We start from the raw sequence: 104,880 nt of genomic DNA, 5'->3' as shown, positions 1-104,880 counted from the left end.
ACACACAAGGAGTGTTACCCAACCTAATGCAAGAGCTTGTACATGGACTCACTGTGCACACTGCCCAAGACACAGTTGCTGCCGAGCTCCAAAGCCCTTTCCAAGGCCCTTGGTCAGTCATCACCAGGGATGACTCGCAAGTCTCTGGGAGCACTCTGTTTCCCTTGCACAGTGTCACAGAAGACCTGCAGACACATCAAGCAGCACTGAAGTGCAGATATTGAAGCAGTAACACCAGCTTCAGCACCCAGACTGGTCCAGTGACCAGTGGGAAAATTGTGATGGGAAGAGCAGCCATGGGAGCTTTTCTTTCCATCTGCACTGAGTGTATAAATGTATGTGCCGCTCCAGGATAAGAAAGAAAATCTATACTTCCACAAGGAATAAGAACATAATTAATAAATACTAATGAAAGGACAATAAAAAATAACAAACAAAAATCCACAGCATAGAGAAAAATGGTTTGTTAATAGTGGAATACACCTAGAATTGCCTCTGCCTAAAATAACCTCTGCAGACTAATGTCTCAATTTCCTAAGAAACCATGCCTTTGATACAGTTACATAATTCTTATTATAAACATATCCTTAGGATATGAAACTTTCTTATAGGAGAGTTTTTATATTGTACAATATTTCACCTTCTTTGATTCACTTCAGAAATTTTATACATATATTGAACATATTCAGGGAAATTATTATTTATTATTGTTCACCTATGCCGATAATCAAATTACTCAGAGAACAGTTTGGTTGGTGCTCCTTATCTCTGCACTATAAAATGGGGTCTGATACACACCCTTTGCTGTACTCATGTTTGTTGTTTAATGATGTTTGATAGCACCTTGTCATGTCACAGGGACACTGGCCAGAACCTCTGTATCTGCCTGAGGTAATTTGCAAAGTTTCCTGCGTGGTTCTATGCAAATACAGTGTTCACATTAGAATAAACTATAATTTGTTATCAAGGGCCAAACAAACTTTCTTTTTCACAGTAAGGACTGTGTGAAGCATGTTGTTTGATCACTATGAAAAGATCACTATAGTTTTGCATTTTCAAGAAATAGTAGAAGTTGCAGAGTGAAGATGAAGAAATCTTGCTTTTAAAAGATATTCTGATTAACATATACTTAATGATCAATTTTACAATTTATTCATGTTATTCTAGATTTTTAATGTGATGAAAAATGCTCAAATTAATGCCAACCTTTTTGGAGAAATATGCGGGTATCTCCATTTTTTTTTCATTTGCAAGGGCTGACCAGAGAATTAGAGTTTCTGTGGTATGCTAAAATTAGTTATCTGTTAATGTGTTTCTGGGAGGAAATCTTGGAAAAGTGATTAATTTACACAAAGAAGGCCAAGATGAATGGCTCCAGGTCACTCTTTGATTTGTCTGGAGATGCTAGAGGAAAGGGATACAGATATTAGTTATTGTTTTTAGCAGAAATATATTGTCTATAACAAAAAAATGTTACATTAAGGGCTTCACTGAAGGAAAAAGAACAAGCTACTAAAAAAACCCCTAAATCTATAAAGGAAATGTTAAAATTAGCTGTGAGGATGTAGTTTAGACATTACTAATAATTCATTTGTGAAATAAAACTGGAAAAGTTCAAAAATACACTAATGGCATCTTAGGTATCATATAGGGAATGAGCAGAGAACAAACCAGCACTTTGCTACACTATGGTGCAAACCACACATTTTGAACGTTTTTTGCAACTTTGGTTCAATCATGTCAAAGTGCTATACAGGAACTCTCCAGTCTTGGTCTTGATGCACAGCACCACTTTCTACTCTGGATGTACCAGCATGCATTTACCTGTTTCTTGCTATTTTGACTGAACTGTGTTCTACCCAGCACAGAATGTATACACATATTTCTACCAGTTCTTTATTCAGGTAAGTAAAGCTTAAACCTGCCATGGGGAAATCATATAAATGGGATGCAGTGAAGCCAGTGAAGAAGAGTTCCATTCACCTGTGATATCTAAAGTGAAGTCCTACAGTGGAGCCTGCTAACACAACCTGTGTAATTTCAGGGTCTCTGGAGCAGCTGATGTGCTACTCCAATTGCCAAAATAGATAACGTTGATACAGCTCCAATAACCACATGGACTCTTAAAAATAGTGTTTATCTTTAAAATATTTATCAGATAGGATTTAAAAGTACCCAATGAAAAGACAGAAGCCTTTTTTTCTTTAGAATGTGCCTTTGTTTACATTTTTGACCATTTCTATTTTGAAAATTTTATAATTGTTTTGATTCTTTTTAATTAAAGTCTATAAATTATTCCTTTTTATTTGCCTGACATCAAAAGTTACTCTAGAATTTGGTAGACAATTTTTAGCAAACCTGACTTCCTTAACAATTTCCACTGAATGCCACTGAATTTTTGACTAATTATGTGGGAAATGTTTAAGTCTTACTGCATTCTTTGTGACGGATTTGTTTTCCCTTTTTTTTACCTTCTTAGATTGTTTGCAATTTAGGTGTGTGAAACTAATAAAAAGTCATATTGAATATAAAATAAACCCTTTAGTAATAAGTCTTTTAGTAAGTACTGAACTGGACCTATTCTCTCCTGGTTATTTGCTACATTATTTAGGATTAACAAACCTTGAGTAAAAGATGGAACATCAGAGAGGTGGTGGACAAAAAGTGGTAATGTGATCATGTGTTATCTAGTAAAAAAGTGTTCACAGTATCACAGAATCAGTTTGATTGAAAAAGACTTCTGAGATCATCAAGCCTATTTCAATATCTAAACATCCTTTCTGTGAATAACTATCTCCTGATGTCCAGTTTTAACCTCTCCTGGTGCAGGTTGAACTTAAGTCCTCTCATCCTGTCACTGCTTGAATGGCAGAAGAGATTGACCCCCATCCAACCACAGCGTCCTAGCAGGGAGTGATAAGGTCTCCCGTCATCCTCCTCTTCTCCAGGACAAACACCCCAGCTCCCTGAGCTGCTCCTCACAGGACTTGTGCTCCAGACCCTTCCCCAGCTCCATTGCCCTTCTCTGGGCTCTCTCCAGCTCCTCAGTGTCTTTCCTGCAGTGAGGGCCAGAGCTGGACACAGCACTCGAGGTGTGGCCTCACCAGTGCCCAGCACAGGGGGACAATCCCTGTCCTGGTCCTGCTGCCACACCATTGCTGATCCAGGCCAGGATGGCATTGGCCTTCTTGGCCACCTGGGCACACCCTGGCTCATGTTCAGCTGCTGTCACCAGCACCCCCAGGTCCTTTCCAGCCACTCTGCCCCAGCCTGTGGCACTGCCTGGGGCTGCTGTGACCCAAGGGCAGGACCTGGCACTTGGCCTTGTTGAACCTCACACCACTGGCCTCAGCCCATCGATGCAGCCTGTCCAGATCCTCTGCAGAGCCTTCCTGCCCTCCAGAAGATCAACACTTCTTCCCAGCTTCATGTGGACTGTGGATTTAGTAAGGGTATACTCAATCTCCTCATCAAAATCTTTAAGATATTGATCAAGATAATAAACATATTGGACAGAACTGTGCCCAACAGTGAGCTTTGTGGAAGCCCAAGAGTGACTGACCCAGCTGGATGCAGCACCACTCACCACCACTCTCTGAGCCTGGCCATTCAGCCACTTCTTAACCCAGCAAAGAGTGCTCCTGTCCAAGCCCTGGCCTGCCAGCTTTTCCACAAGTGTGCTGTGGGAGACAGTGTCAAAGGCTCGTCTGAATTCCAGGTAGACAACATCAACAGCCTTTCCCTCATCTGTCAGGTGTTTCACCAGGTCATCAAAGGAGATCAGGCAGGGTCTGCCTTTCCTAAACCTGTGGTGGCTGGGTATTATCCCTCTGATCCCTACAGGTTGTTCTGCAAGTGCTGTGTGATTGCACTCAAGATGGTCTATTCCATAACCTTCCCTGGGACCAAGGTCAGGCTGACAAACCTGTAGTTTCCTGTATCTTCCTTCCAGCCCTTCCTGTGCATGCGAATTACAATGACCAGTCATTGTGGACCTCCCTCAGTTCGCCAAGACTAACAATAAATGATGAAGAGTGCCTTGGCAAACTCTTCTGCCAGTTCCCTCAGTACCCTTGGGTGAATCCCATCTGGTGCCATTGGCTTGTGGGTGTCTGAGTGGCACAGCAGGTCACTGACTATTTCCTCCTGCATTACAGGGGTCTGTTGTGCTCCCATCCCATGTCAAGTTCAGATGATCACTGGTCTTACAGCTGAAGACTGAGGCAAAGAAGGTATTAAGGACATCAGTCTATTCCTCGTCTTTTCCTCGTATTTCCCCCACTGAGTCCAGTAACGAATGCAGTTTTCCATTCATCTTCCTTTTGTTATTAACGTTTTTATAATATTTCCTTACCAGCTTGCAAAAATCTTACCCACTTTTTAAGAAAATTTTTCCTGGGGGGAACACCAGGACAGCCCTCAAAAACTAGAATAAAATCAGAAAGTTCTTTGCATGAGGGGCTGGTGGGATGGTCATGGAAGAAGGGGCATGTGATAAGAGAGGACATGCCCCCTCTGAGAGTTGGTGACATATGACTGAAGATGTGCCATTAGGCCATGTGCAAAGGTGTGCATTTAGCATCTTCTGTAGATTTTATTTGGTCACTAGTTCTATTTCCCCAGGTCTCAGTTCTGGGTACAGTTCTGCTTGGTATCGCCATCAACGACCTTGACAAGTGGTTGGGTGCACTCAGTCTGGTTGCGGATGTCACCAGTTTGGGTGGGAGTGTTGATCTGCTGGAGGGCAGGAAGGCTCTGCAGAGGATCTGGACAGGCTGCATCGATGGGCTGAGGCCAGTGCTGTGAGGTTCAACAAGGCCAAGTGCCAGGTCCTGCCCTTGGGTCACAACAGCCCCAGGCAGTGCCACAGGCTGGGACAGAGTGGCTGGAAAGGACCTGGGGGTGCTGGTGACAGCAGCTGGACATGAGCCAGGGTGTGCCCAGGAGGCCAAGAAGGCCAAGGGCATCCTGGCCTGGATCAGCAATGGTGTGGCAGCAGGACCAGGGCAGGGATTGTCCCCCTGTGCTGGGCACTGGTGAGGCCACACCTCGAGTGCTGTGTCCAGCTCTGGCCCTCACTGCAGCAAAGACACTGAGGAGCTGGAGAGAGCCCAGAGAAGGGCAATGGAGCTGGGGAAGGGTCTGGAGCACAAGTCCTGTGAAGAACAGCTCAGGGAGCTGGGGTGTTTGTCCTGGAGAAAAGGAGGACGAGGGGAGACCTTATCACTCTCTAGAACTGCCTGAAATGAGCCTGTGGCCAGGTGGGGGTTGGCTTCTTTTCCCAGGAAGCCAGTGACAGGATGAGAGGACATAAGTTTGAGTTTCTCCATGAGAGCTTTAGATTGGAGATCAGGATGAATTTTTTCACAGAATGGATGGTTAAGCATTGGAACGGGCTACGCAGAGAGATGGTAGAATAATTATCCCTGGACTTGTTCAAGAAATGAGTGGACAGGGCACTTTGTGCTGTGGTTTGCTTTGGTGTTGTCAAAGGGTGAACTTCATGTTTATAAACGTCTTTTCCAAACTTAATGATTCTATGATTCTATGCTGTAGCACACATTATGACGTATATATTACTCTCTAATAATTGTTGGCTGGGTGTTATAGGTAATTTTACAAATACTGGGAATTCATGACACACAGAAGCCAGTTTATTTTGGTAGTTTCTTCAAATAAACAGCAAAAAGCAATTAGGTAATTTGTGAGATTCTGAGAATTTCAAAACCTTAATCGCCAGAACTCTTTTTTTTTTTTTTTCTTTTTCCTGTCTAACAGGGTCATTGGAAATTTTAGCTGAACCCTAAAAGTTTTGAGATGCAACAGCATCTATTCTGGCACAGTGAAAATGGCTAAGACCAGAGTAATAGGCTTTTTGTCACTGAGATTTTATGACCTGGCATCCAAGAAAGTGAGTTATTAATGGCTATTAGTTTGGACCATGAGAAAAGCAAACTGAGCAAGATTTCTCCGTGTGTTCTCCAAAATGATAGAAAATAATTTACTTTTCCCAGACTATGTCTACTGTCACAGAATTGTTAAACTTCAAATGCTCTTCAGGGAAAACTGAGGATATCCTCTGTTTTTCATCTTAACCATTTTGATGGAGTAAAAATAATATAATATGAAGAAACGTTCACTAGAGAAAGAGATTCTATTTCTTTACCCCAGGAAGAATACCCTGAACATGAATAAATCTTAAGGACCATAAGTAATACTGAACCAGATATGTGAAGCTTTGCAATAAATATTAACTTTTGATATCAAATCAAGCTGATCAAGAAATGTGATTTCACCACCACTGAAAGTGAGTGGGTGAAGGGCATGGATAGATAAAATGTGCCAAGACAACTGGCTCACTAGATCTGTAAGTACAATCTACTTTGAATACTTCTGCTCCCTATCCCATTTATTTGAAAATCCCCAGGAGATGCAACATTCAGGGAGCCCTTGAGGAATGTTTGTCCTTTTTGAGAACACTAAGGAACTGAGAAAAGAAGGGCAGAAGGGTAAGAGCATGAGCAGGGAGAAGCAGTAAAGTAGCTCTATCCCTCACTGTACTAGAGTCAGAATCAAAATCTGCCCTTCTGAGGTCTTTCACTCACTTTTTTTTAAATTGAATGAACAAAATCCAGTATCTCTGAGGTATCAGCCTTCAGTCTTTTTAACTAAAAAATTATTTCACTGATAATAGATCATTTTATCAGCCACTTTACAAAACAGAATCCAGTTGTGCTGCCTAAGTTCTGGTATCAGCCAGTTGTTACAAAAACTTCATCAGCATGTTAATCTTTATGAATCTTTATTGTTACAGGGTTCAAACCCCACCCACTCCCTGAAATGGTATTATCTCTGAACTCTGAAGTATTACGGCCTACTTCTGAGGAACACAATTAATTATAATCCAGTTCTGTAAAAATCACACATCATATCACAGTTCTTGCTGTGAGAAAGTGACTCTGGTCATTCATTAATTCCACTGAAAAGCAATTTAAACCAACCAAACAAAACTAGAGATGGATTTTTTCCCCTGATTTTCATTGAAATGCTCCTATGATAAATGTCCGTGGGCAATGTCCTACAAACTCTTAATGATCAGATCCATACAGACTAGTTAATTTGGTAAACACTCCCCCATGACTAGACAGGATGTTGCTGTTAGAGAATGTGATTCAGCATCGAAGTAGTCTCTGATGAGAGAACAATTACATATTTTGTAGTGTTTCCTAAAAGTTAATGGTGATATAAAAGATATAATCTTTATCTTCTAAGAAGTTTTGATACAAACATTTACTAGGTATAAGGACGTTAATGAGAGTAATTTATAATTATGGAAGACCATAAACTATTTGGGTTACAGGAATAAGTTGTAAAGAGGAATTGCTGGACAGGAAGAATGGTTAGATGAACAAATGAATGTGTCTTTCAACTTTTATTTAGTGTCATGGAAAGAACTCTGTGCCAGGAAGTCATATGATCTTCTAAAAAGCTTTCAAACATGGATATAAGCACAAAGTCCATGAATCTAATGGCAACATATTTCTGACAGCTTGACCACATCAAGCTTTCCTGGATGTGATGCTATGCAAAATGCCTGTTTCTACAATGCCTTTATATTGACAGGTAGATGAATCTGTTTTTAGGTACTGCGATGACTTAATATTATTCCTGTATCAATAACAAGCAAATAAACTACACAGGAGACTTGTTAGACTCTTAATTTCTTTTTTAATCAATAAAGCACATGGAATACTTTTACAGGAAAAAGAAAATGCTATGCAGAATGTTGTGGTTTTCTTAAAAAGTATGTAAATCCCCGTTTATTCCTGTTAAGTGGTATAGTTAAGAACAGTACAGTCTGATTATCTTATCTGCTTTTATTTTTGAATGGGTCATCATCTACACAATAGGCAATTAAAGAAATTACCAATTGGGTTATGTAGAATTCATTAGATGAACATGACCCTAACTCCAGCCTCTTGGTGCCAGGTGAGATGAAAACCCTTGGCTTCAGTTTTGGGTGGATTCCCCTGACTCAAGCTCTGAAGAAGAGGAACACTATGCTCAAAATGATTCAGCACAGGATATGTACTAAAGGGCTCAGGTAAGGGGTCAGGGTACGTGGGTTGTGTCTGTAGTAATAATGACTTACAGTGAAACCAGACAAGCAAAGGAACTGCCCACAGAACACAAGAAGCTGCTCAAGATTTCTCTAATAGAGATGCTGTTTCCTAAGATTTCTAAAATCATGTATGGGATCAGCAATCTCTAAAACAACCTGATATTGAGGCAGGAGTGTGCAGATAATCCCTGCCCTATAGAAAAGGAGCTTGTCCATTCACACTAAGTTACCTACTTCAGTGCTGAAGTTCAGAACTGAGCTGGAGGGGCCAGAAACCTCTGGTTGCCTAATCTCTGGTTGCACATCCAATTTATTATTAATTTTTACATAAATTTGCTTTATTTGCTTTGCCAAATAAAAATATTTATCTTCATAGTTGTTAGAATCACATTTTAACCCAAATGTGTCTATTTTTAGGAATAAAACTGGTTTCATGTTGTAAAATTAGGTTCTGGTACCTTTTAGTGCCTGCCAGATTTAAGTGAGATGTTCCTGATGCTTGCAATATTGCTTTCAGTAGGTTTTTCTGTTGTATATCAAGAAAAGCAGTAACATACTGCTCTTCCAGTGCTGCGTGGAAAGGCTAGTATGGATAAAAATAACAAGTTTACTAATTGCTAAGAAATGTGTACGAATAATGTGCTACAGTGCTATCCCCTTGACATACTTATATGTATGTATGTATACTTATCTTTTAAATAGACATTATAATTGAAAACATGATAATAGGAGAAATGTGAAAAGAAAGAAAGCATCATGAAAGAGGAAAGTAGTGTGGTTATACACAGCTTATTACCGTTTTTACAGTGCAAAGGAAGTCTAAAATGAAACACTGATCTTAAACATACTCTACATTGATAAATACTGTTGATTTATATTTGCATAGTCTTCATCTAGGGAGACAGACTGTTCTTTTGATTTATATATTTTTCAGTTAGGCTGATGCTTTAAAATAAGATATGAAATGTCACAGGGAAAAATGAAAAGCTCTGGTTAACAGCTTATCATAACTAAATAGTGAAAAACTTAAAAGTATACTGCATAAGAATTACGTGTGTCTTACGCAATTTGTGAGTAATTTTATGAAGCTGGGAAAATGATCTAATTGTTAACAAACTGAATGAATAATAATAACTACAAATATTTTTTCTTCTACCATAGACTTCCTACATGTGCATAGGTGAGTCACAATTCAAAATTCTGTTCCTTTACAAAGTCATAAGAGGCTAACAATACTGCTGTCTTTTCAGAGATACTGTGAGAAAAAGAATTACAATTCTGATGTGTTCAAATGCTGTAGTGACAAGCACTATTTAATTCTTTCAAACAAATGGGCAAAATAATACATTTTCCTAAAGTAAAATCTATGTCTTACTTGGAACTGAAATCACTGCTGTATTAATTTATCTTTACAATTCAACAAATAGATTTTTGGTTTCTTTCATAATGAACGAAGCAGGGTTTCTATCCACAATTCCTCTATGTCACTTTTTTCCTTCCATTCATGTGTTCTATGCTCAGACCCCCTTCAGGCAGGGGACCCTTCCAGCTGTCCAGATGAGCACAGCAACCACATCCCACTGCCTCAGCAGATCTCCCAGGCTCTGCAAAGCACAGCCACCCACAGTGTTCCCACAGAGGGCTCTGCCCTCTCCTCTGAGTCATACTACTACCTTCAGCAGACTCCTGCTATGAAATAACCACCTTTCCCACAGACATGAGAGAAATTGCCAACACTTTAAAACTCAATTCTATTTGTTTCATTCACAAGTCAGCCTTTCCCAATAGCTACTTTCTCTAACTTAGGAACTAAATTTTCAAGCAATGAAACACCTTCTGGCACACTTTGAGAGTTTTACTTGCCAGCATGTTCAACCCAATCTATATTGTCTTCTTGAAAAATAAGTGTTCATAAAATTTATTACTCTTTTTTGAGCTATTACTATAAATACAGTGATAAGCAAAAACATTTTGGAAAACTGCCTTTTTTTTTTTTTTTTTTTTTTTTTTTTTTTTTCTCCAGTGATATTTGTCCCAAGAGGAGGAACAAATTTTCCTGGCTTCCTTAGCAAGGCAAAGCTTTTCTGCCAACAAGTATGTCTTACAGAACTTAGAACACCTCCTCAGCATTTTCTGATCTACTGACAATCAATACTGAGTCATGCTGAGGCAGCATTACACTTTGCCAGAATGCATCCTTTTTCTTCTGTAATTTCATGTGGCTCCAAGAAACACAGGAAGCTCTCAAGGTCATGGCACAGCCATGAGCCTCAGGGAGAGATCCTCATGGGAGGAAGACAAGTGCATGACAGAAAGGAAGAAACTGAATGATCTAAATAGAAAGAAAAAATTTCTTAAAGAAACCTTTTGCTATCTACATTTCAGTGTATTCTCATATAAATTTTAAATCTTTGACACAAAATAAACATCATTTTTAAGTGCTAGTTTAGTATGCAAATTCTTCATAACTTCTTAAATTCCCAAGTAATAAAGATGAGCTGTGACTTATTATACTAGAAGAAGCTTGCCAGTGCTGAATTTCCTATCTATGCTCTTTTGATAATTTCCATTTTGTACACTTTAAATTCATTGGATTAAATAGCTACACAAGAAATTTACAGTGACAGTTTACAAAGCACCCTGCTGGCTACTCCAAGATATACAGCAAGAGTCAAACTTTCAGGGTGCCTCCAAACATTTTCTGCATAAATATGGACATTTCAATTTGCAGACAAAATTATGCCCCTGCTTATTTGAATATGGTGTGCAATCAGATGGACTTGAATGATTTGCACATTTTTAGGCCTGCCAAAAATATATTTCAAGTTCAGTCATGTGATTTCATGGATCAACACTTTATGGCCCTTGACCATAAAAATCTCTTTTTTGCAGTATCCTTAATTCAGCTGGACATGCTAAAATAAGCAGAAAGAGAAATCCATGGTATTTCAGTAATTTTCACCCAATATTCTGGAGGTGCTTATGTCTTCTGAGTTGCCATTGCATCAGCTATCACACAATATTTGGTGAATTCTCAAAGTTTACTTCTTCTGCCTTATGAATTGAGAATCTGCTTCCACAGAACTGACGTTAGGAGGGAATTTTGAAAATTGTGCACTTTCCTCTTGAAAATCATAAGGTGATAGAAATGACTGGGATTGCTACATCAAAGCTGATCTGTTGTGTAATTTGGAATGAAAAATGATTCCACATACATAGGTATATAAAAATATGATTACAAACTTTCTGTATTCAAAAATGTTAGAATCTTTGAACTCAGTTACTCTCGAAAAATGAGCAATGCTTAAAGGCATATTCTTGAAGATCACAAAATGCTGCAAGGTTGTTAATTCTTTTTTTGCCTAATTTCTTTGCATGTGTGCTTTATTTTCTTCTTGTTTTGTTGTTTCTTGTTTGTTTGTTTTTGGTTTTTTCCCATGCACCAGCATTTGGAAAGCATTGTAACCACTGCATGTAAGTTCATAATTTTACAGTAACACTTTGGAGGCAGACCTGAGCAAAAATTTCTGGTTTTTTTTTTTTTTTTTCATTTCTCCATTTTCTTCTTTAATGGCCTTTTGAAAAATCCGGCCTGCAGAAAAGAAAAAACATTACTAAGAACTGCTCAAAGTGCACAAATCATACTCATTACATTCGTGTGCTGGTTCTAACTATTTCAATACTTCTACTTCTGTACAAAGTTAATGAATATTTTATCATTACAATGTTTTTCCTGGAATGGAGAAACTAAGTACAGTTAATATATAGTAGAGTGATTGCCGAATCATTGTTTTGCTCACATATTGTCAAGGGTTAAAGTGCTTAATAGTAATATTTGTTACTCAGTTGAATAAATTATATTTTATTTTATAATTAAAAATTTTCAAGAGATTATGCATGTTGAAATTTCTAAGCTGTAACCCTCTAACTTAATTATGAACAGAATATTTAGCCTGGAGAAGAGTGCCCACTTGTGGCAAGACTTACACTACAGGGCTTAGCATCTCTTGGACAACAAAAAAAACCTAGTTGAAAAAGATCATAGCCAGAGCTGATAAAAAAAATCATTAATAAACCCTTATTTGTACTAAAATATCTTCTTATTTTTCTTTCCTAACACAATGGCAATATAGGTTTCAATCAGGTGGCACTGCTTGCTCCACATCAGAAAAATGCAGTATAATTATTTATTTTGTCATTTCTTTAAGATTTCACACCACTTATTAGCTAAAATTATTGTCTGTGAGGTTCAAGTTATGAGAAAGAAATGATGGAGAATTTGAACATATTTGTTTAGGCTCCTGAAGACAAGGATGTGCAGCTTACCTTCCACAGAGCAAATATAAGCAGTGCAAGAATCAAGAGTCCGGCAAAGATACTCAGGAGGATAACCCACAAGGGGACTGTACCCGGTGGGTGTTCTTTGGAAATCTTGATCATGGTCTGCAAAGCATTCAGAACATAAGCAATAAATAATGTGTCCTTCCAAAACATCAAAACAACAGCAGTGATTAATCAGTATGCAGAGATTTCCCAGGGTACCACTTCAATTTACCTATATGAGTTAGTAGGAGGGAATTAAGAAAATCTCCAGCATGAAAAAGTGGAGATTATTTACACAATACTTTACACTTTTGTAAGTGCATTCATTTATGAGAATGGCTCTGCTACAAGTCAATAAACATTGTTTATTAAAGGACACAGGACCAAAATCATGAGCAGTGGAAGGAATAAACAAGGACTTTCTTCAGTACACTCTTCACTCAGTGCCAGCCTTCCTGAAAGATGGAGATAAGCATCAAGTGTAAAAGCCTGTGTAGACACCAACTTGATTTTAAACATGGTATATCTGGTGTAAACCCAACAGAAACAAGTAGTATTCACCTTTTAATAAATGTGACCATTTAGGAGTTTGAATTAACTAAAGAATTTATTAGAGACCAACTTTGTAGTTAAAAAAAGCATTGAAGAACTGAACAATAAGCATGAAATTATGTCCCTAAAAAAGGTAAATCTGAAATTCCTCGTCCCTCATTATCTTCAAGCTTCTCAGCTGTGTTTATTCCTGGATTGAATTTTAATCTATCACTTAAAAGAAATTTCTAGATACAAAACCAGCTAACAATGGACTGAGTTTTACATTTTCAAAAATATTTTGTGCAAGATGTAGTTCACACTGAATATTATTTTTCTAAATTTTGGAGCATTAACAATAGGAACTCCTAATAAGACTTCTGCTTAAAAAATGGATATTGTAGTAAATAAGTTACTCCATGTACAAGTCTATCACACAAGACTAATGTTTAAACACTAGAAATGCTTGGAGTTTAGTACTAAAAAGATGAATAATACCTCTAACAAAATTTAAAACATTTGTCTTTATATTTGATGCCACTACTATCATGTTATATACTTCCTTATCTAAGAAAATACTAATGAACTTCTGAAAAATAAAATATCCTGTTTCAAATATATATCCTGGGTAACAAAGTAGAAGGAAAGAAAAATAAGGAAATAGCAAAGAAAATACAAAGTATGAACTATTTGAATAGATACAGAACAATTTTCAAATACTACTGATTCATTAAACGAATTTAAATTATATTTTTAATTTACATAGCTGCAGGAAGTATTTATATTACAGCAAGCAGAAAAAATTCAGCAGTACTTATCCTTACCAAACTACATTGGTGGGTACTGGGCTTTTGGTGTTATTTTCTGACTAATTCTGACATTTCTACTGTAATATAAAATCACTTCTGTTTAGAGTAGGATAATGCATTACTAAACGTAACAATCAGTTCATTAGTAATGGATGAAAAAGAATTATTCCACAGCATAACAAATTCTATGAAGAACAAATACATCAATTATCACATTTTTACCTCCAGTTTTTGATGGTCGTTTCTCAAAATGAGTGATGAGTTCTCACTCCTAAGTAATGCTTTCACAACAAGGGTTAAGCTGTGAATACTGGCCTGAAAGAAGAGAGTAGTTACTAGGGTTTACACTTAGGTATTTTTGGTAGAAAGCTTTGTAACAATGAGAAGGATGAAGGAAAAACATAATGCTTTGGGGGATGCTGAAAAACATGGAAGTCAGTGAAACTGCTCATGTATATCACCTTCAGCACACACATTATTGCCTGCAAGACAGCAATACTTCTTTGAAAGGGTAGATGGCAGAGATTTCAAAATAATATTAATTAATCCTGGAATCCTAATGTCTCTCTTCTGTTTGGTTTTTTTAAATAAAAAAAAATTCTTTCTAGAATTGAGAAATCTTCACACATTAAGACTTACTTAAAAATATGTGCTCCTTCTTATACCTGCTGGATTAGACTTTGTGGATGCATAAGCAGCTACTAAAAAAGGACCATCAATACAGAATAAGTAAGGGGTGTCTTACTATGGCTTTAAACTCCTGCTGAATTAGAAGTACTTACTTTAAGGACAAGAAAGAGCATCTGACATAGCTTTAAGGAAGTTTTAAAATAGCAGAAGAAACTACTTTAAATACTGGAGAAAATACTTCAAATACACTTAAGAAAATGAAAGACACTATTTTAATAGACAGTAGAAACACCGGCTTAGGTTTCTCAAACCCAAAAGTATTCTGAATACAAGCAGGATTTACTTACTTTTATGATGGTAGGTTTCCATACTCTCAATGAAACATTCACTTGGTATATGTCAGATGGGACCAGGGCACAATTAATAGAGGCACAGCTGTATGTATCACAATCCTGTTTAAAAGGGACCAGCATGAGGTAATAGGAAGAGACTTTTCACATCATCAAAACAAAAACATGTAAACTACTATATATACAACTACAGTATTAATTACTGTAGCTTTTTATGTAAAAATGACACTGCAGTATATAAAACAGGTTGAGATATTTGTGCTGTGCTAGAATAGGCTCAGTTTCTGCAAGCTGGCAAGCCCTGAGGAGTCTCTGTTGCTGTAACTATGGAGCAGAAGTCATCACAGAGCCCCTAAGGGAGGCACAGTTTGTAAAAGCAAGTGGTTTTCTACCAACACAGCTATGGCTCTTCTGAAGTGTTTTTCAAATCTTGGAACATCTGAATCTCTCAAGCAGGGAAATATGTGTATGTGAAAATTCAAGCAGCTTTACTTCCTAGTATCACTTGCTAGCTGTGAGTACAGCAGGATTACGCTGTAAAAAGTTGGGAACAGTCATTTAGCCTAGACCTTTTTCACCTCTGTGAAGTACAACAATAAGCATGACAAGATACTTTCCCATGACATGGTTTCATTTGCACTCAGAAACTCCACTAGCACCTCTGTGCTGAGGACACCTTCCCTCTGACATGCTAACATAACTACAGCATCAAAATCCCTTTGTAACTCTTTTATCTAAATGTAAATGGCTAGTCCTTTCCAAATGGGATCATCAATTACAGTTGCATAGAAAACCTGCCACATCTACTGGATTTCTAAAGAAGCTGAAAGGGACATAAGAAGCATTTAAGATATTACTATTTTTTAATTACAATGGAAAAATAGACTAATGATTTTTCAGCTGCTAAATGGGCTACTGTTATTTACATATTTTTTAAATTAAACCCCAAACTATCTAAATTCAGTTTCACATCATGTTTTGCAGCCAAAAAACAAGCTCTAGCTGACATAGAAAAGGTTTTCTAAGTTATTAATACAAAGTGAGTTTTCAAATTCAGAGTAGCTTTTACATATCTTTTTCAGAAGTATTTGGCTCCAAGATCTGGATTAATGTCTGGGGTAAATATATATACTATGAATAGGCTTACCATAATTGTATCCCTTGTAGGTTCTTTTATTTTTGACAGCACAAATGGTTTCCCAGTGCCAATCTTTAAGGGATCTACAGGGTAACTACTTTGGCAGATGGCATTCTGTAAGCAGAAATACAAAGAATATCTTATTGTCTCGATATGCAATCTATTACGAAAAATGATCTGGAAATAAGTCAACATTGATAATACTTAATATTTAATAACTATCATAATGTTTATTAGCCACTAAATAAAATAGCATATTGCAAGAGTGCAGAATAGGAAATTCAGATGTCTATGTATTGAAGTATTATTATTTAAAGAGCACATGTAATATTTATAAATAACTCTATGCAGCTACTTAAACATCTGTACAAGCAAACAAGAACTTCCTGCAAGATGACCATTATGTGAACCACTAAGAATTGTCTATTAAATAAGCTAAACAGCTTTTGCATGGGAAATCACAAGCTTCTGCCCTAGCAAGCAGACAAGCAAGTTAAGTGCAGGATGCAGAATCCTCACTGGCAACATCCAGGGAGGGGGAGTGGATGCTGGAGCACTGATGGATCTCTGTGACTGCTCCACAGGTAGCTAGAAAATTCTTTGGTGTCTTCAGTGTGGGGGAATTGATTTCTTTCAGTCAGGTCATTGACTTTCACACTGTAGCATGAAAAGGATTACAAATCCTCTGTAATGCACTTTGTCACACTACTATCACTAGGTGTAGCTAGCAGGACATGAAATTTGTCTTAGAAGAAACAAGATTTACTGAGTTTATGTGCAAACATGTCAAATGGGTGATTGACTAGGAGTGGCAATAATGGGGAAAGGAAATCAAGAGCAGACAACTTTTTTGTTTTCTAAATATGTTTTTTTTTCCTCAGTTGATATTTGTTTTGTTTTAAAGTAAGCCTTGTTCATATATTTTGGTTTATTTTTCAATTGGGCAATGCTACAAAACTAAGTCGTTTTAAGAAATTATTAGCAGGGAGGTGCATGCAATTATGTCTCTGAGTGAAAGAAAAAAGAAAGGAGGTTTAGGCCACTACTTAGTGAAAGCTGGGTTTTTCAGCTATGTAGTTATTGATATAACTGTAATATCTGCGCTCTAGGATAATGGAATTTGTTGGAATTGTGATCTCTGCCAGTTGCACTGGAGGTGTGAAATGGAAAAACACAAATGACGGCTGCAGTGAAGAGCATTAGAAACATACAAACTACCCCTCCATGATGTCTCAGTGCCTCAGAGAAGGAAGAAGCCAGAGGACTGCTAGTACTGGAGAGCAGACATGCATGAAAGCTAATTTCAGTATCCGAAAGAAAGGTGACAGGAAGCTGGGCTCTAGATGCAGGATTCCAGCACTTGCAATAATTCAGACAATGAAGAGAATATGAGGCTCATATCCGAGTCTGGACATCTCAGCACTTGCAATGTAACAAACTAGGCTTGTTACAGTGCAGTTATTGTTCAACACCATTTTAAATCTACTTGTTTCCTTTTATGAAAAATTGTCCCTCTGTCTTATGTACCTCTGTACATACTTTTAAAACAATAGTATCTTGTTATTTAGAATAAAAGCAATGCATAATCCCAAATGTTTGCAATTTGCAGTTCCTTAAGCATAAATTTCAAATTTAAATTGATCATAAAAATAGAAATTCCTGTCTTACCTGGGAATGTGACAATGCAGTAAGGTAGAGAAGAGTGTTTTTGGCAGCTGTTACATTGGGAAATAAGATCTGCAGTGTGAGGTTTGGCATTGGAAAGTGTTCACCTTTTTCAATCTATAAAAAAATAGAGAAATGTTTTGACTAGTACTTTCCTCATTTTTTTTGAATTTGATTGGGAGTTTTTTCCTTTCTTGTGTTTTTGATTTCTTCTGTTCATTTAGACATTTCCACAGTTAGTTACGCAAAAAGTGCTTTATAGTGGACAGTAGCCACTGTATCAGTGATGGCTCCTGCTGGTTCATCCTCAGGTGTGCTTAGGTAATTGCTCTTGTGCTCACCTGTTCCTCTCTCCTGTTTTCTCTGAGAAGACAACAGGACATATCTGTAAGCAGCAGCTCTTTCTGGAAAGACCTACTGTAGAGGATTGGGTAACCACCAGGTGGAATTGCTGGCAGGGGAATTGGTGATATCATCTCTGAAGTGGACAAACTTAATAAATGCTCAAGAACCTTTTAAATTTTTTCCTCCTGGGAAAAAATTGTGATTAGCTGCTTGCAAAGATGAGTTTTACTTTACAAGGTCATAAATGGTATGGTCTACAATCCAGCAGGTTTTAACTCAGAAAACATGGATTGGCAAATTAGATGAATAATGCCTTAGACATCCATAATAGACAAAAAGAAAGGTAGCTGAAAAAACACTGTAGTGGCCTAAAAGAAAAGACCACTTGTCATTGATATTCAGAGAGAGCAGGAATTTTATCATATCCCATTTTTTACAGATGAAAGCTGATTTAGAGACTTTTATGCTTTTATATGGGACCCTTGATCAGTTTTGGATTTGACACTGGGAAATAGGATGCTCTCAAGATAACAAATTTCAGTTTTGCTGCAACTTTAGGTTGGGCTTTTTGTCACAGAATCTTTTTCTGGTTTAGGTTGGAAGAGACCTTAAAGATCATCTAAAATTCCAAACCCCTGCCATGGTAGGGACACCTTCCTTACACCTGAAGATGTTGCTCAAATCTGGCCTTGAATACTTCTAGGGATGGAGCATCCACAACTTCTCCAGTGCCTCACCACCTAATATCCAATCTAAACCTACCTTACTTTCAGTTAAAAGCCATTCACCCTTGTCCTACAATTACATGCCCTTGTCAAAACTCCTTCCCCTGCTTCTCCTGCTCCCTTGAAGCCTCCCGTTAGTTACTGGAAGGCCCCAATAAGGTCTCCACAGAGACTTCTCTTCTACAAGTTCAATAGCCCTGACTGTTCCAGACTGTCCTCACAGGAGTGATGTTCCAGCCCTGTGATCATCTTTAAGGCCCTGCTCTGGACCCACTTCAGAAAGTCCATGTCCTTATTTTGGGAGTTCTAGAGCTGGATGTAGTAGTGCAGCAGAGACCTCACAAGAGCAAAGTCCATTAAATATCTTTCCCTTGTGATTTTACTTTGCAGTATCCATTCAACCAGGATGACCACATTCTTGAAGAATGGCATTTACCCATTATAAACCTGACAGGATTTTGGAAATGGCTGTTCTAACCAGAAGCATGGGTAGTCCAAGTTCTCATTTACCCAGGCATGCTCTCTTTTCCCAGTTGAGGATAGAAGGTCTAAAACCCACCAGAACTACTCTGCAGGAGACAGACCATCTGAGACCTTCTAACTCACTGTATTCCAGAAGAAGGAAGGAAAAAAAAATGGTTTTAAGCACAAAATAAGCATGTAGAGGGCTTATGTGTTGTATACCTGCTATTTAAGTAATTCAAACCAAACAGAAAAAAAATTAAGACAGTATCTATAAAAAAACACATTATTAGTTATTCCTTACCCTATAATGTAGAGTAACTTCATCCCCAATCTGCTCTGTTGTGTTGATTGCAGTAGGGACAGTTTCATTTGCTGCAATTATAACATGATGTTCTTTGAAAACACTGTGGGTTAAAAAAACACAGAAAAAAGTAAGCACACAGACTTCATAAAAACTCCTAGGCATTAATAATATAGGTATTTTTATTATTTAATGAGTTTCAGGACTGGTCTTGCAATTAAAAGTGTATTGCTGCGTCCACTGAAGTTCAACTGCTTTGGTCCCTGAATAGGCCCCACTTTTTACCACCTACATTTAGAATGTGTTGGAATCTTGGATACTGAGAATTTTGAACTTTGCTTTATGGTCTGTTCAAATATAACTACTAAAAAAGAAAATAAATACTATTCCCAAAATTAATACATTAGGGTCTGATTTTGCTGTCCTTATTCTAGGTGTGCCCTTATCCTGGGCATTGACATGTGAAACAGGCAGGATCCTGTAAAAGACATAATCAAGCAAAACCAGAACAAAGCCAGCATATTCTAAATTCAGCCTTATTCCCTATAGGACAAACAAGTCTGGATGTGAACCACAAAATACATGCAAAATAAATTTGGGTTAATTATTTTCACCTGCACACCACAAAATGTTTTTTTTTTTACCAGTTTTCAGGGATGAAATTTAACTGAATTTTGGCTGTTTCTGAAAATAAAATGTACTACAAGACCTGCATTAAAGTGTAAGTCTGAACTTAAAAAACCAAACACCCAGAACCTAAAATTAAGTCTAATTTTTGAAGATGGAAATCAAACACCACACCATGCAGTATTATAGCAATACAAATCCATGGCCATCAGGAAGCTGGAAGTATTTTTTCTCTTCTGTTATACTTTCTTATGCTTCCTTCATTGCTGAAATGCCTTTGAACAAATATAGCAAAGTACAGGAGCCAAGCAAAAGCTGCTGCTGTACTTGCAAACTGTAGACCAAGTTTACATAGAGCAAATAGAGTTTCATCAACTTAGGGACAGTAACTGCTCCATTATTTCATGACTTACCTTTTCACTGAAGCCTGTGCTTCTGCTTTATGAGCTTTGAAGCTGTTGCCTATAGATACCGAGCACATTTCAAAACCAAAACAACACTATATTCTTTGAATACCTGCAATTTACTGTGCAAGCAAGTAAAGTACAGGGAAGTGTCAATACCTTACAAATATTAATCCTACTTCATATTTTACTGGAATTGTAACATGTCCTCTGTTGTCACTGAGGGTCTCAGGTGGTTCTTCACTGTCACTGAAACAAAACAACATACATCACTCAGATCAGACTGCTGCACACACAACACAACCACTGGCTCTGGATATGAAAGTATGCTACTCATTTCCACTCAACTACTATCTTCTAAAAATAAATTAAAAATTAAAAATACCTTTTCCAAGAATTAATGATCTAAGTCCTGCACCAGCCCCAGCTCATAGATGCATCTTTGTTAAAATTACAGATGGCAGTTGACTGAATTAAAACAGATCAATTAAAAGCCACACCATCCCTGGATTTTGCAGGGACAGCAAACACTGAGGGCAAGTGCATTCCTTTACCCTATCAGGGACAACTTCTGCAATGCTCTTACTCTTTGAAGGCCAAGCTTTTTGTTAACTGTGATTCATGCTAAAGTACGCAGTAATTCTCTAGGACAATAACCCTTTGCTGAAGGTGAAATAAACGGAAATTATGACTCACTTGTAACTCTAAGGCTGTAGAGAGTATCAACATTTATTTAGTCTACTTAATAAACAGCTGGACTGAATACATCTGTAAGAGTGCCAGCTCTACAGAAAATTTAACTGTTTGTGAGTTCAGAAGCCACTTGTGTTTTACCACGAAATAAAAAACTGTGGAGCTTTACAAAACAAAAAAACAAAAACAAACCCAGAAGGCAGAGAGTGCAACTAACCTTGTTGCATATACGTGAATAGTAGCATTTTCCAGGAGATAGGATGCGTTGAATTGGAATGATATTTTGAAGGAAATCTGTGTAAAAAAATACATTGCACATTTTGAAAGGAAAAAAAAGCCCACCCTAGCAGGGATTGATATAATGAAAAATGTCCAAACTTTTGCTTTTATCTAGGGAATTCTTATTTATGTTTTACCAGTTTTCTGTGAATTTGAATGAATCCACTATTTGGAATTTGCCTCAACCAAGAAGGAAATCCAATAGTTATCACTTATTAAACAGAAGCCTCAAATTTTCACAAACCTCAAGAAAAAAAATCTATGTAGCGTATTACAAACAGATGGCTAAATACAGCTTAATCAAAAGCAATTGGTCTTACAAGCAATTTATCAAAACATCTTTTTTCTTTCTAAAAAGAAAGAAAAAAGCTTCAAAGCCTGGCTTTTGCAGTGGAGATGAGCTGCCCTGTAGAAGGCTGCTGGATTATCATTTAATATATAGTAGAACCCCTAGAATATCAAAAGAAATGTTTACAATGTAAATAAAGGACAAACCACTAGATATCAAAAAAATCTCATTGTTATTATAATCAGGGCAAATCTATCATAATTTGGATTTACAAAAAAATGAGGAACACTGTCCCAAATGCTCTTCATCATATCCTGATGCTTAAGGGTAATTTTATACAAAGCAGAAGTTTTCTTATTTGTTACCATATAGAATTTTCAATTCAGATTTTTATCATTACTTTTATGTGTGCAAATCTTTATTACAAAGTTGTCCACAGAAAGTTGTCCTAGATATTCATATTTAAAACAAAAAACAGCTTTTGAAAGGAATATACTAGGAATGTTTATCTGTGAATCAGAGATTAATTGATTTCTAAATGCAAAGAAAAGTGTGAAATTTCTAAATTTAGGGCTTTACAGCTACAGACAAACTAAAAAGCAAAGCATGAAAGGAAAATGTGAAAAATCTAGTAAAGCTGGGAATGGAACACTGTGGGCAGAGGCATTGGACAATACACTTATTTGGCTTCAAGAAGGTAACAGCTAACTTTATGCCTACAAGTCCAAGACACAAGGTGGAACATTTGTGTGGGAGGCAGTGTAAGACGACATCTCTCATGATCCTCCCAGTGCATGACAGAGGGGCAAACAAGAAACTTCCAGGAAAGATTGTCTTATTTGCATGCAACTTGATATTTCCCAATTAAAGAGCAATATCTAAGTACAGATTTTCGAAGCCTTAGTTTAACTAAAGCTCCCTCTCCATTCCAACAAGAGATACAGACACCACTGGAATTGCCCAAGATGGAGTTTAAGTGGACTACTTGCTGGAAAGGCCTCTCATGCCCCACTGAGCAGAGGTGAAGTCATGAAGTCTGATTTTGGCAGATCTGGGTTAGCACTTCTACATAACATCTTATTTTTCTTCAATCGAGGAACTACATTTCATATACAAAGTAAGTAAACTTATAGGCTCCAGGCTGTGGAAAACCTCCAGACAGACACTTGTGGCCAGGTGAGCCACCTGCATGTCACTTGTGTTCTGACAGTGTCAAGGATGGCAATATGCATGTATTACATCCTCACATACCACATCTGACTGCCCAGGTACTGCAAATCTGATGGTTTCCCATCTGGCTGTGTAGAGTTGACATCAAGGATAGCTTGGGAAACATGCATGGATAGTTTTTTGGGATGAACAAAAGAACTTCAGAGCTGATTTGAACTGCCCTGCCTTTAGAATAACATGGGACAAGGAGAATTTGCATGCAGGGGACTTTTTACCTCTTCTGCAGGTTTTAGAAATGGATATCCCACTTTACAGGTGATGTTGTGATTAGATTCACAGCTATCTTTCTGTATATCCTGAAGGGAAAAAGACAGTGAAAGCATGGCTTTGTGCAAACTCCTTTAAAATTTTGACTGAGCATCACAGACAGACCTGTTGAACCTATACACCACTGCCACTTTTCACTATCAATATATTGTGAGAGTCAAAGCCTTAGTTGAACTAGAACAAAAATATGAAATTACGAATTCTGCAAGACAATTTTCACCTATGGACATTTTACCAATTACTTGCCATTATGCCTTCCCAAAGACAGTGTTTGGAACAGTCACAGTTATATGCCTACTGGACATCACGCAAAATAGTCATGGGGTCTAGCAATCAACATATCTGTAATCACACAGTTTTCAAATTTTGTAAATGTGTTCTTTATGTAGCAATAAATTCACATTCATATGCCATCAATTATTGCCATAGGATCAGCAACAGTGCTATGGATCCCTGACTCCTAATGTGTAGCGTCACGACTGCTGACAGAAAAGAAACTGCCCTAAATGCTTCCCATCTGAACTGAGGTGTGTTTGTACCATATCTGCTGAGGCAGGAAGGAAAACAGCCACTTTTGGAAATGCTGTCTGAGGTAGGGTACACAGAGGTACTGATATATCTTGTCCTACCATGACAGTGGTTTTTTTCTACACATGTGCAAAAGGAGAATTTTAGAGGCTCAGGAGTTCTATTGATAAAGAACAAGGAATTTCTGGCTCTGCAGATGTACATCTGATGTTTGTCTAAGAGGCAGGCACTTTTTCTAAGTGCCATTATGAAATTTACATCTGTATTTTGTGAACAGGGCTAGGCAAGAGTCCACTCATATCAGAATAAATACACTCTTTGAAGGCATAAGCAAGAAGAGCAGCCCTGGAAAATTGCTTTCAAACAACTGAAATGATGCCAAAGCAGACAAATTAAAGTTTAATAAAAAGGCTTCCTCATATATCTATAGCATTATATGTTATGATAATGTAAAAACAAATCCTACCTCAATGCCAGCGAAAATAATATTTGGAGAATACTGAACCAAAACTCTGGTATTATAGGCACTATCTTTTTTGTTCTTCACAGAGAGCTGGATGGTGAACTTATCATTGCGTGACTTTACAATGAATGGAGAAGAGCTGTAAAATAAAGTAAGAATGTTGGACATCTTAACTATTGAATCAGTTTTTGACATCAAGAGAAACCTCTGTGTCCAGACTATCATGTTTCTGAATTAGAAAGAAAACCCTGGCAGAATGTATAATTCACACAGAAACTTTATAAAGATATCAAGAATACATTAAACACAGTGCAGTTACCTGTCTCCAGCTATGCTTGCTTTTACGATGAGAACAAGGTCTGAAATGCATCTATTTTTGGCTCCACAATCTTTTGTGAAAGGAATCTGCAAAAATAATATGCCTAGTCTTAATTTTCTTACATTTATTATCAAATACTTGCATTTTAATGCACTAATTTTATGTAAGACCTTCTGTTTAATGATCAAAGAAGTCTTCCCTTATATTAACCAGTTAAACATGCCAAAATCTTGTGAAATGCAGGGGTGAAATATAAGCATTATTATCACTCCCTTCTAAATTATTCCCCTGGATTCTGAAAAGAGGCATTAATAGAAGTAAGAATGATGGCGAACACCACCAAAGGAAATTGATAACACTCTGCTCCACCTGCCTAAAACCTGACAATAAAATTGTTTGTAACTATCTTCTATCTTCAGTAAGCTACGGACAGCTTTGAAACCCCAGAATGATTCACAAGCACATTGAATCAAACTTTTCACTCCTGAATACTAATTTAGAGGAAGCATCTCCTGGACAGGATCAATGACCCCCCCTTTCTAGTGAATTTGTGGGCAACAGCTTCAGCTCTTGTGTGGGCTATGATTTTTTACCTTAAATACATTGGTTATTGATACAGCATTTTCTGACTTACATATTCTGCTATTGAATTTGGCAAGTTGCTATCAAGGACAGGTCCACTCTCTGGATCAGAAAAATTGAATTCCAGCAAAACCTTTACTGAGTCCTGAAAATCAGGCTTATCCTAGAACATAAGGAAAACAAAACTGCTGTTATGAAAATTCACGTTAGTAACTAAGGAGGTTAGAAAGACCCAAAAAGTGCTGAGGTAAAAGATTTTCCTGTCACACTGCTGCCATTCTTCTAGAGAAGCATCTGAATGCCTGCAGTTAATGAAAACATATTAGATGTGCCAAGCATTACTTATAAATATTTACTAAGGTTTTAGTGTACCTGATCACAAAATTTCAAATAGCCTGAGCATATCCTACAAACTTTCATTAAAGAATATCTCAACTGTTGACTCACTGTTTCTCTTCTAGTTGTGCTCAAAGGATCAGTAAGATAAGTATCAGCAGTGTCACCTTTTGTGATGTCAAACTTAGGCCTGCTGTTTGGTGAAGGAAACTCTGGGTATCATTTACCATTAGTTTTGCATTAAGACACAATTGTGAAATCACTAAACATTTTAAATGTACTTACAGTGTGCAATTGCAATCACTCCACACATTAGCTACAATCTGGGCAAATTCATATTCACAGTTGTTAATTATGCTTCTGTTTTGCAGAAAAGAAATACTTTCTATGGCAAACCCGAAAGTTTATTTACAGTATTTTATTAGGAGGAATTGCACTAAAATGCAAACTGAAATTCTCTCACATGGTCCTGCCGAGTTTTGAGTGCACCTGAACTGCTAACCATGACAGCTGCTTGGTTCCACCAAGTGAGTTATGCTCTTTCTTACAACAGACACAGAGACATAGCTAAAAAGACTGCATATAAAAGTACATTGTTAATACATGTATAAATAAATAACTCTAAGTTTTAAACAAATTTTATGCACACTCTTAAGATTAACTTTGAACAGAGATTTTGTTGTCCAATTTGCAATTAATGGAATACATACTTGGGTTACACTAGCATCAACATGAGAAAAATACTTTAAATGATTTACTTGCCAACATGTAGAAGTTATGTTTCGTACATTCAGACCCTTTGATAGTTATATTTTTTTGCATTTTCCTCTCATGGCTTTCTGTGAACAAACTTCGAGATATTTGTCTTTGTGCATCAAGGGTAATCCAATACTGCAGACCTGCAAAGGAGGTTGAGATCAATATTGTGAAGCACTTTGCCGCTACACATTATTTTTTCCCAAAATATATCTTAGATGTGCTTTGAATTTAGAAGACTTGAATTCCATTTTTTAATTAATAAATGCATGCAAGCATAGGAGTTTTATAGCTTAAAGCTTCCATAGCTTAGTACTTATCTACTTACTGGATTCAAATATATCTTCTTTTGACTTTAGTTTGGTCTTAAAACAAATTGTGGCTTCTATGCATATAGTTTTTCTTATATTTATCTGACAATTTTGTTGTTGAATATTGATGCTTTTAGGTATAAATTGCATGGAAACATTTACTTCCGCCACGTCACGAGACCTTGAAAAAACACAAAGAAAGTGCTTGGAAATAAGAACAGCAACTTTTTTAAACTTAAGAATTAACACACAAAATATGCAGCATTCAACATTCAGATACAGACATAGAATCACATTGGAATAATTTTGGTTGGAAAAGACTTTAAGATCATTTGAGTCCAACTGTCAAAAAGTTTATAGCTAAAAAGAAAAAATTCCTTAATGTTCTTTGAAAAATAACAGAAGCATAAAATCCACAATTGAAGTGAGATTCCTGTGACACATGGTGATGGCACCACGCTGTAGTACAGTAGCTGACACAGCACTGGCCATGTTGTGCCAATTAAGAGGCCATATATTATTTCATGTTTTCTGTCTTGGCTGTGTGATGCTATAAAAACAACTGGCAGTTGCAAGGCTCTTCTCTGGCCCATTGTCAGTCTGCATTTGCCTTTCTCCAGAGTACTGCATGCCTGTTAACTGCCATCACAGAGAGCATTCATCATACAGAAAACCAAAAAGTGAGCAACAAAAAGAAGAGGCAAAAAAATGTCCTCAGCAGCCAAAACCTATAAAGCATTAGAGCATATTTTTAAAGCTATCACTCAGGAGGGAAAGCCCCTGAAGAACTGGGGACAACAACAACATGATGGTCTGGAAGAGTAATTAACTATATATCCTACATCTAGTACCAGTAAAAGAGGAATTATGGAGAAAACACTCACAGGATTTCTCTACAGTGCTGTACTTTTTTCAGAAAAGATATCAGGTGAAATATTTCCAAAAGCATTTAAGCAACTCTACAGATCCAGATCACTTTTAAGAGAGACTGGAGGCCTAGACCTATCCTTGAGAGTATCACAGATGAACACAATATTTTACATAAGTTGAAGGATAGCAAACCATCTCTTAGGTTGTATGTAGATAAACAGGCTAATATTTGTCCCCATTTTGTTTCACTTTAAATGTTCTTAGTTCCTGAAATGCATTCCTGTCCGATTCAGTTCCCTTTTGGCCATGAGATGCAGCATGTCAGTGTACCATCAAAAAGTTTAGCTGGCAAAGTAACTTTCTTCAGAATTGCGGTCTCAACAATGCAGTGAGGGACATAACACTGTGTTTACACATGGAACAGTTAGGAAGAAACTATTAGGTGAAGTTCAGAAGAACCTGGGATCTTGAGGATGATAGCAAGCCTTGACAAATTTGATCACTTACTTACTCACCTAGTAGGTAAGTGATCAAATTTGTCAAGGCTTGCTATCATCCTCAAGGTGAAGCAGCAGGACAGAGAAAGCAAGGAGCTGGGTTAGCAATTTCCTTACCAGAAATAGAAATAGTTTTAGTTGTGGTTTAGAAATTAGATATTTAATATCATATTGTTTATTTGTCTTTTCCCTTAAAAATTATATTGCTCACTACTAGATCGGAATCATACTCATATAAAGAAAATTAATTGACTGTTAACAGAAGGAATTGACTATTAAGCACAAGCAGAATTAGTTTAATTTTACAGATTTTACTGTAGGGACTCAAATTGCAGTTTTCCTACTAAGAAATAAAATTTGTTTTCTCAGTGACCCCTTTATGTTTGAACCTCTTATTGATATTATTAATAAAATAACATGCAATATACTGTGAAAAAGAGAGAAATTCAGTTTTTTTCCTATTTTACTTAGTGTCACTACTGGAATCAGTTTCTATTTTGAAGGTGGTCTAGGAGGACAAGTTCTTCATTCTAGGCTAGCAAGATTTCTATAATATCCCTGTACTTATAACAGTGTAAATTAAGTTTAACACTCATTCCTCTAGAGAGATGTGAAAAGATGAATATCTGAAGTCAGTGTCAAAACATGAGATGAAACCAGTAACCTTACAAAGTCCAAACAATCATGCATGCAAGTTACACTGGTATCCAAGCAGTTTTTTTCTGTCCTGACAGTTGCTGCGATTCTCCATACCAGAAGAGGGCAGCCCCACCAAGGCCTCCGATGGTAACATCAATTAGCCCGTCATTGTTTAAATCCATTTCTCCGTGCACAGACTGGCCAAAAAATTTCACTTTTTCCCCATCTCCACCTGATGCAATACGCTGTGAAATGCATAAAGAGGTTAATGCAGTGCACTTTGAAGGGTTTTGTAACAGTCAAGATGCATTTGACAGCAGTGAGATGGGGTTTAGGCTCTTTAACTACGCTAAATTTTCATTACAATACCCCTAAAACAGTTACCATGGTGATGAACGCACTATAAATTTTCAGATTGCAAAATATCTGCTTTTCTGGCTGTTCAGAGCATGTCAGAAGGTTTCTAATAAAAGTGTGTGAGCATATTTTTTAACAATATTAAGACTTGGATTCAGTTAAATCAGTATGAGTTTAAAAGTATAGAGCAATTTAAAAAAGAAGCTGTTACAACTGGTCAAGTCACAGCCTCATTCTATGTTGGGAAGGCAGGATTAAAAACATCATATACATTAGCGCAGCTGGCAACCTGCAGAGTTTTACTTCATACCTGTGAGTATTTTTTACTGATTGCTTTGCCACGGCCATGATAAATATAAACAGCTCCCCGATGGTCATCTTCCAAGGGAGAGCCTATCACAATGTCATTGTACCCGTCCAGGTTGAGGTCCTTCACTGCAGCAATGGCAGTCCCGAAGCGCGCACCGCAAGGCTCATTCTTGAGAACTTTGCAGGTATCCTGCTTTAATGGTGAGCAGCATGTTTGCTTTACGGGTTCAAGACTCATCTGATACTCAAATTTTGTCTGTGGAAGAACAGATTTAGAGTTTGTGAATTTCCACCAACATTTCATCAATGCAGGCTTTTAAGAGCTCCTGTCCAGGAGATAAATGGATGAATTAAACAGAACAATTACAAACTATTCCTAGTGGCTATGTGCACTGTATAAACTGTGATTCTACAACTGTAATTCATATGTTCTTTTTGAGCAGCATGTGGCAGTAACATACTTGCTCCCTCTCTTTCTGCCTCTAGATGCTTCTGCATATTTCTCAAATATGAAAGCACAGTTCACATGAAAGCAAAGTATCATACCAATATTTGAATGTTCTTGTAAGTAAACCACTTCTTTCTTTAGGGAGTGCAAAGAGTTTTTCTAAAGGCATTCTCTTAATCTGAGAAGTTAGCCAAGTTTCTAATGAAACACAGATGGCAATACTCTTATTTCAGAACAAAAGATAGCATTTTTTCACACAGACTGAATTTTGTTTCCAGTAGACACATACACTGTGGCCTAACATATATATTCTGATCCAGTGTGTATCATGGACCTAAACCACACAGACACTAGGGCACATAACCAATCATTCCCATGAATTCCATGTCAGAAATAAGCAGTAGCAAGCAATTACTGCATCTCCTTTATTTGGAGCTGGATAACAGTAAGCACAGGAAAAACAAATTTCAAACCCCACACTACTGGAGGACATAGAATTCTTGTTTTCTCACCAACCCTATTCACCAGCAATTTGTTGCTGGCAACATGCATGTAGAGACTGTAAGAATTCCTTGTCAAAAATATCGAGAGGAGAGGAGAGGAGAGGAGAGGAGAGGAGAGGAGAGGAGAGGAGAGGAGAGGAGAGGAGAGGAGAGGAGAGGAGAGGAGAGGAGAGGAGAGGAGAGGAGAGGAGAGGAGAGGAGTTGCATTATAATCTCATTTGTCAATACCATTTTCCCCTATTTTCAACAGGTCATCTTCCCCAGTTCAAATTACTGTATTTCTTTAAAATACGGATAAGAAGGCAAAAAAGAGCATGCTCTATTCCTGATCAATAAAAATCACTGCTTTACCTTGTTCAGACTGTAAACATATACTTTCCCTTGCTCCTCTTTCTCAGTTCCCATATACATAGGAGCTCCAACAAGAAGAAGATCTGTAAATGAGTCCCTGTCAATGTCGACTGTGGTAATAACACCCCCAAAGTATGATCCAATCTGTAGGAAAACACAAAGTATACATCAGAGACAGAGTGAGCAACATAATGCTGCATTTCCTTTCAGAGACCTACTTCTTGCCTGCAACAATAACAAATATTAACCACTAGGCATAACATTTCTTTACTAGCTAGACTTTTTTGGTCTGTTTGTTTTTAATGCTTATTTTCAGTTTTACCATTTGTCTGATTTTTTTTTATTAACAAGTGGGCCATTTAACTTTCAACTCCTCTGAGTTTGAAAGGATAAAAGGGTACTTTCTACATGTTATGGGGAGTATGACCCCTTAAGACAGCACTGGAATAAGAGTATCTTGGGGAAGCTAGTTTTCTCTACAAAAAACAAGTAAAAAAGCTTGGACAAAACCTCTGAGACAGCTCAGTGCAGACCACCAAAAGTTTCAAGTTATTATTTTCAGAGGAACAAAATCTACAGGAAGAGATAGATACATTCATAGTTCAGGTACAAGCTATAGGATTTATCTGATTATATTCACTTCACAGATAAGCAAGATACCCTGCACTTCTTTTACACTTAAAAGGAGAAGCAGCCTCCTCTACCAAGATACATCTCCTCTCAAAGAGATACTTCATGTAGTCCAAATGTCTCAAACCTTAAAAATCATAGAATCACAGAATGGGTCAGGCTGGAAGGGACCACAGTGGGTCATCTGGTCCAACCTCCTTGCTAAAGTAGTGTCATCTTTAAGCACATGGCACAGCATTGTGTCCAGATGGTTCCTGAATATCTCTAGTGATGGAGACTCAAAATCTCTCTGGACAAACCAGAGAGATTCAGACAAACCATTCCAGTGGTCACCCATGAGGTAAAGAATTTCTTCCTTGTGTTCAGATGGAGCTGTATCTCAGTTCCTGCCCATTGCCTCTTGTCCTATTGCTCAGCACCACTGAGCCTGGCCCCTGCTCTGACCTTCCCTGCTGGCACTGACAGACATAGATGAAGTGCCCTCTCAGCTGTCTCTTCTCAAGTCTGAATAGGCCCAGCCCCCTAATACCTACGTTAGTTCACTGACTCTAAAAAGTGTGTTTGATTGAGTGATTGATTAGCTAAGTTGCAGACATCAGCTATAGATGAAGATTAGGTAACCTGAATTCTCCAGAGAGAAGCTGATATTGCAGCCTGAGGACATGAAAATAGGTAGGTCTTTCAATTCTCATAAGCATAATATTATCTTAATAATACCATCCTTAATTATGCAATTAGGTGGAGATTTTTCCTCCTACAGCAGCTCTCAGTGAGCTGCTACCCAGCATAACAAGCAACTATTCAATATTTCAGTCTATCCCAAAACTCATCAAAACTCTTTCCTGCCAGTGACATGCTCTTCCTTTCAGCAGACAGAAAAAATTGTGCATACAGAGATGGCAGCAACCACTTTGACATTGGTGAAGATTTAACCCTCAAAGACAAAATTCCCAAGTACCTACTATACAGTCCAATTTGCATTGCTAGTAATACCAGAGGATCTGCCTAACTTTTCCTTCTGATCTTGCTTACAACTCCCAGTTTCATGTGTTCTCATTTGAAATATTTATTTCTTCTGCTATATTAATTTTGTATGTTAACTGTGAATGCATACTTACTTGCTCTCCATTTAATCTCTGAATCACTTGCACCTCTTTTCCTTCCATCTTATAAATGATAACTTGGCCAGTGTGATTGTATCGTGGCTGTCCTGCTATGTACAGCACACCTCCAGGTGTCACTGCTGAATTCACAGTATATCCTAGGGAGATGAAAGAAATCAAAATGCAATACACACAGAATGCATCAGAAATACTTGCTGTGATTCAGAGCCTTTGTAAGGTTTATTCCACAACCGTTTAGCCCTATTCATGGTAGAGAGCAATAACAGTTAATTAAAAGGCCTTTACAGCCTCAGAATGAGGAGCATCCCTGTGTTATTAAACTTGTTCCCAGGCTGGTGAGCCATGTTCATTATGCCATTCTCACACAGTGTAAGAAATAACTCATGAATAGCTGGCTGAAAAGCTGCTTTCAAAGAACAGTTGTCACTGGCCTGCTGTCAAACTCATGGAGTCTTCAAAAAGTGATCCTGGGGGCATTTTGAACCTACCTCTGTTCGTTTAATATTAACAACAGTTTAACAACTTTGGTGAAGGAAGACTTGAAAAATTTGCAGTGAAATTAAAACTGTGAAAGAGTTGCAAGTATTAAGGGAGTTTACAATCTTAATTTGAAAATGACATTACCATATTGGAGTTGAGAGTTGTAATAAAAGGCAACAGCTGAAGGCATTTGACAATGAAGAAAGTGTACTTAGGGAAAAACATTATAATATTCTAGCATTGATTCTTCATCTTTAGAAGTATGAATTAAATGAGATAACAGAGCAAAGAGAAGCATAAGGTATAAAATGCAAGACCTAGAGCAGAGAGTAACACCACTGAAGCTTTTTGATAGGAAAATACCCTGCCAATATGGAAAACATTATTATAAAAAAAGATGTTGGTCTTGCCGGTTTTGTCCATTGAGTGACAGAATACAGGCTAATTTTAAGCAAATATTTGGACTTAATATTGTATAAGAGTTTTTAACTATCAAGGCATAGAAAAACTTCATAATGATACTACAGCAATCTGGGAAATCTTTGAACGGATTATGCATCTCTGTTGGGAAAGTCTAGATATACTTAGGTCTATGTTTGGACTTGTTTTCTAATTGTAGGAGTTGTTTTTATTTTTTTTAAAAGAACATAAAAATCAGAGAGTAGACTTGCTCCCAGGATCCTGCAATATAAAATATTCTGTAACATACTCCTTTTGAATGACCTTTGAGAGGCATCTTGTAGCACTTGTTGAAAAGTGTTGCAAGTGGGCTACTTCTCTTACCTAGGTAGGCTGCAAGAGGCTCATTTCTTTCTGAACGCCTGTCACGAAAGGTGTCATTAGTTGGCATTGAAATACCAGTGTCTTTCACCATGAGTACTGTGCCATTCCAGTCATATGCTCCAACTGCTCCGAGCATGATCCAGTCCTTAAGGAGAGTAAAACAAAAAGTCTGTTCCCTATGTGAATCATCTTTTCTCTTTGTGAATCATCTTTAGACATTCATGGTTCAGGATGCTTACATCTGGGTAATGCTTCCTGCATATTTACATAGGTAACCTTGCTTTTCCTATTATGGTACAGGTCCCACAATCATAGGGTCATAGAAAGGCCTGGGTAAAATTGCTCAGTTCCAACCCCCCCATTGCAGGGATGCCACTAACTAGACCAGTTTGTTCAAAGCCCAATTCTTTGAACACCTCTAGGGGTGGGGCATCCACAGCTTCTCTGCACAATCTGTTCCAGGGCCTTACATTGCTCAATGTAAAGAATTTCTTCCTAACATCTAATCTAAACCTCTGCTCCTATAGTTTAAAACTGTTCCCTCCTTGTCCTGTTGCTAGCTACCCATGTAAAAAGTCATTCTCCCTCCTTTTTATAAGCCCCTTCTAAATACTAGAAGGCTGCTCTAAGGTGTCCCTGGAGCCTTCTCTTCTTCAAGCTAAGTAACCCCATCTCTCTCAGCCTGTCTTCACAGGATAGGTGCATCAGCCCTCTGGTCATCTTTGTGGCCCTGCTCTGGAACTGTCTTTCAAGTTAAAACACTGCCCCTTGTTTTGTCAATAAAGGTTCTAGTTAAAAGTTTTTACTCAGTCTTTCTTAACATATTTTTAGGGTATTTTCCTGATAGAAAGTGCTGTGGGAACACTAAATTTAGAGTTCATGTGAAGTATATATGTACTCTCTCAAACTTTTGGTGTTCATAAATGTTCTTTACATGCATTTTACAAAAAAGGTAACTGGATCACAGGACACTCCAAAACCTCCAACAGCAAACAGGACTATACAAATAAATCTGAAACACTTATTACAAATTCACAGAACCACCAGCAAAAATCTACTTTGCAAAATAACTTCTACTTTCAAACAGCTTGTTTACCTGAGAATAATGAGCACTGAAACCAGCTTGAGACATCTCCATTTCAAAAGAGGAGGCCTGCTGGTCTGTTGTTGCTATTAAACAGAAAAAAATAAGTTTCAAAAATAGATTTGTTCCAATCTGAAAAAGTAACTGAAGAGTGTTATGAAAACAACCATGTGATTGTAGAGGATAGCATAAATAACTATCATCTATTCAATGACTGTAGTTTACTATAGAGTTTTATAATAAACACAGAAATAAAGACCTGTGTTGAATGCTACTATTAAGTACAGGAATTTCTAATTTAAGATCATGTCTCAGAACTTGTCCAACAAAGTTTCTGGACTAAAACTGACCAGATTTGAACTCAGGCTGATGGTAAGTATGTTTGGAATGTTTGATTAATATGGTTAAGCCATTTTCCACTTGAGCTAAGTGAACAATAAAACACCAGCCATGTAACCCTGGCCTTATATTCAAGCAACTAAAGTTTTGTAGGCAGCTGGAGGAACTTTAAATGAAAAACACTTGATATTTGTATGAACCTTTGCAAAAACAACAAGGAAAATCTCTGCTGTCCAAGATTCATATGCCTCAGCGAAGTGCTTGGGAATGATAACCCTGCCCTGACAATTATATGAAGATCTGATTCTCTTAAATGACTTCGTATAAAAAAGTTATCAGATGATTTTGTACTAGCTTCAATATCTTGTCAAGTAGTCATATGCTAATTATTAAACTTTGATGGGCTGTTTTTCTTCCAGGTAAACTTGAAAATATCATCATGGAAAAAAAAGTTCTGCCTTTTCCTCTACTTAAAAGAAAGATAAGTAGCCCTTAATAGTCAAGGGCTATTTTGCCACTCTAAGTGGCCAAGTAGGGGAACCATATTCTGCATGTAGATTCTTCCTTGAGAGCAAGATATTCCAGCAGGCAGTAGAGACAAGCTATGAAATCTGCTCTGAAACTCGTCCAGGAAGAATCCACAGTTTGCTACCAGCTGAGAGCTGCAGCAAACCTTCAACTGTGTGAATGAAACTGAGCCATAGCAAGCCATGGTTGCATGAATTTCAGACATCTGGACTATTAAATAATACTGAACTTTTCATACTCAGCAACCAAACCCCAGTGGTTGCTCCGGAGGACATAATGGCTTTTCTAATTGTTGTAATTTACAGCCAGTCCTAGGAAGGAGACATGATCTCAAATACAGTGTTGGACGTACAAACAAAGACTATCATGTTTCACAAGATGTAGCTGCTTTGCTAAGTCTGAACAAGTCATTTTTAGGCATAAAACTCTTAAGCTGCACATCTGCTGATAAACAATATTTTCATGCAGCAAAGGATACTCCTAATGAGCTGAGAAAGACAGAATTCTCACAGCCTGAGGCAGAGGACAAAGCTGGTACTGTTGGTGTGTGCAGCTCAAAATACTACTTAGATAATGGCCCTTAGCCTAACTTTCCATTCAGTTTTAAACTGCCAAGCATCTTACAAAGGATATTTTGTGAAAAAACATTTGTGCCTGCCTATGGGTTGGATAAAACATAAAATTGCTGTTAAAAGCAATGTCCATGCCATGAGACACAGAGGCATATGAAAAAGATTATGTGTAAAAATTCACTGGCTGTCAAGCAGGAGTTTTTGTTGGATTTGATTTTTTAAATCTCTCCCAATTCTTCTTTGAATTTTTTAACGAACCAAAATGAAATTAAGAAATCCAAGAAAAAGAATCAAATGTACTACTACCCTACTAGCAATTTAAAGAAACAATTTAGATTGATAATTTAAACAGATTCAGATATCAAATTTCAACAGCCAAGGTTCTTGTGATGCACAGAAGCTACTATGTACAGAGCTGATTAATCTCCAATTGAACACATCCAATAAACTGGCTTGTCAAAAGCTGCAGGGTACAGAATTAATGCTTGCTTCCACCACCAGACAAATGCATACATGGACACAGTTGTGAATCCAGAATTCAACTGAAAGGTTTTGGGATAGGACAAGAAGCTATGCCTCAAGAATCAGCAGAAATCGATTTAGTCAGTATTATCTAGCTCCAACCCACTGGAGCAGCTTGACCTTGCTATGCTTTGAGAAAAAAATAAAATCCTCTTTTTATTTCTATTCTGATTCTCTTGCATAAAAATTACATGATTTCTGGAACTTAGTTCGAGGAGGAGACATTTCTCATCTCATATTGCAGGAGTCTTATGTAGAAATCTTAGTGCATCTCTGAGTTCCTACAGAAAATCTTCAAACCAAGATGCCTTTTGGCAGTAATGAAGTTAATTAGATTTTCAAAAACTCAGTCATGTTAGGTCTTAAATCCTTCACCTGTTGAAACATTAACTTCTATATTCATTATAGCTAATAGATGCAACTAACATTTCATTCTGACAATGGAGTCAAGTATTTTTCTCACTTTTTTAGAAATATAAAGGACAAATTGAAGACCAAGTTTTCAACCTCTGTTTGAACAACTATATTCCCTCTAAAAGTACACTTCCTAGTACACAGTGACTTAAGAAAAGAACACCCTATTCAATTAACTTTGAAGTACTCAATGGCTCTAAGTAAGCTAAACTTAGAGCTTAGAGAGATTAGATTCTTCTCAAATTAATTTGTTGCAAAGCTGAGGAAACCAAATAGTCCAGAAGGTAAAAAAGAACATAAATTATATTTTAATAAATTTTTATTGCTGGAAATATTTAGTAATAGCTGAAAACATTAACATTTGACCAAACTAAATAATACACAAAAAAAATCTAAATATGTCTGAGAAATACAATTACAATGTCAAAAAAGGGAAAATACTTTCTCAATTTTGTACATTCAAGTCAATATTTTCTTTTGTTCCAGTTATAAACTACAGTATTCTAGCTACTTGGAAAGTTGAAGTGTTGCAAAAAATAGTCCAAATAGATGGATGTTTTCTTTGTACTACACGAATCCCTTCAGAGTTGGCCAGTATAATTTATAACTAATAAACTCTGTCTCCTGTTACCAGTAGTACTTGAAACAAACAGTTGTTTGGGCAGTGTTGTCTCATTTGGAATGTAAGCAGACATGAGAGAATGACTTTTCTGTGCTACAATCTGAATACTGTCAACCTTCCCAAAGAAAAATCATCTCTTGTTAACTCTATACAGCAAGTCCCTGCTGACTTGTATAGCAAATTAATATGCTGTAATTAATAATTAACCAAAAAGAGACTCAAAACATTTAGGCAGAAAACCAGATGATCACAGGGTAATTGGGGTATGATCTGGTAATATTTTTTACCTAAAACAGGGCAACTTCCTATTTATCACATTCAAACAATTCTGGTTACTTACCCTTTTAGGCTACTGTCTCCACAGGCTCTAACTCCTATGCACGTAGTTGCATCTGTATCTACTATTTGATGTCTATTATGAAATATCTTTATAACCAGCATGGAAGAAATAATTGCATAATAAAATTTACACAGCACAATGCATTTTCAAAGGAAGGTAAAAATAGGTGTTCTTCTATTTGTTTCAGTTGTAATGCAGGCATAAAGGAAAATCTTAAATAATGTCATACCTTCCAGGGCAAATATTCTCTCTCCAAGTGCTTCAACAATGGTTAAAAGAGCTAATTCATCTGAGACATTAAAAAAATGCTTTTCAGTAGGCTTACTGGCAATTGATTTTATTTCCTCTACAAATTTCTCAGTACTTAAATTTCCTCTGCTGTAGCTGCCAAGAATCTAAAGAAAATTAAAAAAAACCAAAGAAACAAAAAAAAGTCAAGCATATATTTCATAACCTGTTTAAAAGGATATCATTGACGTAAGTTGTCAGGGAATGGTGGAAAATCATATCTGACCTTAATTTGTTTTGTTAAAACCTCACTCAAATTGATTTGAAGCCATTCTTTCTCAAGGAGAACAGAACTGTGTGATGGCTCAGTTGTTGTTTTGAAAATACCATTTGACAGGAAACAAAGCAATAGTATTGCTATCCTCAACTGTAGTTTTCACATCTTCACAGAATTGTAATAATTTGTTCTCTGATTTGTTGAAGTAGGCCATAATTTTGGGAAAAACCAACAAAACACTTCCCAACCCAGAGTACAATTACACTGGCTTCTGCATAACCACAAGTTCTTATCGTAACATGCTATACATGCAATTAATGACAAGTGGATTAGGCATAGAATAGTTCTTTATTCTGTGAAGATTTGCCCTACAAATACATATAGGAACAACACTTCCATTCAGTGAACAACTTCAAAATGATACAAGACTTTAGATTTGGTCTGCAGTTTTAACAACACTGCTGTATTCAGGATACCTCAGAAACAAACACCGCACTTCTCTTAATTCCCAGACAAACAGACATTTTTCATATGAAAAATGGCTCATATAGACTAAACTTGATTTGAGAGGGAGACAAAAACCAAATTCCTATGGTGTAGCATCTCAGCCCACTGGAGCAATTCATATTTGGTTCTAAACAGGGATTTTATTGCTAAAATTGTTGCAGTGTCAAATTTTTCTTTAGTTATCTCTAATTTTATGAAGAAAACCACCAAAAATCTGTGTGCTGCTGGACTCAACTTTTGGTTTATATCCTTATTTAAATTAAGTATAACTTGTTTCTTTAAGTTTTATGGTTTCATACCACCTTATTTTACCAAAAAATAAGATCGCAAAACAAAGAAAGATAATAATGGACAGGAAACAACCCAATGTCCCTTCAAAATTAACAGGAGAAAATAGAAGATTTGTGTATAAAATAAACAAATATAGTGGAATATTAATACCAAATCCATAATTAGTGGTTTCATATTTCTTGATACAGGCTAGTCTTTATTCTCATTCAGCTACTGTTTGCTTAGCATGAAAATGACAGCTTTAGAATGCAAGCATACAACAGAGACATAATGAACAAGTATTTTTTGATGGCTTGCATTTGCTTTTTTTTTTTTTTAAATAGGTAATGTTTCCATAGAAGTTGTTTAGAACTGTATTAGTTCCTTTGCTCAGCATTGCTTTTAACAAAAATTATTTGATTTAGAACTGTCCCTCAAACTCTTCCTCCTTTTTCTTCACACAGACACACACTTGTCATCACACAGAAGACAGATAAATTGCTTTTCTTATATGCTATAAAATCAGAAAGCAAATTTCTAATGTTTTTTTTCAGCTTCTTCCATTCTAAAATAATTATATTTCCATAAAGATTCTGTAAAATGAACTTCTAAAACTGAAATTACATTTAGAAAATGAAACATGCTTTTAACATTCTGAATTTTCCCATTAAATTTCACTTACAGCAATAGCAAATCTCTGAATGTTTTCATCTTCACAATCATCAATCACTTCTTGTAATCTATAGTTGTCATGTGATTCCCCATCAGTCACAATAACCATTACTTTTTGCACTCCTCTTCGTGCACCATGAGCCTCAGTAAAAGCTTCTTCCCTAAAGGGACCATAAAGTGTTTTGGAGAAAGGCAGTGTCAGCATTTAGCATATGCATCATATTTGCATAGCCAACCATAAAATACAAGATTTTATATTAACCAGGAAGCAGGAAATGGAGATTAATGTTAACCATGAACAAATACAAGCAGCTTCAATTGGAACTTACATGACAGTTCACAGCCAAAGTTTCACAAGCATTCATTCATCATTCACTCACTTGAGAGCAACAGCAAAAAATACAAATCTGGATAGTGAAAAATTCTTCCCCTCTACAAATAAACTTCTGGGACTTTAAAACAGCTTTTGGCATCTTAAAAAAAGACACAGCCAACACCCTACCTTTCCAAAAACCTATGTAGAAAACTCTCACCTACTTCCACCCTACAGTAGCACTTCAAGTGGTCAAACTGTTTACTCAGCTACCAGCACATCTCTGCACACCCATGTTAATTAACACTGGGTGTTGGGGACGTGGCAGAAATAGGTTGCAGGTAAATGGAGGAATATTGGGGCACCCATTTGAATTCTACAGTTGCAGATGGACAAAAAGGCTCTGAGGTTTTGGTCAGCTGTTCTGGACCTAACAAGGCAAGGCTGGATTAGGACTCTGAAGGAGAAGGAAGGAAACAGGGCTTCCTCTTTTCAGAAAAATACCACAGAATCCCAGGACTGGCCACATAAGTAAAAGCTGAAGTTTACCACTGAAAATGGCCAAGGGGGGATGACTGTGAGAACAGAGGAAGCTTTTGATGATAGTTTCTGTATATACAAGCCTGCTGTAGTTTGTGGTATACAGGGGCTTTCTGAACTAGATGTGGTTTCTGAATATTTGGCAACTCTCAACTGGCTCCACTTTCATGAACTTGTTTAGACTCCTCAAGCTTCTACTTGTATCTCAGGAAAACCTTAATATATAAGAATTCAATTGTACACCACATCAACAAAATTTTGGTCAGATAATCAAATTGTTCTTCAGAAGGATGCTGTGTGTTTCATTAAATGGTTGTTTGCAAAGAGTGAATACAATCTTTTGCAGAATAAAACACGCTTTTGTGATGGAAGAAACAAACCCAGAAAAGAAAAGAGCTACTAGGACAACATTGTACATTTTGAAATTTTCTGAGAGATTTTACATTTACTGTCTGTTCTATGAAAGTCAGATTTCATTTTTCTTATAAAAGAAACATTTCTAAATATTGCTATCGCTACAACAGGTCTTTAATCTCCCAGTGACTGAGAAACTTCAAAGACTTAGAATATAAAATTTTTAGGCCTTCTGACAAGTGTGGGCCCAAACATTGTAATATTCAACTTCAGAATGAAAACTAATTAACATTAAATTTTTTTTTCTTTTTTTGCTTTTCCTCTGAAAAACTTGATTTTCTTCATCCTGCTACATATACAGTTCCTACCTGCTCTATGTGGACATCAGATAATGTCAGCCCCTTGCTCCGTATCTATTATATTTTCCTAATTCCTCCACTCAGGTGACAGCTGCCTTTCATACTCAATTGCTCTAGGTGCTGGATAGAGGTATGCTTATCCATCATAAATATTGCTTGCTTAGCTAAAATGAAGTCAGACACTAGCATGCCATGTTTTTAACACATAGAATCAGAATCACCACCCTGCCCTGTTAGCTTCTCCCTTGTGTGCGTACCTGGCCGTGTCTATTCCCAAGGCTGTCATGGTTTGCGTGCCGCCCCGCTGGCGTATTCTCGAGGCTGCAGCCATCACATCTTCTGTTGTTGAGTATGTATTCAGGTAAAATTCATGGACTACAGTCTGTCCATACTGAACAATTCCAACCTGAAACACAGAGTTCATGTTTGAAAAGAACTGCCCTTAAAGAAAATATCCCTGACTCTTGTAGTAGGGTAAATGTCTGTTTGTACTTACAGCCAGGGGAAGAATTGAACTCTTTGCATTTCCCTCAGGATGAAACACCTATATGAGTTTGAGCAAGCCTAGATAGATGATAGTCTCATGAAACATTTTGAAGTTTCTAAATTGCTTTTATTAGAAACTGAAATAAAGTCAAAATCTGTCTCAAGTCCTTGGTCTTCCTGGCTTGAATCTGGACGGGAGCTCTGCTCTCCTCTAAGCCAAGCAGACCAATGCCCCAGCCATAAGTCCCAACTCTTCAAAAATGTTTTCCTTATGGCATACAAAGTCATGGCTCACTGAAAACTCTCTTCATTACACTCAAATATAATATTCATACACCCCATACTTTATTTTCCCTAAATTCAGCCTAGAAACAGGAAGACCCAATTATTCTTGTCTTGATGAAGACAGCAGGGACATCCATTACATGCATGTTCTCCCAGAAGGAGGTAAGTTGAAGTATCACCAGAGGGTAAAACATGAAGGAAATGGAAGCTTTGGTATGAGGGAGGGTAATGCAAAGTCCGTAGATGACCTTAGCAGAGCAAGTCTTTGTCTGGAAGATCAAAACATGGGTTTGTGCAATAATCACAAAATGCTTGAGGAAACCTGCTGCAAAACCAAGATAGGAATAAAAAGACGAGCAATATTCTTAAATATTAATTTATTTCTCCCATTCATCTCTGTCAGTTTTAATATTTTGTCAGGTTCCTGACAGCTTTTACTGGGAAGAAGGCACACAATGTTCCATTAGCATATTTCAATTTTACGTTGCACATGGCAATTTATAGGTGTTATTTAGGATAATGCAGCATTGCGTGGCATTTATATCTCACTCATCTATTATTAAAAGCACTCTAGCATAAAGTTATTGGAGATGGGATGTTTTTGCCATCGTATTACTTTAGAAGTGGCTTAGTATGTACTTTACAATTGCTTTACAGGGTTTTTTTTAGGTATTTTCATAGCCCTTCAGATCCTGCTCAACATTTGTTTACTTGTAGCAGAAGAGTTAGAATTGGATAAATATTTCACAGTAAATATCAATAACATGATCATGAAATTATAGTTATAAATGATTATGGGACTATAATTATATTGGCATGTGATAGCAAAACCTCTGCCACTGAATGTCCGTATCTTTTTGAAAACACAGTCATATCTGTAATAACTAATGTAGGCTCAAACTTATAACAAGTTTCTGTCTTTCAGATATTTGTCTCTGAAAAAGACCTCTCATAGAAGAGGTATGCCCTCTTCTATCTGCAGCAGAGAGAATGCAGAGGCTGCAATATTCCTGTAAGCAGCAGGCTATGGACCCTGTTCAGTGTTTACAGAACCGGCCAGGGCACACTGTCTCATCACTCAGAACACTCATGTGGCACTGAATAAATTACAACCTGAAGATGAAATTTTTAACCTGTTCCCTCCAAGGCAACTATTTTGTGGCATGCATCTGAAATGACACACCACATTATCTGAATAGGATGCTGTTAGTCTTTTAAAAGGACTGCTGTGAACTGGTAATGAACAAGAGATTTGCATCATGATTGATTTTCTGGAGGAGGAGTATATGGCTTAAAAATTCCAGTGTCATGCACCAATTGTAGCCAGAGACTATAGTATGCTGGGAAGCTGTTTGGTGTGGATTCATGTCTCCTTCTGTGCAGCTTTTGAGGTACCAATAATGAAATCATCTATTGACTGCTGCCAGTGTGAAAAGCATCTGCCAGTCTTTCATGGTTCTAGAGACCCATGTTGGTGTTGTCATTCTCCTAAAAAAAGATTACAGGCTGACATTGAGTTGTATAATTTCCTGTTTGAAAGGAAATGTCCATGATCACAGCAAGTACACATTTTGAGCATTTCCTTCTCAGGAAGTGAATGGGAAGAACATCTGAGTCTGAAAACAGCACTGTGCAGCTTAGCTTGTAAATCAGGAAGGAAGGGGGGCATGTGGTTATCTTATAGGATACAATTGTCATGTGCGACCCTTCCTAAGCACTAGCTTCAAAAATACTGGTCATTATATTCAACATAGTCCATGATATCAAAGAGGAACCATTCCTTAATAAAAGGTAACAAAAAGTCCCTGAGAAAATGCTACTAGGCTCCATGTTCCAGCCTCCTACAGGATCACAAGATGATCACCTTGCAAAATTAATATTTATAGTTATATTCTATTAGACAGCAATGAAGGTTTGAACTTTTGTAGCCTTTTCATCTTACGAAAAACTGAAAGTGACACATCTACATGATGCAAATGTGCCTTTATGGAACTTTAGCAAGCCCCTAAGTATGATGCTTACAGGCATAATATGTTCTGATTTCCTTGTTTAATATATATCTGGAAAATGCAATAGTGCTACACAGAAGGACATAATTCTGCTGTACTCCAGAGAACCTATTATTTTTCCCAGCATTACTGACCATAATCTATTGAACATTCCTGTAATTCTTAAGTTTATGTTCCCTTCCCTAGCATTCCATGGCTTTTACATTACACAAGGGAATAATTCTTTAATTGTCCCCAGTTCCTGTGAAAAATGTTGTACAAGAGAACAGGCAAGTGATGGACTGTTCTACTTCGGAACAAAGCAGTTCTCAGGGCTATGATTTATTGTTGTCCTATAAATGAATACAGACCCTTATTTGGAAAGCGCATTCTGGCTTTACCAATAAATTATCAAGCTAATCAATTTGGAAAAAAAACAACAACTAAAATAACAAAATGAAAGGAAAACCATTTGGTACATGAAATCATATGTGAGATTTTTCAGCATTGGGATGTGGAGAGAAATCAGGAATTTTTTTGGATGTTCTGATACTTAATGTAAAAGAAAAGCAGAGATGCCTTGGGAAGCACTAATGGACAATATATTTTTTCATAAGGAGATCTTTTTAAAGGCATCTGAATGAAAAAATTTTAATTCTACCACATTTTGTTTACTTCAAGACACAAGTTACTTGTAAACTCTTGCAAATACCTTTCTTTAATCTTTGTAGTATCTCTTAAATACACTTCTGTTCTTCTGAAGACAAAACTAATCATAAGATATGACATGGCATGACTTATCAGTGTACTGATACAGTCCCTTTGGAGATGCAGTAAGGTACAGGCCAAACATCTATAACTGCCTAGGTCATATAATAATGTAAAAATAGAAACGGTCTAAAGATTTCTGAAGGCCTTTCCAGCATAGCTTTGAAGTTTTGAAGCTATGCTGGAAGAAGAATTGAACTTATTCAAGTATTCTGCTTTCTTTTTTGAGAGAAATCCACAGAAAGTTACTCATATGCAAATGATTAAAAAACCTACCCCTCCATAGGAAAAAGATAATTATCTTCAAAACAGTTAAAAATTAGGCAAAAAAAGGCCAAGAGAAATATCTTGATTTTGTTTCTACTTCTACTATTTCTACGTAATTCCTCCTTCTTTTTCTATTTTTCTATCATCACTTTCCATTTGTTTTTTTAATCCCAAAACTCAAGATATGCAGCTTAATCATCAGTATGGTGCTGCATATCTGGAGAAGAGAAAGAGGAAGGGAAGGAAAAAAATGCCATAAACTTTGACTTTCTGCATCTGAAACTTCAGGCTTCATTTTTAAATCTGCCAAACATGGGACACTGAGCAATTTCTCTCGACTTGCTACTAGTCTTGCTACTAGTCTAATGACCATTGTTCATGAAAGAGGTAAGTGGGAAAAAAAATTTCAAAAGCCTCTAATCAAAACACAGTTTTGAACAAGTCACACCCAATCTGCTAAGGAGTTATTCTGTAATCACCTCATTCCTTTCCTGTGCAAAACAACCGTAAGTCAGTGAAAGTCCACTGATTTCTACATAAGCAGTAATAAAAATTTAAATTGGAAAAGTCAATTTAAACAGAAAAAAAGTAAATTATTGTTCCAATGCTTCTCTTCTGGACTCCCAGAGGAGAGGGGATAAAAAAGCCTGCTCTGCTGTTTCTCCTGTTTCCTATTGTATAGTCACTTGAACATTTTTTCTGAGAAAGCAGACAGAGTGGGTGGGTGACAGAATATAAATTCATTACTAACTTCAGCTGCAATAGGGCTCCTAAGCAAGGGGCTCAGAGGAGAGGAGAGATGAGATGGAGAAGGAGGAAGGTAAAAGGGATTGAGAAAATTCCACTGAGCTTTTGTTGTCCATTTCCAGTTTTTCAGCCTCTCTCCTCCTTATACCATTCTTATCTCCCTTTCAAATGTTTCTGCTCTGTAGCAGCCAGATGCCAAAGCTGACGTCCTCAAGTGAGTATGTGTACGTGTGAGAAGAAGGATGCCAAACTGTGGGCACAAGGGATTTTGTAGGTGGAGATGGGAAACTGCTGGAGTGCAGGCCAGAAAGGGACCTATTGTGCACCAGCTAAGCCACACAGATGAGGCAGTATTCCAAAATTGAACATAACAGAGGTGTGGCATTGTAAAAATTTAGGAGTTGCTGGGTGAGGAAGAGCAGTGAGGGTGCAGTGGAGTTGATTGCCCTGAGTACCACTCCCATGAAGACCTTTGGGCAGAAAACAGTGATGATTTCCATGCAGCCAATGCTCTATACTGGGAAGTTCAGATTTAAGTAGTTCAAAATGATACATGTTCAAGTAATCATCTATTTAAAGGAACAGAAACAATTTTTTTCCTTTCTGCTGAATTTGACAAAGTATTTTTCCTTTTTCCTCACAATATCTGAAGAAGAGTGTGTTTAAAGTAACAGGATATGATTGCGAAGTTGACAGTCTGTAAGTTATTTTATCAACCAGGGTTCAGTACAGACAACAGAGGGCCTGGGTGGTAACTGAAAAACCCTAATTAACATGGAAAATGATGCATAACTCTCTGCAGACAGAGATATCCTTTACATCTTCTCACAGTCTCCTTTATGAAGGCAGGAGCTGAATGTTAGGAGCTAATCCACAATTGCAAAACTGCCTGTAGCATATAATTAATTACAGGAGGCCCTGGAAAACCCTTGATTTTGGGAGGTGGAAAATAGAGAAAGGAAAGGAAGAAACAGTTTCTTCTGTTGCTGTTAATAAAGGTTTTTGTGTTAATATGTATCCCAGACTCAACTGTTTTTCCCTTCCCAGAGTTCTTTTAGAACTGATATTTACATAATCTGTTAAACAGCGTGTGGGACATATGCCAGATCCTCAGGGGGTAATTGGTCATAGCTCCATTAATTCTGATGGAACCACATTGATTTACTGCAGCTGGGAATTTGGCCCTCTCCACTTATTATATAAATGCAGCTTCTGCCATTAATGACATGCAGCTAAACAGCCACTTGCTAATTAGGATCTCAAGGTTTAAAAGCTGCATGCCCAATGTTCCACAGTACTAGGAACACTGCTCCAAAAAAGCTTACAATCAAAGGCTGTCCAAACCACGCATGTGTACTTCAGAAGAGCAGAAATGACCTTTGTGCAATGAAGTACAAAGGAAGACAAGAAGGGGCTGTGGAGAGGAAGGAAGTGGGAAAGGACAGTGTTCAAGCAGCCTCACTTAATGCACTTTACTTTTGTCTCTAGGTTAGAAAGTTTGTTTCTCCAGACTGCCTGAGCAGTGGGGGGAGGGATAGTCTTCCTGACATTGCTGCTTGATGACTGAGTACTGACTTAGTTGTGGTTTCAGCTATTTTGCTTTAGTATCCTGCTGCACCAAGTTCTTAGAATTGAAGAGGTCCATAGATGACACTATTATACCATTTCCTGTAAATTATTTTTTCTTCTTAAATTAAAAAAAACGTAAAATATCTACCATGTTACCTGTGTTTGCTGAGGACCTATATCCATGTTTCTCAGGAGGCTGTTCAGAAAGTCTGTGACACTCTCCCATGGATAAATGCTGTTGGACCCATCAAGTACTATGACAATGTCCAACTGGGTTTTACACTCTGCAACACAAATTGTCACATAAGAATTGACAGTAATAACAAGGATCAGACTTCTCTCACAGCTCCACCTGCTTCTGTCATCAGTAACAAATGTTTATCATTCTGCAGTGTGGCTGAACTGACATGCTTGATGGCAACTATCATTGTTCAACTTTTGCATTGTATTTCACACGGCTTGTGTTCCCTTTATCAAGAAGGAGTTTTTTTGTAAGCAGAAATTTAAGAATGGAAGAAGATCACATAACTGGAGTATCCCCCTACTTTTGCCAATGTCAGTCTATTCTAGGACCAGGTCTTTAAGATTTGTATGTATATTACTAAACTGGGCTTGTATTAGGTCTCCGTATGCCGTCATTATTTAAAAGGAGTCTTTTGGCCATAAGTTAATAACATAAGCAACTATTTTTAGCAATTGTGTTTGGATGTTACATAGCACTGTAATGATTGTTTATACTGAGATAAATTCCAAAAGTAGGAAGAATTTAGGTTATATACAGACAAAGAAAACATTTACTTAACTTGGTAATGCTGGTAGCTAAGTTAGGCAGTTCATTTTTTTCAGTATGCCTATGTGTATACATTTGTCTTGTTTGGCACTCTTTATTTTTGGACACACGGGAAAATTCCTGCAGCATGCATACCTTGCACAGACGGAGCAATGGCCCCAACAGTTTCAAAAGTGGAGCTGACATTAGAACAAACTCCAGTTGTGTAATGCAAACGTCCACATTTATAAGCATAAAGTGGTCCACATGCCTTTAAAAAATAAAAAAGGGTGAAATGTTTTTGTTATGATATCCGAGAAAAAAACAGACTTTCAAAATTAGCAAAAAGTCCTTTCTTACCAGAAACCCTCCTTTTGGGTTAGTCACTAAGGTTGTTCCAAGAGTCATGTTTTCTTTTACTTCCACGACATTAGGAACTGAAGTAGAAGCTATAAATAGATTAAAATGTTAAGTATTTGGGAACATGAAAACAAAATGTTAAATTATATATCCCCTAGTATGGAGCTTCCAGCTTCTAAAATAAAACCCAGACTGACACTGGTTTCATCAAATATTTTAGCACCCTTCCCCCTCATTCTTCAACTGCAACAATCAAGAAAAATTTCTGAGACTGGCTTTTATCCCAGAAAATTTGTCTGGGTTGCTGTCTCAAATAGTTTTGTTGAACCGCAAGAAGAGAAAAAAAAGTAAAAATAACAGCACAAAGAAAACAAGATACTACTATGCACAAAGTGTTGTTGATTAGGGAAAAAAAATTCATTTTTTTACCTTGTCTTGCTATGACTGACTTAATAGCTTTTCTATTTGTTACTATTATGTTGCATTACTGACATTTAGGTTTTCAAGGAATAAAAGGAGATAAAAAATATCACAGCAGGTATATTTAGTGATGTTCATATTCAACAGGAATTTCCTTCTAGTCTACATCAAGTATCTCTTGACTTGACCAAAAAAATTATTAAAGTTTACCTTTGGCATATTAAGATGCATCAGCCTAGTTACATTTTCATCAAAAGATTACTGATGGCATTATGAAGGCTCTTGGCTTCAGAAAGCTTTGGAAAAGGCAATCCATGAAATAACAGTCTAAGACCTTCCTGGCTCAATGGCCAGGACTGCCAACCACAGTCAATTAAAGTCAGTCATAATAAAGTTTTGATAACACAACCACATCCCCATTCTAAAAGTATTAGCATGTTTCCTACAGGATAGTGAGAAGCCTTAAAATATAATTATTTGTAATGTTACAAACACAACTTCCTTCACATTTAGCTCTGAAGCCCCAACAAATTTTCACTAGAAAAGCTGTGACACAGCTTTATTTCCTTTCGTACCTGGTAAATTCAGTTTTATGCAGGGTGATGGGCTGTCCCTTCCTACAGGGCATTTGTAGACATCGCCTGTTCTTTTCTCAGGTTGGCCAACTAGTGGTGAACCAATAAGTACCCTGCAAATTAAATAAATTACCTGAAATATCTTCTTTCTATCAAGGGACTAAGGTGAGCAAATAAAACTTGCAAAGAGAGGACAGCTGCAGCAAGCTCCATGCTACCAGTATAGGATTGAGAAAAAGAAAGTATCTATTATACCAGTCCAGATGCAAGAGAAATAATGAGATGAAAAGGAAATGTGCCTATATACCAAATTACAGAATAGAATAACACTTAAAAAACTCCAGGGGAAAATCAAAGCAATATAGGTGGGCAGACAACAAGTCTTAGAAGTAATACAGAAGGAAAAATATGCTTTGTTTAATATTGGTCATTACAAGAGCTTAGATGAAAACCTATTTTCCATGCTCAGGGACCAAATGCTAAAGGAGACATTACAAGCACTCAGAGGAAGAATTTTGTCTTAAAATAATGTGGAGTAGCACTGTAAAAGACATGTTCTTCCCTGTCATTAATAAAAAAAAGGTTATTAAAACAATTTTAAACTTATAAAATGCAGAGAAGCTGCGTGTACATGACATCCCCTGGGAGGTGATCAATAGGCATCAAGTTCATGCCCCTGTGCTGTTCCTTTCTCAGAAAGAAAGAGCCCCATGAAGAGTGGTCTGAAAGGCTATTTTATTTTGTCTTTTTGTATGAGGGAATACCCAAGTTATTGAGAAACAGATGCAGTCAGGTTCAGAGACCATTTGATGCTGGAAAGATCTATTGGTGCCCTATAGGTAGCATTAAAGCAGTAGAAAAATTCTCAAGGATCTTTTGTATATTTTTAACTATCAACTTACATATTTTCTGCTTTAAATACTGATGTGCTGAAAGCTTGACAAATTACAGGAGCTCTGAAGTTCAATTTCAGAGATGTCCAGATGTAGCACAATAGTTTATATCACTACTGGTAGATCCACCATTTCCAGATCATATTATTGCTTGCTTTTGAAAGGTCTCAGGACTGCTTACAACAATACAGCTTACTTTGCAAATTCCCAGCTCCTAAAACAGATTCCATTTCCTGAAGGTCTAAATTAGCTCAAAGAAGGTCATTATTCTTATTCTCTCACGACCCTCATACAAATGTGTATTTAAACATCCTACAATTGCAGCAGTCCAGAACTAGCACATTCAAAGGCAGTCTCTGTGTTGCAGTGGTGGTCGGACTCTCAGAGCCTGGCAGACCCAGCACATGCAGTGGTGATTGCTCACCACAGAACAGTCTGGCCTGTCTGTCACAGACTCCTGCTGCCTGTCATTGCTGCATGCTGCAGGAGTCCCTGGCTTACCAAGAATTGTCAAAAGGGCTCTGGGAAAACCAGAGCCAGCTGCAAAGAACGATAAAGATCTCTTTCCCAAACCTTTTACCATACAATTGTTATTTCAGTCCTCCAGCCCAGTCATCAGCCTCTGGGATTTAACAAGGGAAAAGCATAGGCAGGTGTTTATCAAATGACCAAGAAGCAATGACATGGGTGAGCATACCAAATTACAGCCTCTACTTAGAACAACAGGAAGGAAAAAAGAGGTTAAGATAAAGGCTCCAGGTCCTCAGTGCAAACATATTACCAGTTACAAGACATACTTAGCCCTCCAAAAGGGAAGGCAGAGGGAGTACTGTACTAATTAATATTTTGACAGGTAAATCTGAATTAAACATATTTAAAAAATTCAACCAACAGAATTAAAAAATTCAGTGTAGATAACCCCTGACAGAAAACTTTAGAAAAAAAAAAACAAACCCTTAATGCAGAAGTAATTTCATTGTAAATACATTAACAAGAGAAAAAGGTAAAGATTTCATTTGATAAATGGAAAAAACAGACCTCAAAACACAGTACGTTCTCAGTTCCATCAATGAGGGAATTTACCCATTTTGTAAAGTCATTTGTGTCTTCGAGGACATAATTGGAGGCATGCATGTGGATCTCTTTCTCTCCCAATCTTTCCAGATTTCCTAAGGGCTTGTGCATAGGTTTAAGAAATATACCTGACAGAATATGACTTTAACTTGAAAATAAAAGCACAGCACCTGAGTCACTGAATACCTGATAATTTGGAGTGTTCAGTTAAAAAAAAAAAGAAAAAGAGCTTACCATTTCCCTTCCTCATTTTCATACTGTTGGACTGTGTACCCGAACATATCTTCCAGAGGCCCACTAAAGGTCAGTGCATTTTTCACATCAACATTGGAAGTGCAAACAAGGTGAAAGAGAGCTTTAAAAAAATAGTATTTAAAAAAAAATTAGTATGTAGAGTATAAATAAACCCAAATACTTCTAAGAAACCAACATTCAATTATGACTTAATGAAAGGTACAAGACGTTGAAAGTGGCATTTGTGGCACACATATCACAGCTTGTAAGAGATTTAAACCATACTTCCTCATACATAGATACATAACTAAATTCAGAGTTGTTAGCAACTGGACTTCTGTACTCCAAACATATTTTTCAAACTCACATCACTCATTTTAAAATCAATTCCAATGACAGTAAGTAAAACTTCTAAGAATAAATAACTATTTAGTTATTTATTTAGTTTAGTTTAGTTATTATTTTAGCTCCATTCACTTCTAAAGCAAGAATTTAATACAAGTGTTCCCTCATTCAAGTAATTAGTTATAAAGGTTACTTAAATTGAGAAATAACTATTTTTTACCTGAAAATTTTTGAACAAAAAGCAAATTGGAAAAGAATAAGGAAAAGCTTTCAGATGTATTTAATTTTAATCTATATTAGAGAAAAAAAGTATATAGTTTTTTTTTAATTCCTGTAAACTATTCATATGTGGAAAAGAATAAAATAAATTTTCTACGCAATCTTTTGCTGATCTCCATAGTACCTATATGTGATTATTTGCGGAACTCTGATAATTGTGCATTTAGGAAAAGTTGCTATACGATGGTGATCTTGGACTGTGAAGAGATCAATGAAAAGAGCAAATGCTTCTTCCGACTGATTTCCCATACCCTAAAGTTCAGTAATCATCACCACGGAAAATACTACAGAAGTTTGACTGTATATCAAGTTTCAGAAAAACTTGAGATACAGGGTAAAAATCCAGCTTGAAGTGCTATCTATAACTGCAAGGTCCATTAAGAAGCATAAACCACTATTTATATTAAAATATAATTATTAATAATTTATATTCTTATAAATAATTTTATATATAAATAATATATAACACTATATATATATACAGATAATGCTATTTATCTTTTGTTTATTTACTATTTCTTATAGTGATCTATTCCATCTTTGTTGTGTAAATCAGTTTCAAAAGTAACCAGTAACTCTGCTGCTGCAGAGCTGTATATTTAATTCACAAAAGCAAAAAATTAGGGGAATTTGTAGAATGTTTAGGCTGCTTAAAAGCACAAATATACATAAATTTTATTTCATTTCAAAGAAGCATTTCATGATCATTTGCTGACACAACAGTTACATAAAAATACCCAAATACCCAATACTTGCTGCATGTCAAAACATCTAAATAATGTCCAGTTACTGAAACACATCTGTGTTATTCACCATTGAGTTGACAAAATTCTCATGGAAGGCTTGTTACTATAATTAAGCTCCCAAGTGGTCAATGCTAATCTGTCTCTCTCAGCATCTTATTTCCTGCTTAATGCAGTAAAATTATCACAGAAGACAATTTGTCATTTAGTAAGTATTTCCAGTTTCAATGGACAGCAAAAAAAGGAAAAGTAATTCGTGTTATTTTAGTTTTTCTTCCTCCAGTCAGAATCAGGAAATATAAAGAAGTGAAAGAAAGTAAAACAGAGATTAGTTCTTCAGAAAATATTCACTGCAAGTGATAAGAAAAAGTTAATCATTGTCAGACTGATGGGAAATAATTAGTTGGAAAATAATTTTGTCTCCCTTAAACATTTATGCTTAAAGAAATTCTGCTATGCCTGTTCATGTACAATAGGCATTTTCCTCCCCTATTCTCAGTCATTCAAGTATAATTAAAATGAACAAAGCCAATTTTTAGGAATTCAGTCAAGCTGTCACTAGTTCATGTCTTCTTTTGTTAATTTTAAGTAAAAACTGAAATTTACTACTAAAAGAGTAACAACAGTTGTTAGTATTACTTTCAAACCAAATAAGAGATTGCAACTGTGTCATTTACATTTACAATCTACCTGCTACACAATGAGACAGTACTAATGAGTCACCTGCTAAAGTAACTGTTCATTATTTAGTTCAAGAAAAATTTAGAAACAAAATATACCCATGTCAGCTTCTCTCTTCATGATCTCCAGAGGGTCTGTTCACTTTAGTCTCTGAACAAGGAGAGAACATCCCTCTAGAGGTCTTTAGAGGCATGCTCTTCCCCTTTCCCATCTTATGATGATGTTCAACATGTATCATGATATGAAATACCAACGGCCACAAATTCCAGCCCATTTGCTTTCTCCTGTTCGCTTCACCATTATATCCTCCACCATCATTTTATCATCTAATGATAGAGGAGGAGTTTCATCACACTGATGTAGTATTGACAACTATAGATTTTTATTATGTAGTCATTAGAGAAAATGGTCTTGAAGTTTCCTGAATTAGTTATGTAACTTTTACAAATCTCTTAATTTTAATGCATGTGTTTATAATCCTCATAGTTACAACAGCTGAAAATATGTAACACTAGTAAGTAGACAAATAAAAAATGCAGCTATTTACTACCAACCACCCAAATCCTCATTCTTCTGAATGAGGTTAAATTAGAATCAACAATAATAATGCTTTCCTCTAAAAAAAATGAAGTTAGACAAAACAAAAGAAGCTAGAGGGGCTAGACTAGTCAGAAATGAAACTGAGGTGGTGACTACACAGAGCAGAACAAACCTGTAGACTTTGCTGGCAAAGAACATTTTGGAGGCTAAATGTAATGAGCTTAATAGGGATCTGAATAACTCAATGGAAGACAAAACCACTGCAGTTTACAACCCACACGGAATGCACATCTGGTTCAGGAAATTTCTAGTTAGAGATACTTGAAAACTGGAAGAGGAGTGTTACACATGATAACTTGCATACATGATTCTGGACAAAACATGATCTTGATTGGATCCAGTATGGCTGTGCTCTTACTCTTTCATCTTCCCTTTCTGTATTAGCCGGAAGTCAGATGCTTTGAAGTTTGAGTTCATGCACAAACAGTTTGGCATATTTAAATATGCAAATATACTGCATGGCCTTCTCTATGTTCTGTGTGCTTTGAAACATCATGAGCATAATTTTTTTGTGTTAAAGTAAGCGTTATGATAAGCAATGTAAAATTAACTTACAAATAATAAATGTATTTAAAGGTAGCTTGCTGTATTTCCCACAGGTCCTGTAAAAGAAAATCTTACAAGCCAAAGAGATGTTCAAATCTGCAGATGGTAAATGGAATAGTGGAGTTTATGGTAACCTACATTACATATCTAGCTAACAATAATCTACTGATTATTGTTTATGGCAACTTGTCTTTCATCCTTCATTTCATTTTTTAGTAGAGAAAGCACTATACAGTGCTAATGATTTAGAACATTTAAAATATTACTGATTGTGACTGTGAAAATTGAGTTATTAATAATACCTAGCTTGAACTCTTTCAAATTTCCAGCTTCTGTCTAAGATGGCATACATTCTCTACTGTTTCTAGCTGACTTGTGTATGAATTTAAAATAGTATTGGCAGAAGCACTGGAAAAAGGAGAACTACAGGGAAGTTGGAGAGGATTCTCCTCAGAATTACAGGAATTAAGGAGAAAAAACCCCATTTTTTCATAAGGTGCATAGTATTTTACTTAATCACAAATAACATAGGTAAAATACAAGTTTGAACTCTTTCATGTTATGTTAACAGAATGACTGCAAACAGATCAAAACTGACTCACACAGTTCAGAAATGCAGACTATAAAAGTTTCTCAAAGCTTACAACTGAAGTTCCATTTTCATATTCATGTTCTACAAGAAACAAGGCACTGCAGAAAACCAATGTCCCTCTCACTATTGATTTACACTGGGAACATGAGCTGATACATGTACCATTCTTTGCTTAGCACAGCTTGTACCTATACATAAGAAGTTAACACTCAGTCACCAAGACGACAACACAAATATTATTCCTATTACAAACCTGGAGTAGTAGCTCATACTTGTCCAGTAGCCACTAATAAATTCTTCTCTGTTTTATTTAATGAGTTCTTTTAACTAAACTTTTGTGCTGTCTGGATAGTTACTCTGCCTCCAAACCATGAAAACTAGACTTTCCTGGGACTTGTTCACAAGCATGTTGCCTGGCTGGCCACTCTAACCTTACAAACACAGAACTGGCACCCTTATTTTCCTAAAAAGATGGATATAAACCTAAGCCAAACTGTAGAACAAAGCCTAACACCTGGTTCTTTACTGATGAAAAATAGATCACCAAAAATTACCCACAGTAAATGGCATCATGAAGACCAACTTAGACAGGAGAAGATAATAAATTGAGTAACAGTATTTTAACTGTGTATGGTCTGTAGCAAATAACAACTGCATTCTCTATAAATAGAGATGATCCCAAGAAATACAAATATTTTCTTTCAAAAACAGGAAAGGATGAATTTAAACTTAGCATTGGAAAAGGCTAACACATTGGCTAACACCACTTCTCCCTGCCAGCATGTGGTTAAAAAGCTATTTTTTGTTTAATTTCACACTTACTGCTATAGCACTTCAGATGTTTTTATCAATTCATTTGCATTTTGCAGGAGACTGAAACAAAGCTGTTCTAGGTGCACCAAGGAGCACACCAAAACAAGTAATGTTTTTCATAAGTATGCAGAATTGGAAAACACTGGGAAATTTAAACAAAAAAAAAAAAGCTAAAAAAATAAGACTATCTCTCTCTTGGAATATAATAAAGAATGCAGAAATTTAAGCTGAAGCCTAAAATAAGATTAAAATGTTTTATGGAGTTCTCGTATCTTTATCTTGTATCTCGTATCTTTAGGTATCTTGGAAAATAAATTAAAAGAAAAAATTCCGTAATGTTTGTACAGAATATACTACAATCCGTGGTCTTGAAAAGATATTTTAAAAACCTGCAAATAGAACAGGTGTACAATACAGCAACAGGGAACTGTGCATGTGATCACAGTGTACTGAAAGTGTTATTAGAAAAGATGTCCAAATTTTAAGACAATAACTGACCGCCTTTAAAAGTATTTTACATTGATGTTGCAAAGACTACTTGTCTCATCATCTTAGAAAACCTTAGAAACCAAATTTCAACCTGCAATTTGAGAACTCTTTCACTTGAGGAAGTAGATAGCACTGTGTGTTGGCACCTGCAAGCCTGCCCCGCAGCTCCCAGCTAGCTGCAATCAGCTGCAGAGAACTGATTGTGTCCTCCAGCGCGCAGCACTGCGCCTCAGGAAATGAACCCTCCTCACAGCTGGATCCTTTGGCTGCACGGACACAACACCGTGCCCTTGGGCCAGGCCTGGGATGCATCTGGCTGGTAGCAAGGAAGATTAAATGTGCTTCTACTTGCAAAGTCATACCTACAGAAATGCTGGTTTTAAAATAATGTCTCAAACATGCAAAAGTGGATTATTTGCTGGACCAGCAAACCTACACACTATTTTTTGCTTCACTTGTGATAATGTCACTGCAGAATTACACAGTCTTTTCCTGTGAAAAAGAGATTTAGCCACTGGCATACCAAGTGGAAGAAAATACGACAGCATTGTACAATTGCTGTCTGTGAGCTCAGGGGCCACAGTGCCTTGGTCTTACTCTGGAACGCCAAGGAGGCCGAGGCAAGAGTTCTTGTTGCATTCAGTTCTGCCTGGCTAAATATCAACATATTTCAAATAAAGCTGTATATATATATACATATATATATATATATATATATATATATATATATATGTAAAAAAATCAACTTCAGAAACATTTTCAGTAGTGCTTAAATTGAGCCTTTTATTTTTCAGGGCCACAAAAGAACTTTTGTATGATTTTGCCTCTGGCATTTTTTCTTTAATCTTTAACCTTTGAAGAGCAAAAGACTGACATTCTGGAAAGAGACTGAATAATTAATAAACCACTTCTTATTAAAAGTAGATAAATACCACAGAAGATCAAGAAATATATATTTGAAAGCAATTCCAGATGCAGTAGCCAAATACTTTTCAAAACCAATTAAATGCTTTGTACAACCCATTAAATAAAGCTCTCTTTGCTGTTTTTTTCCTAAGTATTTTGTGCTGGAAAATAGCTTTATAATGCAGTATCAAGTCTGAAAATATACTGAATCAATGCTTTGTAATGTGTACCAAATGAATAACACAATGCAACAGACAAAACTTTTGGAAATATAATGGCAGAAACCAAGAATATGTCCCCCACTCAATTAAGAGTAATCACAATAAAACTATTTTGTGCAAAAGTTGGAAAGTGGCCCTCTCATCTTCACAATCCTTAGTACTTTGCAGTTTCTCACAAAAGAAAGAAAAAAGCCTTAGAAATATGCAGTCACATACAAAGAACTTTACGAAGTCTGCTTCTCAACTAGTGCAGATGTACAAAGTCTTAGCAAATTTAGCAGCTTGATGGAAGTGAAACAGCTCCTAGAAAATGTTTTATCTTGTTTCAAATCATTTCCAGTCCATCTTTTGGATGTAGTTCTTTCATCAACACTTCACACAAGTCCCTACAATTTTTGTATTCCCTCAACATCCACCCTCCTTTGCTATCAAGAACCACTCCTCATGAACACTCTGCTGGAACTTTCAGTTCCTACCATACAGCTTTATGTGTAAGCCCCATATTCTAGGCAGAAAACATAGCAAAAAAAAATGTGTACATTGTTTTCTGAAATGAAACCCATCAGTAAGAATCAAATAGGACATTTAATTCAGTTTTCTACAACCACTTTTTCAATTATGATGTATCCCAGCTTTTCTGGCTGGTAAGCTTTCCATTATGTAGCCTTCTTGAAACCAGCATCGTAGGTCAAGTACACCTTGTGCTGCAGGAAACACAAGATACCAAGCCCCAAAGCCAGTTCTTCCACAGTGATTTTTCATTTGACTTCACACTGCTAGTCAGGCTGTTTTTCCACACAAGTATACTTTATGTATTACAGGTCAATTTTCTTGCTCTTAGCCTAAAAAAACACCCACCTAAGTAGAGCCTATATGAACCTGTTTCTTTTAAACAGTATGATGGTAATTGAGTATCAAGAGTGTTATTTTTCATATCATGTGCAATAATTAATGAATATTTCTAAATTTTCATTTCATGTTTCCTACAAAATTAAATTATGACACTCGCTAATGGGAGGAAGCAACACTAATCTTTTTTTTGTTTTTCATTCTAAGCTGCCATACCTTTTCTATCTTATCAAATCATATATATCATGCCACTTAGAACAAAAGTTCCTCTAACTTTCTGTCTATGATTCAATCCAAAGATATACCTGCCTTGTGCAACAGGTAGCACAAACAATTGAGAAGGTCAACCTATCCCTGTCTGGTTAAAAAAATGATATGACCATCCTTACATAGTGCCACTTTATTGTAGTTAGCAATTGGTTACTGCAAATGTATCTTTGAATCAGGGGAGCATTTTATAATACAGAGTTTTCAAAACAGAATTTACTTCAGAGTTGAAGCTCATGAAAAAAAACACACGCAAGGCAGTAGAATTATTTCAAGAAATTTCAAGGCAGAAAATGTAATATGTGTTCAACAGTACAAGTCATTTGTGATTCAACTGAGGATTTTTTTGAGAAGATGGAGACTGGTGATTTATGTCATCATGCAACATGATCTACATCTTTCACAGTTTTAGTATGCCAATATAGGGACTAAGAAAAAGGAGGTCCTGAATACTCATGACACTGGTTAATTCTTTGATTTGAGGAAGTCACTACTTGTCAGTGTTCAAATGTGAATTGAAAATTACATTGTCTACATATTTTTAAGCTTCTTCTGAATCCATGCTTTGTACATATTTTTTCCCTTAGCAACTTGCAAGCTATCTTTGAAAAAAACCTGTTAAAATGGAGAAATAAATACTAAACACTGCAGGCAAATCAATACACTTCTGAAGGTAGATATATTGCCACTGTGTTGTTATTTACCTATTAAAAAAGTCTAACTGGACATTGCAACAGAAAGGGCTCGCAAACGAGTCACTCTAACTGATAAGCCTATGCTTCACCAGTCTACTCCATCAGATTTAAAAGCAACTATCTATAAAATGCCCCAGGACAGCAATTCCATTTAAACTTTGTGGGAAATGTGATAATCTGAGAACCAATGCAAAAAATAATGCCTAACTGAAAACTCATGCAACTATCTCCCAGTACTGCTCCTTTCTCTCCCTGAGATGGGACCTCTCAAGATTACTCCTTGAGGAATTGAAAGACTCCCTGCAGCAGCACATTCTCAGTAAGTGATTAACAGCATGCTAAACTCTGACATCTTAGCTAAGTGCTACAGAGGATGGATTGTGCACGTACAGTCCTTTGGACATAAGCATTGACTAAGCCTAGAACCAGGAGAGGATCTAGTTGGACCTAGATTGATTCCTCTGTGAGACGAGTTTAGAAAGCAAGGAAGTCCTTTCTGAACCTCATGACACAACAGCAAAGCCTCTCCAACAGATTTATCTGTCTCTGCCCTCTACACTATTAATAGTCTAGTGTACTTTGCCATCAAATCTTGTAAAACCACATTTAACACTGAATTTTGTAAACTCACTGTTTTATATCAATAATATATTGGTGTTTCACTCTTATGAGTTAAGTACATCACTCTGTTTGTGACATGGATGAAGGAAAATTACTTTTTTCCCTACCTGACTTGATTCCTTTGCCCTTTCATTTCCTCACCCAGGTGTTTTCAGAGATTTTCAGGTAATTTTTCTCAAAGTCTTAAGCTAGTACTTTTTCCAGTCCTTTACTTCGCAATGACTACTAACTTCTATCTTTCATTGCCTTGAGCTGAGCACAATCATTGGCTTGTGCTCAAGCAAATCACTCAAAGCTTCAGGAACAGAAAAAATCCTCCAAAAGGAAGTGCAAATACCTTGATATGACCCTTTCGCATCCAGTTAGCTAGAGCATCAAATCTAAGCCAGTTTTTACATAGTACAACAAAAACACAGATTGGCTCTATAAAATGCATAAATATCAATTTGTGAGCGTACAATGAAAGGGAAAGGATGGAAGCTTATAAATACCTAGTTTTTCCTTTGGTCTTAAACAATTTTGCTATGCAGTGATTTGGGGGGGAAAAGCCAAAATGCAAGAAGCAAGCTTAACCAAACAAAAATGACAGAGACAAGTGGGGCAGAGACACACTTCAGAATTAAATCTCAGACATGTACGTTAAAAGAAAAAATCAACTTGCAAAGTATAGTCAAGATGTATAGAGCCTACTCAGCTATTATTTCCCATAATAAAACAGCTATCATAATTTTCATTGTAACACAACAGTTCATTTTTAGTTGAACCACTTTCTAGTACAGTAAGAGGAAAGTACTATGTTTCTGTAGCTTTTTATGTCATGGCTACATAAAGTAGAGTTCTGTTTCCCTGTTTGTATGCATTCCCATAATACAGCAGAGACCTGAAAACTCTTAAACTTTAAACTAAGACTTAGCTTATTCTTCAGACAAATTTATTATATAAAGCTAACAGGTTCCAGAAAAAAACATAAATCAAAATAATATTCACTAAACTGAATTGCATTTAAAAGATAGACAGAAATACTAAAACTGTCTAACACAGAAAACACTTTTACTTACGTTAAGTATTCTAGTAATGTTAAAACAATCAAAAAATTGTATGGGCAGCTTTCTAAGAGAAGAACTGGAGAGTAAGAGATAAAACCTACTGCTACTAAAGGCAAATTTTCAGGTTTAAAAATGCTTGGCATGGAGCTTGGACTGAAAATATGAAACATCAGCCAAATAATTCCTTTTTCCTATTGCCTATGTTAATTCTTTGCAATGCATCAAATGTGCTGTCAATAATATTGTTCTAGACTATTTTTTAACTTTTCCTCCTATTGGTAACCAAAAAATTGCTACAGTGAGAATATAGTTGATAAGAGATTGCTACAGGCAATAACGGAAAATAAGTCACATATTTGTTGAAATGCTGGAATTTCTCCATGAATGGTCCCCAGATGCTACTAGCACTCTTACACAAGGTCAGATGGAAATGCCTCTTCATCCCCAACTGCACAGAACTGAAATGCCCGCAGGGAAAGCCAGCCTGTCCTGCATAAGCATGAGGGAGCAGGCACTGTGTGTTTGCACAGATCAGGTCTGACTGGTCATAGCAAAATCCTGAGCCTGTTCCAAGCATGTGCCAGCATGGGTGATTGCAGTAGTGACTTTCTACTAGGACATACAGAGCTCTCCTTGTTTGAAATCTTTGACTTTTTCACTGCTAAAAGAGAAGATAATCAGTCAACTTGGTTCCTTAGTCGCCTCTATGAATTAACTGTGATGAGCAATCTTTTATTGTACTGGACAATTTAAAGAACATGGCTCTTTGATAACTTAAAGTTTACACTTAGAATTGACAAATCCAAGCAGACAAGCATGTGGAACTGAAAATTACCACAGTGATCATTAAATCAAATTTTCCATGGACTTAAACATAAAAATAGCTGCCTAATCTAGTAAAGGCTACAAAAAACCACACACATATCATGGAAAAAACCCTAAGGAGAAAAAGTTTACTCACTTGGTCAAAGAAGACCAAAAGAACACCTGGTATTGCACTAGTCAATTCATAAGGCTGCTGCAAAAGGTATTTTGCAGCTTAGCTCATTTTATGGTCCAAGATAATCACAAAGACTTTCACATCTTGATGTGTCATATGATAGTAGTTCATCTTCAGTCTACCTGTGAGGTGAGCATAATCGAAAGGCAACAGATAAAACTGAACTTTCTGTAAATGGATTCCCAAAGCAGTAAGCCAGAATTGGCATACAGTGTTCATCTGTGACCATGAGAAAAAAAGACAAAACCAAAATGCCAACTTTCAATCAATATTACTCTTGAAATAAGAACAGAAGATGTACCTCTAACAAGAAACTTATTCCCTGAAATAATTATGAGGGATATGTTTGGAATAAAATATGGTCAAGATTGGTGACTATTTCATTGTCATTCCACAGTGCAACTGGAAAACAAAGCAATTTTAAAAACTGCAGTAAAATGTTATGGGCGTTTAATAGTCTTATTTTATGTGGTATATTTTTATGGTCAAGATACTTTTCCTTTAAGTGAAAACCTAATAAATTCTCCAAAAGCCACTTCATCATAAATTATCAATACTGACTGGCAACATACTGAAAACTTTAGCATAATATGCATCACCAACAATATCTACTAATTTTTAAGGACTCTGGCACTCAAGTATTAGTAAGAACATGAATATCTCTTTTGTTGTATCATTGCTGTAGGGATAAACCAGTTGGAAGCACTGCAAAATTAATCTTAGGTCTTTTTACTGCAAATGTTCATTTTTATTCATCAATAAACAATTCAGGGAAATTTGGAACCAGCCATGAAGAGATTATAAAAGGAAGGTTTGTTCCCCCCAAAAAAAATTAGAGCTGGATTCTAGAGGTAGAAAAACATCCTGTTTTTTAGATGCACTTTAAGATAGAGTTTTCTACATGAATTACTGGCACTAATAACTTTAATTTCCCACCCACAGAACTGAAGTACACCCATGATTTTAAAGATATCTATTTGGACCAGGCCTATTCTGAAAGTTTGAAAGTATCCTCATCATACCAGGACTTCTATAAAGAATCTGTTACTCTTTCTTTCAAAGATCTGCATCACCCTCACAGAACTACCACAGAAGTTTAATAGTGAGATTGTTCAAGCAGAATTAAAGTTTGCAAAACTAAGGTCATTTTTCGGGTCATTTAAGAGTGACTCAGACTTCTAAAGTGAACCAGCAAGTCTTTTTATAAAGGACCTCCTAAAAAGGTACAAATGAGCCCTTTGCTACCGATTTATATCCCACAACATTCCTGTTATATATATATATATATGTGCTACCTTATCACAGATTTAACATCAGTCTTATGCAAGTAGCACCTCAACTATAGTTTCAGCAGCAGATCACTTCCAGCTTTTCCTTCCTGCCCAGCTGTGAGGCAGCAAAGCAGTGCTGATGCTGAGGTATTTTTATTCTTTTTTTGGTCTACAGCTCTTTGGATACCACAGTTGCTCTTTCATGGGATACTACAGTTGGCTTTGTAAGACTTTTCCAAGCTATGATGTGATTGATACAGAAGGCCAGCGTGTAGCTGCTCACTCAAGAATTACTGGAGAAAATATGCTTTCTAAAGGAAACTCACTTAATGATCAATGACTTCAGTTTAATGCCTGTTTACAAATAAAACACTCAAAAAATATTTTTTAATAGCCTTCACAGCTCCTGGAGGACATCTAACTGGCAGAGATGGAAAAGAAAGTACTCATTAAATCCTTATCAGGTACCTAATCTAAGCATTTTTGCATCATTAGCTCAGACAGCTAATGCCTGTCACACAGGAGGTCAGTGTTGTGGTGAAATTTGGTGTGATTGCTGCGATGCAGTGTGAACATATGTGCTAAGAATTGAACAGATCTAAACAGGGCAACATACAATGCTCTAATTAAATAAAAACAGCAAGTGCTCTGCTTCTGTTCCAAGCGTGGGTACAGAATTGCTAAATTAATTCCTATCTGTTGCTGGTAACTACATCACATTTCTCAGGGTAAACAAATTCCATATAAAAGTGACCTTTTGCTCTGATTTTTTCTGACTGGAAGGCTGTTCCAATTTCTCATTTTTTCAGTAGTCGGAATGTTCTGCTCTCTAACATACATTTGTTTCTTGCCAGTCCTTATGTCAAAATAAATGTGCTTAAAGTGGGGAACAAAGTAGTTTTAAAAATGTTCTAGAAATAAGAAAAAAGCACAAATTCAAATTACTACTGCCTAAAGCCCTAAGCATTTTTTCAGTGACAATTTCCACACTCTTTCCAAAAAAACCCACATCATTTATAAATTTGTATTATCTATTTACACAAGAAATACATGTCTTTAAAATTATGAAAGGCTAGATTTATAGTGTCAACATTAATTGTTAACATTAATTTTGTTTTTTCTGAACACTTACCTTTGTTCATAACAAAATACTTTGTCTCATAAGAACAATAAACAGGACCATGCAAATCTACACTTGGATAAAACAAATGTAGACAGCTTGAAACAGTTTAAGTGGTCATAATTGACCAAGATCACAATGTTTGACTATGTACTAATAGTTTTAACAACTGATTTCTGGGGCTTTCTTGAGAAAAGGTTTAAAAGCCTGTCATTTGACTTACTAATCTTTTTATCTCAGTTGAAATTACCTGAAAACTGTTAAAAACCAACAACAAACCTTGTTACATATGGTTTCATCTGTCTTTCTCTTTTTCTTCTCACCAGGTACCCTCTCAAAAAGCCTGTAAGGGTTATTTCAATCAGCTTCTGATGGTTTGAGTTTTTTTTAATGTCTGACTAGAAATTTTTCCTTTGCTTATCACACAGACTGCCAACACAACACAGTGAGGTGTTTGTTTCATAAAGCAGTATTTTTGAAAAAGAAGTTGGTTTTCAGACAGGTGTGAAAGGAAAACAAAGACAGTCTTTCACAAGCCTCAGATACAGCAACAGCAGGGTGGCCGGAAATGACTCCATAGTGAGAGGATTAGTGAGGTCTCAATATCTCTAGAGTCCGTCTCAGGCTCAAAGCTCCTCTACCAGATACACACAGAGAACTTAGTCACATCAGCTGGCATCTTACCCTCAGCCGAGCATGAGCCGTTAGAACTGAATTCAGATATTTCAAACATTCACTGTGCCTCCCTTTGGGGAAAAAGTAACATACCCAAAACAGCACCTCATGTTTTCCATTAAACCACAGCTTTTCATCTTTCCTCACAGCTCTGGAACTTGGAACAGCTCCCTCCGGAGACAGCTGCTCTTTTTCTGCCTCTCACCACTGCTGTCCCAGTAGCTCCTACATACAGCCTTGCAGCGAGGGCAGCCAGTGCCCCAGGAGACCTGACTGTACTGGAAGACTGCCAATGTTCACCCAGCACTGTCTGCAAAGTCCATTTCAGCTTCTCTTAGACAATCCCATCTCAGAACAGAAATTTCCACTCAGGAGAGGAATAAATTATATGGGATACACCAGTTCTCTCTCTCAAATGAAGTGGTCTTATGGTACCTGTTTGGGCAAGATAAACAAATGCAATTAATTAACTTCACTTAGACCTAAACAAAACTATTTATCTAAAACACTTGAACACTGCAGGTCAAAGAAAAGGCCATTTTCTTCAGCAAAAACTGCTGTAGCTTTCAGAGCTTCAGAAACCATTAAAGGAAATGTCCATGAACATTTAAAAACTGTCAGACTTCCTGAATTTATCACTTGCTACCGAGTTCCTCTTACAGTAAACAAATCTTTGACTCTTGAAGATAATTATCAACCCCGCATCCTGAGCTAATCCTGCAGCTACCAAAGCAACTACAAGCCGAGAGTCAGGCTAGCTTTTTCTTTTACTAAACATACACACACATCTTCGCATACAAATCCGTTCAGCAAAAAGTTTGCCAAAAGCATTTGTTCTAATCAAACAAAAAGTACTGTATGGGAAAGAATCTGACCATCTTCAAAAGTAGATTTCCTGGTAGATGTCAGGTCCAAAATATTTTTGAAACATGGACGGACCACTGTTCAGGACTTTTTTTCTGAAAAGACTACTGATATAAATGTGTTTGGTAGGAACAGTCCTAGTTTTCAATTATTTTCCTTTCACTTTCAGACCAGAAATCTGAAAATTGCTGCCCTTATTCCTTCAGACATCATGCCTGAGCCAGTTGTAGATATCTCAGACAAGATACAAGAATATCTATTTGTTCAGTGTGGAAGTTGCACTTACCAATGACACTGACACAAAAGGGTGCACCTTTAGTCTAGTGTTTACTATGAAAGAGAAAATGGCCTTAAGCTTTGTATCTTCTGTTCTATTTGACTTCTTAAACCACTACACTCTTTCTTTGCTATTCCAGGCTTGGCTTTGACTAGAAATTCCATTTTGGACCAGAGAAAACACTTCCCATCATGTCTGGTATGTACATGCCTAAAAAGGAACGTTTCAAAAAAGATTTCAACTAATTAACATTCTCTAATGGAATAGCTGCTTTGACAGCAGATTCATGATCAGCTCTAATTTAACTTCTAAGTAATTATTAAAGCAGCATGACAGCAATTACATTAGCTGTGAATGTAGCATTTCCCAAAAAGAGGGCAATAAATTAAAGACTGATATAGCAAAAAACTGTCAAGACCTGGCAGGGCTTGAAAGTTGCTGCTTCATGTTGCATTTCCCAGAAGACACTGACTTGGAAGGAAGGGCTGCTCTGATACCACTCCCCTCTCTGTTTCTTATGCAGCTCTCAAGTGGGACAAAAGGAATAATTATTTTCAGACAACAGAAAAAAGAACTATGATTTCAGAAGCCTTTTCCTCACACTTTATTTTAGGCTAAGACACCTTAGGAGTCAATTTTTTCACAGGAAAGCTACAGAGCATCTTTAAAACAGTAAACTTCACAAGTTGGCAGGGTATGATATGCATTTTGGTTGTTAGACTGCTGACATGTCTTTCCTTTAGATTCTGTATCATGCAAGCAGTTACCCTCAAATCCGAGTCAATGCCCTATTTGAGTCAAGCATAAAATATGGGGCAGGACTAAACACTACATTTACTCAGCAAGCTTTCGGGCAACTGTCACACAAGACGCTTCATAGCCTGCCTTTATTCTTTCCACTGCTGAAAAAGCCCAGGCTCAACTCCTGTTGGAGCCTGAATTAAGAATCGTAATTATCACAAAACCAAATGGTTAGGCATTTTCTTAACCCTAAATTTGCAGAATAATGAAACATCAAAATAATTTTTTCCCCCGCACAAAATCTAAATTAAACAGTCCCTAAAAGCAATTTGTAGGCATTACAGGAGAAAGACAGATACGGGAAAATTATCTACTGCAACGCCTTGTCACCACTCTCTCCCCACTATCTGCTAAATCAAATGAGAACAGACAAATCTCCAGATTAAAGCAACCAATGCAAGAAAAAACATCAAGTTTTAAGTTCTGCCTATCTAAAAAGTAGATCAAATACTTTTCTGAAGTAATTCATTTTTTCTGTTATTATGTCTCCGGCAGGGATTCTGATTTTAGGTTATAAACACGGATTCCTAATGGCAGACCTTCCAGATGCTGCTTCACATTTTAAAAATTGTTTTCGTAGGTCTTTTGTAGAGTCAGTACTACACACTGTAGAAATACGGCTTCAAGTAACACATTCTGACAATATGGCGGGTTTTCCCCCTAAACTGTGTCTATTCCTTCATGAAATAGACTTTTCTTTGAAATGAGAGCTATGAAAGTCTCAAGAGAAAAGTGAGTGGACTGGGTGATCTAAAACACACATGCATATGTGTACATTTTTCTGGACTTACAATCCTGCTTCTATAAAGAAATTTGAGAGGCTCAAGTGATATATCAGTCTCTAATGAAAACTGAGCTATAATATACCTTCACTGAACAAGGTAAACCAAGGTCAGCAGCTCAGAAGTTGTAAGAAATTTTCAGAGGGTAAGTTAGTTTTAAAATTCAGGGCTACTTAACCTGCAAGAGAACAGTAGCAAATGAAAATTTAGACATTTACACAGCTTTAAAAACATCATGTCTAGTCCCAGCACAAATCAAACTGAAGAGCTATGGGCTCTTAGCACAATGGTGGTCAAAAGATCATTTATTACTAGCATTTTACTTATACAATGGTAAAGACAAGAGGAGGGAGACAAAGAATTTCCTGGTAAAATGCTTTACAATTTTACTGCAGGATTTATCTTTTATTTTGCCTTGTAATTAGTAGGATTAGTTTGGTCTCCAGCTGGTGGTGACCTTGCATTTTGCACTAAGCTTTAGCTGATTAACAACCACAAAAAACATATGTGATAAGTGGATTTAAATGCCAAAGGTGACAAAACTAATAGACTGGGGCCTGTTCCAAAATACAAATTTGCAAGAGAGGCAAATGAGGAAATAAATTTATTTGAATCACTGTCTAGCACAGCAGGGTTCATGATCAATCTAATTTCATACTTTTTAAAGCTTTCTTCCTACCAAATGTAACAAGATTTAGGAAGTCCTGCAATATGTCTTCATTCATTTTGAACACAGAAAAACTGAAAGCTAAACCACACTATTAATTCACAGAATTATGCCAGAATATAATCCTAAACTAAATGGAGACATTTCAAAATATATTTTTTAGTTTAGTTCCAAACAATAAACACAAAAAATATTTTCCCATGGCTCTAGCACTCACTCCTTTGATATGCTGAGAGCATCCTCTTCTGTGCAAGTGTTATCTATACACACAAACTAAGGTCTGCATTGAGCAAGCAACTTTGTCAGAATGGACTTTTCAACTATTCAAAATTCCTTGAAATGTAGAAGACACTAGCAACCCTGGAACTTGGCCAGGTCAAGCACTGAACACAGCCAATTTTCAATACCAAGCCCTTAAGCTGTTTCCTGAAACAGGATGCATTTGTATACATAGAGATTGTATATTTATTTTACAACAAAAATGCTTACCAAAAAAAAAAAAAAGAAAAAAAAAATCCCACCCTTCCATACTTATTTTCTTTGGGCAATTCCATGTGTATTTCTTTCAGAGATATAACAACATGATAGCAATAGCTAAAAAAAAAAAGAAAATTACACAAAATATAAAGTCAAGACAGAATTTTAATTCTAAGTATAAATAATTAAAAGAATCACTATCATCACATTTTTAGCAGATGAAACAAAAAGAAAAACAAAACTGCAACAAAATGGCCACTTCTTTTCCTTGATGGTAACTACAGGCACAAAACACAAATCCATCATTGTAATCATGTAGTACTCAGCAAAACTCTTCATAATTTCTGGTTTACAATGGAATAATTGGAACCAATCTGGTTTGATAAAACAGCAATCCATCCCACAACCAAAGAGGAGTTTGATTTGTCTCTCGGAGAATTTTCTGAGAAAAACTAAGAATTTGTGGTACACTACAAATTAAAATATGTCATTTGTGTACAGTTGCAACAAATTTGCACTACTTAGAAAATGGGAATATACTGCTATATCATCCTATATTATAAAAGCTCAGAGAAATTAATGATTTGTTTAGATATGATTTTATTTAAGGCCCTAACTTGCTGCCTATAATTAGTATTTCCAGGTCAATTTCTTCTGCTTCCTGTTTTTAACATTAAACTAGATATAACAGGAATCAAGGTGCTTTCTAGCTAAAAAGTGTATGATAAACTTAGGCAAATAAGAAAAAAAATAAATTATTTTAAGCAGTCTTAACTACTAAATAAAGCCTACCTGAGCATTCTATGACTTGTGGCACCCAACACCATTCAAGACAAAATGTAAAGCTCAAATAACATAATTTATGTGTGCAAGCTGACTGTAAACAAGTATCTCAATGGGCTTTGCTTGTCTTCAGCAAAAGAAGAATCAAAGTGTTACAGCTCTAATATAAGTTCTTTTCAAGGATTTCTTAGACTGTGTGGATGATGTGGAAGAGGGGAGATGGCTTTAATTCAAAAGTACTTTTCTATCAAGAAGTTTAGATTTGTGTCTCAGCTACCAATAGATAGTATTAAATTCAGAGAATTGGCACCCATGAACATAGGGGACTAGCCTTAGTTTTAGAGAAATAATTTTTATTCTACCCAGACTAGGAGTTCTGGTGGTTTTGTTTTTTAATGGTCCACTCTTACAATACTTTCCATGTCACAGAATTCTTCTGTGGTTCCTGTTCTCACCTTCCATCACATCTATAAGAGAAAAAAGTCTATTTACACACACAAGCCCCATCACCAAACCTTGGTTTGAAACAATACAACCACAGTTTATGTCTGAATCTGAAAGCAGTTTTTGCTTCCTCAATGTAAGATGTATGGCCCACTGAAGAAATAAAACTCCTTCTGGCTCTCAGTACTTTGAGCTGATCAAGTAATTGAAAAGGTAATTTTCACTTTTACAGTTGCCGCTAGCTAAAGCTCAAGTTTGATTTATAATTTTGTCATCTTTATTTCGGTATCACCATTTAATTATGTTTTTAAAGAATTATGCAAATAGAATACCAGATTATGAAGTTACCTAAACTATTTGCTATCAAAAGATTCTTTGTGGAAACTCAAGTCCTGATTTTCTAAGTTTTTTCCTATACTTTCTCTGAACTGGATGCTAAATGCCAAGTTAGCAGAATATAGTCAATGACTCCTTGTTAGTCTTCAGTACAATCTCCCAAGGTACAGTATTCAAAAAGATAACTAAATGGGTGCACTGAGAGCCACCATTTGTCCTGCATCTACTACTGTGTTAGCAAAGAAATGTAAAGTTATGGTTAAGATAAAGGGTCTCACTGCTGAAAGACTGCTTCAAGTGTTTCACAGAAATATTCAAGTGGTTAGACTTACATCACCACACTAAGCCCTAAGAATTGATATTGACCCTATTCCTTTGACACACCTTACAGAGAACAGGGAGCACCTATGAAGATCGAGCACAGTTTTGACAAGTCTCCCAAGAAGTTTGCATTTGTTTCACTAAACTCTTTTCAAGCATTTGAAAAGAAATATTACAACATGAATTTCGCCCTGTTAGCTTACTATTTTTTCTTACACATTTCACCTAAGTTGGCAGTATGCCTTAACATGCAGACCAACCAGCACTGAGGAGCCAAATTAGTTTCTTGTACTGCTGGTGGTCTGGAACTGCAAAAACAGTCAGCTCAGCACAGCATATCAATAATTATTACCATACATCAGATATCAAGTAGTGTGCTACATAAAGCTATATATATATGCATGTATATGTTTATTATTAAACCTTTTTAATTACATGTCATGGTACATGTGCACACAGTATTCAGGTGAGGAGGACCTTTTAATGTCATTTCAACATGACACTGAAAAGAAACTCTGGAATGAAGCCACTGTTATCAATCCTCTTCAGAGCTAGATTCATCTTCCTGGTCAGAGAGCTCAGCAACTGGAAAGCGCAGGATAGCTGCCACCCCTGTCAGCTGGCCCAGCTGCTCTCCAGACACATGGAGGCTGGAGAAAATGCGCACTGTGCCCATGTTCTCCCGTACGCTATCTACCAATTTAACATATCGGGAACGTGTAGCCACATCCTGGTGCCGAAAAAGCTCATCACTGATCAGCAGGGTATCAATGGCCATGGCTTCATTGGCCTTTTCCACATGTTTCAGGCCATAAAAAGCCCGGTCAGGCTCATGCTGCAGCATTTTATAGAAGTCATCTAAGGCTTTGACCTCACCAGCTGCCTTAGTGTCAGAAAGACGGCTAGTTACAGCTGGGTCGCAGAGTGCTTCTTTCAGTGCGTATTTATGTCCTGAGGAAGAGTGGACCTAGAGTGAAAACAAAGTCAAAAGTTTGGTGTTTTTGAAAAAAAAGGACCATTTTCTTTATTAACCAATCACAAACACCCTCCATGATATGTAATATTAATCTCGATAATTATCTGGGGAACTTGTGTCTTTCTTGACATACACATGATTCTTTTCTTAATCTCTCCTGCAACACAGAGCCTATACCAAATCCCTTAAACTGTCTTTGAAGCAGAAAAAGACAACTGCCTCTCTTATTCAAAGCCTGGATTAAATATACAAGCTCAACAGCTCCCAAGATACGGCTACTTGAAACTACCAAGAAACTCAAATCTAAGCCTACGCCTCTCTTTTAAAGCATTGAAGAAAAGGAAGGACCCTCAACACTGCAGGCATATAGTGTAAAAGCATCAACTCTGTGCAATTATTATGGTCACAAAGCTACTTCTCTCTATTATCACTTTGTTACACATGGAACAGGAGGGTTTTCTTGGTGCACTGGGTCTCCTAAGTACTGGGACTCACTTCACTATCCCTGCCCCCAGATCACCCCAGGCCTACTCCAATCTAAAAATAATACAAGAATCCTTATGAAAACGTATTTTAGGTCCTGAATATGACTATTTTAGTATAAAGCTAAACCCCCATGCACTCAATCAATGAGATGACTAAGAAACAAGAAAAAAAACAGAGCCTTTAAATATGTGGTACAAAACTAACAATGAAATTCTAGTTAAATTTGTTAATACAAAATTAATTAACCTATACCACATTCAGGTACTTTTAAAAAAACATCTTTGGAAAGTTGTTATTAAACATGGATGCTATACAGGTGACAACGTAACAGTGCAAAGTACTTTCCAACTTAAACTTCACACTTAATTGAAGAGCCAATATGCCTTTACAGGGAGTTTGAAATATCTAACACTTTCTCTATTCCAGATAAAGGTATCCTATGTGGGAACCATCCTTATACTACGCACAACTCATTTATAGTTTGGGAGACATAAGAATAATTTTCTCATGATGCTCAGTCAGAAATTTATTTTCTTTAGTGACTTATTTCCCATGTAACTACCTTTTACTATCATACGCAACTCTCAAGCCTCTTTTTACCTACTCTAGAAACTGCTTAGATCCTTACCTGTAAGAACTTGGACCTGTTCTCCAGCAGAAGTTTGTTGTCAGTCTTGACTGCCTGCTGGAACATGTAGTCACAAAACTGCTCCCGCACGAAGCCTGGGCTAGCCACCAGTACACACTTCACCACCTCAAAGTTGATATGCCTCTGGATGGCTTGCACCACCTGCTCGTAAAACCTCTCCAGAGCCCGGTCGTGCTGACTGCAGTTCCCTTTCCGCTTGCGGGGGATGTTCACCTCCACCTTGGCTCGAGTCAGCGTCATGCTCGGGGTGACCAGGCAGACGTGAGCCAGCCCCTCCTGCATGACCACGGCCGCCACATCGGCGCTCCAGGCCGGGTCGCAGGCCTGCTCGATGCGCTCCAGCACCACGCTGTCCCACTGCTTCTTGGCCAGGGTGAACTGACGGTTGGGCTCCAGCTCGATGGTGTGGTAGGCGCCCATCTTCACGTACTCGTTCTCCTGGATGTTCGTGCCCTTAACCCGCAGCTGGCAGGCCTGTGAGTCGAAGTCGATGGTCTCCACGCAGAGGGTGAGGGTGGTGCGGACGCGGTTGCTGCCCACGCTGCCCGTGGACGACTCGGTCTGAACCTTGCGGATGGTGGAGGCGCGCAGGCTGTCACCCACCTGTAGCAGGTTGTAGGTGTGCCACATGTCCTCAGGCTCCTCAGGGATCAGCGTCACCTGCCCCGCATTATCCTTCTCCAGGTCCTTCCTCACCAGCTTCATCCTGGCGGCTCCTCGCGTCGCTGCCCGTGTCGCGGCGGCAGCGGGCGGCAGGCGTGCCCCCGGCGGGCAGGCTGAGGGCCGGGCCCCGCGGGGCGCACGCTCCCGGACGGACCGACGGACACCCGCGCCGCCTTCCCGGCGCGCCCCAACCCCGCGCTCCCGAGCGCGCCCGCCGCCGGCACAAACGCGCACGCGCGGCGTCCCCGGCCGCCCCACGGCGCACGCGCACAGACGCCGCTCCCTCCTGAGGCGCCGCCGGGGCGCGCTCGGTCGCCGCAGGCGCGGCGCATGCGCGAGGCGCCGCGCGCGGTAGCCGGGCGGCGCGTCCCGAGGTGCGTCCTGCGAAGGAAGAGTGCGGGGCGGCGTGAGGGCGGGGCGCGGGGAGGGGCGCGCTGCTGCTGCTGCTGCCGGGCGCTGCCCGCGCTGCTGCTGCCGGGCGCTGCCCCGCGGGAAGGGTCGCCCCCCCGTTCGTCATTCCCCTCCAGCGCTGCACAGCGGCCGTCCAAACTCCTGGAGTCTCCTAACGCCGTGCCACACGTTTCAAAACACGAGAGGCGAAAACCAAACCAAAACCAAACGGCCAAAGCCAAGCAGTTGTTGGAAACTTAGAGGCGCAGCTGGCAAAAGAGGCAAGAGGTGCCGTGGTTCGGCGAGGCCAAGGAGCCAGGGGACGGCAGTGCCACCCCCAGCGCCGCCTGACTGAGGCGGAGCGAGGCGGCCGTCACCCATGGAAACGAAAACCAGGCAACATCAGAACATGACCTGTTACTTGGCTGCTGCTCTTAAACTGAATTCCGGTTTAAAAGGTTTTGGTTAAATTTGCAAGTTACATTTCAGCCCGTGCTGAACCTTGACCAGCTTCCTTCCAGTTCTGACATGCTAGGGAGGCAGGATGAGCACGTTTCAAACGAAGTTGGATGTTCACATAGAGAAATAAGATGCCTTGATAAAAGACATATAAAGAAAATGGACCTGAACCATCATTACACAGCTGAATTTTCAGCCTAAATGAATTTAGCAATCCAGAAATAATGAAAAGTTCTATCACTATACAAGAAGGGAGGAATATTGGAGAAGAAGAGAAGGCTGAGACCTCATAGCAACCTTCCAGTATCTTACAGGGAAGAGGGAAGCTGGAGAGGGATTCTTCATCAGGAACTGCAGTGACAGGACAATAAGTAATAGGTACAAACTGAAAGAGGGGAAATTTAAGTTACATAACAGGAAGAAATGTTTCTTTGAGGGTGGTTACACACTGGAATAGTGCCTAACCCCTGGTTGCCCAGGAAGGCTGTGGTTTCCCCAAACCTGGTACTCATTGGACAAGGAATTGAGAAGGCTGGGAATTGTTGAGTGGGAATTGTCCCTGCGCATAGCAGGGTGGGTTGGGACTAGATGATCTATAATGTTCATTCCAATCCCTTAAAATATATAATTCTGTAATTCTGATTTCTGTAGCTAATTTTTGAAACAGTGTACAACACTAAAAACTCCATTTAAGAATGAATGTTACGAATATAGATCATGGGAAAGAATGAAGAATAGAAAAAAAAATGCTTGCATGAGAAATTATTAAATAAAAATAGGTTGAAAAGTTCAGCACACTAATATGCCATGCTAAGTGTGTCAGGGCAGTTGCAGCAGATAAGTTTGGAATGATTACACACTCGGTCTACTATAGAAAAGCATCTTCTGATGGCATCTTCTTACAGATGAGAAGGTGGTCACAAGGAAGTTTCTGGTTTCTATTAGCTATTTAAGAAAAAAAAAAACCAACTCACTATGATTATGGAATTTGCTGACTTGGGAAGGCTTTGGAGTCAAGAATTTGATGAGATACAAGGCTACTGTGAGCAAAAATAATCCCATATCTTCCATTATGGTGAACCTATAAATTTCTCAGAAGTATCTAGCTCTAGTCAGTTGTGACAGGACAGTGAACTCAGATTTGGCTCAGAAATGTGCGTTCCTTTTCCCTAAGCTTGATACTGGTGTAAAAACAACTTTATCAGATATTACATAATAGGATTTATTTATCAGACCTCAGACTCTCTTCCTGTGAGTACACATGCTTAACTCTGTTAGCATGAATTGTTTCACAGAATCAAGCAGGACCACCCAAGGGAATATAACATAAGCACATGTGTAAGTAACTGTTTAACTTGTTTGTATTAATAATTTTGCACTACTGTGCATTCAACTTTACTTTCAGAGTTCCTTTCACTTATCTATATAAATGCTGAATGTGATTTTATGGCAGATTTTCTTCTTTACATTCTTTGCAACTATAAAATTTCAAAGGTTGACCTCACGCTATTCTTTGAAGAAAAAGTAGTTGTGGTGCATATTTAACTTCCACATTAAAATGTATTTTACTTTTTATTATTTTACAGCTGTGTATTTACAGACTTTTCTGTGCTTATTCATTCCAGTCAAATTTTTACAACCATCCCTGGAGATGCAATATATTCTAGATAAAGGTTGCAAGTTGGCATCCAGTATTATCCAGTAAAAAATAAACATTTCATTCAGGAAAATAAGTGACTTGCTGCATTAAAAAAACCCACAATAACACACACGGGTGCATACACACACCCCGCCTCACACACCCCAAAAGCAAGAATTCAGGAAGAACAAAACCACAACCAAAGAAGAAAGGCCAACTTTGAAACAAAGTTGCCACTCAAAAGTTTCAATTACCTGTTGTAGAAAGAAACATTTTGATATGGGCCTTTTCTCAAACAGCAAGTTGTAAGATTTATAGAGTTGTGAACAGTGATCCACAAATATTTAGTGGCAAATGTAAACTTCAATGGATTTACCCACTATCAGCAGGACTATTGTCAACTTAGAAAGGAAAATATTTACTAGAGATGATGATGCTTTGCCTACTCTGGTAAAAAAAGTAAATATAGGATATTATTATTTGTTTGAGTATGTCAAAGTATGAGCAGTAGAAGAAAAATATCTCAAAAAATTAAGAATCACAGAAGTTTCTAAGTTTATTCTAATTGTGCTAATGACAGGAAGAGAGATGAATTTGACCATGGTAGAGCCAAAACAAGTGGGTACTTCCAAATCCTCATAGTTTTAACATGAAAGTTCAAAATGGCATAGGTTGTTCCTGTCTTGGTATAAGATTGAGACTATGTATAGGACCTAAGAGTTCTTGCAATAAATCACTTTGTAAATACACTTCTATAGGTATTAATAATTGCAGCAATTTGACATCCATTTTTGGACCTTCTTAAGTACAATGCAAGATAAAATGAAAATGGTGGTATCATATATTCTTAGGGATTTTAGAGCCATGCTGGTTATCTAAAGCTATTATTCTGAAAATGTTTGAGACTCGCTTCCCTATGTCTTCAACTCTTGGTCAACTACTTTATGAAGATGGGTTACATACAGATTTTAGACAAGGAGGGGTCATTTTCATAGGAAATCTCATCTTCTCCATATTATAGACACTTTAGCTAGAATTCATGCAAACATGCTTACATTCTGGATAAGAAAAACTAATGGAAAAGAATCTCTGATGTAGGGGGAAGTCTGCTAAGAAATGTTGGGCATTATTATTTCAAGAGCAGAGGAATATAAAAGAGACAGATGGAGAGGGGAAACTTGGGAAAACATCTGTTTTCATGCTTTGCCTTTGTCCTATGGCTGTCCTGCTTGTACAGACTCTGAACAAAGATCACTTCATTTTCTGCATACAGTTCTGTCTTTTTCTATTTATCTTTTCTGTTATAAAGATGAGTACAGCAAGACCATCATCAATAAAGAAGTCCAGGAGGGAACAGGCTTTGCATAACACTGTTAAGTGAGGGAGCTTTTAAAGGTAATGGAACCCTTTAAACTGACTTCTTCATTCTTTAGTTGTTGAAATGTAGGGCTGGAGAAAACTTCAGCAGATCCCTAGTCAAACCAATTGCATAGAGACCAGCTGAAGTAAACTCAGCCATCCCTTATGCTGTTCATCTAACTTAATCAAAAGTCCTGATGTAAGAGATTATTCAGGGATAGGCTTTTTTTTGGTAGCCTAGCAATTTTTTACCTTAAGAGTAAGAAAATTCTTCTGAATATTCCCTAAGATTTATGCATAGTCAGTTACATTGATTTTTCTTTTGGCCTTTGCTGGATTTGGAGAACCAAGTATTTATCAATATCTTTGAAAACCAACATATGTGATGTGGAAAGTCATGACTGAGTGCTCTCACTAAACAAAGAAACATTTACATCTGGAATAATATTCTCAGCAATAATATTTGGATATCAAGATATATTTAAAATGTTCAATAATTTGCCTTTAGTTTTCTTCTACTAGATAGACAAGCCTAACTAGTTCAGTCTTTTGTCACAGATCATTTTACTCAGCTCTTGTCAGGCTTCTCAATTCTCTGTGCACTTCAGTCTGTTTACATGTCAGACTTTCTGTGGTCAAGATTCTCAGAGGTCTCATCAAAAAAAGCCGAATTAAAAAAGAACAAAAATCTATATAAATACACAAATATACATAACATCTCTATGTGCCTCCTTTACTCTAGATTCTTTTTGTCTGCTAGGACATGCCAGATTATTTGCTGCTTTTTTCTTTAAAGGAAGAACAGAGTGTCATTTATTTTTAAATTATTTTTTAGTGTCAATATATTTCTCTTGGTGAAGAAAGCCCCTTTTCCATATTCTTATGATATTTTGACTTGTTTATGTAGGACTACTTCTCTTATTTGTCAGAGACAATTTGAATCTTTTACCTGGTATCTGTAATGCTTCCTCTTATTTCTAAATCTATCCTCTTTCCCACCAATCTTTTAAAAAAGAAACCCCCATGACACCACTACCAAAAAAATAATTACCTAGTAAATCCAGATGAGACTTGAAATTTTTTCCTACCTGACAGTAAACATTTTTTTTCATTACTGATGAATTCATTGTCTGTCAGCATTACTAGTGGTAACTCTGCAACTCTGAAGGGAAATTGTGGCACACTAAATTGTTGGTATTTTACAAAGTGTCCTTTTTTGAAGGAACACAAACAAAAACATGTTTTGGAGTATGTCACTGCAATAATAATGAAGACTGTTAAGGACAACAACTAAATATGGCATGCCAAAATACTATATTCAGATTTTCACATTTTCCAGTATCTGTTCTGTCTTGCACAATAAGTACAGAGGGAAGAGGGGAAAACTCTAGTTTTGCCTTTTCCCCACTTGCTGCTGCCTGCATTTGGATAATTCTTATGAAATTGATTTCTTCTCCTGTTTCAGGGGAGAACTGCTTCAGGTTCACTGTGTGCTACTTGCCTGCGCAAGAGCTGCTGGGGGGAGTTCAATGTCCAAGTTTCCAAGCACATGAATCCCAGCATTGCCTTAGCTTCTTCCCCACTTCTAGGGTTCTCCTGATTTCAGATCCAAAATGTGACTGCAGACTGACTAGCTAGGGACATTGTTACTTGCTGCATTCCCTTTTCTAGGAAAGCAAGTAAGTCACTAACAATCAATGAACCCCTAAAAGGAAATATTACATATTTCATCTCCGGATGAACTCATCTTTCTGAAGTGAGTGAATGAGTGCTTCCTCACTTCCCTTTTGCCAGTCAGAAGTCTGAAAGCCAAACAGAAGAAAGCAAAAAATCTACCCTAATTAAAAAAACCCTCCAAAGCCAACCAAAAACCAAATCAACAAAATCAAACAAATTTGTTCCAAGCCAGATTCAATTACAGTATGCCTTCTCAGCCATTCATCCTCATCTAGCAACCACCCCTTGCCCTCAGATTCTAAAACTGGTTTAGGGTTTAAAGTTCCCAGGGAGAAGCAAACCGAGGAGGTTCCTCACCGCCTGCGGCTGGAGAGCAGCTCCGGGAAGGGCATTCCCGAGGCAGGGATCTGGGCGGGAGGGCGCCGTCCCTTGGGTGCCAGACCCTACCAGCTTCACCCGCTTCCCGCCGGGAAGGGCTGCTTTAGGGACCCGAGTCTTCAGAGCAAGGCAGAGACAAGGTTTTACTCACCTGTCAGCATCCAGTAGGAGGCAGCCATGCCTGGGCTCCTGCGAGCCGGGGCCCGGAGCCTGGGCGGAGGGCAGGGGTGGCGGGAGCGGTCCTGCCGCCGGCGCGCCCGGCTGAGCTGCGCTGCCGGTGGAGCTCAGCGCTCTGCACAGCCCGTCCGCCTCGCAGCCGAGTTAGGCATTTCCTGTTTGTTATCCACTCTTTACGTTGCTTCTTCGCGTTTAAGAAGAGTTTAGCTTCCTCCCACCGCACACAGTTTCCCCCCCACCCACTCCCGTAAAGGTCTCTGAGTTTTGGAAACCTCCCCGTTGAATTAGCCCGGCGTTAGGATGTACAAATAAAGCCAAATCTCCCCCACTAAACACTCTCGGAGAGCGCAGCAGACCTTAAAGGGACATCTCCCCGTTCATAATTAATAAGTGTCTCCCGCCGGCCAGCCCCTGTCCCAGTAGGGCAGGAGTGAGCTGGGTGCGCTACAAAGCCACCTCTCTCGCCTTAAGAAAGAGAGAAACACGTCGTTGAGGTAGGGGGGTGTGTTTGACTGCTCGAGTTTAATTTCTCTGACATCACTCCTTAAAAACGCACTCTTACGGCCGGTCATTTGCCCGCAAGAGGAAGCCAGCCACCCCCTCCCCATTCTCGGCGGCTCTGGAGGCACAGTAACTCTTCAGACAGTGGGCGATTCTCTCGAGTCTTTGCGTCCTCCTGTGCTTTGGTGCATAAATACCAGAGAGCTGCCTTTGCCCTCATCTATCGAACGTTTGCATGGCATGCCTTCCCACTCTCCCTGCCCCCAAAATGACTTCACTAGTAAATAACTGAATAAATAGCAAAGGTAATAATCAGCCAGATTCAGGCCCTTGAGCGGAGATTTTCAGGGTTTGTTGCACACTGAGGAAAGGAGTAGTTTTGCAGGACTTTTTGAGTTTACCAGACTGATGCTCAAGTGGAGTGGCACCCCTTCAACAGTGTATGAGTTCCCACACTGTAGCTTAGGAAAAATAATTTTATTGTTTATAAAACAAGGGAATCCATAATCCCTCAAGAAAGAAAAAGAGAAACCAAAATATAAGGATTTGGACATTTTGGTTCTTCTAGAAAAAATCCTCTATCATTTCCTTGACTTGGAGCAAAGAATTTGGTACGTGGAAATTAGTGGAATTTTGGCAAGTTCCTTTGAGACTAGTAAACTGCAGCTTTTAATAAGCATTATAATAGTTTATTGCATCTTTCAACTTCTGTCTTAATTTTATGAGAACACTTAGGGTGCACCTTGTAGATCTATGGAAATTTTAGAAAACTGTCCAATTTTAAGGCTGGTTTTAAGAGCAAAAGAGCAAGAGTCCTCAGTGGGATGATGAAATGAAGTACATGTGTAACTTCTACTGAAAGAACTTTAGCTTGGTTGGTGCCAGTTTAAAAGACAAGACACATTTTTTCCAGTCAAAGGTTTTATGCATGAAATTAAAGGAAATGGAAATGGCATCCAAACTAAAAGAAGACTGAGTTTATGGAAAAACTGTCATTTCATTTTTGCCAGTCATTTGTGTTACTACTACTGTTATTCCAAAACAGAGTTCGTAACCCAGAGTTCGTTGTGCTAGAGCCAACCGCACGCAGAAGTTTATTACAGAGTCACAAGTCTGGGTGCTTGGTGATAATCCACAAAAGTCAGCACCCTCTGGGTTATAAAGTTGGGTTTTTCTAATACCCTTTTTACTGATGTATTCCACCTACATATAGACTTTAAAATCAAAACCAAACAACCAAATCTTTGTATTCCCTGTGTCACTATGCTCCAGCTAAAGGCACATGAAAGAGTTGAGCTTACCTTCAAATTGTAGTGAAGAATTATTTATTTATTTACTCATTCATTCTGATTAAATATATTACATCAAGGAAAGAAGCAGGGAAACAAAGGACCTTCTCCTGAACAAAAATAAATTCAAGCCTACATGAAATTTATGAAGCATTTGATAATATGTAGAGACTGAATATCATGTTGGAGAATAGCACTTCTTGAGAATAAAAAGAAACATATTTGATGAAATGTTATTCATAATTTTTACCAAAATACTCTTAATATTATGATTCATTAATTTGTTTTTGTGGTGGTGCCCTATATGTCTTGCATAGGCAATGTCAAGAGGACAACATTAGAGAAGATGAATTGCTGGACTGAGCTAGCATTTCTTATTTATTTGAACACATTCAAGAAAGTAAAATACACTACAGACTTACAGACAACTGTCTGTTTTGGAGTGGCCAACTAGAAAAAAACTGCAAACACTCCTTTTCAAAGTTCATGTTGCTGCATGTGAAGTAGTTCAAGTGATGTTAATAACATCTTGCTAAATTTTCAGTGTTCATTTTTATACGTTAGTATAAAACTTAATATAAAACTTTGTAAGGAGCAAATCTATTTTAAGAAGAAACATCTAGATGAAGCTCACTCAGGCCCAGAAGTATACAAGATACTAGTTTATTTTAATGTGAGAAAAACAAGTAGTATTAATTTCCATAGTTATGGAGAAAAAAGGTCAAATTAGTTTAAAGAGTATAGTTGGCTTGCATAATTTATGTCTCTTTATTAGATGCCACCGAATGCTGAGGAAGGATTTTTTATTAGTGCTATAAGTTAAACATAATTTGTAACTTTGAACTGTGCCTTCTAATTCAGTTTCAGCAACTTGTTTTAGAATATGTGATATAGAAGAAGTACACCAGTAGTTCTATAGAATCTGATGAAATATTTGCGATTAAAGATTAGTCTAAGGACTTTGAAATACTAGATTTTGAAAAGGCAATAAAAATTAAAAATATCAGAAATTCTTCTCCCCTCTAGGAGAGGTTATTCCTGCAAAAAAACCCCAACCAGTGGAAAAGAGCTTTTTGTCCCGAAGGTCAGTGCTGAAGAAAGAGGAACCAAAGTTTTTCAAATAGTTTCAAAGGCAGGCAGTCTTACATAGTGTGATTGTGATTTACATAGAACTAATTTTCTATGGAATTTTTTCTTCCTCTCTTAAAGAGGGTATGTGCAGTTTTAATTTATTTTACTTGTTGGGTGAGAAGGATCCCCAGTCTGTAACACAAGAGAGGAATGCATCATGCAAGACTGACTTCAAATAGCCAGGAGAATGTCTAATTTTCTTCTATTAAAGGAATAGTATGACAGCATTGATATTGTTAGAGAGATGTTACATGCTTCTGTGTTGTTCACTGTTGTTATTACGCTTCACTATGCACTGCATGGAAAATACTACAGAATGTGTTCATATAGCTTCTAAGTGAATATTTATCATTTGCATCTCATTTTATAATCTTGGATAGTTTACATTGCACTGTGGATTAGTGATCATTTACATTTATGGTTTTTTCTTACACTTGCTTATTTGCACTCTCCAACATGTCTTTCACCTTGATGACTTTGTTGTTCATTTTTATAGTCTCTGGTTTTTTTCCTATCTGATTCTAGGACCATACTAGAATTCACTTGGCATAACTTGTGGATCTGTAGACTGATTTTTATTATGTCTGAAATACTTGAGGGCTTCTTCTTCAAGTACCAGAACTAAGACCTTGAAGGATTTGGTATGGTTCCAGAAGTACCCTATGCATAAATCTTTTCATGTTTTACAGCTCAGCTTTTAACTGATACTTGATATTCTTGGAGAATTCCCATGTTTCAGCTCCATCTGTATTAACCAGTCATACAAATGTGCCAAAAATCCTTTTTGCTATATAATAGATCTTTATAAAACTTTTATTTTGCAGATTGTGTTAGTTTAAATAATGTTGGTAGGAAATGTTATGGAAAATGCCCTTTGTGTTCTGTGGTAAATCTATTCCCTGCAATATCTTTTATTTCTTTTGTTCTTTTTTGGATTATGTGTCAGATATCATAGTGCAATTGTGAACCAAATCAGTATACAGCCTGTGTTCTTTCTGAAATTTCTGATTTGCCTTCTTAACAGTTTTCAAGTGTTTCAGTTTCACATTCTCAGCCATGCTGCTTATCTTTATGCATTTTCTCTAGGTGCAAGTTTTTAAATATTCATTCTAAACTTTCAGAGATCAAAATTAGGCATACCACAAAAGTACAGGAAGACCAAAAAGAGATGAGTTTGTACAGCATCATTTACTGCTACACATTTTCCACCAATCTCTTTAATTTTTGATAGTTGCTTTATAATCAAGAGAATTTTAAGATTAAAACAGATTTTAACATGGTTGCAGATTATATGCCTATGTTTTTCATAATTCCTGATGCTGTTTATATTTCCATAGAGTCAGTTTCTTACAAATTTAGTCCTGATTAGCCATTTTTTCCTGCAAGAGGGAGATTTTCTGCTTGCTTATTTACTTACCTATATACCTATTTGTAAGTTATCTTTGAGCTCTATAATACATTACCAAACTTTAACATTAATATATTGTTCTTCAAAATATACACTACAGAACACAGTCTATTCCACATGAATGAGGTACTGAATTCTCTGGCCTGTCAATTTTTTTTTTTTTGTGTTGGAGCACTGTTTCTGCAGCACTGAAGTCACTGCAGCTATGGCATTGAGTTTGAGGGAAATGGACCTGGTAATTTCAAGTGCAGGGGGATGAAAACCGAAATTAATATTGTATTACATATACAATATCAAGGACATATACATATACAAAATCAAGGACCTAGAAATTGTAATGTGTTTTTAGGATTTTTGACTAAGGTAGGTATAATAGGTAGGTATAATAACTCAGACAGTGTTGGCCCATCAGTGTATTAATTCTACTGCAATATACAAAGAACATTTGCAATGAGAACAGAATTTAGGTTTAGAGGGTTAATTGCTTTCATTAATGCCTTGGGCTTTCTGCAGTTCTGCATATGCATTTCTTTTTCTTACTGTTTCTTAACAAATAAATGTTTTGTTTTTTTTTTTTTAACATGCTGCTTGTGGTATGTTGTATAACCAATATTATTATAACTAATATTATTTATTGTTTAGATAGATTTGATTTATGAAGCTGTATAAAAGAATAACTTAACTGAGAGCATGCTGTGAAGGGAGGCTAATTGATGTCACTAATGTCTCAAAATGATTACACAGTCTGCAGAATCTTACATTGTATTGCACTGCACTGTATTCATCACCTTCACAGCTGGTCTGCATAATATAGTTATTTATTACTGTTTGGTTACAGAAAAAAGGTAACTTTGTTTGTAATAACTCTGTGAAAACTAGAGTTATTAAACTCTTTTTCTTTCCTAATAGATAGAAACATTGTCACTCTCCTTTTTCCTTGATGCACACATTCTTCTTCCATGTCTATTGCATTGCTTTTAATGCAAAAGCAATATTAAAATATAGATCACTGCCCAAGCTTTCCTTTAATCTTCTTAATAATGAAGAAAAAAAATCTTGCTTTTTTTTTGAAGGAACACAAAATGTGGTCATGATGACAGCCTGTGTTTTATGGCCTACTTAAAAATAGCAAAATAAAACAACAAAAATCAACCAACTAACAAAAACGCCCCAAAAAACCAACAAAAAAAAAACCCAAAAAACAAACCCACAAAAAAATCATAAGAAAATCCAGCACAAACAAACACACAAAAGCCACACTAAAATGAAACAAATAATTCAACCCAGAAAAAGAGCACAAGAAAGAAAAATATCCCTGTAATGCAGAAACTTCAGTTTATTGCAAGGATTACCTCTTTAATTTTTAATGATGTAATTTTACAAGAAATTAGAAGTTTGCAACAATCTTCCTACAGTGAGGAACACATTGCTACCTTTTTGTAGTGAAGTTGCAAACCAGGCTCCTGCTGGGGTTTGAATTCCTGTAGATTGGAGTAACTCTTTTTTTCACGGGTGCTACAATAATTTTTACCTGCAGAGACCCGTAATTCACATCCCACTGCTCCATCTACCTGGCTATATAAGTAACTTGTTTTGTGGTCTGTAAGTCTGGATCTTTCTGAATGTGGATCATATTGAAATAGTGGACAGCTGACAGAGAAGGTAACATGCATGATTTTATTAGAAGCTTAAAAAACCTCTTATCGTCAGAGTTATAAATTGCTCTTATTCTTCACATTGAAAGACTTTTTGCAAAGCATCTCAAATTTCCCAGAGTCATGTCAAAACCAGCAGACTTTTGCCTAACTAGTTGTAGTGTTCTGTTGAAACTAGTAATCTGTAATGGAGAGCTAAGGTTTCTTCAGGCCAGAAGCAATCTGCTGAACTGTAACTTTGGAAATTGCTGCAATGAACCTTTTTTCCTTATGCAGGCTGTGTAGCTCTTGATGTCATGAGATGTGTTCTCCACAAGTGACCAATATATTAACACGTGTGTCACATGTACATGCCCAATACACATTTACAAGCCCTGTCAGATGAGTACTATGCAGATATATGAGGATATTTTGCATTTGCATATCCACCCTTTTAGATGTGATAGGCATGAGTACGATTGTGTATGAAAGAGGTGCAGCCAGGAACTCGTGGAAAGGGGTGGCAAAATGCAAGGCTCCCAAGGCAATTCATACAAGGACCACTCTGCCTACACCATCACAATAAGCCTTCAGGTAGCCAGGAGAATCTTTAAAGTGGCTGAATTTTCACTCAATACGCCCAGTCATTTTAGATTAATTCACTTAAGTGGAAACGCCCTGAACATGTCATATGGAATGCATGTCATCCTAGAAGAAGAAACCAGAGACCAGGACTCATCACCAGAATGACTACTTAGTCTTCTTGTCAAAGGACACAAAAGACCATTTCCCTTGCAGTGCAAATCACTCTGAATCAATTTGTGCTGAGCACACTCTGAGTGCATCTACATGACCAGGCTTTTTAGTGAAACTGAAAAGAAGAGCTTCTGATCTGGAGGTTTGATCCGGACACCAAAGTGCTTTGGAAGCACAATTCTAGCCATGCAAAAACCAAAATGCTATCTGGAGAACCTCATGGATAGACCAGCATCCAATTAACTCTTAAGTTTGGAGAAGAGGTGAAAGCAGAATTTTTAGATCAAATGTTTGAATTTAAATATGCAATTTAAGATATTAATTGCTTTACAGTATCAGTAGATCTAGATCAAGGGGCAATCATAGCCTTGGATTTATTTTTTAATTTAAAAAGAGAGATTTATTAGAGTATTTTAATCAGATGGTGGTAATAGTTGCGGATTAAAAACCCCAAGAAGGAAAACCCCATCTTCCATTTCTGCAAAATGATCCTTGAGTGTAACAAATATAACTTTAGCAATTTGTAGAAATTGTTTAAATTGTGTAGTCATAATAAAAGGGGAAGTTTTGTTGTGTTATGTTTGTGATTAGTAGCTTTTTGTTAGTTTGTTAATTTAATACTCTATGAAAAACAAAACTTTATTGCTCATATTGTATTATTCTCCTTTTCAGCTGCTCAGCTACTGAGTTATAAATCAATAGAAATTATACTATAGATCTGTCATTGCTATGCCATTTTGCATGTCTAAATATGCCTAAATATTTGCATATCTAAAGATTTTCTATATGTTGTAAAAGTAAAATCTGAAAAAATAAAGATGCACATGTTTCCTCCAGCTCATAAAAAATTCTGAAATTTTAGAGACCAGAATGAACTCAAAATTAAAGAGGCAAGTTGTTTGTTACAAAGAAATTTTCAGAATTCATGGTTAACATCATGGTTAACACTGTATGAACCAGGAATCCCAAAAATGGATGTGCAGTGTTTTACTGTTGGTTCTATTGTGGAGTAGCATTTATTCAGATGATAGTGGCAGATTCAGAGTGGCCTGAGGGTGGATTTGTACCCAGACAGAAGTAAAAAAAAAAAAAAAAAAAAATTCATAAATGTCTTATGTCATAGCATCTAAAGAAACATTTTTTCTTCAAGACAGTTGTCAGTGTGATAGACATGAACAATTTAATGTGTTTCTGCAGTCTATATAACTTTTATGTTTTCTCTCTAAAGAAATTGTTACCTTCATCAGAGTTGTTTTATTACAGTATATCAGTGTCCAAGTATCCAGTGACCACATTGGGGTTAGTAAAATAAACAACATATAAGCCAGAGGCAGAGTTAATTTTATTAATAGCTTATTGATGAAGCAGTGGATGTGAGTGTTATGCCTGGATTAATTTGTGTTTGCTGTCTATAGAAATCTTATTTCTACAATAGGGCCTGGTTCAGCGGCAAGATCTTGTTTCAGGTCAACACATTTTGCAGAGGCTTTAAAGTTAGCTCAGCAATCCAAGTAACTCCCTGTGGAGCATTTCAGGACAATATTTTCCCCAAACTGCAGCCAAACTAGCTTTTTTGACTTTGTCCAGAACCCATATGTTGCAGCTTCTCAATTAAGTTGGTGTTGCATCATTATCAAATACCTGTGTACCTAATATACATTTAGCTGCCTGACATCTTGAACTTATTTAGAAGTTTTCCAGGCTCTAATAGAAGGAAGGTCTTGTATCACCAGAAAAGAACAGAATTCTGACTGCTTAAAGAACCAGATTTGTTTGCTTTCAAGAGTGCTCTTTGAGTGCTCTTATTAAAATAAAATGAATGGTCATATCACTGATCATGCTTGTTCTCAAAACTATTTCAACTGATTTTAGACTGTTTTTGAAAAGTCCTTTCTCATGGCCTTTTCTAAGAGTATTTTAGTCAGACGAGGAACACATATCTCAGATATCAAAAATGTCATAATATCTTCTAGTAATCTCTTTCCTTAGTACTCAGCTAAATCATTATCAGTGCTTTAAAGCTGCTTGAAAAAAATTAGAGTATTTTCCTTAAAAATATTTTTGGAAGGCTTTTCCTGAGATTTTGAAATATTGTTCAGATGGCTTTTGTTCAGGAATTGTCTGAAGTTGTTATCTCACCGGCTGGTCCATTTACCATTCGTTGCCCATTCTTTAAGTTGATTTGGGGACAGTAATCACTGTCCAGGAACAGTATTTTGTAGAGTAATGGTACCTTATAAAATGTACTTTCTAGGCCCCTGGATTAATGGTCTGGCCAGGAGCAAACTATTTCAATCCCAGTTCCCGGTTTATAATTTCTTGGATGACATGAATGCTGGTGTACCTGGATGCATGGAGGTTGCTAGATACTCTCTAAGAATTAGAAAAACAAGGTCTGCGGTGTGATGATACGAGCTGGTTTCCCTGAAGTATTCCACTTGCTTCACTGGGTGGTGAACTGGAACAGGAAGAAATTATACTTCACATCCGAGAAGATTCTACTGTTCACATTTACCCCGCTAGAGAGTTCCTGGCAAGGAGTAGGCAAGAAATTGTAGTGCTTGGGCTGCGGCCACAGTGTGGAGATTTCTCAGCTAGCACGCTTCCTGTGCCCGGAGGGCCCCACGAGAGTGGCTGCACCCAGATCTCTTCTGAGACCTCTTGTAGGGTGGCACTGCTTACAGGGAGTTGCAGCTCCCTGCAGCAAGCTGTGGTGTGGGTGACACAGCTACTGAGCAAGACGAGGATCCAAGACGAAGAAACAGAGAGGGGCCACTTCTATGAGTTCCAAGGCAGTTTATTACCGAGGAGGTTTCAGGCACAAGTAGGCAGCAACTGAACAGGTGCAACATCTTTTAAAGAGAGGAGGGTATGAGGGGTGGAAACGACCTTCTGCCAACGGGGAAGCTTGAGGGGAGGAGAACACAACCAGGGTTGTCCAATGAAAGCAATCCAGGGGAGGAAGGAGGTTTGACAGTCCAATGACATATTAGGGAAGGGGCACCTGACAGGGAACATTCTGGAACAAAAGAGGTGTGTACACCTTGACAGGCAGGGGGTAGGGGGCAGTGCAGTGGGGATTGACAGGGACTTATTAGGAGGCAAGGGAGGTACTGTGGAAACTGACATTGGGACTGACAGGCACTTGGTGGGAAAATATTGAAGTAAACAACTTAGGGCTAAATCATTAGAGGGACAAAATTGGGTACATGAGACAAACCATTATGAACAAAAGAACTATTGTAAAACAACAAACCGCCACAAGAAATGTACACCAAATCCTTCAGGTACTTCCAGGCTGAGAATAAAACATGCTTCTGTATCATTAGGAACTGCCCATCATACAGGGTGCAGGAATTAAAAGGTATGATTACATCTGTGAAATGTTATCAAAGGAAGCTAAAACTAAAGATTGGACAATGCTTCCAGAGTCAAATATAAGATATGCTAGCAATGAGTTATAGGAACTGGACATAGGTTTTGTGAAGGAAAACCAAGCATTCATGGTGGCTGTGACTGTGTGACATGGGTATCCTGACACATCTTTAGAAGAGGCCATGATGGAAAAACTAAAGAAATACCAGCATCTTCACAAACTCATTCAGGAACTAACAAATGTGGTAAACCTTGTATTTATAGGCTTTCCCCTTGAAACATGAGGAAAGAGTTACCATAGAAATTAGGAACTTTTGAGGACCTTGAGTCTCTGCAGATTGAGGCAAGAGAAGACAGCCTGGGCCTCCAGAATGCTCCTTGCTTCTGTAGATGTTTTACATATCTTTGCAAGTAAAGTATGTACTGTTGTATCATCTTAATTAAAAAAAAATTGCCAGTGAATGCTATGAATGCAGGGCAGCCACAATCCAGCTAGCACCAGGCCTGGATAGTGTGTGGGGGCACCAATGGACTCATATAATGATGTGTTAACCAGGGTGGATGGGCCATCTGTACTTAACCTGGAAAAGGAACGTATATAAATTATATGTGTTTGAACAGCCATTCCCATAAGTCATGTAGAAAAATTTGGAATTATTTTATAGCTACTTTTATACTTATGTTTATACTAGCTCTGATTGTGTGTTTGGGTCATGTAGCCAGCTTCTGGTATATAGAGCAACATGAAGATCTTTCTAACTAGCAAGATAAAGAAAGGGGTACAGAAGTAGGGAAGTTTAGACCACACTCATAACTGCCTTATAGGCATAATATCTAATTTAAGATAAGCAGCCATCTTGACTGCAGCTATGACAGCAAGATTTCCAGTAGTGATTACAATGCTGAATCAGAATTTAATATTTCACATGGGAAATAGCAAGACTGGGGAGAAGTGAGTTTTGAAAAGTCACAGGATTTCTGCTTTTCAAAACGGTCACTCAGGCTAACAGAGAAAGAAACGCTGAGATCTGATTTTTAATTGTTTTTAGTCATGTGTACAATGCAAAAGGAATTTATGCAGGGAATTATGTAGCAGTGTAGGTACACAGTAGGATTTTCTATGAAGCATGAACATTCAAGACAGTGAAGCCCAATTTACTATTTGAAATTTTGTGCATGGTATATGATATTTTGTAAACAAAGAAAATTATGAATGTATGTCAAGAATACTCTGAACTTGATCTTTTTTTAGTTATTGTCTTTTCCAAAATTTTTCTGCATAGACAGCTTGATTTACAAATTTGTAAGGGATTGTTTTAGGAAGCAGATTACTAGTAAATTCATATATTTCGTAGAAATAAAATTAGAGTAATTAGTATATTGATGTAAAACATATAATGATACAAGCATTATAATGAAAATCTTCTAGAGCAGGCTGCTTATAATTTTATTGAAATCTTGATACATTATATTAGAACAATTGTTTTACATTGTTTTATCATCATTTGGACTATTTTGGAGGGGCAAAGAAACTTGTAAATTCAGATAAATACTCAGTTTTGTATTTTCTTCAATCAATTCACAATAAAATATATAATTTTAAAATAACTGAAGCTGTTGAATCCATCAGTTTGATCAAGTGCTTTGCATGTAATATTGTCCTTGGTCCTGACATTTTCTATTAAAAAGGTAAGTTCCTGCATGTGTTTGAAGATATATTTTACTGAATTTCTCCAAACTTTTAGGCCTGCAAAGTATAGAAGATGGCCTATCATAGTGAAGGAATTTTCTGTGCTATGGCCATAAATTTGTTTTAGAATGAACAGATATTAAGGTCAAAGAAATTATTATGGTTATTATGGTCATTTAATACAACCTGCTGTAGCATGCAAAGTTCTCATTTAAGTATTCTCTTTAAGTCAGATGAACATATACATTTATATAATATTAAAAATATACCATTCCACCAGTTTTAGAAACAAATTTCAATTCTGTTAATCTATCTAAACTATTAGTTATTGCTTTTTAAACAGGGTTTAGAATATCCAGATGTGTCTTCAATTCAGTAAGGTTGAGGGAGAAGTTAGAAAAACAAAGAAAAAGAATGGCATTAGAACTGATACCATTTATGGTAAATCAAAGATTTTCCTTACTCTGAACACTGACAATAATTTTTGTGTAAGCAGGCAGTAGTTAAACTTAACTTAGGTCTGTTTTTCAACTTTTTAATGGATTTCATTAGACAAGCATCAGCCACTTTATGAGAGAGGATATGTGCTTAAAAGTATAAAAGAAAAAAGTATGTCATTAATGAAATGCCGATTCTTACATAAAAATATTGAAATGACCCCTTAAATTAGCTCAGCATATTTCATGCTATTAAAAACTGCATTCAGTCATGGATGTATTTTGACTAAGTTTAGGAGATTAGGAGATGTGATGCAAAACCAGATTATATATATATATATATATATATATGTATGTATATGTATAGTTCTATTTATATTTATTTATATTTATATTATTTATATTTATATTTATATTTATATTTATATTTATATTTATACACATACATACAAATATGTGGAATGCCAACACTATGTTTTGGTTTAAAAGTGAAAATTGATTGCATTTGAGTAGATCTTGGGAATTTCAAGGGGGAAAGTGAGAGGGGCCTAGAGGATGTTTCACAATATTTTCCAAAGATGAGGAATATTGTGAATAAAAGGAGAAAGGACTGTAACCTTGCATAGCAGAAGGTAGTGTTAAGCTATAAGTCCATCTATTAGGGTGTAAGTTTGCTTATTATGAACTCAATCTACTTTCCTGTTAACAAACTGTTTTCTATCCACTCTCCAGTATATTTAAAAAAACAAAAGAAACCAAATCCATTTACTACACCTATAAACATTAACTTAAGATCTGTTAATGTTTGTCAAAATTTCATATGTAAATGAGTACTCTTAAAGCAGCTGAGGCAATAAAGTAGCAGACAAACATAGGACAGTGTATAATTTTGACATTTTTTCCTGTCATGACCTCACAAAATGAGTTCCTAAAAATTGGAATCTGAGCCTTTACATAGTCATAGCAACTAACAGAATGGATTCTTCTCAATACCTGTGAACAAGAATTCTATTTATTTTTTTGTTTATTGTTTTGTTTGAATGATGAATTTTTCTTGGGAATGACAGTTAAAATTTCAAGCAGAAAACTCTGACCATTTTTCCTGAAGAAGGAAAAGTGAGCTCCAAAGTATACACTTTACATTGAAAGATGCTACTTGTAATTCACAAGGAACTCAGTACTGGCTGTCTTTACCTCCAGATGTACTAAGTTCTGGTAGTAAAATTTATTGAAATAATTGGTGATGTTTTCACCTGAGCTGGTTAGTTTTGGCTTTTCTAATAACCAGAGAAGAGAATCAGGTTTTTCCAGTGTCTTAATGATATATCATAAGAGGTCTGAAAAAGTTTAGCTAACTCATGACCTGAAATAGTCTTTTCTTATCTGTTGTCTATAAGGCATTCTGGTGGATAGCTGAGAGGTAGAAATCTAAACTGTAAATGTACAAATCTAAGAGTTGAATCCATATTGGAAATGAAATCCTTAATTGAGAAAAACCCATGACAGCTTTTCATAGCTTCATTAGGGACAGAATGTCAACACATGTTCTGAAGGAAATGTACACATTATATAGGAGGTAACTAGGATTGCAAAGACTGTTTTTTTTCCAATTTTCCACCCATATGATTGATGTAACTGGTAATTATGGATCCATCAGTAGGGAGGACAACTTTATATTGCATTGTGGCCCATAGAAAAATAAAAAGTGGAGATTCCCTTGTTCAGAGACTCATGAAGAGAGAAAACCACTTCTGACCTGATTTATTCAAAGAATGTCACTGGGCATTTTCAGAGTTAAGCATGCTCAGTTTGTGTCTGTAGTAGTCACCAATCTCTTCTGCATCTGTTGACAAAGGAAGATTTATCAGCATAATTAGGAAGGGAGGAAAACCTCCACTTTGTCTAAGGCAAACAAAAAATCCCACTGTTTTCACATATCTTTGTGATGACTGATAGTGTCAGAGTTCATTGTTTGGATTACATGGGTATTGCTCAAACATTATTTTTAAGTGAGATCTCCTGTCACAGAAAGAGAAGAAGAAAATAATGAATAATGAAGAGAAATGAGAGATGTAATGATATGGAAAAGGCACTGGAAATCCACTAAATATATTTTCCTTTCAAATTCTCTTACACGTTTATTTGTCTATATTGAAAGACTGTAGCACATGACACATAGAGAATTCACAGTCACAATGCCTAGTCTTTTGTTATATGCCTTAAAGGAAATATTTTTCCATTTTCTTCTTTTGTCCTTGTCAGGGCCCTGCTTAAATGCAGGAGAAAAAATTTGTGTAACTGTGGTGACCCCATTTGGTCAAGGAAATGGTGTTTTCAAAAGATAAAAATCATATTCCCTATTCAGTTTCTAATTTGCTGATTTTAATCACCATTCTGAAGTTGAAGATTATGCAATTATGCTGTCAGCTTATCTGTTTTATTGAATATGTGCCATTTCCCCAAGTAATCTTTGAACCTAGCAGTCAGTTTCAGATGATTCTATTTGCAGGAGAAACAGAGGACTGGGTATGGTCTCCCAAGTCTGGGGAAGTGTGGTCAAATTGTGTTAAATTAGATACTCATCTTTTCCACCAGTTCTGATGTAGGATGATGTTAGAGTCTCAATGAAGCAGCATATATAATACCAGAGAGATAATTATAGTGCTTAGAAGTTCAGCATAGCAACAGCATTGTTTTGATGACATGGGGAAAGGTTTTTGATAAGAGATGTGGGTGAAGGGAAGAAAGAAGTCATAGTAGGTGAGGAGCTATCTGCTCTCAGAAAAATAGCAGTTTCCCTTCCCTTCCCTTCCCTTCCCTTCCCTTCCCTTCCCTTCCCTTCCCTTCCCTTCCCTTCCCTTCCCTTCCCTTCCCTTCCCTTCCCTTCCCTTCCCTTCCCTTCCCTTCCCTTCCCTTCCCTTCCCTTCCCTTCCCTTCCCTTCCCTTCCCTTCCCTTCCCTTCCCTTCCCTTCCCTTCCCTTCCCTTCCCTTCCCTTCCCTTCCCTTCCCTTCCCTTCCCTTCCCTTCCCTTCCCTTCCCTTCCCTTCCCTTCCCTTCCCTTCCCTTCCCTTCCTTAAAAAAAATTTTAAGAAAGAATTTTAAAATTACAGTCATTAATTGATGAATAATACATGTTTTGTCTCTGTTAATTTTTTTTCACCTTGAGATAGGGAGTGAAATGCTGTGACTCAAGTAACACAAGAGAGTATCTATGATAACTTGAACAGTATGATTATGGTATGATTTCTTAAAGTAGATGAACAATTTAAATTCTAAGTACTTTTACTATTGAAATACAATCCTTATAATTAGTGTTATAAGCCTAATACATATTTTTAATTACTCAAATACATAGTTACATATGCTGAGAGGAATTGCATTGTATTTCTAAACAATAGATAGTATTGTGTACTATTTGCTTATAAGAAGAAGCTAGTGAAATAGTTTTCTAAAGCTAGTTTTTATATGCAGCTTAGCAGCTTCTTTTTCCAGCAACTTGCCTGAAACCACATAGTTTTTCTCCGATGTCTTTCTGCAGCATGATGTTGTGAGTTATGCTGTGATGCAGGACGTCCAGAAATACAGAATAGCCAGCACAATAGCAAGAAGGCAAGATGTTATTTATATTTTTTATCACCAGCTTCAGTGGGTCATTTGTGCTCTATTTCCTGTTACAGAGGTCAGCATAAAAGCAGATGCTATATTAATTAATAGATATTATTTTCCCACCTATGAAAAGCCCTGGAAATTTTCTTACCAGCTTAACTCGTAACTAGAACAGAAATACTTGAGGGAAAACCATATACTATATTTTGCTGTAGGAATTAAAAATATTGGCAGATGTATATTCTCAAAAGAACAGTGTTTTGTATGAGGTGGAAAGGCTTTAAACACTTTATAACAAAGCAAATTCCTTGTAAACATAGTTTTCAGGAAATTTCGTATGCAAGCTATCCACGCCTTTTCCTGACAATGCATTGTATGACATCTCTGAAACCACAGTTCTTTATCCCAAGTCTAACCCTTACAAGGATTATAGTTATCTTAGACAAATGGAGGGTCAAGGTTTAGTCTTTTTTGTTTAAATAAAAGTCACTGAGGAGTATTACTTAAAAGATGGTTGGATTTAAAGCCATGTGTAGAAGTCAGCTCCAAGTGTAGGAGTTGGCTCAGAGCATGCCTTGAAGTGTGATATAATTTGCTTTCTCAAACAGACCACTGAGCACTCATGTTTGTATCTTATGCTCCTTAAATACTGAACTGTGCAAGTTTTTTTAACTTCTTGGAATATAAAAACGGTTTTCCTGAACTAAATTAATAGAATACCTCCCATAAGAGATAAAATCAGTTCAATGAGATTTCCCTGGCTTTGTTTTTTATTGAGACAGATATTTTATTTTCTTATTTCCCCAGTACAACAAAACATGTTAGGCTTTTTAAAGCCCTTGATCTATTAAATAGTTTAGGTAGTTCTTCACCTTTCAAGAAACAATATGTCTAAAATGTGCATTATTTAATTTCTATAAAATCTCATAAATTTTTAACTGGCATCATAAAATTATCTGACAACAGGTTTCTCATATGCAACCAAGTGAAATAGAAATATATTCTTTTGAAAACTGTAAAGGGGCATAAAATCTCAAAGGCAGACAAAAATAAATTAGATTAATCCTTGGATGAAATCTAGTGCATTGCATATTAGACACAGAATTTTTAATCATCATTTCTCTCACATTTCTAAACAGTCCAGATTCCCAAATTAGGTAGTGGAGAGGATTCTTTAATAAGTCACAAAATTGCATTTTTTTTGCTAAAATATGTTTTCTGCATTTAAATGTGTCTTTCTAATCAAAGCCATTTGTCAAGGCTCATTGGACAGTCAGTGAAATTAACTTCCCCCATAGACAGATCCAATCTATTTTTCTTAGATCAGCTACAGTAGCTCTCTTGTACTTTCTTTTTTTCCACCAACTGTAGAGGTAGCCTAACTGCCAACTTAAGTTGTGAGTACAGCATTTAAATGGTTAAATATAGGGGCAGTTAAGTTTACCTTCTGTTATCTTTTTCTGTGTTTATGAACTATGTGGAAGTATTACCATTGTTATTGTTAAGAAGTTATAATTTAGTGTCAGCTAGATCATAATTTGATATGGATGGGTATTTTTTCTTTATTGCTTGCTTCCTCCATCTCTAGTTCCATAGATTTTGAGCACTGTTTTTTTCCTCAAATCCTTTTTTAATATCAAAATTTACCAATGTTTTATTGGAAATTTTTCAATGGTTTGGGTGTGTTTCTTTTTGTTCAAGTTAATTAGCTTGGAAGTGAAAGTAGCTAAACAATATCAGACCTTGAACAAACCAACATGATTTAACACAATGTAAGTGAAATTCCTATCCAAAATAAACAATGTGGTAAGTTCTTGAAATGATACAACATATTTTGTTAACCATTAAAAAAGTTCTGTATGATTAACTCCATGTTTGAACACTCAGGATAAAAATAATTTGCACCTTTCCCCAGGTGCTTCATCTGTCAGGGATGAAGATCCCTCTCTAGTATGAGACCTACAATGATTTATTAAATAAAAACAGGTCTTACCTGATGCTACGTTTCTAGCTGGGCAAATATGTGGAAGATGAAATGAGATAAAAAGTTTACCTACTGAGATTTTGCCTGGAACTGTAATTTAATCTGTGAGTAGTTAGAATCTGGACTGTCCTAGAATGATGTGCTGTAGGACAGCTTGAGAGATTTTCAAGCAGGAAATCTGAACTAAAATTAAAGGAAGTTCTTCATTTAAGATGAAGAATTTGCAATATTGGCTTTTCTTTTTCAATGCTTGAATAAATCTGAAGACTATTTTCTAACATTGATATGATAAAACACTACATTCTTTAATCCTCAGGTTTGTTTGTCCTCAAACTGGGTCAATGTTCTATGTTATATAAGGGACATGGTTTAAGTGGTGCACTTGACAGTGTTAGGTTAATGGTGACACGCAATGACCTTAGAAGTGTTTTTCAATTGAAAGGATTCTGTGATTCTATGATTCTATGTATATTTGCCAAACATGAGCATGACTATATCTAATTTTTGACATCTGAGAATGTGGTGAGAGCTGTTTTTAAGGCTTCCTTTATTGCTAAAAAAGAGGAACTGATTCTTTAGGAGCTGATTCTTCCCACCTTACAGCAGTAGGCAGGAGAACCTACATTGTCAAGCAGTTGTCTCTTGGAAGTGAATGCAGAAGGAGCTAAAATAGTGGATTTTAGAAGTCACCTGACATAGAGATGCTGCATATGGTAAGATTATTTGTACCTGAAACTTCTAGGTGCTAATAACTCCACAGAGAGGATCTGCCTTCAGAAGTCTGTCTCACATGTTAATATTGTCCCCAGACTAATTTAGTCCCTTTAGAGGAATTGTACTCAGAGCAGCTGAACTCTTATTGGAGGCAGCCATGTCCTTGAAAACTGTCAATAACTTCAGTACAATATAATTTTTAGATTGGTAAATCCTCTCTTACTCACTCAGTCAATAGTTTCATAGAGAATGTAATAGTAAAAATCTGTTCATGTGTGTATTGCATCACTCTGGCTGGAGTACAGTGATCATTGCCAGGTCATGCCTCTTTAGAGTCTCTCTTTAGAGCTTGTTCTCATCCAACAGGGCAGAAAACTATTAAATTAAACTTCTGCCCCTGAAGACCAGTTTCAGGGAGACATCTGTCCCCATCTTAATATGAATATGGATAAACAGCTGGCATCACAGACAGTGTTTCTTTCAGGAAATCATTATTTGCTTCCACTCTGAAAACCCAGTATATTTTGCACCCAGCTTCAGAAGCTCTGTCAGTTTCTGTTGTAATACTGCTATAAATTTGTACTTTAGGTTTTATTGCCATAACTTGCATTGGCTGCTACAGTTTTAGACTTCTTTAAGAATCAGCTGCATCTGTTACATCTTGGCTGATAATTCCTAAAGAAACCTGACAATTTCTTCCGGTGCTTGACAGAAAATTCTAGTAGTTTTTAGGACAACTGCAATGCAAAATTATAAGGAATTTTCTACTGTGTCGATTCCCTTCTTTTGTGTGCATTTTTAAATTTTTGACTGAAAAAAACCCAAAACCCATACAACTGCACAAACCCATCAAGATTAGTGCTGTTATTTTTGCCAATTGCTACAACTTCAAACACTAAACCACGGAACCACCAGCCTCCACTCCTCCTGTTGTCACATCTCTAGAAACATGGCTATGCCAATAAGAAGAGATTTTGTTTCAGCCCTAAATGGACTTTTATTCTATAGACTTGTAATGGCAATTCAATATTATCTTTTGACATAGTTGAAAATACTGACATTGTTAAAAAAACAATATAATTTGAAATAGCTTGTGAACTTTAGAAGTAACAAGACAATTTTAGCTGATTGCTGACTGCAGCATGGGAATTGCTGAGTCAATTAATGACCTCTAGTTTCCTTTTACAAGAAAGTTCATTAGAGATGAACATAATTTTGCAATGTTAAGTAATGACCTCTAGTTTCCTTTTAGAAGAAAGTTCATTAGAGATTAACATAATTTTGCAGTGTTACTGTGGAAAAGGCCATTTGACCTTCAAGCTTGCAACAGCAAAATACTTCCTTGTCTTTTCTGTTGTGTAATTAATAAATATTTGTTTTCACAGCATTTATATTTTGAAGAATTACTTCTTGCTTATGCAACTAGTCTTTTCAGACCAGTTGAATTTGTTCACTTAAATAAATACTATTTTAGTAATCAAATGCTTCATGATTGAACTCCAAATATCAAATGCTTTTCTTAGTTTGGATCTATATATGATATAAATAAATTATTACTTTATGATAATTGAAGCAACCTAACATTTTAAAATTTCCAGATTTTAAACTAGATTTTCTCAGATTTCTGCACTGATTTTTGTGTTTGGTACAAATAATTTTGTATGTTGTTGTTTTAAGTCAAAAGAAACAAAACAAATTACAATGTGACATGCTTCCTATTAATTTCAATCTAACAAGAACACATACTCTAACAGCATATTCTCCTCTCTCTCCATTTAGTGGTTTAGCTGGTTTTTTTTGTCTTTATGGATATGTTTGTCTTCATGGTAGGTTTTTCTTTGTTAGTTTGTTTTAGTTTTATTTTGTTTTGGTTTGTTTTTTAATTGGGCATGTGCTTTTAGCCTTGGAAAATCTTGGAAGCTGAACTTCGTCAGTCATTATGCTTCCTGGAACCCCCTAGTCACCTCTGCTATAATGTCAAGATCACAGAAGAGCAAGCTGAAAGAGCAAGTGAAACCAGAAGTGATTTTGGATCACAAAAGGAAGAATTCCTTTGTCAGGGAAGTACCATCAGCCACAGTTGTCCTGAATTATGAACTATCCAAATAGCAGATGTTAGTTTTTAATTGTGATGCTCACTGTCAATGATTTGACCCCAAATGACCTTGTAATGAAGTGGGATGAATATTGATTGCTAGATCCTGAGTGAAAAATTACTTTTTCAATGCCCATTGACATGCTGGTTTGATGCCACTCCAAGTAGAGAGTGTTTATCTTCAAGTGACACAACTCCTCTCCCTCAGTTTTTCCCACTGTGGTGGTATCAGCACTTTTTTAGCTTTTGCTTTTCTGAGTGCTTTACTCAGCTTTGGTCTTAATATTAGAGTTGGTAGCTATGGGCAGAAATATAGCATACTAATACACAGAGGATCTTAACCCATCAGCCTACAACCTAAAACAACCAAGAAGTACCAGAGCTTGTCATGTGGAGAATGCTTTGTCAGACACAAGGAGAAGAGGGGGAGCTTGTGGACAAAGAAAACTGGGCCTTCCACTGTAATAAACTGCTCCAAATCCACTAAGACCCTGCCAGATACAATACTTAAGCAAGGCAACACTACTCCTGATTCAGGCACACTGAGAAGGTAGAGTGAGAAAAAAGGTAATGGAAGTGGAATTTTTATTTGGGATGTCTTCAGTCCTGAACTTCCAGCTTCACTTCTTGCTGTAAGCACTGCCAATGTACAAGGAGAGATGGCAAGTCCTCCAAGGGACAGAACTGATTGATTTCATTGTCTTTAATTCTGACTAAATTTGTATTGATATGTGACCTAGTAAGGGGCAGAACTGATACAACAATTCCTTGACTGTTTCCTGAACCAATATGCACTATGAACTAACTGAGAGAAATGTAGCACAAATCTCTCATTTGCATTTGAAAATTGGTTTCTGGAAGAAGAACAGAGAAAGTAAGCTTGCTGGAGTTCTCTGTATGCAATAACCTTGTAATGCAGGCTTCTGATTCCTCTTTGTTTTTTTCTGAGAGTAATATACTTGCTAGGTTTTTTTGTGTTGCTGTTTTCACACTCAGTTTTATTTATGGCAGGACACTGACAGAAATAACACAGCATCATTTGGAATGATGGAAGGTGTAATTAAATGTGTTTTTGAAATTACCTGTAAGGGCTGGCAACATCATATTAATGAAGAATACAAGTATTAATGAAGGAATATGTGATGTACTATTTAAATTTGCCTCTGTAGTTTGTGGAGTAACTTGAAATAATGAAGCAATATCTGTTTTTGCAACTCCCTTCTCATAACATTGTAAAACTTTTCAGTCCTTGATACATAGCTCTAGATATTGCTAATAAAAGCCAGAGGGCAATTTTAATGAGAAGAAATCATAAATCTAGGATGTAGCTACCAAGAAACAGATCAGAAGCTAAAGGATAGCCAGGCTGTTTCTAGTTTAGCTAGATTTAACAGAAAATAGAACCACAAAGCACTCTGTCCTTTGCCAGATATCTTTGTCATGAAAATACCATTCTGAATAAAGGAGAGTTTTGAAAAAAGGAATGAGTATTTTGACTCCCATGAGAAATTGTGCAGGTACCAAGCCTTAGGACAGCCATTGTGCCAATAATGACTGTGCCCAGATCCATTCTTCCAATAATGGTTGTGCCCAATTCCATTCCTTTGGATCAAGTCTCTTACAAAATTTTTGCTGCATTTCTGGGTATGGGTGTTAAAAGGCTGTGCCCTCTCTTTGTCTCTCCCTCAGCTCAGAGATGAATAGTGGTTCCATCCTTTTCCTTTAAGTAACCTGTTATAGTTCAAGAACTCTGTCAGGAGTTTCTAATTGATATTGTGACAGAAATATTACAAAGTGCTTCAATGTCCAAATCTACTGTGAACTGACAAGATGTTATTTGTGCCTACAAATATGAATCATAAAACCATATAATCAGAAAAAGATGGGAATGTCATATGATGTAAATGTGCAGAAGTTGCTCCACTGACAGATGGAGACTTAAGGGATAACAGATTGGGGGTGTGTGGGGTGTGTGAAGAGTCAGGAGAGAGGCAGAGAGAAGGAGAGGGAGAGAGAGGAGAGACACAGAATTCTGGGGAGATGCCATGGGCATTGTGCCCTCCTGGCCACCACAAATCACTCCTCTGGGGTTTTTATGATTCCCTCTCACCCTGCACCCCACCCCCACCAGTATTTATTTTTAGCATGGTAGCAGAAAAAATAGGTTACTATAGCAGAGAAATAGGTTACTATGAGGATTTTTTCAAAATATAAGTGTAAATTAATGGGAAGTTAAATTTGTTTTAGAAGCCTAAATGAAGTGTGCTATATAGCTACCTTATGGCTTTGTTTATTAAATTCTAAGTGCAAACTGCTGATATTGTGGACTGTATGTAAAAGGACATGTTCCAGTGAGGAGGCAGTCACTGAGGGGAGTGGAGTCCCTATATCCCCATACGTGCAAGTCTGCTTGGAGAAACACCAATACCTTCTGTCTGGGCCAGGGAAGCTTCAGAGCCCAGATGCCCTGTAAACCAGAGAAACACCAACCAGCCAAACGAGACCAACCAATCAGAAAATGCCCAGGATGAGGACAGTGCAGCAGGAGTGCTTTCATCTGTCAGAGGGACAACAACTTTTAACCTGAGCAGGAATATTTTTGCTAATAAAAGTAATGAGGGTCGTGTGGGCTGGATTGCAAAACTTAGTAGTGAATGCTGCTCATCTGATTTTTGGTTTTACTTTTTCAAATGGAAGTATAATTTATTTTTAGCTGTTTCAAAAACTAGGTATAGTACTTGAGATACAATAACACATAATGGGATTTAAAATATAGATGCCAATGAAGCTGAGGATTATGGAACAGCAATCCACTAAATAAATTGAGGAAAATAACTATTATCATTGTGTTAGAATGTAAGCAGTGTCTTTAGTATGTCAAAATTTTTGTCACGTCTGGGTAGTCTCGGGCCAGTTTCTTAGATAACTTTAATAATCAGTGACATTAGTAGGAGCTATATTGCTTGATGAATTCCATGGATTTGCTTCTTTCCAGTTCTGCTATGAAAACCTGAGTACATCTCTAGTTAAATCAACAGAGTAACAAAACTTTTTTTCATTATTTCTTCTTCACTCTCTGCTGACAGTGAATTCCCCAAAAAATAACACAATATAGTAGGCTTGAAAACAATATTGTTAACATCTATTAATGTTAACAGGGAATGTTCTTAATATTAATATGTTAACATATTAATTTACATAATATTAATATGTTAACATAATCATGTTAACATTAATCTGTTCCATTCCTTTCCCATTGGCAAAACCTGTGTATTGGATCAAGCTTGTAACTTAAGAGGGGAATATAATGTAGCTGTGAATGCCTGCTGAGTTGTACTAGCTCTTGTTTTGGTTGCTAGCAGGAGAGTTGGCTTTTATAAACAAATATATTTTTCATTACTTCATTGCCTTCATTTTTGCATACAGCTTCATTTTCTTTCAGCCTCAGTTATAAAATCTAGGAGCTTCTATGCTCACTTGCCAGATGTTCACTTCCATTACAAACAACAAATATGTTAGGAAAACAAATTTGGAAATGTCCTAAACACCAACATTATTTTTCTGCACTATTGCTCATACTTATGTATTACCTAATTACTATAACTCAATATCTAGAGAAAGGCTTAAGCACAGAAGAGTGATGCTGAACACTGAGTGATGTGTGCAGTGTTCTCTGACACCCCTAACACTTCTTTCTGAAATTCTAATGGAATCATTTCTGCTCTTCTCCATCCTCCTAGGGAGACATTCTGATATTGTGCTCTCTTATCCCCATCTTGAGCCATCAGAGGATCCCTTTTACCCTGACTTTTGCTGAACTATTCCAACCTGCTAAAACTCTCACCAACATTTCTCAGACTCCTGCCCACCTCCAGGACTTCCTGGACACCACCCAGATACTTGTACAAAAATACTGTGCAGCTGAGTGGGAGAGTAGTTCTGTTCAGGTATCAGAGCTTAAAGAGCAATATACTGTAATGTATAAGCTTGAGTCAAATAACAGTTTGAAGATTGCAGGAAATGCTAAATTTTTTACAAGTC

General features: G+C 37.0%; 2 protein-coding genes across 2 annotated transcripts; both read right to left on the bottom strand.

Annotated features, from left to right (window-relative positions):
* Nucleotides 1–11,530: 11,530 nt before the first annotated feature.
* On the bottom strand, nucleotides 11,531–80,640 carry ITGA1 (integrin subunit alpha 1). The gene is made up of 30 exons (XM_021553853.4): nucleotides 80,194–80,640; nucleotides 51,856–51,976; nucleotides 49,655–49,767; nucleotides 48,660–48,748; nucleotides 48,456–48,570; nucleotides 47,687–47,814; nucleotides 41,678–41,826; nucleotides 39,865–40,015; nucleotides 38,130–38,295; nucleotides 34,576–34,649; nucleotides 33,480–33,624; nucleotides 32,211–32,353; nucleotides 30,463–30,606; nucleotides 29,162–29,416; nucleotides 28,609–28,739; nucleotides 26,506–26,669; nucleotides 26,184–26,320; nucleotides 25,138–25,248; nucleotides 24,504–24,589; nucleotides 24,188–24,323; nucleotides 23,142–23,222; nucleotides 21,346–21,422; nucleotides 20,595–20,684; nucleotides 19,405–19,507; nucleotides 17,572–17,685; nucleotides 15,913–16,017; nucleotides 14,763–14,867; nucleotides 14,008–14,100; nucleotides 12,449–12,565; nucleotides 11,531–11,714 (listed from the first exon to the last, which is right to left on the bottom strand). The coding sequence occupies exons 1-30, from the start codon at nucleotides 80,219–80,221 to the stop codon at nucleotides 11,670–11,672; spliced, it is 3,516 nt and encodes a 1,171-aa protein (XP_021409528.1). The 5' UTR covers nucleotides 80,222–80,640; the 3' UTR covers nucleotides 11,531–11,669.
* PELO (pelota mRNA surveillance and ribosome rescue factor) lies at nucleotides 68,626–74,358 on the bottom strand. The gene is made up of 2 exons (XM_021553854.4): nucleotides 73,457–74,358; nucleotides 68,626–72,333 (listed from the first exon to the last, which is right to left on the bottom strand). Exons 1-2 carry the CDS (start codon nucleotides 74,180–74,182, stop codon nucleotides 71,902–71,904), a joined length of 1,158 nt encoding a protein of 385 aa, XP_021409529.1. The 5' UTR covers nucleotides 74,183–74,358; the 3' UTR covers nucleotides 68,626–71,901.
* Nucleotides 80,641–104,880: the final 24,240 nt, after the last annotated feature.

This window comes from Lonchura striata, chromosome Z (assembly GCF_050655825.1).
Source record: "Lonchura striata isolate lonStrDom1 chromosome Z, ASM5065582v1, whole genome shotgun sequence".
Taxonomy (NCBI): Eukaryota; Metazoa; Chordata; class Aves; order Passeriformes; family Estrildidae; genus Lonchura; species Lonchura striata.
Note: the sequence above shows the minus strand (reverse complement) of the source record. Positions and strands in the feature narration are given on the sequence as shown.

What these genes read in the sequence shown, in the direction of transcription:
- PELO (XM_021553854.4), bottom strand. Translation starts at nt 74,182, where the DNA reads ATGAAGCTGGTGAGGAAGGACCTGGAGAAGGATAATGCGGGGCAGGTG. An exon ending in ACAGGTCCAAGTTCTTACAG is followed by an intron (nt 72,334 to 73,456) that starts GTAAGGATCTAA and finishes TTTTCACTCTAG; the next exon opens with GTCCACTCTTCCTCAGGACA.
- ITGA1 (XM_021553853.4), bottom strand. Translation starts at nt 80,221, where the DNA reads ATGGCTGCCTCCTACTGGATGCTGACAG. An exon ending in TCAGTAAAAAATACTCACAG is followed by an intron (nt 28,740 to 29,161) that starts GTATGAAGTAAA and finishes TGCATTTCACAG; the next exon opens with CGTATTGCATCAGGTGGAGA. An exon ending in TTCTAAAACCTGCAGAAGAG is followed by an intron (nt 21,423 to 23,141) that starts GTAAAAAGTCCC and finishes TTTTTTACACAG; the next exon opens with ATTTCCTTCAAAATATCATT.